Below are 107,179 nucleotides of genomic sequence, written 5' to 3' on the forward strand. Positions count from 1 at the left end.
TCTTTTGGGGGTTTTGTCTGTCTAAGATGTTCAATGTCAGTTTTGTTCAATGCAAGTAAAAAGGATTTCAAAGCTCACTACCAGATTCCAGAAATGGTAAAGCATAATGTGGTCAGAGCATGTCAGCAACAACATGATGTAAAGTGGAGTATGGGGAATCACCGGAAGTTTCATCAGTGGAATGATTGGAAAATGTCGTGGGAAATGTAAAAGTTCAGAAAGGGGGTCAGAGGCGTGAAACAACAGTATGGGTACAGAACATTCTGTTTGTCAAAAGCAGAGTTTGAAAGTCAGTCGGAAAGTCAAGCAATTCAGGGTCAGTTCGAGGAAGCCGGTCAAAACAGAGCAATGCAGCGGGAGTATTTTTAGCAAGAATGTCATCAAATAACCACCATTTTAAACTAACAAATTTTTTTTTGATTAAAACAGGGGTAGGAAAAGTCAATTGTTTTGGGGAAATTCTCCATGAGGGAAAAAACAAGCAGTAATCAGGTTTGACTACAAAGTATGGTATGATTAAAATACAAGAATATTCAGGAGTATCATAGGGGAATGAAAGTTGGTTCCAAAGTTTGCATGTGTAGGATAAAAACTCAAGTAGGAGTGGTCAGGACCTCCCTAGACAATAGGATATAGTTTCAAATCCTTATAGATGACATGATGTAGTGAGAGTAATACTTTAGAAGATATAACTTAGGTTCGTAATTGTTAGAAGTTGTCAGGACCTCCCTGGATAATAGGATTTAGCTTTCAAATTCTTAATAATAGTTGGTACATGATTCAATAACACTCACCCGTGTGCCCGACAATTTTCTTTGTTTTTGTATGTTTTATGTTCTGTTGTGTATTTTATGTTATTTTTAGTATGAGTCCATTGATAGTACTAACTTATCTTCTCTTGATGATTTCTTGAGCCGAGAGACTCCTAGAAACAGCCTCTCTGCCCCCTCCCCCCCGGGTAGGGGTAAGGTCTGCGTACATATTACCCTCCCCAGACCCCACTTGTGGGATTATACTGGGTTGTTGTTGTTGTTGTTGTGTTGTTGTTGTATGTTTTGTTGAAGTCAGGAGCCCGCCTGGATAGCATGAGAATACATTTCAAGTTTGAAGTCAGGAGCCCCCCTGGATAGCATGTGAATACATTTAAGCGCAGAAGTCAGGAGCCCGCCTAGAAAATAAGGGACTACAATTTAAGCTTCAGCTATCAAATTCTTTGTTTTGTCTATTTTTGAAGTCATGAGCCCGCCTGGATAGCAAGGGAATACATTTCAAGTTTGAAGTCATGAGCTCGCCTGGATAGCATGGGAATACATTTAAGCGCAGAAGTCAGGAGCCCGCCTGGAGAACAAGGGAGTACAATTTAAGCTTCAGCTTTCAAATTCTTTGTTTTGTCTATTTTTGAAGTCAGGAGCCCGCCTGGATAGCATGAGAATACATTTAAAAGCAGAAGTCAGGAGCCCGCCTGGAGAACAAGGGAGTACAATTTAAGCTTCAGCTTTCAAATTCTTTGTTTTGTCTATTTTTGAAGTCAGGAGCCCGCCTGGAGAGCATGGGAATACATTCAAGTTGGAAGTCAGGAGCCCGCCTGGATAGCATGAGAATACATTTAAGCGCAGAAGTTAGGAGCCCGCCTGGAGAACAAGGGAGTACAATTTAAGCTTCAGCTTTCAAATTCTTTGTTTTGTCTATTTTTGAGGTCAGGAACCCACCTGGAGACCATAGGAATACATTCAAGTTTGAAGTCAGGAGCCCGCCTGGATAGCATGGGAATACATTTAAGCGCAGAAGTCAGGAGCCCGCTTGGAGAACAAAGGAGTACAATTTAAGCTTCAGCTTTCAAGTTCTTTGTTTTGTCTATTTTTAAGGTCAGGAGCCCGCCTGGAGAGCATGGGAATACCTTCAAGTTTTGAAGTCAGGACCCCGCCTGGAGAGCATGGGAATACATTCAAGTTTTGAAGTCAGGAGCCCGTCTCGAGAGCATGGGAATACCTTCAAGTTGGGAAGTAAGGAACTCACCTGGAAAACAAAGGTATTACATTTCAAGTTTTAGTTTAAATTCTCATTAATATCCTGTAACATGTACCTAGTTCCCAAACTGGGGCAGAAAGTTTTCTTTGTTGTGTCTATTTTGTGAAGTCAGGAGCCCGCCTGGAGAACAGAAGGAAAATAATTCAAGTTTTGAAGTCGGGAGCCCGCCCGTATAGCAGAGGAATACATTCAAGTTCAACAGTTTGAAGAGAAGGGGTAACATCTCAGTTTACAATTCGGAGTGGCAACAATGGATTTCACCAGGAGAACACAAGACAACAAGGCAACAAGAAAACACAAGACAACAAGGCGACATGAAGTACAAGAGCAAGTTTGAAGAATTTAGATAGGACTTTTGTAATTCGTAGTCATAGCTTAGTTTAGTTTCTTTTTATTTTGATATGGTGTAATAAGGGAGGTCAGCAAGCAGTAGTAGCAGCAATCGCCGTGAAATCACATCTCCTGGTAGTCCCAACTACCAGACACTCCCGAACTACACTGACCTGATTCCTTTTTAGCCAAGGATATGTAGGCAACCTCTGAAGCAGGGTGCGGTCAGCTCTTTCAAAAATGCTTCACACGAAATATTCGAACGGGCAAAAATCGCTCATTTCCGCTCACTTATCTTTGCACGAAAATTCTTTGTATTTCCGCGCAAAGAGGGGCAGCTGTGAGCACGTGATTTTTTCCCTAAGCAAATTATTACCAGACATTCAAACAAAATAATTTCTTTATTATTTTACAATTTTTGTGAATTTTTGTGTTATTTTCTGATAATTGTTGCATTTTATCTGTGCATTTTAGTTCATATAAAAAATACAAAAAATACATTTGGCATTTGTTTGAGATTTAACATTTTAGGATTAAGTAGTAGTTTAAATTGCTTTAAAATAAAGAAAATAATAAAAATAACCCACTTTTGCATTTTTAATTGTTAATTGTTGAGTTTGTCGCAAAATAAATTTTAAACAATTTTAGGAATTAATTAGCTTAATTTTTAAAATATATTAGGGCTTTGTTTTAATTTTTACATTTTTATAAAATCAGAAAAATATAAATGAAAACAATGAAAAATAAAAGAAGAAAATTAGAAAAGAAAAAGAAAAAGAAGATAAAAAGGAAAACTATTAAAAAGAGGGATTCCCTGATAATAGACCCGGATTTGGGCCATTTGTTTTGATTAATTTGGCCCAATCACACCCGAAATGACCCAGGCCCATACCCCTGTCCCACCCGATCCAACCCACACTCTCCAAAACGACATCGTTCGTCGTTAGTCAATCTCAGCCGTCTAGGTTAGGGGATCCAACGGCCAGGAATCAATCTCCCTCACTATATAACTATCCGAAGGTCCCCCCTACCCCGTCCACTCGTCTCCCTCACACCCCACCTTCCCCCAAGAACCCTAGTAGCCGCCCCCAAATTCCGCCGCCGGCACTGGCGGCGCCGGCTCTTTTCTGGCCCAAATTGACACCCTGAAATCCCCTCTTCTCCCTCATCTCAAATCCACAATTCCTTTCCTTCAAAACTCGTCCAAATGTCTCGAATATTGGATCGAAATTTTTCCGGCCATGACTCAAAGTAGCCCAAATCGTACCAAATTTACACCATAAGATCGCATCCGTGTCCTCTATCGAATCCCCAAGGCCCTGACCCTCGAATGTGGACGGAACCGTTCAATTATTAATTTTAAAACTTTCCGGCCAAAACCCTAAATGATCCAATCCTTACCAAATTAGTACCATAGGGTCCCTGTGCTTCCCTCATGAGGAATTCAGTGTCAAAAGACTTCAAATATCACCGGAGATGGCCGGAGTTGAACTTTCAGTTAGCCTGATTTTTTATGAAATCGTGTCAATATTAGTGAGTTTTCTTTTCTTGGTGTATTCCTTTTCTTTTGCTGTTATTTTTCTTAATTGTTAATTTCCAGTTCAATGTGTGTCTTAATTGTTGTTAATTCTCTTCTAATTCTGATTCTTAATTGTTTATTTGTCTAAATTTTAGTTAGTTTGCTTTTAATTTCAGATTGGTTATTAGTCGTCTTTCTCTTTGACTTTCACTTTTAGTTTTTGTTTTTATTTAATTGATTAAATCGGTGTTAGTTAGTTTAGTTAGTGTGTTGTCAATAACTCTTTGATTCATTATGTGGTTTCAGTTCATTATAAGGTTCATCATAATTAGTTAGTGTTTGAGGGTAGTTAGTTTGTTTTGATTAACACTTCTTTGGTAACTATTAGTAGACCCTATTAATCTAGGTTAGTAATTTTTCAGAAATAAAGGGGTAACTCCGGGGTAGTTTAGAACATGGGAGAGGAAACTAGAACTCACTAGGATATTCTAGAAGGGGTTTAAATTGAAAAATCAGAAAATAGATAGTATAACTTGAGTAACAAGTTAAAAACTTGAGGACTGAACTGAAAATAACACAGGAACTAGAGTGCAAATATAGAATCTGAAGGCTGCCTCATGTTGCCTATAAAATGGCATTGGCATGCCTTGAATAAAAAAGTTTTGGCAGCCATAAAATTCCCCCAAAACACTTTTCAAGCCTGCAGACCTAAGAATTCAAATTTCAGCTCAAAACTACTTTTAGATCTTAGTTTTCCTTAAAAGAAAAATCAAAAACAATTGAAACATTCAAAAATCAAAAAAAATCAATGGAATCCTTTTCAAATTCCTATTCAAATGTCTTCATTTCTATTCTAAATTCGAGTTTTTAAAAGCCTCTGGAGTGCTCTGTTGCCTTGATTCGAGTGATTTTGGGCATAACTGAACTGGTTTGGGTTGAGTCATTGTCTGTTGAAGTATTTTGGGTTCATCTTCGAGTTTATTTGGGTGATTTCGAGTTGTAGTTGGTTGGCTGAGTCTATTTTGGGCTATTTGGTTGACTGTTAGCTTCAGAAGTTGTGTTGGGAGTAGTTTTGAGTCTCTTTGGGTTTCTGCAAGTGAATTTGGTCTACTATCGGTGCTGTTTCTTCTCTGAAAATTATTCTGGGCTGTACATTCTGTTTTCTGAGCTGTTTTCGATCGTCAATTCGCTGTTGCTGTGATTTGTGGTTGACACTGTATTTGCTGTAGCTGACCTCTTCTTCTATTTTCTCTCGACTTCCAGGTACTTTTCCAGGTTCATTTGATGTTGAAGGACTGAATCTATGTGTATTGGTCAATTGAGGAAATGAAATCTAGATCGTGTTAACTTGATGTCAATTTGTTCTATGTCGTGTTAATTTGAATTTTAGTTGCCTAGTAGTAGTAGTAAGGAATTGGATGATTGGAAACATTTGTATAACTTGTGATAATTGGACTGTAATAAAACTGTTTGTGTTAGATATTAGCATGCTAGTTTATTAGTATATGAATGGATATATATAGGCCTGTTAGGACTTCTTGGTCGAACAATCAGAATACGATTTAGTTTAAGAAATTTTGTTCAGTTTTGAATTCTGAAGCAATAAACATGTCTCGCCCTTAAAATAATATTGTTGTTGGCCTATATGCATTGTTAAATGATTCAAAACACTTAGAATGGTCTTTGGATCGAGTACCGGCATGCCATTATGTTTCTGGGCTTATCATGGCCTCAAATTAGTTGGTTCCTTTATTTTAAAATGGAGCCCAGGCCGTTTTAATTTCCTTACCAAATTGTCTGCCTTTTTTTGTATTTCTGGGCTCGATGAGTCAAATTGAATTAGGAAGTTTTGGACTCTTCACATATTAACTAAGTAGGAATTTTCTTCATTAGAGACAAATAAAAGGTAGAAAATTATAGTTGCTTTTAGGTGGGCCTTTTAAATAACAAATGAGATGAGCCTCGCCGAACAAAAATACATAAATTGCGGGGCCCTCAATAAATGGGTGTGTTAAAATACTTAGACTTCGGGATGGGCTGTTTAGCGAATTTCACGGCCCTCCCCAAAGATAATAACGTGTTAGCCACTTTAGGCACGATTTTAATAAAATTACATTCCTAAATTCGGGTGTGCATTTCATGTGACCCAAATCAAATCCCAAAACGTTGAATAAAGTGTGTTCAGGATTGCGGATGCATTTCATGTGATGCGATCCGAAGGCATGCTTTAAACGACGTTCATCTTTCTTTAAAAAATATTAAATAAAAGCGGTTTAAAAGTAAAAATCAGCACATAGATTCATCAGGAATAGAATCGGATAATAAGCTAAACACGATAGTTGAGCGACCGTGCTAGAACCACGGAACCTGGGAATGCCTAACACTTTCTCCCGGGTTAATAGAATTCCTTATTCGGATTTCTGGTTCGTGGACTGTTAATAGAGTAATACTTTCCTCGGTTCGGGATTCAACCAGTGACTTGGGACACCATTAATCTCCCAAGTGGCGACTCTGAATATTAATAATAAATCCTGTTCCGATTGTCCTTTAAGTGGAAAAACTCCTTTACGCCCTTGCGGGTGTAGTGAAAAAGGAGGTGTGACACCTGTCATATCAGAATGCAGCCATGCAAAATGATCAATGTTAGATTTTAAAAAATTATTATTTTTAACATGAGTTCGGGACTCAACCCCGTTCCTAAGTGGAATTTTCTTTCCAAGAACTCTTCGAGCAAGACCACTTGTTCGATCTCTTCTAGAATTGATTTGGTCGCATCCGTATCCCTCGGTACCTGAAAAGACCTCGGTACCTAATCTAATTTTAGTGACTCCTCATCTTCAATAGATGTGAAAGAAGGCATCAGTTCCTTAATTGCTATTTGCTCGTTTCCTTGTCTACTGGTAACGATTACTGCGTTCGTCTCCCTTGCAGCCGGTTGATGTCCTCTGATTTGTTTGATCCCTTTTGGTGTTGAAAATTTTAACAGTTGGTGGTATGCTAAAGGTACAACCTTCATTTCATGTATCCATGGACTTCTAAGGATTACATTATAGCCCATTTCGCCAGCTACCATTTTGAACAGGGTGGTCTTTGTTACTTCTTCGGCATGTGTGGGCAGCAAAATATTTCCTCGAGTTGTCACACTAGTTAAGTTGAACCCGGCCAAAAACTTTGTTGCCGGAACTATATTTTCGGTCAGCTTTGTTTGCTCCAAAAACTCTCAATTGTATGATGTTGGATGAACTTCTTGGATCAACTAACATAAGTTTAATTTTAAAATCTAAAACATTAAGAGAAACTAGCAAAGCATCATTGTGCGACAGAAGAAGTCCATCAACATCTTCTTCTGTGAAAGTGATGTTATCTTCTGAGACCTCGGACCCTCTTACGCCGAAAATGTCACCCCATTTACTTCTTCTTCATCGAAGATCATGTTTGTCGTCATACAAAGTGAACCTGTAACCGATTTTGATTGTTTTGCAACATCCCGATTTCTCCCATAGTTTTTCTTGGCACGGTCACTCAATAACTCTCTGAGATGACCATTATTCAACAACGTTGCTACCTTTTCATGAAGATGTCGACAGTCCCCAGTCCTATGACCGTGATTTATATGGAATTCACACTATAGATTAGGATCCTTTCGGCTAGGATCCGATCGAACTGGTTCTAGGAACCTAGCTTCTTTAATATTTCTCATAGCCGACACTAATTCTACCAAGATGATATTAAAATTGTAGTCAGATAATCTGAGATATGTTGCTCGAGACCCCGACGTCTCTTTCTCCTATAACGATCTGCTATTTCAACCATGATCCGCACTTCTATCAGAAGTGAACCTATCTGATGACTGAAAACCTTTACTTCCACGCCTATCGACCTTCTCGTAAGGTTGAACACAACTTCTAAAGGACCTTCGATCTGCATCAAAAGCATTTTTGAACTTATCTTGATTCTGATCATGATTATGTCCTTTAAAAGACACCGAAGAACCCAATTGATCATCTTCTATTCCGATTCTTTGACTCGTAGCGATTGTGAACATCTGCCATGTGGTTGCCTGAAATTCTAGCAAGCTTTCCTTCAATTTCATTGTGAGTTCGAGTCTCCCCAAGAGCAAGGTGGGAAGTTCTTAGAGGGAAGGATGTCGGGGGTCTATTTGGAAACAACCTCTCTACCCCAAGGTAGAGGTAAGGTCTCCATACACACTATCCTCCCTAAACCCCACTAAGTGGGATTATACTGAGTTGTTGTTGTTGTTATTGTTGTTGTTTCCTTCAATTTTCGAGAAACATCGAAACTCAATGAATTGAGACCTTTTGTAAATGCCTCCGCTGCCCACTCATCAGGTACCACTAGTAATACAACAACAACAACCCAGTGAAATCCCACTAGTGGGGTTTGGGGAGGGTAGTGTGTACGCAGACCTTACCCCTACCCCGAAGGTACCACTGGTAATAACATTCTTTATTTCTGAAACTGGATCACTAACTCTCGCAACAGTTCGGATTCTCCTAGGGATATTCTGAATATATTTGCCTTCCTTGTTTGGACATTTCTTACTCCAGCATGAGCTTTGATAAAGAATCTGCAGGCATTTCAAAAGAATCAATGGATTGCTCAGGTAAGAGAGAATACCAAGTTAAGGCACCCTTTGTCAGGGTTTCACCTAACTTCTTCAACAAAACAGATTCAATTTCGTGATGGTCGAAGTCATTTCCCTTTATTGCCGTAGTGTAGGTCGTAATGTGTTCCCATGGATCCGAAGTCCTATCTTATTTTGGTATATCTGACATCTTAAACCTCTTTAGGATCAACTCCTGAGTTGCACTTGGTTTAAACGACAACTATGTATACTTCTTGGAATCCGGTCCCTTTAACACTGGCGGTGCTCCCGGGATCTGATCCATCTGAGCATGAAACTTTTTTAGTATTTTGGTCCATTCGTTCATTCATTTCCTTCATGAATATTATGAGCTCTATTTTGAAAGGGTTATTTGAGTTATTATCCCCAAATCCACTACCGGTACCTCCTACCTCGTTGAAACCAAGCTCCTCCCTTGGAGCGTCGTTATTGACTCTTTGAACATCTTGATTTGCGCGGGAGGAATCAGAGCTTTTTCATTAGCATCATTAGAAGCACCTGATAACGCATGCTTCAACTCTGTTATCGCCTAATCTTGTCTTGAGAGGTGATCCATAATCGCTCTTTGTTGTTCTCTCGAGATTTTGACCGTTTCAACAACGTGTTCATCATCCGCATCATCAGGAGTTGGACTCCTCATATGTCGAAGATTCTGACCTTTGCGAACTATTATGACCCCCCACCTCCCAGCACTGATTCGCCTCAGGCTGTAAGTGATATCGTGATACGGTAAGTGATAATACAAGATATTTAATTGTTTATTTTAACTTTTATGAGAATTAATCACTTTCATTTATGGATCTTTTCATTTAATCTTAACTTAAAAGTATGATAAATAAATATATTTTTCATATTTTATTACTACCTTTTTTTTTTTTTGTAGTAGGAAAGAGGCTCAACTTTATTGCCAAAGCCATGACTTCTAGATCTTTCGCGTGTCAATTTACGCCAGCACTTGCGTGGCAAGAGAACACCCACCGCTCACGCTAAAATCGATCCCACATAAATTTCTAACTTGTATCGCCCCTTGTTAACGAAATTGGCCTTCTGTTTGCGATCAAATATTCCCGTAAATCACCGATCAAAAGGTAAGAATTTTTCTTAATTTCTCTACTTAAATTTGCAGCTTATGAATTAAAATGATTTTTAGGAACAAGTCTGCTTTATATTTGGGAATTTTTGAGGTTTATTCCGATTCATTCCGCATTTTTTGGATGCAAAGTACTTAACTATCCGATCATTTTCTGGTATATAACTTCAGCTTTGTTGAGTTTTGAGAGTATAATTGGCCTAAGGCAGATAAAGGAGGATGGAATTATAAAAATATTTAAATAATGATAAATCATTTGTATCTATTGAAAATAAAGTGAAGTGGAATGGATACATGTGATTCATATAGTTGACCCAATAGTAGTCCCTCTGTTTCAATTTGTTTGAACCTTTTTGGAGTATGATTTTCAAATGGACTAATTTGAATTCGGACATAGATTCTTTTAAGTTTCTAAAATTTACATATTTAGAAACTATATAGAAAGTAAAGTCATAGTAGTTAACAATTCAAAATATTTAACAACTATTTGGAAAACATATGGTGAAAGAAAATCTTGTTTGACTCCCCAAATAGTAATAGGTTCATTCTTTTTGAAAACGGGGAAAGTACTAGTTTGAGATTGAGTTGTAGTTGATTTGATGATTATTGATAATTGGGATATTGTTATCCAATAGCTGCGCTAGTGGGAGGTAGCAGGTACCCAGTGAGATAGTGGAGGTGCCTGCAAGCTGGTCCGGACACAACCATCATAAAATAATAATTGGGATATTGTTACTTTTTAGGTATCTTGTCAATTCAACTTTTAATATTTTAGTTTAAAGAGGGAAACTATAGAGCTATCAGTTATTCCTGGTATAGAGATAACTAATTCAGTCTTTAGGGTGGTTGGTAATTGGATTGACAACGGAATAGTACCGGATTGAGGTCTGAAAGAGATAGCTAGTTTAACAAGATAGAAAATTTGGTTTTGAGCATTACACATTTATTAAGGAAGGGATAAACTGACTTCTCCATAGCGTTAGTTTACATGAATGACGTATTCATGAAATCGACCAATCAACTATGTTTCAACCCCAAACTAATCGGATTTGGCTATATAAATTTGCTGTATCATTATGCTCTCTTTGGGATTCATTATATTCCAGTACTTAATAGTTGTCTCTAGGCGAATTAGGGGTTCTCTAATTAATGGGGGCTTATTTAAAAATCACATTATCACTACACTATTAGTACAAATATCTTAAATCTGGAGATTGGAGAAATATGTGTTGAAATTTCAACATGATCACATGGCGTATTGTTAAGTGCAAAAGGATGAGGAGGAGGTTGGGATTGATTGCAACACAACGGTAATTGTAAGACTAGAGCAGGCTTAAACAGTCCAAGAGTTGTGAACAAAAATCCAAGAATTAACTCATTCCAGATGGCTACATTCTCTTCTTTTTCAGTCTAAGGTTGGGGCATGAAAAATATTGTGACTAGATCATCATCTCTGACACTAGGAGTTGTGAAAAAAAAATCCAAGAATTAACTCATTCCAGATGGCTACATTCTCTTCTTTTTCAGTCTAAGGTTGGGGCATGAAAAATATTGTGACTAGATCATCATCTCTGACAATAGTGTGACTGGATCATCATCTCTGACAATAGCGTGACTGGATCATCATCTCTGACAAAGTTGCATATTTTAAGGTATTCAAACCAGCTACTGTGAATACTGAAGGCATCATAGAAACATGTGCTGAATATCACTTCTTCTACTGGAATTGCTGAAATGTAGGCGTGGAGTTGAGGTTGAGTACAACAACGACAACTACGCCTCAGTCCCAAACAAGTTGGAGTTGGCTGTAGGAGCATATTGATTTCTACCTAAAAATTTAGGAGTTATGTTGCTTTTTTTAACCCCCGTTGCTCATTTCATTTTTAAAACAATGAATAAAGCGTTACCACAATAGAGTAGAAACCTCTGTCCAACTCCAGCTCTCCCCAAATTTTACTTTCTTAATTGTTAAAATTTTCTATTAAAGGTTGATGATTAGAAAATTGTTGAAATCTGTGGATGCACGATGCAGTTGTACCCAAATTTCTAGTGATCTTGGAAACAAAAAGATTTTAAGCATTTCAGTTGTTGATGTGATCCTAGGGTGCGTAAAACTATAAGGAAAACAGGAGAAAAAAAATCCAAATATTGTAAAAAGGGCTCACTTTGTGCACAAAGTACTGTACAGAGCCTTCCCCTTTCATACATTAATGGGAAAAAGGTGTTCCAGAGACCAGTTTTCATTAACTTTTTGAGTATATACTTTAATGGATTGTAACCATAGTAAAATTATGGGTCCAATGAAGAATTGTGATATTCTTTGTTTTGAAACCTACTAGATATTCCATTGGTTCTTGATTTTGCCACATAAAGTGGAACGATATCTATACCACAATAAAACTAGTTGGGGATCAACTTAGATTAAGAGTAAGTAGCATGCTTTTTCTCTCAAATGTTGGACTTGTGGAGCTTTTCTGCGACTGATTATCTGCTCATTCCATAGAGGTGGAACTTAATTCAACTTGAATTCGATATGAGAAGATTGTTCCACTTGTTCGTATCGAAAGGGATGCTCCTGTTTCCATTGAGTGGTCGACTTTCAGCTTTTTCGAACTGAAAAATTCAGAAGCTGATTTGAGCTAACGTTCGACATGGTACTTTGATTCTGGTGTCCCAAAGCATTATTAGCAGAGTTTACTAGAAATGCATTTGGTTGTTGACTTACCTTCAGTCCTCCGGATTATCCTTAGCGGCCTAAACTGTAACTTCCATGCCATAAAAGATGCAGCCTCTAGCTTCGATAGATAGGATTCAAAATACTGTTTGTGCCAGAAGGCTCAGAATGCAATTATACTAGAAAATATTTTAAAAGAGGAACAAATTGGTTGATACTTGTGGTTCTCCTATTTAAGACTAGCTAAAGTTTGTGTTTTTGATGACGGCTTACTTGTATGCTCTTATTAGATAAAGAAACCCATGCAGCAGCAGGAGACATGTCACTTGTCTGTTTTATGGAGAGGGAAGAAGTTTAGTCTGGAGATGGATCCAACTGCTACTTTCAAATCATTGGGGGATGAATTGCTGAATCTCACCAATGTCAGAGATGATACATTGCGGCTAATTGTGCCTACTAATAAAAGTTCAAGGCTTTTGTATCCTTTCTCTGAAGAGCACTCCTGTCTAAAATTGGAAGCAGTGTCCATCCTCAAGGTGTTTTTTTTAGTTTCTGCTCTTTTTTGTGAATGTATTATACTAAATAGCTGTTAAACTGGCTGTCTACTTGAAGACTGGATAGAGCTTTTGGGTTTTTGTATGCTTGGGCACTTAATTTTGACAGATGTGTTTGTCCTCTTATTTTATATGCTATTGCTGATTATTCTGCTAAACATCTCAATTTGACACTTTATTTTTTGAGAGTTAGCTTGATGAATATAGGAAATCATGTAGCATTTTCCACTCTTGGAAGTAGGCTTTTCCTACAAAATCTGACTTGAAGGAGTTGTAGCCGTAAGTTTTTTTTTCCCAAGGCACATCGCAAAAAAATACGTTTCCGCAGATTTGACGGTTTGACCGTACTTCTATTCTGAAATGAATTCTTCTTCTATTTACTTCTTTGTTAAACCTAAACTTTTAATGGCTAAATAAAATTGATGAAATTGATTCCTGTATGGTCAGTGTCTCCTTGTTTAATATAAATCTGTCTGAAAAAAATGGACTGCGTTATACAGCGGAGGGATGATTCTACATATTGTCTACATGGTTTCTTCTCTATTCCTCATTTATGTGTCCGTATGAGTCGTGTATAGTTCTTTATGAAATATGACAAAAATTAAGGCATGGTTCTGAGTTTCGAATTCTTTTAAAAAGGTTATGTATGTGTCATGAACCCTCTTTATTTCAAACATCAATTCTATTGAAAATTTTATCATTATGTAGAATCTTGTACAACTGTCTGCCACGTGAACTTTTTCCTGAATATTATGTCATATTTATGGCTTTGTCTGTTACATTAAACGTATAGAAAGAAAAATGTATACCATAGTTCTTGTGCTTGTGGAAGAGTTGGCAATTCTTAAAGACATAATCACCTTCTGGGGTGAATATTTTTTTATTTTAACCTTTTCACATAGTGTATTATTAGGTATTTCTGCATTTCCAAACATTGAAAAGCCTAAGTAACTTGACATACTCTTTAAGCCGAACCTTCCAGACTATTTTTTGGGCTTAAATGACTAATTCCTATGGTTTTTTATTTCAGGGGAAGTCTATTCGGATGTTGGGAGTGCCCAAAGATGAAGTAGATGACATTTTACAGAGTGCAAAGACAGACCTCAGGATTGTGGGTTTTGATGAAGAGGAAAAGAGATTGAGGCAAAGAATCTCAAATGGGCTTCAAAGTTCACTAAAACTTCCACAAGGGCCTTATGTCTTTTGTGATTTTCGGACACTTCACCTTCCAGGTGTAGAGGTATAGCTAGCTCTAAAATGTAACCATTATCTTTCCCTATAGTTGAAACTGAAAAATGCAGTCTGACCAACAACAACCCAGTGGGATCCCACAAGTGGGGTTTGGGGAGGGTAATGTGTACGCAGACCTTACCCTTATCCTGGAGGGCAGAAAGGCTGTTTTCAAAGACCCTCGGCTCGAGAGGAAGAATAGGAACAAGTAAATAACAACAAGAAGGCCAGGAAAATGATATCAACAATGTAAGGACCGGAGAAAAAATAAATGGAAGAAAGCAGTAGCCATAGCAATAGCAAAAGTAATAGCCACAAGCAGTAACACGACAGGGTACTAGAAAACCGAAGCGAAAGATAGTACTAAAACAACCCTAATACTGGCATTCTAAGAATCGAAGACAATGAGTCAAATAACGTTTCTAACTATCTGGATTTTGAGCGAAAAAATACTGACATATAAAGACAACATTGCTCTCACACTTGGTTTTCTGCTGTTAGAAATTTTGTATCAGAATGGATATTGACTTTTCATTCAGCATTATATCACTTTGAAAAACAGGTTGAGTAAAATATTTACAGGAAAAAACCTATGAAGCTTTATGTTCATATATGGGGAGAACAAGGATAGTTGTGTGGAGAGGCTTGACTTATCTGCTTTTGAATGTTTGGCGGTATTTCATATGCTGCGATTATTCATTAGTTGTCTGTAACCAATTTGGTATCCATCTAGCAGACCACCTTGTGTTTCAGGAAGTTAGTTGCTACTCTTTTTACTTCTTTTGCAGTGCTGAGGCCACAGAAGTCTGTTCCGTTTACTCGTGCTTTTACTTGTGTTCTTCCTTATTTTTTTACTGGTGTTCTTTCTTATTTTGTTTACTTATGCTTTTACTGGTGTTCTTCCTTATTGCATCTACTTGTGCTTTTACTGGTGTTCTTCCTTATTTTTGTTTTATTTTTGTGCCCTTCTCGTTTTGGGGATTATCCTTCTTTTTTCTTTTCCTCTTGGATAAGTAGTTGGGCATCATCTTTTTATTTGAGTTTCATGGATTATATGAAGGATTTCTTTCTCACACAGTCCATTTTTCTCCCCGAACCGAGACAAATCTATTACTTTTGCCAGGGTTATTGTGATGTGATTAGTGTAACGGGTGGGTGGCCAATGGGGAAGGGAACGTGTAGGTTTCTCCCGAAATTTGTTGAGGCAAGATTCAGCATGTAATTGGAGTTTGGGGTTTCGTAACCTGATACTTAATGCAAAAGATGTATGGGTCCGGTTGGATAGAGAGTAGAGGGTTTAGTAATGATATTACTTGTTACTCTCTGTGTAAAATCGGTGTGACAATGAGTAGATTTATTGCACTCCAATTTTTCAGTTTGCTTCAGATAAAGAGGATTGAGAGATTGAGTCATTATCTTGATATTTGTAGTTTTCCATTGTAATATGAAGTCTAAGATTGGTTGTTTTAGGATAAATATGTGCTGTAAACCAAGATTTGTTTTCTATTATTCAAAGAGAGATTTTTTAATTGATTATTTAATTGTTTGGCTCATTAGTTTTTGTTAACACCTATCCCTTTGAACAATGATGTGTTAATAGATTAGCTGTGAGTTACTGCAATATCTATTTTTTTCCCTTCACTTTAATTGCATTTCGAGATGTGCTGATCATGCTGGCAAGAAATACAGCTTCTTAATACTGTATTTGGTGATTCTGTAAATCTGAAGTGAACAATTCCATGCTTTTGTATGTCTTGGCTGTTATTGTCCTCTTGAGGATATGCAGGTGTATTTTGCCTTTAGAGAAATGTTGGTATTACTTTTGTTTTATTATCTTGTTTTTATTCAAAACAAAAAGTAGTTATCGAGAGATTGTATTGTTTGACAGTGGAATCACAATGTTGCCACTTGTTTATGAAATTTTTGAAATTTAATCTCCTTTTTGGGGGCAACTCCGCACATGTGACCAAGCATAGCCGGTAATGGAGAAGAATTGCAATAGGTTGATTTCCAGTGTACAAATAGTCTAACTATGATGAATCCTATGAATGGACACGTATGATTCATAGAGTCTACTTTTACAAGTAGGTTTATTTGACAACCAATTGATGTAGTCTTCACTTGGCTGCAGTTGAATCCTCCTGCTTCAAAAGCTTTAAAACTAATGCACAAGCTTGCTGCTGATCTAGGAATAGTTGCAATCATGAATAAGGTAAGTCCAGAAAGATAATCATATCTCAGCTTAATAATTACGTATGAATTACTTTGTTGGTATGTGCTATCAGTTGTGGTAAACTATCGTTCATTGGGCTTCTTAAAGCATCGCTGGCGTGTGGGTATCATGACAGAAATGGCGCCAGAAGGCTATGTTGGTGTTAGTCCTAAATGCATTCTTGGTTTCAATAAGGTGAGCAACCCCTACCCTAGTTCCTTTCTCCCCTAAAGAAGTAGATACAGAACAGGATAACATACATAATAACGCACCCATGACTTTCATGGTTCATCATCTAGTTCTTTAATTATTGCCCCATTAGTTTTTGATTTTCTAAGATGATGTTTTCTCTTCCATTTAAAAAAATCTTGATAATTTCTGTCAAAAATCATATTCAGAATCATGGAGAGGAGATATCACTACGTCTTCGTACAGATGACCTCAAGGGTTTCAGGAAGTACGATAGCATCAAGAAGACTCTCTTGCATGAACTTGTGGGTGATCCTCTCTCAACCTTTATTTTCCAATTAAAACATATTTGAAAGGCTAAGTTAGTCTATGTTTTAATGATGAGTGATTCTTCTGTGTTCCTAACTTATATTTTTCCATTTTCAGGCACACATGGTACACTCTGAACATGATGCTAACTTCTATGCTTTGGATAAGCAGGTAAAATGATAATACTCCCAGTTTTTCATTCTTTGCTTCCTCAGTGGCAAGGAGTTCAATAAATATTTAGGCAAAAAACTGGGACGGTCTGTTTTTAGCCCCTAAACTAGATTTGTTCTGCTTGTCTCTGCAATATTCTTGTTAAATGTGCACTAGATTTAAGATTAGATCTTTGTGGCAGCTCAATGAAGAAGCTGCTAAGTTGGATTGGACCAAGTCAAGAGGCCATACATTGAGTGGTGGCAGTTTGCAACACTATGAAGAAGACGAGGACAGTGATAATCACACGGGTTTATCACATAAGCTTGGAGGACAAAGTTCAATTTTCAATGCTCGAGCATCTTCAGTGGCTGCTGCCTACAGCCGTTTAGCACAGGCATCCACCAACCACTCAGAAGCAACTGATATGGATCAGGAATCTAATTCTGGCAATTCACTTGATATTCGTCCGCAATCCAATCATACGGATGCTCTAGTGGAAAAGCAACTAAATGATCCAAAAGTAGAGACTTTGGGGAAATGCAATGGTGTATCTAGTGCTAATGTCTCATCTGATGGTCAAAGAAAATCTGAACCTGATCCTGATGATTATGAGGCTGGCTCTCCCATGAAACATGAGCCTAGTACAGAACTCGATTCTGATGATCATAAAATGAGAAACCTTCCGCCCCTTTTGGAAGCTAAATTACGTGAAGAACCTGACCCGGATGATTGCTCTTCAGAAAAACACAATGCAGGAAGTCCCATTTCTTTGGAACCTGATCCTGATGAACACGCTATGGGCATTGAAAAGAAAGTAATGTCTGGTCAAAATAGCCATGTTTCAGTGGGGTACCATGTAAATGAGGAAGAGAGTGGATCTTTTCCACACACCAATCGAGATGATTTTCCTGAACAAATCAAGCTGGTAGAGCCATATATTAATGATAAGGATATAATGTCGGATGGAATTTCAAGTACATTGATCGATGAGCCTGATCCAGATGACCAGGAATTACAGAGGATACAAGACCCTGTAGCGATTGTTTGCAGTCGATTGCAGAAAGCAATAGGGGTACTGAGATCTCAAGCCGATCCCCTGGAGGCCTCTAGAGTAGTGCAAACTATAGTAAAAATTATAAGGTACATTGATATTCAATTTCCATTTTTTTTAATCGTTCATGAAGTTTGGATTGAAGTTGGCGATACAATTGTTTGTAGGAATGTAATTGAACACCCAGATGAAGTGAAATTCAGAAAGCTGCGGAAGGTCTGTGATTTGATGTAGTGGTCTTAGCTGATTTACCTTTATGTGGATTTAATCTTAATTTGTTCATCACAATTGATTGCAGGCCAATTCTCTTATTCAGAGGGATGTGGTGAGTTATCCAGGTACATGATTTTCCAGATCTATTGCAATTTATTTATCTTTCTGCAAAATTCCCTCTCCAACAGTTCTCTTTCTCCATTCCTGTACTTCCTTGTTGCCTTCAGAGAGCATTCAGCAATGCTTCCTAATCCAATATTGTTAATTTTCTCTTTATCTGAGATTCCCTTGGTCCACTTTCCCTGAATCTACACACGTGAACTCCATATTAATAAAGCTTTTACTCTTTATCAGGTAACGACTTCCGGCTGTAAATCACACTTTATGAAACACTGGGATCTTTCAATTTGCAAATTTTTTTTTGAATTGGTAACTGTTGTATATATTATAAAAATCAGTACACTGTTGTATATTATCGATGTGCTACCAATTTTGCAAGACAATTTACCACTCTGTTAATTCGTGAAGCATGAATTTTCACTCGAGCCCTAATTTTATATTTAAGGGTGTGAATTGCAATTTTCGTTCCATGAGCTTAACATTTTGGTAAAAGATCAGTGGTGGTAAGGTTCAAATTGATGTACAAGCTAGTTTAATTGACCAAGGCTGAGGTCTGGTATCAAATTGATATTCTATTTAGGTGAATTTGTTGCTTTATGGTACTTGTTATGATAGATGGTATTTGCGGAGATTCAAAACATATTTGGTGACCCCATGAATATGCAACATAAATGAATTGTATCGACGTCATTATCCCCACATCGTTTATCTTTTTGTGAAATTACTCGTACACGACATAGTTGTATGCTTCTTGATCATTGGTGTTTCTTTTCCTTCTCTTCGCAGCTTCGTGTATCTTTTTGCTTGCAGACCATCCTTAGCTGTAAATACTAATTTTGCTTTGCGCTCTGTGGTTGCAGCTGCTATGGACATCCTGTCTGTGATTGGATTCAGTGAGGACGCTGTTATCGATAACACTGGTAGAATGGAAACTTATTTGGTCCTCAAAAGGAATGATCCAGGATTATTGTGGCTTGCCAAGTCTTCCCTTGAAACCTCCATTGCCTAGTGAACTTGTACAACAACAACAACACAGTATAATCCCACTTAGTGGGGTCTGGGGAGACTGTTTCCAAATAGATCCCCGGCATCTTTCCCTCCAAGAACTTCCCACCTTGCTCTTGGGGAGACTCGAACTCACAACCTCTCGGTTGGAAGTGGGGGTTGCTTGCCATCAGAGCAACCCCTAGTGAACTTGTACCTTATGTAAAATGATGCATTTGTATGTGAGAAAGCTGAAAAAGGACGAACACATTCTTATGGTGTGTAGCATTTGGGCATTTGTTCTATGCTGTATATTATATTCTGATATTTTCTGTTTTCTTGTATATACATCCTTATAGGAGGTTCAAGCAATTGTATTTGATGAAATAATAAAGATAACATGACGTCATTTGTACTACAAGTTGAGTTGGTTCTCTTATTAGCTTGTTTAATGCGGTTATTACAATAACATAATGTTATTACTCTCATAGGATTCACTTAGTAGATTTTAACTAATTTGGGATTGAAATTCAGAGGCGGATCCATAATTTAAAGTATATGGGTTCCTGTCGTAATCTCAAATTAATATACAATAATAATTGGGTTTACAGTTAGATATTTATAAATATTTAGTAGATTTTTTAACTGGTTCACGGGAACCTAGTAACTGCACTCTAGATCCGCCATTGGTTGCACATGCTTGTATGTATTATGTTCAAAGGCGAAATCTGGGATAAAATTTTATGTGTTCAACATTTAAGATTTTTAGCATTGAACTCATTATATTTTTAATTACGGGTTCGTATCTAGAGTATTTATTGCAATTTTAGCGGATCTTTACCAGACGGATTCAAGATTTTAAGTTTATGGGTTGCTACATCAATGTCAAGTTAATATACAATAATAACCGGACCAACATATAGGATTCCGAGCTAAATATTTTTCACATTTAAGGAATTTTTAGTAAAAAAAGTTATTGGGTTCACGTGAACCCGTAACCTTTGCACTAGATCCGCCTATGGATTGAATAATATTATTATCTGAGGAGGTAAATTACAAAGTAGTTGCGAAAACGTAGCGGATTCTAGCAAGGTGTTATGTGACATTAGGGAGAAATTCAAAAATAGCCAAATTTATAAGTGGTAGTTTAAAAAGTAATCGAAATTTAGCCACTTTTCATGTAAAGATAAATCTGAATGAAAACACTGTTTAAAATCCGAAAAAATATTCCAGCATAATATACTGGAGTTCCAGTATAATATACCGGTCCAGCAATATATATGGAGATTGGAGCACCGGTGCTCCAATCTCTAGTATATTATACTAGAGCCAACAAAGTATAACGATCCAGCGTAATATGCTGGAAGTTCATATACAGGTGCACCGAACTCCAGTATATTATGCTGGACTGGTCTCTGTTGCAGCAAAATAGTGGTTATTTTTTAATGACTTGGCAAACGCTGGCTATTTTTGAATGATCAGTCCAAAAACTGGCTAGCTCGTGCTATTTTAACGTGACATTAGTACAAGAAATTGATATAAAATTTCCTTTTGGAATGGCGCAATACATATCTGCATAATATATGTTCAAATCTTTAGAAATACTCTAAAGTAGCTGTAATTATTTCTTCCATTCGAAGATGTCAGAAAAGAACTCAAGTACGCAAAAGCGCTACAATATCAACAGAATGAAAAAAATTTACATTTACAGTCTAAAATGCCAAGTTATTTATTGATAAGAATTAAAAGAAATTCAACTTTTCCCTTGTATCACTTCAGGAAAATTCTCACCTTTTAGGACGGTAAAAATTCATCCATATCGAATTAATAATTATGGTGAGAATGTAGATTAACTAATTAAGATTTATTGATAATTATGTTTGTGAAGATATATATTATGTATTTATTGGATTGATATAAACACTCCGTGCGTGTAAGATTTTACTGAGGCGACACCATCCATTGATAAGCCTATGACTGTAACCTGTGTGGTCATCAACGTACAATTTTTTGCAATGTACCAGATGTCATTTGTCAAGTAGTAAAGTAAATACTATTAAACACACTTTCAATCGTAAAACAACATTAGGAGATGTCTTTAACCACTTATTTTATTAGGAATCTAATTAGAATTAAGTGAAAATAATCAATATATCAGACCCCGAATTTCTCTATCTTTTTTTTCTTCCCTTTACGTCGTCCAAATAGACAGAATGACAAGCATCATTACAATCCAAAAAATTTAATTGGTTATTTATTTAAAAAATTTGTATCTATGTTTCACGTCGAAAAAAGAAAGAAAAAGGAACAACTGAATCAATTAATGACCAGCAACAAAGATCTCTGGTCCAAACTCTTCATTCTCATAGAAATTTCTGTTGAGTGAATCAATCCCAGCATCATCATCTTCATGATTTACTTCTCCTGCATCTTTTGTCCCTGACACCACTTTTGGTGTTGGATTTTGGCTTGTTACTGCATTGTTTTTTTGGTCCTGGCCATTAACAAGAAGAGAACAAACCAAGATTGTTAGGACAGAAAATGCAAGAATTTTTCTGTCCATATTTGTCAAACTTTATATTATTTGGAGTTTGGAGTTTCTATCTTTGTTTTGTTGGTAGTTAATAAAGTTGGAAGATGTTGGAATTTAAAGGGAAAGTTATAACTGTTTTGAGGAAATTAAGGAATGGCATTTGCAACCATGGAAATGAGCCTTTTTTTAGAGTATTTATATCAATGCACAACAGAAATTTTCAAAGGTTTCAAATTGCCGCTAGTTCCCCTTGTGGCTTAAACAAACATATATTAACTTGATCTCTTGTAATAGTGTGGCAAAATGGTAAAAAAAATCTTTCATCCTCGTTATAGAGATGTCAAATGAGCGGGTTGGGCTGATTTTGGACGGATCAAAATGGGCTGAGCCAATAAATGAACGGGTCATCAAGTGTCAAATGGGGGGGGGGTTAGACTGATTTTGGATGGGTCAAAATGGAATGAGTCAATAAATGGTTGGACCCCAAAAATAGACTGATTTTGGACGGGTTGAGCTAAAATTTGGGTCATAGCCCAACCCGTCCAACTCTTACCAAACTTTAATTAATGTGTATTATTTTCTTATGAATTATTTAATTATATAAGACTTTTTAAATTTTGTGGTCATATATAACATATTACACAAAAAAATTATTTTAAAGATATTTAACAAAGTTACCCATGGATCAATTTGGGCTAAAAAATAGCCCAACTTTAGACGGATTGAAATGAGTTGGGTTAAGATGGGTTGAGTTCAATAAATGGGTGGGTCATACAGGTCAAATGGGTTTAAGCTCAAATTGTCACTTACACAAATAGCCGGTCATATTCATTGTATACTTTTTCTAGTCATATACATAAATTATACATTGATTATACATAATTATACACATATAATACATAATTATGCATATATTATACCTCCACCTAGGTGTGAAAAACGGGCAGGTCGGATATGGGACGGGTCGAAATGGGTAATGAAAAAATGGACAAATTATTCGATCCGACACATATTTAATACAGATAAAAACAGGTTAACCGGCGGATAATATGGGTAACCATATTATCCATGGCTTCATCAATATGATCACTTTAGGGAAAATTCCTAGTCTCCCAAACTTGGGGAACCCCCAATTTGAAGTTTTACAAATGTAAAAGTCAAACTCATTAGTTATCCATTGGTTATCCGTTTCTTAAATGGATAATATGATTCTTATCCATATTTGACCCGTTTTAGAAAAGTTCATTATCCAACTCATTTTTTAGTGGATAATATGGGTGGTTAACTGTTTTCTTTTAACCATTTTGCCATCACTATCTGCCCCGGCTATTTTTTATTTAAGTGATCGGATGGGCTGTTTTTTTTTTTGGTAATTTAAAATTTTATTACCTGGGAAAATGAATACAATTACAGAACAAAAACCCATCTCTACCTTACAGTTGGACATACAGCCCCAAATATAAGCACTACATCAGCTAAGCAGTATCAACATAGCAATCTAAGGATAAAAATTTAAGGACTTTAACTTTCCCTCTAAACTAGTTCTCATACTACCCCGATAATGAATGTCTTGGATTATCAGTCTAACCAAATCCTCAGCTCTCCTTTTTTGCTTTCGAAAGATCCTCCAGTTCCTCTCTTGCCATATGTAATACACAGTGCCTGCAAGCATCAATCTATATAGGGCTGTCGATGTTCTTCTTCCTATTGCAAACTTAATGGCCCAGCTTATTTCTTCATTCCATTTCCTGGCAGCTCGTCCTACTCCAGCCCATTTTAGTAACCTTTCCCATATTGTTGCTAAAAACTTGCATTTAAAAAACAAATGCTCATGATCCTCATCATTTTCCTCGCACAAGACACATTCTGCACTTGTTATGCTCCCCCATCTCATAAGCTTGTCTTTTGTGTATAATCTGCTTTGTATGGCTATATAAACAATGAATAGCCATTTGGGACAGCTATCATTGTTACATAGCACTCTTCTTCATGGGACCTTTGTGAACTCACCCCTTAGCTTATTATAGACATCTCGAATGGAGTAATTATTCCCATTCATCACCTCTGCCACATTGATATTAGCTTCTGTCAAGTATTTCCCAGCTCCTAGAATCTTTTGAGTCAGCCATGCTGCTTGTTTAGCTTTAACAATCTATACTATATCTTGCTTTATGTAGTACGTGTGCATCCATTGAATCCACAATCGATCCTTCTTTTTGCATAAGTTCCAAAGGTGCTTCAGAATTGCTGCTTTGTTCCAAATGATTATATCTGTTATGTTCAGTCCTCCTGCAGTCTTTGGCCAGCATAACTGTTTCCAAGCAACCAAAGCCTTCTTGCTCCCATCTGTCTCCCCTGTCCACAGAAATCTTTTGCATATACTTTCAATCTTTATCAGGATCTTTTTTGGCAAAGGAAAGATCTGTGACCAGAAAGATTGAATAGCTATCATCACACTCTTTATCAATTGCAAACGACCTGCATATGACAAGAACCTTGCTGTCCAATGTTGCACTTTTGCTAGTATTTTATCTAGGAGTGGTTGACATTGATTTACTGATAATCTTTTAACACTTAATGGCATACCAAGATATCGAAAAGGCAGGTATCCCATGAAGAAACCCAAGCTGCTCAGAATCTGCTGTTAAACTTGTATTGGTACTCCACCAAAGTATATAGAGCTCTTTCCTTGGTTGGCAATCAACCCTGATGAGGCAGAAAATTGCTGGAAGCAGTCATATAGCATCTGTGTAGATATAAGATCACCTCTGCAGAAAAGTAGAAGATCATCAGCAAAGCTTAGCTGAACTAGCTCCTTGGATGGAAATTGAAATCTGGTTTGTGTTTTCAAAGTCTTCATCAGTCTTATCAAGTATTCCATGGCTAAAACAAAAAGGTAGGGTGATAAAGGTCTCCTTGTCTCACCCCACGCTTGGCATCAAAGGGAGCTGTTGGTTTACCATTGATCATAATTGAATAGGAAACAGTGGACACACAAGTCATTATCCACTTCAGGAATTGACTAGGTATGTTCGTTGCTGTAAGCACTTGCTCTAGAAATACCCACTCCAAAGAGTCATATGCCTTCTGCATATCTATCTTGACCATACATCTTGGGGAGACTCCTTTCCAGCAATATCCTTTTACAAGCTCATGTCCTAGCAGAATATTGTCATTCAATAATCTTCCTGGTACAAAGCCTGCTTGACTCTTATCAACCAAAAAGTCCATCACAGTTTGCAGTCTACTAGTGAGCATTTTTGAGACGATCTTGTAAAGAATAGTACAGCACGATAGGTCTATATTGCTTGATTGACTCTGGATTCTTCACCTTCGGAATAAGAGTAACTGAAGTGCTATTTATTGGTTTATACATTATATTTTCTTTGAAGAAGTTAAGAACTGCTGTTGTGACATCCTGCCTAATTATATGCCATGATTTCTTGAAAAAACAAGCATTAAAACCATCACCCCCTGGAGCTTTTGAATCATCAATCCCCTGTAAAGCTTTGAATACATCCTCATTTGTGAACTGAGCTATTAAGCCCAATTGTTGTTTCCTTGATAGTGTAGGACCTTGCTTCATTACATTAGGATCAATTGCAGGTAGACTGTTTGCTGACTTACCTAGTAAGTTCTTATAGAAACCAATAACTTCCTGCTCAATTACACTATCAGTTGTTATTAGATTTCCACCCTCATCTTTAATCATCTTGATTTGATTCTGTGATGTTCTCCCCTTCATACTTGCAAAGAAGAAAGTTGTGTTAGAATCCCCTAGCTTCAGCCATTGTATCCTTGACTTTTGTTTGTAAATACCTTCCTCTATCATACACCATTTTTCAAGATCTTTTCTAGCCTTCTTTTCTGCTTCAAACATGTCACTAGTTGATGTAGTATGCCTCATTTGTGCTTGAATATCTGCCAGTTCCTGTCTCATCTGTTGGACCTTTCTAGTTGTCCCAGCATACTCTTTCCCATTCAAAGTTTTAAGAGCAGTTTTCACCTTCTTTAGATTCTGCCATATGCCTTCCATTTTGTTACCCCTATATCTCCATCCTTCCTGTACAATTTTGCCAAATTCTTCATGATTAGCCAAACAGTTGTAGAATTTGAAAGGTCTTTTCCTATTATCCACTATTTGTTCCATCTCAATGCATAAAGGAGAATGGTCTGAGAATTGAGGATCCATTACTTGTGCTTGCATTGGAGGCATTCCTGCCATCCATTGAGCATTTACAATCACTCTATCTATCCTGCTATAAACATGACTCCATCTCAATTAGTACCCTAGCATAGGATATTCTAGCTGTACTGGATGTACATTCATCAGCATATATCGGGCATCCTAATGCACTGGCAATTCTACTTAGCGTGAACTTACCCCAGCAATTTAGAGGTAAATTTGGAAAACTCACCCATAGTGGAATATTTTTCAACACCCCATTATAAAAGTTGAAATCAGCAGTCCACGAGCCTTGCCCACCGCTGCTGCTGCTAGCTCCTACAAATTCAGCCAGTTGCATCTTCGTCGCATTTCCGAGCGGCGCAATTTAGCATGCACGCTTAAACTACGCCTTTTTCTTTGATATTTTAGTGTTTTTAATGATTGGATGGGGTGTTATTTGGGTTAATTCTGTTCAGGCCTTAAAAATAAAATTGTCTTCGGCAGGAAGCTCTGAAACCTTCCATAGTTTGAATTTGAATTAAGCGGAGCAATAAATTCCAAACACCATGCTTGAAACTACACGCTTGAAGCAAGAATAAGAACTTCTCTTATACTAGATTAGAGTCATACGTCGAAGTTAATATCATGTACCAACAAAATGAAATACGCCTTGTTGTGATTCTCGGATCAATATGAAGATTATTTGGGAGGAAAAACAACTCTATTTCACAAGAATAGAATTATAGAGAATTTACACCAAGAATTTCTCTCTACAAAAAACCTCACCAAACTCTCTTTTTGTTCTCACAATCTCTTCCTGGATTGTATTTCAATCTCTCTGGATTGATGTTTTTGTGTAAAACATAAGGCTCTATTTATAGCCTTAAAGAAGGTGGTTGGTGGTTGAATTCTTCATTCAACAATGGAGGCTTCAACAATGGTGGCTTCTAGAATGGGTTGGTGGCTTCAACAATGGTGGGCTTCTAGAATTGGTAGGTTGGCAGCAGCTGAACTTATCAATTCTCCCCCTTCAGCTGCATTCCAACGCAGCTACTATTTGAAAGTTATTCCAACTATGTCTCTGCACAGCTCTAACTTTTCTTGAGTGACCACCTTTGTTAACATGTCTGCTGGATTCTCCTTCGTATGGATCTTCACTAGTTTCAACAGTTGTTGATTCATCACCTCGCGTATCCAGTGATAGCGAATGTCGATGTGCTTTGTCCGAGAATGATACATTGAGTTTTTGCTTAAATCAATTGCACTTTGACTATCACAATGTATCTTATACTCTGTTTGATTTATCCCTAGTTCTTGGAGAAACCGCTTTAGCCACAACATTTCTTTTCCAGCTTCCGCTACAGCAATATACTCTGCTTCAGTTGTGGATAGTGCAACACACTTCTGCAATCTTGACTGCCATGACACAGCTCCCCCTGCAAAAGTATAAACATATCCTGAGGTTGATTTTCTTCCATCAGGATCTCCGGCCATATCTGAATCTGTATAGCCTTCCAAGACTGGATCAGCTCCCCAAAGCACAGACTTGATTTTGAAGTACCTTTAAGATACCTGAAAATCCATTTAACTGCCTCCCAATGTTTCTTTCCAGGGTTAGAAAGAAAACGACTTACCACACCTACCACATGTGCGATATCTGGCCTCGTGCAAACCATGGCATACATCAGGCTTCCAACTGCTGAAGAATATGGAATTGTAGACATCTCCTCAATCTCTTTCTTGGATGAGGGGCACAAACTCTTGCTCAACTTGAAGTGATTTGCCAAAGGGACACCTACCGGTTTGGCATTACTCATATTGAACCGTTTGATCACCCGTTCAATGTAATTTTCTTGAGATAGCCATAACTTCTTGTTTCTCCTATCTCGAGTTATCTGCAATCCCAAAATATGTTGAGCTGGACCTAAGTCTTTCATTTCAAAGGACTTAGAGAGTTCTTTCTTCAACTGTCTAATTTTTGTTGCATCTTGTCCGACGATCAACATGTCGTCTACATAAAGTAGAAGTACAACAAAATTGCCATCCGAAAATCTCTGAATGTAAACACACTGATCTGCAGCAGTCCTTTTATATCCTTGACTTACCATAAATGAGTCAAACCTTTTGTACCACTGCCTCGGTGCTTGCTTTAGGCCATATAAACTTTTCGTAAGCTTATAGACGAGGTTTTCTTTTCCTGAAACCTCAAAACCTTCCGGCTGCTCCATATAGATTTCTTCATTTAGATCACCATGAAGAAATGCTGTCTTGACATCCATTTGTTCAAGCTCCAAATTCAAACTGGCTACCAATCCAAGGATGATGCGGATTGAAGTCAATTTTACAACTGGTGAAAATATTTCATCAAAGTCAATTCCCTTTTTCTGTAGGAATCCTTTGACTACTAACCGGGCTTTGTGCTTCACCACCTTTCCGCTGCCATCTTTCTTCAGCTTGAATACCCATTTACTCTTCAGTACATTCTTTCCTTGTGGAAGTTTCACAATCTCATAAGTGTTGTTTTTCTGTAAAGAGTTCATCTCTTCGGTCATTGCTTGCAGCCATTTTTCTTTATCCGTATGAGATATAGCTTCATGGAAACTCTCTGGTTCTCCATCTTCAGAAAGTAGAATATACTCGGTTTCTGGGTATCGAGTTGATGGAATCTGACCTCGTTCAGATCGACGAGGTTGTTGATTATTAGCTTCAAGATGTGTACCATCATCGTTCCCCTGTGATGGTTCTGTAGTTTCCTGAGGGGTTTGTGCCTCCCCCTGCCAAACATCCTCCTGTTCTGCTTCTGGTACTGCTTCATGCTCCCCCATGCTATTTGTGTCAAACTGCAATGGTAGTGGATCTGGACCAACTTTTTGGGCACTGGAACCTCTTTCATAAGACATTGTGGGCTTTTCAATGTCTTCAATTATCTGGTTTTCGTGGAATACAACATCCCTACTTCTGATCACCGTCTTCTGTATTGGATCCCATAATCTATACCCAAATTCTTCATCTCCATAGCCTATGAAGATACATGGTATAGTTCTACCATCAAGCTTCTTCCTGAGCTCCTTGGATACATGTGCATGTGCTAAACAACCGAATACCCTTAAGTGAGAATATGAGGGATTCTTACCCGACCATATTTTCTCTGGAACCTCAAAATTCAACGGGGCTGATGGTGACCGGTTGATTAGGTAGCAAGCGGCGCGAACAGCTTCTCCCCAGAATGGCTTAGGCAGCTTTGCCATACTGATCATACTTCTGACTCTTTCCATAATTGTCCGGTTCATTCTCTCGGCTACTCCATTGTGTTGTGGGGTGCGTGGGACCGTCTTTTCATGTCGAATCCCTTGTCTCTTGCAATAGGAATCGAACTCCTTGGAAGTATACTCGCCTCCATTATCTGAGCGAAGGCATTTTAATTTCTTTCCCGTTTCACGCTCTACCATGGCATGAAATATCTTGAAATAATCAAAAGCCTGGTCCTTTGTCTTTAAGAAGTACACCCACACCTTTCGAGAAGCATCATCAATGAAAGTCAGAAAATACCTATTGCCGCCAAGTGACTTCTCCTCCATGGGACCACAAATATCAGAGTGTACCAGACTGAGTAACTCTGATTTTCTGGTTGAAGAAAATGTAAAAGAGACTCTATGTTGCTTTCCGAATAAGCAATGATTACAAGGGTCTAAAGCAGCATTCTTGTCCATTCTGATAAGCTGCTTTTTCGTTAGAATTGATATCCCTTTTCACTCATGTGACCGAGTCTCTGGTGCCACAGGTTTTGAGACGCCTCTTTTTCCATAACATTGAGGCTGTCTGAACATACCTTCACATGAGTTTTATATAAGTTGCCACAAATATGTCCTCGAGCGAGAATCATAACCCCTTTCAGCAATTTCCATGTGCCTTTTCCGAAATAACTTTCATAGCCCTGTTTGTCAAGAGCTATACCTGATATTAGGTTTAGACGAAGTTCTGGCACATGACGGACATCCTTCAATATCATTGTACTCCCGATATTTGTTTGTATTTTGATATCACCAATTCCAACTATCTCACAGGAAGAAGTGTTCCCCATCTTCACTACTCCAAAGTCTCCTGCTTTGTATGTTGTGAAGAAATCTTTTCGGGATGTGGCATGGTATGATGCTGCAGTATCTACCACCCATTCGTTTTCTTCTTGACTTGAGACGTGAAGGCATGCCTCTTCTTGGATGGAACAAATGGCTACCTCTCCGTGGGTAGTGACTAATGCATCTCCATCCTTTTGCTTCAACTGCTCCTTCTCCTTATGCAATTTTCTGCAGTTCTTCTTTAAATGGCCCTTTATTCCACAGTGGTAGCACGCATATGATGACTTCCTACCATCCGTGGATTTTCCCCTACTCTTGCTTCTGCCTCTCCTCTTATCTTGACTTCTTTCTTGTTGTCTCCCTCTTTCTGTAATAAGGGCATGCGACTCACCATGATCGATGTCCTTTCTTCTGGCTTCTTCATTAAATAAGGCATCTTTAACCATAGACATGGTCAGATTTCCACTAGGAGCTGAATTACTGAGAGAGACTACCAGCGTCTCCCAACTATCAGGAAGAGAACTAAGAAGTAGTAGGGCTTGCATCTCATCCCCGAGCGGCATGTCAACAGACGATAATTGATTTATCAAGCTCTGAAACTCACTGGTATGCTCGGCAACTGAAGTTCCGTGCTTTAACTTCAAATTTACCAAACGCCTCATCAACAAGGCTTTGTTCCTAGCGGTCTTGGCTTGATACATCCCTTCTAACTTCACCCAGAGGGCATACGCATCTGTCTCTTGTGCAACATGATGAAAAACGCTATCGTCAATCCATTGTCGAATTTGACCGATAGTTTTTCTGTTTAATTTCTTCCACTCTGCTTCTTTGGTGGAATCGGGGTTCCTACCCTTTGCTTCTATGGGATCAAACAAATCTTTACAACTGAGGAGATCTTCCATCCGAGGTCTCCACAATGTGTAATTTGTGGCAGTAAGCTTTATCATAGCTTCAGATGATGATGACTCTTCCATTATGTCTTTAAAATGGCTTGGTCAAAATTTTGGAGCAGAATCTCACCAAACGGAACTCACCAACACGTCCGGAATGGTGAAAAATGGTAGGATTGACTCTTCTTGGGTCAAAATAGGGCCTCCAGAAAATTTTCAAAATTTACACCAAACTTTTGGGGTTAAATCGAAAATATACTGAACTTGTGGGGCAGATTTATAATTTTAGTAACTTCAGGGGTTATTTCATAAATTTTTAAAATTTTTATGATGACTGGATGCTGACGTGACGCTGACTGGATGCTGACGTGGCGATGACTGGATGATGACGTGGCGCTGACTAGATGCTGGCGTGGTGCTGACTGGATGATGATGTGGCGTTGACTGGACGATGATGTGGCACTGACTGGATGATGATGTGGCGCTTACTGTGCAATTACTATTCATCATCTTCTTCCTTGGGCAGACGAAAAAAATTGCCATAACTTCTTCGTTTTAGCTTTGTTTGGCCTCCGGAAAATTGCGTTGAATTCGTATCGACGCAAGGAATCTAATGAAATGATCAAAACACACCGAAGATCACGTTTTCGAAAAAACGTAAATCCGGGTTGAAATTTTCAGTGTTCCGATATTTCTCGATGAACACAGAATCGAAGGCTCTGATACCACTTGTTGTGATTCTCGGATCAATATGAAGATTATTTGGGAGGAAAAACAACTCTATTTCACAAGAATAGAATTATAGAGAATTTACACCAAGAATTTCTCTCTACAAAAACCTCACCAAACTCTCTTTTTGTTCTCACAATCTCTTCCTGGATTGTATTTCAATCTCTCTGGATTGATGTTTTTGTGTAAAACATAAGGCTCTATTTATAGCCTTAAAGAAGGTGGTTGGTGGTTGAATTCTTCATTCAACAATGGAGGCTTCAACAATGGTGGCTTCTAGAATGGGTTGGTGGCTTCAACAATGGTGGGCTTCTAGAATTGGTGGTTGGCAGCAGCTGAACTTATCAATACGCTCTTTGTTCGTGTATGAACACTATTACTATTACTATTTCCATTTTAATGTGTTGACATCATTTTATACTTGACAACTCTTTAATTTTAAACTCTATCTTATTTGTTATGACATACATTTACAGTTATAGAAATGGCACTGCACGTTTAAAATGGATATTTTCAATAATGTCGCAAAAAAATTTCTTTCTTTTTTAAATTTTAGAGAAAATACAAGTGCAACAATACCCACTTTTAAGCCCTCTATTTAAAATATATCCATAATTTATAATGTATTTAAAGATTAGTCAATTCACTCAAACTTGAGGATTAAGTATCCTGAATTTGAAATTTCGGGACTTAGTGTCCTGAAGTTTGAGCGATATTGGCTAATCTTTAAATACATTGTAAACTGTGAATATAGTTTCCACCATAAAGTGACAGTGGGTGTAACGTTTTCTCTAAATTTTTTGTCTATTAGTTGAGAAATTATTATATTAACAACAAAACTTGTACTAGCCACCTTTAGTTTCTAGACAAGTACTATAATTTTACCCGATTCAAGGACAGTTTCATCCAAAATAGTCACTGAACGGTCAACGCCCACCTCGCAAATGAAACTTTGATTGAAGGATCTACTCTGTCTTCTTCCTTATTCTTGTTCTTCGCCCCACAGCCGCCACTACTATCAGGTCTCCACTTTCCCAATAATCAATTTTATAGTTTTCTAATAATGTTGCTGTATTTAATTTTTGTAACTTTTTAGACGATTTTTGACATTATAAGTTGTATTAGTATGTTAATTATCTTTTTATTCAAGGTTATAAACTCATGTTTAAGATGATATGAAGTAACTTGGTCTCTTAGAATTCATATAGTCCACCTCAACTCATAGCTAGAGTGTGACGTATGTTGAATAGATCAGCCATGGCAGAAGAGGAGAGAAAGTCGGTGGAGAAGAAGAAGCTCCATTTTCTGTGTACTAGAAAAATATCAAAATCTGAATCTAGGAAATCTACTATAACCACCTCCCTATTTATATCAACTAATTAACTAACTAACTATATCAACTAATCACACCTAATTAAAATGTATTAAGTTAACTACTGGACCACACATCCATTCTTTCTACACTCCTCCTCAAGCTGAAGGATGAAAACAGGCTTTTTATTCCCAGCTTGCATACTAAGTAATCATGTTGTGGACTGCATAGACTCTTGGTGAAGAGGTCTGCCAGTTGTTCTCTTGTACCAATATGCTGAGTCTTGATCATTCCCTCTTGAATTTTTTCTCTTACAAAGTGGCAGTTGATGTCTATGTATTTGGTTCTTTCATGAAATATAGGATGAGCTGCGATTTGAATTGCAGCTTTATTGTCACAGTAAAGTTGAACTGGAAGTTCAACTGCTGTTCCCACCTCCTCAAACAGCCCAACTAACCATTTTATCTCTACAACAATAGTGGCCATGCTTCTGAACTCTGCCCTAGCTGAGCTTCTTGAAACTATTCCTTGCTTCTTTGATTTCCAGGAAATCAAAGCATCACCAAACTTCACAGCATAACCTGTGACTGACTTTCTTGTTTCCACACATGCACCCCAGTCTGAGTCACAAAGGGCAACCAACTTTAATATACCTGATCACTCTCATAGTAGCATCTAAACGTGATTGCTTAGGAGCATGCATGAATTGACTTAGAACCTGTATTACAAAGGCTATGTCAGGTCTAGTCATAGTCAACTACAGCAACCTTCCCACTATTCTTTGATAACCACTTCTGTCTTCAAGTAGTCTGTCATCAGACAAGCTCTCTTTGTTGAACACCTTATCAAATTCTATAGTGGTAAGTTTGTGATTGAATTCTAGTGGAGTGAGTACTGGTTTTCCTCCTGATAGGCCAGTCTCAGATAACAACTCAAGGGCATACTTCCTTTGGCACATATGAATGCCTTTCTCTGATCTTGAAGACTCTATGCCAAGGAATAAGTCTTTCATCTTAAACCTACTCTGCAGTAGGGGTGGGTATCGGTCTGTTCGGTTCGGTTGTGAATGTTATCGGTTCGTCATATCGTTTATCGGTTTATAAATATGCTAAACCGATAACCGAACCGATAAGATATCGGTTATCGGTTATCGGTTATCGGGTATCGGTTAGTCAGTTATCGAACCTTACTGGTTCGGTTATCGGTTTACTCGATAAAAATAAAAAATATCCAAAATTTTCATATTTTTTAATAGAAATCGTGATCACACTGTTAAGAAAAAGGAATTCAATTTTTGCTCTTAAAAAAAGAGGGATTAAATTTCATTTTTAGAAAAGAAAACTTTCTTTACATTTGAAAATCTCAATGAATGATCTCAATTTTCAAAGTTATAAGTTAGTAAGAGTAAGGAATAAGACATTTAACAATCTATCTTACTAACTAGTATCTCACTGCGGGCGGGCATAATTCACAGAAAAATAATAAAATCCTAATATTGTAAATACTAAGGAATGAGTGCAACAAAAGACGACAACAACAACAACAACAACCCAGTAAAATCCCACTACTGGGGTCTGGGAGGGTAGTGTGTACGCAGACCTTACTCTTACCCCGAAGGAGTAGAGAGACTGTTTCCGAAAGACCCTCGGCTCAAGAAAACAAAAAGACAAAAGAAACAAATAAAAAAACTAAAAATTTGAACAATTAATTCTTTAAAGTTTAAAACTACAACAACAACCCAGTGTAATCCCACAAGTGGGGTCTGGGGAGGGTAATATGTACGCAGACCTTACCTCTACCCCGAGGGGGCAGAAAGGCTGTTTCCAGGAGACCCTCGGCTCAAAGAGGCAACAAGAGACACTATCGATTAGTTTTAAAGTTTAAAACTAAAAATCTTAAATGAAGAATTAAGATGAGAAATTCAGAAAAGTTTAAAACTTACTCTATGGATAAATGTCACGTCCTTAGTCTTAAACTAAGTGCATGTGCGGCACTTGGCAACTCGCTCACGATCTTGCATAACTTGCTCACGTTCTTGCTATGCCAAGTCAGCCCTACTACACTCATGATCGCTAAGAAATGTTAGAACACATCAGAATTGCCAAAGGAAGCTTTTGTATTAGAGAGAACTTGATTGTTTTGCTTGATTGATGAATTACAAATGAATGCCCCCTATTTATACTAATCACCTAGGGGCTAGTATGTAAATAATAATTGTTCTACAAGTCCTTCCATATTTACAACTAAGTCTCTTCTCTAGAATATTCTACAAATGCATAAATATCTAGAACTTTTCTAAGGAAATTCTCCATAGTTCTAGAATATTCCACCAAGATCTTTTCCCTAACTTATGTAGCCCTTCCATATGGAAAAAATATATGCCAAGTGGCACCTACGTGGCATGATGATATGGCGGGTCATGACATAAAGGTCTGAAGATGAAGAGTAATTGCTGGGAGAATTGAGAGAATGAAGCCATAAGGTGGCTTTATATACTTAGTAGGTAAAATTATAATTTTGTTAAAGCTTATTGGGCTATCGGTTAAGCCATTAATAAATTGGGCAAACCGAGACCCGAACCGATAACTCAATAGTCAAATAACATTAAACCGTTATCGAACTATTTACCCAATAACACGATATCGATAACCCAATAGCATTTTATCGGTTCGGGCTATCAGCTATACCCGATATATGCCCATCCCTACTCTGCAGATCCTTTCTATCCTTCTCAATCAGGTTTAGATTATTTTCAATAACTAACAAATCATCTACATAGACAAGCACAATCACCAAATCTGCTCCCTTCCTGTGTTTGAACAAAGAATAGTCATAGTGTGATTGTACATATCCTAGATCTGTCAAAGTTTCTGTCAGTTTTAAGTTCCATTGTTTAGGGGCTTGTTTAAGTCCATAGAAAGATTTATTCAACGTGCACACCTTCTGACACTCCCCCTGGCTTGAAAAGCCATCAGGAATGTTCATATAAATTTCTTCATGTAGATCACCCTCATCCTGAAGAAATACATTATGAACATCCATTTGGAAAACAAACCAGTGTGAAGCAGCAACAAGAGCTACTACAGACCTCACTGTGACCATCTTAGCTACAGGTGAGAAGGTTTCAGTATAACCCAAACCTTCTTGCTGACTGTAGCCTTTGGCTACACGCCTTGCTTTATATCTTTCCACCTCTCCTGTGGATTTATATTTGACCTTAAACACCCATTTGCATCCTATAGGAACCTTGTCTGGAGGAAGGTCTACAATTGTCCAAGTATTATTGCTCTCAAGAGCTGAAATCTCAGACTTCATAGCAGCCACCCATACTGGATTGGTACCGGCTTCTACATAGGTCCTGGGTTCTACAATTGCTGAATAAGCAGCTAATGAAGACCTGTAGGCTGGAGTAAGGTGATCATACACCACATAGTTGGATAGTGGATATAGACAAGAAGATTTCTGTTGGACAACATAGTCTCCCATCCAGACATGTGGTCTAGATTCCCTTGAAGATCTTCTGAGTTGTACTGGCTGTGGAGAAGGATCTCTGATAATAGGAGATAGGGAAGGCTGTGAGGTGTTAGTGTCAGGAGTTGCGTTGGAAGGTGAATGTAATAGTGCAAATACAACAGGTGGATCAGGTTCAACCAGTTGCAGTACTGGGAACATAGGAGAAGGACCAATGCTCATATTCTTGAATAGGAAAATGTCTTCTTGAAAGACAGTGTCTCTGCTTACAAAGAACTCCTTGGAGGTTAGATCATAGAGATAATAACCCTTCTAAGTAGTTGAATATCCAAGATGAACAGCTGGGATTGCTCTTGGACTAAACTTGTCACCTTTCTTTACAGTAGTAGCATAGCTAAGACTACCAAACACCCTGAGATGTTGTAGTGAGGGAACTCTGTGAAACAACTTCTAGAAAGGTGACTGAGCTTCCAACAACACAGTGGGCAGTCTATTGAGTAATTATACAGCTATGGACACACATTCTCCCCAAAATCTCAAAGGCACAAATGCCTGAAACCTTAATGCTCTTGCCATGTCTAGAATATATCTGTATCTCCTTTCTACAATACCATTTTGTCGTGGTGTATACACACGAGCTTTGATGTACAATACCATACTCCTTTAGTAAATTGTTCACCTAATCATTGAAGAATTCTGAACCATTATATGTTCTAAGACATTTTACACCACAAGCAAATTGAGTTTTGACATATATTAGGAAGTTCCTTAACACCACAATAGAATCTGCTTTAGTAGGCATTAGGAAGATCCATGTATATCTAGAGAAATCATCTACTAGAGTCAAAAAATATCTTTTACCATCATGAGTGGGAACTCTATAAGGACCCCATACATCAGCATGCACAAGGTCAAAATGATTAACAGAACAAGTAGTGCTTACAAGAAAGAGCAGTCTTGCTTGTTTAGCAATAGGACATACAAAGCATATGTGATTCTTCAGCTGAGAGTTACAAAAGCCTTCGATGTTTTTCAACCTCTTAAGGGAGCATGCCCTGGTCTTCTTTGCCAAAGAGATATATCATCAGTCTTAGTCTTATTCTTGGAACTATTTCACTGTCACTAGTTGAACTGGAAATGGTATTTACAGATGAATGATTGGTCGCATTCCTGTTGTCAAAGACCAGCTGTGGACTTGGGTTACCTCTGTCCTCAGAATGTAAAGGCCATCCTCTTCTCTACCAATCCCTATCACCTTCCCACTTGAGAGTTCCTGAAATAAACAGAAATCAGGAAAGAATGCTGCACAACACTGTAACTCCTTGGTGATCTTTGATACTGATAATAGGTTGTATTTGAATTCAGGTATATATAGTAGTTCTCCAATTGTTTTGTCCCGAAATATATGAGACTCTCATGTCTTAGTGATAGTAACTTGTTCCCCAGTAGGTAAATGGACCTTATTCTTACCCATTTGTGGCAGTTCTTTGAATTTGTGAAGCAAACTTAGCTTGTGTACCATATGGTTTGTTGCCCTGTGTCTACTATCCAGTTATGATCAACTAGATTAGACATTAGAGCAGTAGGAATACCTGCTGTTCCTATCTGAGCTGCATTAGCCATAGGCTTTCCTTCTTTCCCTTTGTTCAACATTTGCAGAATTTGATTGTATTGTTCTGAAGTGAAGAACTGAGCTGGAGCTGGTGGTGTAGAGATAGATGCTGCTTGCTGAGATGAGCCTTGAGCTTCAGACACCTGATTTCCTGCACTACACACATTGTTAGCATAAGTATTAGGTGTCCCTCCCTTCTTTCTGTATTTGAAGTCAGCTGGATATCCATGCAACTTGTAGCAGCTGTCCCTTGTGTGACCTTTGAGCTTGCAGTAGTCACACTGAAGTGCAGGCCTTCTACAGTTGTAATTGTTTCTAGTTTTGTAACTAGTGTTACCACCACCAGTGTTGTTACGATTGTTATTTCCTCTGCTGCTTAATAGAGCAGTAGCATCATTGCCATCAATACCAACACTAGTATTGATCCCACAGTTGCCATTCTTCCTTTGACTTTCTACATTCACTATCATAGCATATGTCTGGTTTATATTTGGTAATGGCCTTGTCATAAGAATTTGATCATTTGCATTCTCATAAGAATCATTAAGACCAGTTAAAAACTTATATAGCTTTTGCAACTGATAATGCTCAGCATGTTTAACAGACTCTGGGCATCCACATGAAGGAGGAGGAGTAAGTGTCTCATACTTATCCCATAGTTCCCTAAGTTTCGAGAAATACGCAGAGTGCAGCAATTTCTTTGTGCAAATAACAAGCTCTGGAGGCATTTACTTTATCAAACCTCTCTTTGAGGTCTTCCCACACTTTATGTGCATCAGAAGCATAAATCATAGTACTAATAAGACTTTGAGACAATGTGTTCATTATCCAATCCAAGACAATGGCATTACATCTGTCCCAGAGTTCATGCAGACTAGGATCATACATTTCTTTTCTACATGTTCCTAAAACAAAGCCTAGTTTGTTTTTACCATGCAAAATAATCTTCATCGACCGACTCCAAATCGAATAATTTTCAGAACCTTGAAGTTGAACTGAGATGAGAACAGAACCTTGTGTATCTGAAGGATGGATATACAAAGGATGATTGTGATGTACCCGCTCTGGATGTTGAACGTTCAACATTGGAGTTTCCGTCGGAACCTGAGGAGCTGAGGAAGTAGAGATTACGTCGTCATTAACCATTGTAATCGATATCGATTGAGTCGCACCACACTAACTGAGCCGATTAGTCACAGCTCACAAAATTGCACCAGAAATTGACGCCGTCGAACAAGCCCTAATTGCAGGGAGTTTGCTAGAAGTGGCAAGGAAACAGAGTAAAAGGTAACAATCAACAATTGAGATGATCTTAGTGAGATTCCTCTTCCGATGATGTTGAGCTAATTGATCTCGCCTGCTAGCTCTGATACTATGTTGAATAGATCAGCCATGGCAGAAGAGGAGAGAAAGTCTGTGGAGAAGAAGAAGCTCCATTTTCTGTGTCCTAGAAAAATATCAAAAACTGAATCTAGGAAATCTACTGTACACGTATAACCACCTCCCTATTTATATCAACTAATTAACTAACTAACTATATCAACTAATCACACCTAATTACAATGTATTAAGTTAACTACTGGACCCCACATCCATTCTTTCTACAACGTACCAGTAGCTTTTCTATAACAGCATCCCTATATAACAACCATTCACTATAAAAGACAAGTTTTTCTCGGAACCGATTTTTATATTATGTTATAATATATAATAGCACTTCACTATAGCAGCCAAAAAATATCGGAACAAACGAGGCTGTTATAGAGATGTTTGATTGTATTAGGTTTATGTATAAATATTTAATTGCGAACCAGTAACTAAGACATGTTTAGGTTATTTGGCAAATTTAAAACTCATAAACTTCAAATCTTGGCTCCGTCTCTTCTGAGATCTAATTGTTTTTGTAAAGCAGTGGTAGACTGATAGTTTGTTTAATGTAATTTTCAGAGGACGAAGAAATGGCTTATGCTGCTCTGACTTCTGCTGTATGCTCACTCGAGCTGTTCCTGCAATGCAATCATCCATTACTGAATAATCTTCAGAGGAAAGAACAAATCTTATCACTATGCAAAAGAATTTTATCTTTTCAAGAGTTCTTGGTGGATTATGAAAAGCTAATGCATAAGCATGTAGGGCTAAAATTATTGGAAGGAAAGATCAAAGAGAAAACATATCAAGTTGAAGATATTGTTGACTCAAAGTTGAGAAAATATTTTTTGGCCAAAAATGCAAAGGACCGAAAAAAGGCCTACTCAGTTCTATGTAGGAGGTTGCAGGTAGCAATTGAAGAAATGGAATTGATCAAAAAAGAAGCAAGGACAATTAAGGGTGACAAGATTAGGACTTGGAATTTTCATACACGAGCTTCACCGCCGGCTAGGAGGGATGTATCAACTAGTAGTCCAAATTTGCAACAACAAACACCGGTTGGTTTCCAGGACGACTTGGAGAAAATAATTGATAGGCTCAGAGGTGATTCTTCTGAACTAGATATTATCACTATAGTTGGGATGGCTGGTATTGGTAAAACAACTCTTGCGAAAAGAGCATATAATCATCCTTCTGTTGTTTACCGGTTTGATGTTCGTGCTTGGACCACTATTTCTCAAGAGTATAGAGAAAGGGACACATTACTTGACCTCTTTTATTCAGTTGTTCCTCCAGCCAATGGATCCAATCAAGAGAGCGACAAAGAAGCTGCTGATCAACTGTATGGTAGGCTAATGACTCAACCTTCAAAAGAAACGTACGAAGGTAGAAACCAAGAAATGGCTGACCGATTGCACAAAAGTTTAAAGGGTAAGAGATTTCTCATTGTTGTCGATGACATGTGGAGCACTGATGCCTGGGACAATGTGAGCATGTTGCTTCCTGATGATAACAATAAAAGTCGTGTCATACTAACAAGTAGGCTCATTGATGTCGCAACTTATGCTAATGCTAATCCAGATAGGCAACCTCACCGACTGAGTTTTCTAAACAAAGATGAAGGTTGGGAGCTACTCCGTGAGAAACTTTTCGGGAAAAGAGGATGCCCTTTTGAGTTGGAAGTGATTGGGAAAAGTATTGCAGAAAAATGCCAAGGACTACCTCTAGCAATTGTTGTGGTTGCAGGGCATCTCTCCAAAATGAGCAAGACTCCGGATAGCTGGAACACTGTTGCTGAAAGTGTGGGCTCCGTTGTAAATCGTGAGCCAGGGCAGTGTTTAGACATACTTGCTCTAAGTTACAACTACTTGCCTCAACATTTAAAAGCCTGCTTCTTGTACATGGGAGCATTTCCTGAAGATTTTGAGATTCCCGTGTGGAAGCTAATTAGGTTGTGGGTTGCTGAGGGCTTCCTTAATGCAACAGGACATACGACCGTGGAAGATATAGCAGAGGAGTGTTTGGAGGATCTTATTGATAGAAGTTTAGTTTTAGCTGGAAAGCGGTCTAATGGAAAACTCAAAACATGTAAAGTCCATGATATCATGCGAGATTTTTGCTTAGAAGAAGCTAAAAGACAAAACTTTCTACATGTCTTGAAGCATTCCCTTGATGTTCTATCAGAAAGCATAACAGCTCTACGTCGGTTTAGTATCAATTGTAGCACCATCTTCTCAAGTTACTCTATTCAACCAACGGATTCTACCGCTTCTGTTTCTCGTTCCATCTTGGGATTCAATATTTCGGAAAGTTCAATTTTTTCATACATAGACTTCAAATTGCTCAGGGTTCTAGATATCACTTTCCAACATTTCCCTCAGTTTCCCAGTGAGATATTGCAACTTGTTAATTTGCGTTACCTTGCAGTTGCCACTGGTAGCGAATTCCCTCCACTAGTATCACAGTTTTGGAGTTTGCAGACTTTAATCCTTCATCTGTATTCTAGAAGCTCAACTTTGCCTTGGGAGATTTGGACGATGCCAAACCTCAGACATCTCCATGTTAAACCAAGCATCTGTTTGCCGAGCCCAACCAAAGTAGAATGTAATAGATACAGTTCCTTGGTTCTAAATAACCTACAAACACTTGTCAATATTACCCTTGCAGATTGTACAAAGGATGTCTTCTCAAGCACTCCTAAATTGAAGAAACTGGGAATATGTGAATCGATCGAGTATACCTACCCAGTCCAAATTCCCTGGAGTGATTTTCTTTACACATCTGAAAAACTGTGGCCTTATGGTAGCGAGACAATTTCAGACTTGTGGTCGGATTGCTTTAGAAATCTTGCTCTCCTGCCTCAACTCGAGGCATTAAAGATTTTTGGGTTGAAACCACCTGTACAAGAACTAAAATTAGCTCGTCATCTTGATGCACTTCCAGAGAATCTTAAGAAATTGACTTTGAGCTTCACGTACTTGCCGTGGGAGAGTATGACCTCTCTTTGTAGATTGCCAAATCTTGAGGTACTCAAACTAAAAAATTATGCCTTCACAGGACCAAAGTGGGAACAAGTTGAAGAGGGGTTCTGTTCTTTAAAACTGTTGTTGATCGAGATGTCTGATTTAGAGCATTGGAGCGCCTCAAATGATCATTTTCCGTGCCTGGAACATCTTGTTCTAAAGGGTTGCCTTCACTTGGACAGCATCCCACACGAGTTGGGGGATATTCCTACTTTGCAGATAATCGAGCTAGAAAATTCAAGCCAATCCGCTTTGCTTTCAGCTAAAGAGATTCAAGAGGAGCAGCAGAGTTATGGTAATGATGCTCTAGAAGTGCGAATAGAGAGAAATTTCGGGAGAATAGTTGTCTCAACTCCTTAGTCCACCAGGCAAGTAGAGAAATGAACTTACTACACAAGTTTTGATTGTTGATTTTAGTAACAGCTTGAATATGTAATGATTCTCAAGAAGTCCCTTTGATATTGACAAGTTGAACGTTGGAAGTAACACAATTAGTACCTATTACTAGCTATTTCCATTTGTAATTGTTTTCCTTAGCCAAAGGCAGGATGAATAAACCAAGTCGACATGCAATTCTTGTCAAAAGTAGACGGTTTCTCAGTGTAGAAGTCGGAGTAGTACCATTCCTGAAATCTAGTCTTTGCAGATTGTTTATTCTTTGTGTCAGTCTAAGTTACCAGAAATGTATTAGAAGTTTCATTGCAACACCTATCGGATGAAGAAGTTCTATTGTGGCTTAGAGCGTGTTTGGATTGGCTTTTAAGCTCTTTTTAGCTTCTTTTTTTTTAGCATTTGACAACTTAGAGCCCGTTTGGCTTAGCTGATTTAGAATAGCTGATAAGTATTAGGTGCTGAAAAACACTTTTAAGTGCTGAAGCCGATTTAAAAAATAAGCAGTTATGTATTTGGATAAAAGTACTGAAATTAATAATAAGTCGTTGAAGAACTGGGTATACAAAGAGTTTTGTTTTAAAAAGAAGTATTTTAGGGATAGAATAGTAAATATTTTGGTCGAACTTAAAGTGTTTATAAGCTGAAATTTGATTAGTTGGGGGAGACCAACTTATGGCTTTTGGCTTATTTTTGGCTTATAAGCACTTAACTTATAAGCATTTTTAATTTTACCAAACGCATAAATAAGTCAAAAAGTACTTATAAGCTTAGTCAAACACCTTCTTAAAAGTGCTTAAAACAAGTAAAAAAGTGCTTAATACAAGTCTAAAGCCATAAGCTGGGCAACCCCAAGCTGTTTGAAGGATCCTGTAACTCTTATGTCTAGGCAAGTTACATCATAAAACATGCTAATAACTTCAAGAAATAGGTTTCATTTCATGATTTGGAATTCCCTTAGAGATTGTTCTATGAAGGAAGTACTGTGAAAATGATTTGTACACTTTGTAGGCATTTGATATAGTAGAAATTAGGATAAATGAACAACTTCGCATCTATTTCCTATTGTAATGACAAAGGTTTTTCTACTGATCCAGTGTCAGATAATTGGGAATTCGCTTTCAGCTCTTAATCTTCTTCAGGAGACATGCAAAAAGGCAAGGCTCGAGAGACCTAGCGCTAAAGCAATTGTAGCGGCCCTTGCTCTATCTGCTTCTTTCTCTTCCCAGGAATGAACAATTAGATAAAAAAAATAATCTTCATTTGGTATAGTAGAAATTAAAATTGAAGAAGGGTTTGTGGAAGTTGAATTGCATTTGAACATTAATTTCATTTAGAAAAGAAGTTTATAAAATTTGAAAATTTGCAAGTAGAAATCAATAGAATATACCTTTATATTATTGTTTTAATATTTAGCTTGATATTCAAATACCGAGCTTCAATATTTACAAATCACCACAAAAAATTTATTACGTCAACCCCAACTTGCTGGAGACTAAGGCATAGTAGTTGTTGTTGTACCACAAGTATATATACAAATATAGAAATTCAGTATTTGTGTTATGAACAATAAAAGAAGAAGAAGAGTATTGTAGAGAAAAGTAGGGAGAGAGGATTCTTATTGATTTTTGGGATAATTTACAATGGAATAGAACCCCTCTATTTATAGGGAGAAAGCGACTTAGCCATCAAGTAACAAACCCTAGAATCTCTCTAGAATATAGACATTCACCTTAAATAGAATTCTATTTATAACACTCCCCCTTGAATGTCTATTCAACAGATAATGTGCCTCGTTAAAAACTTAACTAAAATAAAACCCAGTGAGAAAAAAAATCTAGAGAAGGAAAAAGAGTACACATATCTAACAATACGTCTTTTGGTTGCCTCATTAAAAACCTTGCAAGGAAAAACTCATTGGGACAAAACCTTGTAAGGGAAAAAGAGTACAACGCGCACTAACTCCCCCTGATGAGAACATCAATTCACATTCTTAAGCCATCACATTCTAATCTTGTGCACCATCTTCAAGAGATCGTTGATAGAGATTTGATAAATAAACCAGCCATATTAACTTGAATGAATATTTTACACCTTGAAATCATCATTCGTGATAGATATATAATGTCTTCATAAATATCGTGGAATGACTCTTCAATATCTCCATAGATGTATTCTCTCTATCACATTATCATGCTTATAGTTATATGAAAATACATTTGTGCATAAATTGCATTGAGGATGTGGTACTTCAAGATCAAGAATTGTATATGCTTTAAGCAATTTAAATCCTTCAGGGATTATCATATAAGTATAGTCAAATAAGCCATATAAATAGACTTTAGATACATATCAAGTTTTTATGTCATGCATAGACATATAAGATAGATAAAGGTGATTGCACACACCATTGACTTTATACTTTCAAGTTTTTGAACTACATGTCCAAAACTACATGTATTTCATATGAAACCAATTCTATTCGAATTGTTTCTTCAGACTTAAGATCCCCATATATATTTAGTGCTATCATAGAAGTCGTCGACAAACATTTTATATTGGTTCTAACCTCCTTATTTTCATATAGACATAACATAGAGATTTCTCCATTCATATATTCATGTACCTGAACCTCTCATGAGATTTTATGAAGTGTTATGTTATATGATCTTCTAGATCACTTGCCTCCTTAATTATGATCATTTGCTCATCTTCTTTATCAAGAAGTTATTTGAAATCGATCTGTCTAAACGCTTTAAGCGTACCATAGACTTTGTCCTTCTAGAACTTAATAGGAGCATTTGTAGTGAGAATATAATTACTTTCTTTGGGTCAGCAAATGCGTCTGGCATGCTTTGCAATAAATTGCAAACGAATTATCTTTTTATGAACTTCAAGTTCATATTATCGTATTCGAGGATCTAGATGTACAGATGATAATTCATTCCACGTAACTTTTTCTCAACTGTTTATCTTATCTCCCACTCATGTTAGAAAAACTAACTTGTTTCCTCAACTTTGAGAACCCATCTTTGTGCATTATGGTGTTAATCAAAATATACACCGCACATCAATAATAATAAGATGAAATTATTTGGTTCCCGACCCTAAACCACTTGTGAGGAGAGAATGTAATGTACTTTCATATATAACCTATATCAAACTGATTCTCATAAGCAATAGTTTAGCTATTAAGTGGATGCACTCAATAAATTATTTTGCTAAACTAACTTATCAAGATGAACTTCTTGAATAGAAAATCTGGAAATTATGCTCGAAATTAAATTACTGAGCAAGTTACCTCACAAACACCGGCCGAGTTGCAGGTTAATAATAATCGCACATGTAACCATATCATAGATGCATCTTATGTGGTATACATGACAGGTGAATGAGCCCATATTCACCTTTGATATTTTCAACATTCATGGGATTCAATCCCAATTTTAGTTGGTCTATTAATTAATAAGAACAAGCAACATAAGAGAATTCGTAAAGAACTTTCTAGTTCTTTATATTTACCAATGTGAATTCTCTTTTATTTTTGCATATCATACTTAATTGATATGGCTAAATCAATTATGCCAACTAGATAAATTATCAATATTGATAAACTCCAGGTTTACACATGACATGTGCAATTATCAATAACCTCCAAGTTTATTATGATATGAGTTTTTATATCAACAAACTTCTACTTTATTGTGGCATTCTTTTATTTATGTAGTACAAATTGGAGAATAAAGCGGGTAGCTTTTCACATACATATTACCCCGCTACAAGTTGTAGTAATAGAAGATATTAAATCTTTCCTTCATTTATAATCTCAATATAATCAACCATTTTCGTGTATACTTTGGAAACTGAATAAGTTTCTTTGAGACTTACTACAATACAATACCTTATTGGTAATCAATTGCGTTTCTCCAAAATAGTATAATTGGCTCTTGCAGAGTTCTCAATTAATTTTATAGTACCACATATTCATCAACATCCATATGGTGAATATCTCTTTTAAAGAGAAAGTTATACCATCATGGTTATGGTCAAAATTATATGCAATCTATTTCTTGCATTATCATTGTCTTTTTATAATCACAATGCCAAAATATTTTGGCGTACAATAAGTACGTGACCAATGACCATTTATGCCATAATAATGACATTATTTTCGTATTTCCTCTCAAACCTCCTTCTTGAGGTGAGTGTGGTATATACCACTAGCACACTCATATTCTACCAAAAATGAATATGTATTCATAAATCACATGTTGTCACATTCACGTTATGAATGGACCATAATCATTGATATGTTCTTTACAAAATCTCATGTCAAATCGATGACAAACATTACTTTCACATAGTGAAGGATTATTTTGAGAATCCTTATTATTCTCATTACCATAATGATGATAATTATAATTTCGTCTATTCACGTCCACATCCATTGATACCTTCACAGTAATAATTTTGTCTTCTTTTAGACTTATTACATATTGCTACCACATTTCTTAAGAGAATGAAAATGAAGCAAATTCAATGAGACGGGTTTCCACTTCTTGTGCTCACAGTCATACATGACTTTGATCATGGCAAGACATAGAATTTTTACCACTTAGTGGTTATAATTTCTTACTAACTCCATTAGAGTTATAATCAAAATTTGTTGTCTTTGCTTGTATTTAAAATCAGATTATAAAATAAAAGAGAAAAATACGGTAAAATACATACCTTAAATCCAGCATTTAATCATGAAGGAAGTTAAGGGAACAATTGACAATTATTATGCTCAATCCCAAAGCTTCCACTCAATTGGTTAGAGTCTCGTGCTGATAAGTGTTATGAACAATAAAAGAAGAAGAAGAGTATTGCAGAAAAAAGTAGGGAGAGAGAATTCTTATTGATTTTGGGATAATTTACAATGGAATAGAACCCTCTATTTATAGGGGGAAAGTGACTTAGCCACCAAGTAACAAACCCTAGAATCTCTCTAGAATATAGACATTCACCTTAAATAAAATTTTATTTATAACAATTTGAAAGTACTCAAAGTATATTATTACAAAATGAATTTTTAGTTTAAGAGTATGACTTCATTCTTTGGAAAACTTGAACTCATGGATTTATTTTGAAATTTTAATTTAATCACCTAAATAAAGTTTAGATTTAAAAAGATAAAATACCTACATCACGATATTTATTTTAGAAAAGGCGTTGATTGTTCTGGTCATGTCTCTTGTCTGGATTAATTTCTCACTCATGAAGATGTTTTTTGTTGCAATTTGCATCAATCTCAACTGAATAAAGAGATAGTAATATATGAATTAATAATGTAAGATATTATATGAAAAGGTTATATTTATCATTATTTATCTTACCTTTTTAACGCATGAGTTTTATGAGAGTATTAATAGTCGTTTGGATATAGATTTGGTTGAAATTTAAAAAATAAAATTTTTGAAGTTGGGTTGGAAATAATTTTTGGAAGTTGAAGTTGTATTTGGATGTACATTTTACTTAAAAAAAAGTTAAAATTTTGTGAGTGGAAGAAATTTTTTAACCCTTGGAACTTGATTTTTTTTCTTCCAAAAATTGATCAAATTTTTATGAACAAATAATATTTTTGTTTTTATTTTTGAAATAAGCAACCAAAAAAAAAAAACTATTGGCATCATCCTTCATAATTCTGTATCCACCAAATAAAGCATTTTCAGAAAAACAAAATAAAAACCAAAAAGAAGTCACAATGCGCAATTTCGCTTCTCATCTTCTTCTCCCCCACCCACCCTACCATGCCCCGTCGGAAAAATTCTGAGACAAATAGATCAACATCCGTAGCTTTTCGACACCCTAAAACCGACCCGAATCGTTATCGGGGAGTCCGTAAACGCCCGTTGGGCCGGTTCGCAGCCGAGATACGAGACCCGATTAAAAAAGCTCGGGTCTGGCTTGGCACCTTTGACACGGCGGAGGATGCTGCACGCGCTTACGATGATGCCGCACGCGCCTTCCATGGACCCAAAGCGAAAACCAATTTTTCAGTTTTGCCTCCGTATGGGCAGAACCAATTTGAAAATTTTAGCCGGCCGGCTTCCAGTAGCCTGAGCAGTACGGTGGAGTCATCCAACGGGGTGCGTGATTTGCACTCGCGGGTTGAAATTACTCGCCGGATTACTCCGCCGGCGGTGGAGTGTTACAGTGGTTGCGATTCGTCATCGACTGTGGTGGATGATAATATTGACGGCGATTCGTCGTCATTTTGTAAACAGCCTCTACCGTTTGATTTGAACTTGCTCCCTCCGTCTGATGACGTTGATGATGTCCATGTTACCCCTTGTATTTTTAGTTATGTTAACTAAGTTGATTCTGATGAAAAAAAAAGAACTCTTTTTTCTATGTTACTTGGGGAAAATGTATCAATGTGTGGTGGATGTTGAGAAATTAATAACCAAATGGGTTTTAAAATTATGCATAGATTAATTTACTGAGTCATGATGTTATCTAAATCAGAAAAGAATGTATCTTTACTATAGAACGTTGGATCTGATGCTGAGTTTTTTTTTTTTTAATAATAATTATTACTATTGTTTTAATTTATAAAATTTACCTTTCTTTTGTATTATGAAACTGAATTGGTAAAATGTTCTTCCCTATGATACTGAAACATTTTTTTCCCTCTGTGCGTTTTCTTCTGATAAAATGGGTCTGAATACAGCATATTGGACAAGATGATTAATATGAACTAACTTGGATGGAGGCTAAGTTGATTGATTGATTGCTTCTGTTTTTTGAGAAATATTCTTGTAGTATTATGACTTGGTGCAGGATTATCGGATGAGCACGAGTTTGCAGCAATGGTGATAAACGAGGAGGATACATGCTGCCGGGAAAGAAGATCGAAGGAGTGGAGGCATCTCAAAGATTTAGCAGCCAAGTGAGTAGCTGCATTTGACTTTATAACTTGTTTCTTGCGTTTTACTATTATGAGTAGACGGACTGGTCCGTTATACTTATAAGTTATACACCTTTCCTTAGAAACTTGGAATTTAGAGAGGCAACACATATTGTTGCCAAGAAATAAATTATTGTGAGTTGAAGTTGAGAAATTACAAGGTGAAGAACCAATAGAGTGAAGGAAACATAAAGAAGTCATCACCAAGGAGTGTGATGGGTTGTATGCCCTCGTATTTGAGCCGGGAATAGAGAAACACCTGGCAGGGAGAGTGCTTCCACCTTTAGTGGGGCCTATGCAGCAGAAAATCTGGATTAGTCGGACCAGTTGGTTTCAGATACCAGATGGTTAAACTGAAAAAATAAAAAGATACCTAAAGAAGTCTAGGGGAATGACAATTGTTCTAGCTCTACGATTTTGCTGTTTAAGACTTAGTATGTTGTGGTTTGTACTTTGTACCGAATTTTATCCATCGGTGGCGAACAGCTGGCTTGTGATAGAGTGACTTGGCTCTAGCTGAATGAATGTAATGGCTGGCTCCTCTGCATTTGTTGCCCTGACTGATTATTAGTAATAGTGGAATGTGGTAAACCATCCCCATCATTTGCAAGATGGAATGCCCCATTTTGAAATTCACACCGAGTACGGAGGAGGTTTAAAAAGCCAAATTTTTTATTCTGAAATTTGAATTTATTTTTCAAGCATGTCTTTTATCATGTTAGCTTTAGACAATCTTCCAACATATTCTCTTGTATTCTACTTCCATCATACGGCTTTTTCTTTTCCGTATACGTTGAACTGATTTTTTCGACTCTGTTACCAATTACATCTTTTTCTGTTACTCCAGGAATTTTGTGCTTATTCAACTATGACTTTCTGAAGTTTAAAGAGAAAAATCATGCATGATGAAACCTTATCCCACTGTTGAAAAACTTGCAATTCCCGTTCTGTATAGCGAGGTAGCTTGTTAGCTTCCTGTTGGGATATGTTTCAGATATGATCCCTTTCTCTAGTTTGGCTCTCAAGCAGATGCGGTTGTGCTTTGTAATCGTCCAGCCAACGCCATGGCTGCTCTGACAACATCTTTCTTAGATAAATACAATTGTGATTTTACACATCATGTGTTCATTTAGTTGCAAGCAGAAGCAATATGTAGTGATGTGTAATTCTAAGCATGTTTACTTGTTCATTTCAAGGCAACCTATGGTTGATTTTTATCTTTCACGCTGATCTTGCACAGGTCACCATGCAGTAGCGGATTTAGACGTTGTGGGTATCAAGTACATCTAATTCAACCTATACTTGTTATTTGCACATATATTGGGTGAGAGCTGTGACCCAAATTTTTTAATACTACTGAACCCCGCAACATTTGAATCTGTCACTATACTGAGACTCACTTGTAATGAAGGTTGTTCTTGATGCAGCAATGGTTGCTGCATAAAAGTTGAAATATACATTCTTCTTTGAGGAGTATGTGCTTGTTTACTGAGATTCTTGCCATGACCTTGCTATTCATCAATTCTTATCGAGAAGGTTCTAAAGTCATGATGCTGTAACGAGAGGTGAAATATTATTGCTTCATAAACTGTATTTGGCAAGTCCAGAAAACAAAAACGATGCTCTCATGGAAAAACAGCACTGCATCAGAATATGGATCTCAACAATGTTACCCAGTATATTCCTATAAAGCTGTTGGTTGGTCCATGTCTGATAAAAATTCATGAACAACTATGCCTCAATCCTAATTACTGTGGTATCGATAAAAGTTTGCGTTAAGGGGCAATGTGATCTGAGATTTTCTAGTTTTACTGCGATTTTGGTTTCCACTTCTCATTGCAACAATAACAACTATCCGCAATCTCAAGAAAGTTGAGGTTGATTATATAAATTATGGACATTATCGCGCCATTTAAGTAACAACCCTGTATTGTTACGTCAAGGTCTCTTAGCTCATTCCAACAAAAGTCATACTATAACAAAAAATAAAAAAATAAAAAAAAATTCAGTATATTCTCACAAGTGGAGTCTAAAGAGGGTAGTGTGTAGCAGATGTTATCCCTATCCCGAGCAGATAGAGAGACTGTTTTCGATAGATCCTTGGCTCAAGGAAAGGAGAGATGTTATCCCTATCCCGAGCAGATAGAGAGACTGTTTTCGATAGATCCTTGGCTCAAGGAAAGGAGAAAAAAGCAGTAGCAATCGATAATAATAACATCAAGATGGCACAACAGGTAATAACATAAATCTAAAAATAAGAAAGTACAAGACCAATACTAATCCTACTTGTATATAAACTGAAAATTCACGGCTTCCCGCTAATCTTCTATCCTAATTTTCGACCTCTACACCCTCCTGTTAAGGGTCATATTCCTGATAAGCTAAAGCAGTACCATGTCTTGCCTAATTATCACTCCCCAATACTTCTTCGGCTTATCTCTACCTATTCTCAGACCCACTAAGGCCAATATCTCACATCTCCTTATTGGGGAATCAGTGTCTCTCCTATTCACATGTCCGGACCATTCGCATCTTGTCATCCATCGAGGCCACACCTATCTTGTCCCGAATATCTTCATTTCTAATCTTATTCTGGTATGCCCGCATATCCATCTCAACATCCTTAGTTTTGCCACCTTCATTTTTTATACATGAGAATTCTTGACTGGCCAACATTAAGCCCCACACAACGTAGTTGGTCTGATCACCGTTCTATAGAACTTACCCTTAAATTTCGGTGGCACATTCTTATCACATAGAACATCATATGCAAACCTCTATTTCATCCACCCGCTCCAATACTATAAATTATTCCTATATTGCTAGAACTAGTAGTCTAATATAGTACTCCTTAAGTTCCTTTTGTTACCATAACAGTTTTTAGTGTAGTACTTTTTATAATTTTTTTAACTCTAAATTTCTTATTACTCTTAATAAAATACTTTTATAACCATAGAAATAATATCCAAATTTTAAGAATATTTTGGGCATATGCTAAGAGTTTATCTTTTTTCTTTTTAAATTTTATGTGCAGTCAAACAACAACAATAACATGACCTCATCAATCCAAATAACTAAAATGAATTCATGATCATGTCACTTAAATTAAACTCATTTCAAGATTCGTCTGCATCGAACACGGCCAAAAGTTAAACGGAATGAGCACACTGCTTCTAATATTTTTGTTTATTTTTGCAAAATACAATGAACAAATGTTTACTCAAAACGGATGGAGTGAGTACATTTTGTTTATTTTTGCAAAATACATACAATGAATTAAACGTTCACTCAAAACGGTTAAAAACACAAGAAAAAAAGAAGAAGATAGGACAAAACGTTGGCAACTTACGTTCCACAAACTCCCCAAATACTTTTCTCTGTGGGCCTGCTCCCCCTCCCACCACAAAATCCTCCCAAAAAAAATACAAATCTTTCTACTTGAAAAATCCGAATTTGTTTGAGATCGAGGTGTAGTTAATTGACTTTAGAATATCCAATTTACTATGGTGGAAAGTTCGATTGGGGGAGTGGTACCAGCAGTGAAGGGGTCAGTGAGGGTGGGGGTTAAAGAGGAGGGGGGTGGTAGTGTAAGGGATGAAGGTGAAACAGAATGGGAATTGGATAGGGAATTATTATGCCCAATTTGTATGCAGATTATAAAGGATGCATTTTTAACTTCCTGTGGCCATAGTTTTTGCTATATGTGTATAATCACTCACCTTCACAATAAGAGTGATTGTCCCTGTTGTTCTCATTATCTTACCACTAGTCAACTCTACCCTAATTTCCTCCTAGACAAGGTTTGTTTTAATTTAATGTCAATGTCAATTTTTTCCCTAGCAATTGTATTTATTGAGCTTTTGTTGTAAATTTTGCGTTATGTTGGTTGGAAATGTGCCCAATAAAGTGGAATGGATGTCAATTACTTCCCCCCCCCCCCTCCCGTTTTATGTGATGTTGTTTGGCTGATCACGGAGTTTAGGAAAGAAAGATAGTCTTCGAAACTTGCGGTCTAAAACAAGCCTTACACATTTCTGCAGCTATAAATTATCTCATTAAGGGTGAATTGGAAGTTTAAAGTTAAAATTGTTTTTTAAATATAGAAATATATCATTCTTTTTGGAACATAATGAAAAGGCAAAGATATCATATAAAATGGGACGAAGGGATTATCATTTTGCCAACATGAGAGTAGTAGTAGTAGTTGTTGTTGTTTAGTATAGTGTTGGTATTTATTATTGGAAACTGGAATCTAAATAGCTGAGCTGATGAAGTATATAGTGTTGAAGTGCATAGTAAAGTTAGATCAGTACGGATATAAACAGCTTCGGCATCCTGGTTTTCTTGGGTTTTTGTTATAATTATCTTAACCCTGTTGTTATGTGAAAGAAATACAAAGAAAAGATAAAGTACATGCCCATGAAAGTTGAGGGATTGCCCCAGTTGTTTAAAGAAAAGATAAATTACAGTTTTTTTATGTGACAGAAATACAAATAATTTTCGTTTCTAGTTGTTCGATATTTGTGCTGCAGTGTCATGTAGTGTTGAATATTGAATTCTGCCATGAAAATTGAGTATTTTACTATTTAAGCTTCATTTTACCCAGTCCAATATCTTTAAAAGAGACTAATAACAGAAAAAATGAGTAAATGCATTCACTGTGCTCTAGAATGCAAAACCCACTGATGTCTTCTGTGCTAAGAATCTGGTCGTGCACTGATATTTTGTAAACATATTCAAGTACAAAGGTAATTATCTAGCATAAAAGCAAGGAAAAAGAGAACTCAGTCTGTAGCAACTGTAGTTATTGGCTATAAGCCTGAAACTAGGTATGGTCTAGTTTGATGCTCTGCCTTCTTAGACAACGCTTAGTACAAGTAAGAGGTGTTAAGATGCGCTTCTCAGTGCCCATGGTTGTTAACTTGAAGAGGGTGGCATTAAAAAATAAATGTAGTTTTAAAGAGATATATTAATTGGTAAGGAAATGTTATGGATGAACATATTTGTGATTAGGTATAAAAATAAAAACTTAGACGTAAAAACTAGTTAGTAAGTCTATATTAGACTTGCTTGGGCAACCTCACCCTTTACGTGACTAGGGGTGAACCACAGGTATGAATCAAATAAAAAAAGTGAATCCACATCCTTTGCCACTTTCTCTCCTCTGCCTCGAGATAAGGATTTTTAACCTCTTCCTCTTCAAATTAAATCGGCATACTGAAATCGATCTGATCACGTATCCGGGAGATGTCCAGAAATGAGCGTGACAGGAAGTTCCACTTAGTTAGCTGGGAGAATGTTACTTCTCCAAAGAAATGAGGGGATCTTGGGGTGAAAGTCTCCGAGTTTTCAACAAGACATTATTAGGGAAATAGTTATGGAGATTCGGAATTGAGAAGCACGCACTATAGAGGGAGGTGATAGCAGAAATGTATGGAATTGTAGAAGGTGGATGGAGGACTAGAAATATCGCATGTTCATTTAGGTACACACTTTGGAGGAATATTATTAAAGAATGGGAAGACTTTATTGGCAACATAAATAACTTTCAGGGTAGGGGATTTTGTGCAGAATCAACTTTTGGAGTCACATGCACTGGGGGAAAGAGACATTGAGATTCACATTCCCGAACATTTACAGTATCTTGATCCAGATGGAGATGATAGTCAGATCCGGAGGCTACAAGAGATGGGAGTTCATTGGGATATAACAGCATGGAGGAACCTTCAGGATTAGGAAGTAGCTGAATTCCAAGGCTTGATTGAATTGCTTTACGAGCAAAGTACATCAAACACTAGTTAGGACCCATGGAGATAATAGGTGGGAAGAGATAGATTGTTCTCAATAAGGTCATTTTATCATAAGCTCTTAGTGAAGGAGGAATAGGCATCAAGAAAGGTAAGCTTTTTAACTGGGCTGCCGGAAGAGGAACAATCCTAACAGTTAAGAATTTGGGAGAAAGAAGGATTACTTATGTCAGCTGGTGCTTTATGTGCAAATGTTCAAGTGAAGATGTGGACCACCTCCTGCTGCATTGTCAGGTGGCAACTTGCTTATAGTGTGAGCTTTTGAGATTGTTCGGGCTACAATTGGCGATGTCGGGCACAATGAAGCAGACATTCTCTAGTTTGATATTTAGAAGAAGGAAGAGAAGCCGAAGAGTGTGGGTTTGCACCATTAGCACTCATCTAGGTACCAAGAAGGAGAAATAGACGAGCTTTTGAAGAGACAGAGGACAACATTTGAAGAATATCCTCTCATTCCTAGTTTCATTCTGGTGCATCCATGAAATTCCACTATATATACAAGATTGTGTGTCGTTTGTAGGGAATCATATCATGGTGTAGATTCTTTACTTTTTGGTACACTACTTGTTTACAGGAAATTCTCCATTATTAATAAAATTATTTACCTTATATAAAAAAAAAGGTTAGAAGGGTTTCTAGCAGAGACACCATTCTAGTAGCTCTTGTTTTATATTACATATGAATGATCTTGCCTTCTCATCATACAACGCGCTTTCTCTAATAGCTAGACGAGATTTTACGGAAAAATCTTTTGATTTCTTTATAGGAGAGGAGAAATCTCATTTTTTCAATGCGAGGTCGATGATTTAGAATTTATTTCAAATTAAGGGTTTGTTCGTTCTATATTTGAGGTCAATTTAAAAATTGTTCGAAGTGTATGATCATCAATTAGCCGTTCCAAATTCTTTGTGTTTTTCATTCACTCTATTCTTTTAGGAATGGTTTCGAGCGTCTAGGACCTCTTTTAAAGTACTAATTAATATTTACTTTGAACTTATGAGAAGGAGGTTTCACCCATCTCGCAAGCTTACGTCTAGGGTAGTCCTTGCAATTATATCTAGTAAATTAACTTAACATCAGAAATTTAGCAAGGACGTCTTCCGCTTTTCTGTTGTCACTTTAATTTAGTAAAGATACATTTTTTTTGTGAAAGAATTGTCACTTTCAAGAAAGAAAAAATAAAGGAAAAAACATCGTAAGCAAGTAAGCAGTTAAATCATAAATGTGTTGTTATCTCCCTTGGAACTGACTCAACAAAACTCGGCCTTCAGAGATGGTTTGCTCAAATCTCAAAGATAAAAATTAGGACGATACGTCTGTCAGGATGTTGAACTCATATTAGAGTCCAAATTATTTTTGTCCCTTCTTTGTTGATCTTTTCGTCATCTAAATCTATCTGATAATCTTATGATGCATCCTCTTTTTTCATTCGAGCTTCTTTTCCCTATTGACAGGTAAGGTTTAAGTTTTATTTACTCTCAACTATCTGTATCTCTTTACAATCTAATAAACTGTTTTTGTGTGATATTAATGTAGCATAACTATGAGATGGTTACATCTTGAAATGATTTACTTCACCATGCAGCTTATTGTTAAAGGTTTCTCTGTACCACATTTGTAGCTACTGAAGAAGACATCTGCTCGTCAGATTTCAAAAACTGCATCTCCTGTTGAACAATTTCGTCTTTCATTGGAACAGGTGAGTCTGTTTTCTCAATCTCCAGGTGAAGTCACTATGGAGTTTGTCGCTGAAGTTTGCTTCTCGACACTACTAAATTTAATATTTTTTTTTATGAAGGACCTCCTTTTCAAGTTTGCTCTTTAACTTATGATCGAAGTTTGGGTGATCTGATTTATATGTTTGTTGAGTTATTGTCTATTATGGTCTTGAAATTGTGAATTTAAATTTCATATGGTAATTTAGACATATAAAATAGTTGCTTGTGTTATAGGTACATTTGTGGTTCTGATTCTTCTCCATGGGTCAAAGGTGGGTTGTTTGAGAGATGCTTCCTGTTCAATTCTGGAGGAGTTAAAAACCCAATATGGAGGCATTCCTTACCCCTCCAGTTTTACTTCCTAACCATATAACCAAGTGTCCCTTTTCTCTTTATTATTATATTTTTGCCCTCAATTTAACTATGAAATTGATTGATGCAACTGCTTGAAAGATCACTTATTGTGGAGCTCTGCATTGATGTCACTGCATTTGGAATCAAACATAACATTTTTATTTGCTATTTTGCCTTGTTCTTTTTATTGGTCAGTGTGGAACAAATCATGCACCCCATAAGTTTTTAACTTTCAGTATCAGTTTTGTAAGGAATCTTGAGATGTGACACTTGTTATGCTTAGACAGGGTTGTGATGTATCAGTTAAGGAGCTGGATGCTCTATTGTCGATGTTGTCAGAGAGAAAGAGGAAATTGGAGCAGGAAGAAGCAGAGCGAAATATGCAAATTCTGCTAGACTTCTTACAAATGTTAAGGAAGCAAAAAGTTGATGAACTCAATGAGGTTTGTGATTGTTTTAATACCACCTAGAGAAAAAAGTCAAGAAGGAAAAAGCAGATATTTGAAGTTGAGAAGAAAAAAACATATCGTGGTAGAATAGGGTATGGCAGTATGCTAGATTTTGGCTTTGCATTCTTATGTTAGTTGAGGCTTGAGTCCCTTTTGCTGAATTCCCCTATTCTATTTGGTTATCCATATTAACACTGCTTCTTCTCCCTAAATCAATTCGAGATATTTTATACACAAGTGGTTCTTCACTTGGGTCATTGCGCCTAAGTTGTCCTTTTAAAGTCTTGGATAGCTGCAGTTCACTTTCTCCAAATAACACACTAATAGCCAATTTACTGATTTGTGCATTTCATTAGGTGCAACATGATCTGCAATACATCAAAGAGGACATAAGTGCAGTGGAGAGACATAGAATAGACCTATACCGGGCTAGGGACCGGTACTCAATGAAGCTTCGAATGCTAGCAGATGATCCAATTGGGAAAAAACCTTGGTCTTCATCCACTGATAGGAACTTTGGTGGTCTTTTCTCCACTTCACGGAATGCACCTGGAGGATTACCTACTGGAAACTTGACATACAAAAGGGTGGAAGGCAAAGCTCAAATAAGCTCTCCTGGACCACATAGAAAAGATACTTCTACCAGTGAATTGAATTCACAACATATGAGTCAATCAGGTCTGGCTGTGGTGAGGAAGAAGCGTGTAAATGCACAGGTTTTGTGGTTGCGACCTCATCTCACTTGCAAGTTTCTTAATTTATTTATCTTTTTGCTGTATTTTCTTTGGTATAAAATTGAATACAACAACAAACCCAGTGTAATCCCACGAGTAGGGTCTGGGGAGGGTAGCGTGTACGCATACCTTACCCCTACCTTAAGAAGGTAGAGAGGCTGTTTCCGATAGACTCTCGGCTCAAGAAAAGATACAAAAAGAATCAGTAGCAACAAACAGGAACATCAGCAAGATTACAAGAAAATCGAAGCGAAAGAAACATGCAGCAATAGAAAATCTCGAATAAGCTCTCCTGGACCACATAGAAAAGATACTTCTATCAGTGAAATGAATTCACAACATATGAGTCAATCAGGTCTGGCTGTGGTGAGGAAGAAGCGTGTAAATGCACATGTTTTGTGGTTGCAACCTCATCTCACTTACAAGTTTCTTAATTTATTTATCTTTTTGTTGTATTTTCTTTGGTATGAAATTAAATACAACAACAAACCCAGTGTAATCCCACGAGTAGGGTCTGGGGTACCCCTACCTTGATAAGGTAGAGACGCTGTTTCCGATAGACCCTCGGCTCAAGGAAAGATGCAAAAAGAATCCGTAGCAACAAACAGTAGCATCAACAAGATTACAAGAAAATCAAAGTGAAAGAAACATGCAGTAATAGAAAATCTCGAAAGATAAAAGTACAAGACTAATCTTAATATTACTGGTATGAACAAGGAAAACACACGATTACCTGTTAACTTTTTACCTTTATTCTCGACCTCCACACCTTACTATCGAGGGTCATGTCCTCGATAAGCTCAAGCAGCGCCATGTCCTGCCTAATCACCTCTTCCCAATGCTTCTTTGGCCTACCTCTACCTCTCCTCAAACCCACCAAGGTAAACCTCTCACACCTTCTCACTGGGGCATTAGTGCCTCTCATCACTTCCCGCATCTTGTCCTCCCTAGGGTTCACGTCCACCTTGTCCCGAATAATTTCATTCCTAATCTTTTCTAACTTGGTATGTTCACATCCATCTTAGTGTCTCATTTCTGCTACCTTCATTTTCTGGACATGAGAGTTCTTGACTGGCTAACACTTAGCCTTATAAAACATAGTCGGTCTCACCACCGCTTTGTAAAACTTACTTTAAGTTATTGTGGAACATTCTTATCGCACAAAATACCGAATGTGAACCTCCACTTCATTCACCCCGCTCCAATACAATGAGTAACATCCTTGTCAATCTCTCCATTATTTTTGGATTACTGACCCAAGGTACTTGAAGATTGAAACTTCCTCTCTTGGGATGATTTGTGTATCAAGTCTTGCGTCCACGTTAGGTTCATGAGTCACATAACTGAACTTGCACTCCAAGTATTCAGTCTTGCTCCTGCTCAACTTGAAACTTTTTGACTCCAATGTCTGTCACCAAACCTCCAATGTCGCATTCACCCCAACTCGAGTCTCGTTAATCAATACAATGTCATCTGCAAACAAAATACACCATGACACCTCTCCTTGAATGTGACGTGTCAATACGTCCGCCAAGGCAAATAAAAATGGGCTAAGGGCTAATCCTTGGTGTAACCCCATCACAACATGATAGTGTTCCGGGTCTCCTCCCACTGTCCTCACTCGGGTTTTAGCTCCATCATACGTGTCCTTTATCACCTTAGTATAAGTCACTGGAATACCTCTAGCCTCTAAACATCTCCATAGGACCTCCCTTGAGACTTTATTGTATACTTTTTCTAGGTCAATGAATACCATATACAAGTCCCTCTTCCTCTCCCTATACTCCTAATAAGGTGAATGGCTTCCATAGTTGAACGCCCCGACATGAATCTCGGAAATAAGACAGTCCTGCTCAGCTTCACTTTCGCCACCCTCTCCCAAACTTTCATAGTATGGCTTAGTAGGTTGATACCCCTGTAATTACTGCTGGTATGAAATAAAATGATATCTGTAATTGATCCAGTAGTGGGATTCACTACTGGACCCATGACATACCGGGAAAGTTGATGAGAAAAAGGACTATTCTATGACTACCTTTTGTCACGCATTTCTTGTATGAAAGCTTCCAGTGTGATGATCAAATTATGATGATGTAATCACATCCGAGGTTCTCGTTAACTATTTTTCAGCTACCCGACTTATTCCCGTAATATTGCAACAACAACAACAACAACAACAATCCAGTATAATCCCACTTAGTGGGGTCTGGGGAGGGTAGTGTGTACGCAGACCTTACCCCTACCCTAGGGTAGAGAGACTGTTTCCAAATAGACCCCCGGCATCCTTCCCTCCAAGAACATCCCACCTTGCTCTTGGGGAGACTCGAACTCACAACCTCTCGGTTGGAAGTGGGGGTTGCTTACCATCAGAGCAACCCCTCTTGTCTATTTCAGAGCAACATAGACAATATTCCCGTAATATTGGTGATCTCATATTTGCTGATTTTGAAGAAATCTATCATGCACAATTCTTCTTGTAAGCTATTTTCCATCAATTTTCAAGCTTTCTCGCAGAGAGATGTAAGCAGTACATATTCCTCCGTCAAATATCTGAACTGCTTAATGTCTATGTTGGTTATGGGTTATCTTTCTAGCCTACCTTTATACTCTTTGATATTATTAGTGAATGGTTTTCATATTTGACTACAGTTCAATGATCTCCAAGAATGTTACTTGCAAAAGAGACGTCTATTGGCGAACAAATCGCATGTTAAGGAGGAAAAGGACATAGATGACGTAAAAAGAGAAGGTTACAGTGCAGGGCTAGAAGATTTCCAGTCTGTACTTAGCACTTTCACTCGTTATAGGTATAATTTATGGTCTGTTATTCGCTGAACATGCTTGACTTTAATTTCTTGCACCTTTTTTTATTTCTTTTGTGATAATTTTTAGTTTTAATCTTTAACAGTCGGTTAAGAGTCATTGCTGAGCTTCGGCATGGGGATCTTTTTCACTCAGCCAATATCGTGTCAAGGCAAGTTTGGTTTTGTGTATAATTGAAGGCTTAAAGTTCTCCTTTTACTGGTTTCCACGCTGTCAGATTTATATGGATATTAGATATTAAAGAGGAGAACCAGGGTTGTGGTTGTGGCAGATAGATTTTATCCAGAATGGGAAAATGGCTTCGCTGGAGGACCGATTTTGCTTTGTGTCATGAATGTTGTATTTTCAGTAAATTTCAGACTTGAAATTACAATCAGAGACACACAACAAAAGAAAAAAGAATCAGGAAATTGTCTTATTAGCCATCCCATTTATTTGGTTCTCTTATCAGTTCGGCTCTGGTATGCAAATCTTATTCCAAATACTAAACTTGAAGATGTTTTTGTTGCAGCATCGAATTTGATCGTGATGATGAGTTGTTTGCTACTGCTGGAGTTTCACGGCGCATAAAAGTTTTTGACTTCTCTTCGGTGAGTTTTTAACTTTTTAGCTGGTTTTATCTCTTGATTCCATTGGGTGCAATGACATTACTGAATGACATATCATGGGTCAACTTCTATTGTTTATTGTGCAAATGAGGAAGTGCAAAAGCTATTTTATTCTGAAATTATTTTTCACCTTATGATTATTCATAAAAAAAATAGCCCGAGCCGACCTGCATTTTGGTTGTTCAAACTCAACTTCAGTATTAATGAGTGCTTCGGTTCAAATTCCAAATGAGCTTGAAAGCAAGCTCCCGCACAACAACTGTGCCTCAATCCCAAACAAGTTGGTGAAAGCAAGCTCAAGCACGACTCACATAAATTTAGTGAAACTTGAACTTGGCTCAACTTGTGTGACAAACTAAACAAGATGATACATCGAGTTTGAACTCGAACCTCAATTCAAGCTCAAATTATGTTTATATTAATAACACTTTATAAAAGTAATAATATAATATGTGCAGATTTAGAATTAAATCGGGTGATAATGTCTTTTCGCACTAATATAGATATATTTAAGTAAATAATTATTTAAAGTAAATCGTCCATGAATATAAAAGAGCAGACCTCAAGTTTGTAGGAGCTCAGCTCCTTAACGTTTAGCTCAAAGTTTAAAGAAGCTCAGAGACTAAGAGTTGAGCTTTGTTCACAAATAGTATTGGTTCATTTACAACTCGAACATTCAATACCTTGCTGGCATACATAATGCTTAATGGTATGGGGATGTGTGTCAATACGGAACCTTCCACAGGGAATGAAATGTTTTTCTCTGTGAAGTTCACCTTCTTTCTGGAATATTGTTTTCCTTGTTTGTTGCTGCAAATTTGGATGGCAACAAGTTCCTGGTTGCAGACAGCACATCGCCTGGTTTGTGCATAGTGGATCTATTAAATTTCTTATATGTTCTTAAAACACACTGGAGTGGTGCTTAGATAGGAGAACAACACCTGACTGTTGCAGCTAATTTTGTTTCCATTAATATTTACGTAAATGACCATGAGTACTATTTAGCTTCTTCTTATAACGCAACCTACATATTGGCCATTTAAGGATATAGTTAACCTTTTCCTTTCCATGATAGTATTTTTATTTGTGTTTTTTTTTTGGTGGACATATTATGGCAGAGCTCTCCTTTTGCGTATTTCTCTCAACTTACTTCTCCTAGTTAGTAGTTACTGATCTAGCCTGTTATGCTTCTGCTTTTCAGGTTGTAAATGAACCTGCAGATGTGCATTGCCCTGTTGTCGAAATGTCAACTCGTTCTAAGCTGAGCTGCTTGAGCTGGAATAAGTATACCAAGAACCACATAGCAAGTAGCGATTATGATGGAATAGTAACTGTATGGGATGTGACCACTAGACAGGTGAATCAGCACTTCTGATAATCAGTATTAACTGTTGACTTTTTCATCTTCCTATGACTGATACTGATCCCTTTCTGGTGTTCAGAGTGTGATGGAATATGAAGAGCATGAGAAACGGGCATGGAGTGTTGATTTTTCACGCACAGACCCCTCGATGCTTGTATCTGGCAGTGATGATTGTAAGGTAGTAAAGGATTACTTCTCACTTGTCAAACACAAGTCTTAACCTTTTTAGGTTGGTAATACTCAGGCCTATATGATGTGACAAATCAATAGAAATTAATGACACCACTGAAGCAAAAGAGAATGCATGACTCATTTACTAAGTAAATATAAGTCTTGGAATCATCCTTTAATAATGTTTGATAAACCATTCCTACGTTGTCTTCTGATCCATTTCTGTGCTATGTTCAATAACATACGAGCTTGCTTCTGGTTAGAGAAATGCTGATGTAAATGCTACCAACGGTGTCTTATATTCCATCAGTCGATCTTAATAGAGGCCCAAGTATCATCCGCGTAGGAGAAGGACCTTATACTGCCTACCTGACCTAAATTTTCTCTTTTCATAGTTTACTACTGTATCCTTCTCCAGTTATCGTTCCAACAGTACTGCTCCTATTTTCAATGGCCGTCTCAGTGGCATACTCCCTAGACCATCTCAGTAACACTTCTATCCGTGATTCTACTTTCCATTATTACAGTCACTTTCCAAGCAATACTATTCCGGTGAGAAGCTGTTGTTCAAATTGACATCGTGAGACCAGGGCAATGTGGAGAAGCTGGTAAATGCTATCAACATTGATGATACAATTTTGGGTGATTTTGACAGTTCACTACTCCAGAGGCACTGCTGAGGCAGCCTTGTTACTACCTCTGCGACCATTCACTAGTTTGTTGTTTTTTCAAATAAGCAAATTCAAGTTGGTTTTCCCATGTCCAGTGTGAGGGAGCGTGATGAAATGAGAAATAGAATGTCACTTTATTCAGTTATATTACTTCACGGTGAACAAATATAACATATGTATTGTATCCTATGTTGCTTGGATTCTTCGAAAATGTGGCAGGATACGTGTTGGATCCTCCAATAGTAGTTCATTTTTGAAGGATCCGACACGGGTGCGGCTACATTTCGGAGAGTCCGCGCAACATAGATTGTATCTTAGTATGTCCTACATTGGTTGAAGAAATGGACTGTAGTCTTTTATATAGTTTTGGACAACCCTTACCATATGAGTTAGCTGTTGAGGTTGAGTTGGGCCCAAGGTACTTTCTTAAAATCATATCAAAGCTAGACCTGGACCTGTTGTTCTGTTACCTAATGTTGGGCCATGTTAAATCCACGTGCCCAGATGTCTAGTTGTGGGTGGGCAGAGGGTGTTAGAATTGCCACATTGGTTGAGGGAGTGGACTGTATTCTCTTTATATGGTCTTTGACAATCCTCACTTCATGAGTTAATTTTTGAGGTTGAATTAGGCGCAGGGTCCACTTTCTTAACATACCTCACACCTTTAATTAGTTATGTCATATAAGCCACTTCTCTTCTCTTATTGCTCGCAGTAGTAACATTGTTTATCTTGTAAATAGTTAAGTGACCTAAGTATTTTATATAGATAACCCAGCAAAGAAAAATGTTATATAGATAATTAATCAGGTCTTCGCAATTGTTAGAAATGCCTAAGCAATGAAAGCGTTGATCTAGAGACCGAAAATCACAAAGAGTCGATCGTTTTACATCTTCTGATTGTTTCCTGGCATCAAGTCAGAACCTTGTCGAGAAGTCTATGGTGCCGGCTGCCAGTGGGCATAGTTCGCAAGTTAAATACCTTCTCTCAGTCCCCAAGATTCTAGTAGGTAAGTTAGCTTGGTGTGTTAGCTATTTGCTCCTCTACAAAATATTAGTACTTCAACTTTAAGAAGATTATGGACGAATGTCTTGAGAATTCTCTGTGATTGTTTCCCTTCTTTTGAATCACATTGTTCCCGTAGGCGACTAGTCACTATACTAGTAAAACGATGTAAGCAAAATTCTTGGTTCATATCAATGAGTTTCTCTTGTTAAGTCTCTGCTAGTGAAATCTCAGCTACAGCAGAAGTCTGCTTCCTAAGCCCCAATCTTTGTTTTCTCCTTTCTCTTCTCTTCTTTTTTCTTCTTCCCTAACTTTGTAATGAAGTCAGGTACCACAGATATTTGCGAGCGTCATATACAACTTCTAAAAGGCACTGAAATCTTACTAATATTTACCAGCAAATCTTTTCCTTGCTAGCTAAACTAAAGGATCTTGAGCATCTTTCTCCTTTACTACAGTAATATAAAATGTATGCTTATCGTTGGAAAAGATATTGTTTAGGTGCTCAGGGTTCTTACTGCTGGTCTTCTAATTGGAGGCCACAAAGCGTGAAATATCCTACTATTAAATGTGGCACATTTGTCTCATCTAAACACCTTAGACTTAAAATTGAACTTTCAGTTTTTCATCACGTGTCTAAGTTTTGGTCCATTAGTTCATATGGAAGAAAGTCCCTGGGCATATTAACCCTTTATAGTATTTTTTGATGTTTTGGCACAAATTATCCTTATTGCTTTCTGATAGTTTATTATACAGTCATGTTTTTCACTTTCCGAGCCAATAACAATAATGCTTCTATTTCCCTAACTTAGGTTTGCATCATCATTCTATGCTGCTGCAGGTCAAAGTTTGGTGCACTAAGCAGGAAGCAAGTGTTCTTAATATTGACATGAAGGCGAATATATGCTGTGTAAAATATAATCCTGGATCTGGTGTGCATATAGCGGTAAATTCCTTATTTTATATAGAGGTCTCTTCTATTCCTTATATCTCCAGTTCTCCACTGCTGGTGAATTCCTTTTTATGATGTGGTACCTCCGCTGTTAGGGAGGTGGGTTCACATTGAAGAAGTATCTTGAAAAGTTTTTGTTGCTGGCGATATGCCTGACTTTGTGAAAGAGCTGCGGAGTATTCAGTACTAGGATCCTTGCCAAGCCAGTTCACTTACTTACTGATTCTTTTTTATAAAAGTTTTGCTTCATCTGAGAAGAGATGCTAGCTGGTCTATTGGATCTAGTGGAACAAAAATACAAAAAGCACCTTGAACTATCTTCATTGTGAATGAGCTCTGTGTTACATAATGGAACCATTTTCAAATTATTTTTCACGTGCTTTTGGCTTGGAACTCTAATTGCTTTCATTCATTTGAAAGACCGTGACTGATGTTATGGCTAAAATGCAATTAATGAAGTATCTTGATTAAAAAAATTAATGCAATAACTGAACAATCAACTGCTCATACATGCATGTGTTTACTCTCCTGGCTCTGTTGGGTTGATCTCCATGATGTGTTTTTGCCGTAATCATGCCATTGTCAAATTTGTTTTGCAGTTAGACATGGATAATATTCCATATGTTCCTTTAGCTATGCAGACTCCATGTTTCATTATGATAGATAACTTCGTTTGTGTGCGAACATTCTAGATTCTTCATTATATGTTCCTTAAAAATTTCTGGATTTGGAGCATCAATTTCTCATATAGTTCAGTCCGTGTTTCAACTCCCCCTCCCCCCCCCCCCAAAAAAAAAAAAAAAAAAAAGAAGAAAGAATTAATCCTCATGGTGTATATCTTGTGGTATTTTGTAGGTTGGCTCTGCGGATCATCATATCCATTATTATGACTTAAGGAACACCAGCCAGCCGGTTCACATTTTTAGTGGCCATAGAAAAGCTGTTTCATACGTAAAATTTTTGTCCAACAATGAGCTTGCTTCAGCATCAACAGATAGTACACTACGGTTGTGGGATGTAAAAGAAAATCTGCCTGTAAGATATTTTTTAAATTTTACTATCCCTCATTGAAGAAATTTTCCTGCCACCAACCATTTGCTATGGTTGGTGAGATGCTTTTTTGGTCTTTCAATTCTCTTTGTTCTTTGACCGAAGGCAAAAGTTATTCACGGCTATTAACACTGCTTGAGTGATTTCCAGATTCGCACACTTAGAGGACATACAAACGAGAAAAACTTTGTTGGTCTCACAGTAAACAATGAATTCCTCGCTTGTGGCAGTGAAACAAATGAAGTATTTGTGTACCATAAGGTCAGTGAAAATTTGTAATCTTTGCTGAAGTGCTCACAGTATTTGATTTAACTAATGTGTTGGAATTTATAGGCGATCTCCAAACCTGTTACTTGGCATAGATTTGGTTCCCCAGATGTGGATGATGCCGATGAAGACGCAGGATCTTATTTCATTAGCGCGGTATGTTGGAAGAGTGATAGCCCTACGATGTTAGCCGCTAACAGCCAGGGAACTATAAAAGTGCTAGTCCTTGCAGCCTGAATTATAAAGCTGCTAGTTAAGAATGCTTGATTGAACTGCAGTTGAAATCTATTTAGTAGAAATGGATTTCACATTCAATTTTTTCTGTAGATATCTATTCAACAACCATCAGATGGCATGGTTCCCCATATTTGTCTATGTATTCACATTAAAACATGTAAAAAGTTGTGGGGTTTGGTAATTAGGAGGATGTACTGCTCTTAAATGGCAGAGGCAGAGTTATACATCAATGACTTTTGTCATTGAAATCATAATTCATATCTTTAATTCCTTGACAAATGATCATTCGGGGTGATTTACATTTGGAGCACTTTCAGGTGAGCTACTTCAGACAAGCAAATGTACACTCTTTTATTTCACAGTTGGATCTTTGTATAGCTAATGGACACATGCCAAAAAGACAACAAAGATTGGCATTTTCATTCAGTATGCTGTTTTACAAAGACTACACACACAGAGAAACAAACATAGAGAGAATTTGTTTTACAATATAAAAATAGAAATGATACACCACAACCTTTAGAGAAGGGTTAATGCGGAAAATAGAAAGAAGCTCAGGAGGGATAGAAAAGAAACAAGGACTCTAAGTAACCTTGCAAGCTTTAGGGGTATATAGCAGGTCTCGGACTTGCAAGGTCAAGAAAACTCGAGCCATTTCTCCAGTTTTCTAAGAGACGAGAAACAAATGTAAGAAGAATAAGCTCAGGAAGGATAACACCGCTGCATGGATTAAGATGATAATTGATGCATCGTTTCATCGCTTTCACATGGTTGAACCATGACTCCGAGCACCATTTCTTCTTGGTCCAGTACAGCCATGGGTGTGAGCGGATAACCAAAAAATGCAGAAAAGTTGAGGAACATCATGTTCCTCTTTCAGTTTACCTTACTTGGAAGATGGTATCATAAGAAATGTGAAAGTGGAGTCGGTATTTATAGACAGAATGAATCTTTGGTTTTGATAAGAAGAAAGTATAATTGGGCGTTCAAATAAATTGAGTGGTTGATGTGTCATATTCTGTATAAGAAGAGACAAAATGTTCTACCAAAAGAACATACCTATTGTATTATGCTCTTTCTTCAAGTTATGACAAAATGGACAGTAATGCCAAGACTATAATTAATGCGTTTAGAAGCATTAGTGGGTTTGAAATTTATAGATTCTTCAAGTTAATATAAAATAATAATTGAACTTACAATTAAATATTTATAGATATTTAACGAATTTTCTTAAAATATTTACGAAATTTAGGGAAAAACTATTAAGTTCGAACTTATATGTTGGATGGTAGATTCACACTCCATAGTTTAAGAAAAATTTATCATCCGAAAAGAGGAAAAACGGAGTCGTTGTCAAAAGTACCTCTATGTAGAAGTTTCAAATATGTGTTTGACTCATATAGTGCAAAAATTATCCCTCAAATTGTATAAGATAGGAGTATCATTTATTATTATGTTTATAACTTAATTTTTTTTCTGATCGTTCTACTTTGTCGATTGATGGAAAGATTAAAAATAGAGTTTAAATTAAGTGTCCATTATTAAATCTGGGAGTTTTTACTTTAAATTCTTTTCCACTACATAAAATGCAAAGACATAAGATGACAACTTGACTAAAAAACATACTGTATATCTTTTCAAGGTATAAGTGAAGTGAAACTTTTTAATGTAATTCGGAAGGTTCAAAGAATGGAGTTGACTAAGAAAGTTGTTTCTTCCAAATTAGTGAATGCTAATAATAATTGGGTCAACAATCACTTTAAGAAGCTAAACAAACATTGTACCTCCTTTCACCTTTCTTTCTATTTTTTCACCACTACTCTTCAAGCTTAGCTCTAGCCTTTTTTATCTTTTTCTTTTTCACTTTAAGGCATATAATATATTATTACATTCATCTTAGCCTTTGCCACAATTATTAAGCATTAGTTTACACAATAAATTTGACTGTGCACAGCCAAAGACTACGAGGAAGTTCTTCCACTAATACAAGTTCGGAGAAGGGCCGCACCCAAGGGGTGTAATGCAGATAGGTTACCCTAATATAAGTATTAGTGGTTGCTTTAACAGATCGAACTCATAACCTATAGGTCACAGAGATAACTTTACCGCTGCTCTAAGATTCACCTTCAAACAGTAAAAACAACAATAAATGAATAGCTATATATATATTTGCTTCATATAAATTGGGATTGACTATATGAATCTTTACTGATAGTTTCTTCATTTAAATTAATCTAAGAATGATGAAACCAGCACCACGTGAAACAATTCACTAATTAAGTTCCATTTTTTAAATTTATTTTCTAAAATTCAGAATGGGTTCGTGAAGAGTGGAGAAATGAAAGATTGAATTCTGTATGAACTAGAGTACCTAAGAGCATCTCCAACGCTATGCAGTCAGTTTTGCCAAATTGCGACTCCAATGCTCCCCATTTTTGGCTGCAAAATGGGGGATGAATAGTGTTACTCTAAATTTGGAGTGAAACTATTCATCCTTACTTTATTATTATTATTTTTATTATTTAACTCTTTATATATACCTAATTATGTTTATGTAATATCTTTATAATATTAATTTTACATCTTAACTTTGGCATATAATTTTGATAAATTAATTTTTGTGCATTTATTATTTTTATGTAAAATTGTAAGTTAATTATCTTGTATCTCAATGATTTCACTTTTATTTGAATTATCCATTAATATATATAATCTATAATTTTCTTACAAATTATATGTGATGAATACATAAAAAAGAAAAAAAAGATAGAATTTCTTTAATAGAAATAAGAAAATACAATTTAAATAAAAGATAATAATATAATATTAAAGAGAGAAAAATATAAAATGGAATATGTTTTTTTTGGATTAAAAACTGAAGTAATGATTGATGTAATTCTAGAAAATGGAGGCGAATGGCCTGAGTGACACAAAATAATTATTGCAACCACTTGACTAAGACAAATTTTGATTTTTGAATGCACTTTTCTCAAAAAGATTTCACTTTTCATTTTAAAATTAAAGTACGTAGTTTGAGTGCTAATTGTGGCAGAAACTAGGATAATATGAACATAACTACCAATTTTAAATATTATTTGTACAGACAAAAAGAATAAATGTGGAGTGAAACAGGGTCTTTTTATTATAGAAATCAAACAGTACTCCAAAATCCAAAAAATGGCAAAAAGTTAGAAGTAAAGAAGAAGGAGAAGGTGCGCATTAAATTCATATTTTGTCGAGATTTTGACCATTAAATAAAGAGGACAGAAGAATGAAAGTGACATAACATAAACAATACCCCAAAAGAAAAAGAAAATCACCAAAATAGTGATTCAGTTCAATGTTTGACCATTCTTTACTTCATTTCCAAAAAAATCATTTAGTATTTCTGATTTCCTCAGAAGATTCAATAGTATCTGTGCCCTCTCCTAATTCCTATGTTTTAATTGCAACAGTTTTTGCAAAACTGTCCATTTTGCAGTCTATCATTATAATGGGAAATTTTGCATTGTTATGTCATTCTCATATGGTCCTTATATTTAATGCCTTTCTGGACTATGCTACCCTATACGAATTCACCTTAATCTTCTCTATCTTCACTCTGTTAAATAATAATTGATGCACACCATTTATAACAGAATAATACAAATGCTTCCGAAGAAATGATAGTAACTTCATTAAAAATATGAAATTTTATTTCCTATAATAAACTATTACACTCTATTTATTATAAATCAAAATATTATTGCTTATATCTACCTTTTCTATTCTATAGCAACATAGATATTTATTTTATACAGTACCGTTGAGACATGAAATACAACAATTATGTTCTTTCTCTCTCTACCAGCAAGATTCTCGATCCTTTCTCTTCTCCCTCAAACATAATATGGCCTTTTTGACATCTCGGAATCGGTTTGTTGTTAAACTTACCCAACTTCTAGACTAGAAGAAAAAGTAATATTAGCGCTGCTACTTTTGCGCTACGTTCTCATATCAACATTCTCCATCAACTCGCATCCAGGCGGCTCGCTGACTGCTGGCGAACAGATCTAGCCATGGCTATACCGGAGAGGATTTCAGAGCCGGGTTTTTGTTCATCTCTATTTTTAGTTTTAATACAATGTATACAGTTGTTTGCTTGGCCGGAAAACGCCATCTTCTACGAACTTTCTTCTCTTCTTTGCTATTTAGTCACATACAATGATACAAATACATTGTATTATGTACAAATACAGTCAAATACATTATATTTTTGTATAAATACATTGTTTTTTTCGTCTGTATATGTATTCCGAAGGTCTGTATTTTTTAATACAACCGAATATCACTGTGTTTTCTGATATTTTGTTGTTTGAATACAGTCGAATTGAATACGGTGAATTGAATACAATGTATAATAGTGAATAATGAATATCTTGATTACCTCTATTTCTTGATTACTTCACTGTATTTATAAATACAGTCGTGCGAATACATAAAATGTAACACAGTAGCAACGAAGTTTATGTATAATTGATTTTGTTGAGTTAAATTAGGAGTAATACACACTAATTGATCCTCTCCGTTATTAAACAGCTGTACTCCCTTATTTTTAGGCGATACAGTAGCGCGAATATAGCATACACAGTCGCACAATTGGACTCCCCTATTTTTAGGCGAATTTTGCTACTATATTCATGAATACAGTAGCGCGAATACAACGAATACAATCGCATAACAACTAAATAGTAGCTATAGAGAGTAATTTTGTATATGATAATTATCGGAAGTTAATATATAGCCACTTGATGTTCGGCGATAACTCCATATTTTTAGTGCATTACTTACCTTATATTTTGGTGCTTTAATGCTAAATTATACTATATTTGTGCTTAATTGAGTTTATTTTATGTGTAGGTACGTTGAAAACGAAATTGGGAACAAAGTAGAAATTTTATATGTATTTTATACACTACAAGAATGAATTTATGATTATTTAATTAGTGGGTATTTACTTACAAAGGAAGACAAAATAAATCACAAGAGGAAAAAAAAAGAACAATGGAAAAAGACAACAATTGAATTGAAAGGAATGGAGAGTTAGGCAAAGAAATATGCAAATCAGAATGAAGAATTGAAGCAGCACACAAATGTAAACGCAGCAGAAGCAAAAGCAGGCGACGCGACATTTGCATCCTCGCGTTTGAGCTTGCGAGGCGAGGTACTTAGCTCGCGACAGAGCTGGCGTCGCACAGTGTATAGCGAGGTGAAACTCGCGTTTTGCCTCGCGAGGGTGTTCCGGGTTTTAAAAGTCTATTTTGTCTCCTATTTGATTTTGGACTTGGATATTTTGTATGAGTCTTTTCCCTACACGTATAAATAGTCATTAAGCATCATTTTTAGAGGAGTTTTTGCGATCGGAGGTAAGAACATCACGTGGACAACTTTTAGAGGAGAAAATCAGAGTTCTTCATCCATTTATCTTTTCTTTGTAATTTGTTTATACAAAATACTTAAAAAATTGTTACTACGAACATGAGTGGCTAAGCACTCCACGTTCTAGGGTTGTGGTTGACATGATTATTAACGTTTATTAATTACATTTTCGTTAATTCGGATTATCATCTTGTGGTTGTTTCTTTAATTCTAGTTTTAATTTGTGAATTGTTGTAGCTACCAGTTCACCCTACTATCTATGTTATGCTTGGGAAAATCGTATTTAGATTAGAGTAGAATTAGAGAGAGCTTGTTTCTGAATCCGTGGCTCGGGGAAAGATTTCGCGGTTATGATAGGAATATACCTAACAGCCTTGCTTAATTAAATGTTGTATTATATTCGTTCATGATAGACTCTATACTATAGGAATATATGGTTGATACAGGTGAGTAGTATTGTGGGAACATGCTGTTTATATAAACGATCCAGTTAATGCAACCATAGATAATCTGGATTAACGAGTGTGATTATTGAACTTAATAGGATTGATAAACCAACCACAACCCTGAAATTTTCATCTCCTCTGAAGTAAAATCTCGTCATACACCTTTGCATTCTTGATCATTTAGTTGTTACTTGTTTAATTTCCGCAATAGTAGATTAATAGAAAAATATCACTCTTAAATATCTTGAGCAATTAATTGATTTTAGTTTGCTTAGTTAACGATCAATCTAAGTCTTTGTGGGTTCGACATCCGACTTTCGAGTCACTTTATTACTTGACGACCACGTATATTTGCGTGTACTTGGGGAACCAACACCACTAAACAATAATGATTTCTGAAAATTAGTACTGCCATCTAATCACAAACATTATACTTGTTAAATGCGAAGTTTGGATCAAATATGACTATAGACTAAATTCGAGCCATAGTGTCTTTAAATCTTAGATGTGTACTAGCCAGGGATGCCTAGTTAGATCTTCCCGATTCTCCTGTAAATTATGTGTGAAGAAAATGCAAAATTTCTAAAGCATACCAGAAAAGTAGCAAATATTCAGTCTGATAACCTGATATTGCTTAAACAGAAACTAATAAAAAAAAAAATACAAAAATTAGGTTACCATTAAACATTTGACTGAAAAATCTATCTGCTTATAACCTTCCAGGACAAGCTAAACGGCCAGGAACGGAAAAAGAAAAGAAAACAGCCGAAGCTAATTAAAAATCACACAAAAATAACACACATCCAAAACAAGTCACAACTATTATCGACCAATCATTTGCGACATAATCATGCTAAATTCATCTCTAAAATACGGAAAGAATACCGGTAGTCACTAGTCACAACTCACAAGTCTACAACAACAGCATATCCAGTATAATCCCACATAGTGGGGTTTGGGAGATTGTAGCTAGTTGGAAGTGAACCAATAACCTTTCAAAATTTGAACTCTCTCGGCCACTAAGCTATTCTTTACTAGCCACAAGTCTATAGTAACTAAAATATTCATAAAACTAACTAATTATTGACCGGCAGAGTGAAAAGGTGTAAAGGAAATACGAAGATAAATAAGACTTTTTGCCTACGCGAACCAATCTGTAGCTCATCAGAATTGTTAACTCGTACACACTAGCACAGGGGTGGATGCACATGGGTGGAAGAAGTATTATCTGACACCGGTTCGCTGGAGAAAATATTAAATATTTATACTAATATACAATAAAAATGAAGCAATATATAATTATGACACCGCTTCTTGGCAAATAGTACTTCTTGGTCCATTGGTCAAGCTCATATTTTGGCTTGTTAAAAGTCATAGGTTCGAGGTTGAACCTAGATAATCATTTTTTGAACATCTTTGAATGAGTGTTTTGTTAAAAATTTGAGGCTAGGGAGAAGTAAACATACACCTCTCTTTGCAATGATATTCAACTAAATCATTGGGCCAAGACTTTCAACTTGCGGGAAAATGATATTAGATAATACTTATTTATTTATTATTATTTATGTAAATACGATATTGCCTACAAAAAATTTCGCGTACACCCCTGCTTTAGTTAGCAAAATTATCGTATGCACAAATTGTTCGGATGGGTTTTTAAGCTGGTCAAACCAGCTTTTAAACACTTTTTAGTTGTTTTTAGTGTTAAGGTAAAATAAAAAAGTGCTTAAAACAAGTCAAAAACTATAAGCTAGGAAATCCCAACTTATTGTTTTTTTTAGCTTTAAAGCTATTTAGGTTTGACCAACTAATTTACCACATTGTCCTTCATACTTTTTGTAATCTCTAAAGAAACCTTTTCTCAAACCTTTTCAAAATTTTCAATTTTCACTTGAAGATGAATTTTGAAATTTTTCAAAAATTTGAAAAACTCCAAAAAATTATTTTTTTAAATTTTCACTTAAATCAGTCACAAAGCTTTAAAAACAACCCAAATTATTTTCATGTCCAAACACAACTCTAATATTCAAATACCATTTTCACTTGAAAAATTTTCACTTTTTTTTTTTTGGAATTTTACAATTCTTACGTCCAAATACCCACTAAGTATGTGTTTTTTTTTACTTCCAAACTCCTGTCAAATTATTTATTATTGTATGTTATTATAAATAATCTATCTTTAATAAAAATAATTTTATCCAATCAATAACTTAAAGTGAATTGAGGCATAAATTAATCTATATCTGACTTAATTTAATATTAAAAATGTTCCATATATAAGTTCATTTTTAGTTTTAACACTTTAAAGATATTTAATTCATTTTATTAGAAAAAGTGCTGATCGATACTTTTTTACCAAACACATCAACTGTTTTTTTTAGTTTCAGTACTTCTATCCAAACGCGTAACTACTTCTATTTAAATTCAAAGCTCAAGTGTTTAAAAGCTACTTTTATTCAGCTAATCCAAACATACACTATAACTCGGTGAGTAATAACTTTAAGAAGTAAAAATTGCACGGGGCGCTCTATTTGATCGCTCCCATTTAATATATACCCAATTTTTAAAAAAGATTTAACTTGTATCCACTGTTTAAACAACTTCAGGCCTATTTCTCCTCCTTCTCTTCCTTCGTTTTCTGAATACTGAAGATTGAGATATTGTTATGCTTTCTTTCCACGACCCGAATTTTTCACCGTCGAGACCGTGATAGCGCCAAACTTTGCACTCGCTAGGCAAGCCAACGTTAGAGTTCTATTCACCTTTTTCCTTTACATTTTATAATTAAAATTTAACAAAACTAAATCAACGGAAATAAAAGCAGAAGTACATAATAAACCGATGATCTATATACTATTAAGATACAGAAACTGATGTCACAACCCACGAATACTCTATGAATATCTAAGAAAAGTACATCTGTCTCGAAAGAAAATAAAACAGAACTGTAGAACATAGGAGGGGACGCCAGGGCCTGCAGATGTCAGCAGGACTACCTTGGGTCTCCTAAATGAATGCCTGCAACCGACCTCTCGATCAGCCACAACCAACTCCAAAATCTACACAAAAAAGTGCAGAGTGCAGTATCAGTACAACCGACCCCATGTACTGGTAAGTGCCGAGCCTAACCTCGACGAGGTAGTGACGAGGCTACGGCAGGACGTTTATAATATAACCTGCGTACAGTTTATAATAAAGCAAAAAGGAAGTACAGAACGAAATGGAACAGTAACTTGCAGTAAATAAATACGGAACCCAGTTATTCTGCTAGTACTCAGCTATAACCAATCCTTAAGAGAGTTATAATGATACAAAATAAAATCACAGCAGAAGAAGAATACATAACAGCAAAGTGATGTGGCGCGCATTCCGATCCCACCATAAAATCTGTAATAATATGAACATTCGCCCTTATTACTCCTGTTGCAGCGTGCAACCCAATCCCACCAGTCCACCCTTATTGCTCCTCAATATATCACCCTTATTCCTCCTGTTGCGGCATGCAACCTGATCCCACCTGTCCACCCATATTACTCCAGTTGCGGCGCGCAATCCGAATCCGATCCCACCAGACAATCACATTTCACCCTTATTCATCCTCAATGTACCACCCTTATTCCTCCTGTTGCGGCGTGCAATGTGATCCCACCATATCAGTACCAATCACACAATAAGAACAAGTATTTGACAATTTGGCTCAAAACCCTCCACAACATTTATGCCTCAAACCCAAAACAAACGGAAAACTATACAATTATGAAACTTCATCAATTAATACTACACACCGAGACCAACCAACATGTACCATGAAACACCGATAAACCAACTTAAACCAATAATGTGACACAATGAACTACAGAATAATTAATAACTTCAATAAAGAAAACAACATCTAATAAGAAGCAATTAAACATGGAAGCACCAATAAGCATGTAGCAGTTAAGACATGAAACAATATATTAGGAACGGGGAAGGGAACATGCTAAACTGATAATTTGGCGGCGCATAGTTACTCGTCACCACACCTATACGCCACGCACATGAAATTTCACATAGCAAGCAAGTCGAGGATCCCTAATCCCTTGAGTCAAAGTTAGACCAAATACTAACCTAAATCCAACAGCTAATTCAAAGCTCAATTACCGCTTTACCTCTCGAGGCCACCTCCAATCCACTCGTATCTAGTCATAATTAACTTAATAACATCAACTATCGCTAAAGAAATCAATTCCAATGCATAATTATAGGTTTCCTAACATTTTTCCCAAAAAGTCAAAAATCGACCTCGGACCCGCTTGGTCAAAACCCAAAATTCGGATCAAAATCTGATTCCCCATTCACCTTCGAGCCCGGATATACAATTGCTTTGGGAATCCGACTTCAAATTGAGGTCTAAATCCCCAAATTTTGAAATTTCTAAGTTCTACCCAAAAATCCCCAATTCCACCATGAAAACTCTAGAAGGATGAAATCTGGTGAAAAGAAGTAAAAGATTGAAAGAAATGAGTTAGGAATCATTTAGCTTTGATTTGGGAATAACTAGCCCTTGGAAAATCGCCTCTTGAAGTTTAGGTTTTGAAAAATGGGAGAATGAATGAAAAATCCCGTCTAAGTTCAACATATCAGTTGCAGATGTCGCATTTGCGACCTGAGCTTAGCAATTACGAAGCTCGCAAATGCAAAGGTCCCATCGCAAATGCGAGAACCCTTACACCTATGCTGCCTTCGCAATTGCGAAGGAATATTCGCAATTGCGAACATGAACCTCCGCAAATGCGACATAATGATTGCATTTGCGATCACTGCCCCTTCCCACCTTCCTTCGCAAATGCGAGAACTTCTAGCCCAGCCTTCCTTCGCAAATGCGGAACCTGTGGTGCTCGCAATTGCGATGCCTGACCTCGCAAATGCGAGATTAGAGGCCTGCAACAGGTTCAGCTATACCAGCAAAATTTTGTAAGTTCCAAAACACCCCGTAGCCTATTCAAAACTCACACGAGCCCTCTGGGCTCCAAACTAAACATGCACACAAGTCTTAAAATATCATACGAACTTGCTCGCGCGATCAAATCGCCAAAATAACACCTAGAACTATGAATTTAGCACCAAATTGCATGAAATTTTTAAGATAGTTTCAAAACTTCTATTTTCTCAACCCAAGGTTCGAACACGTCAAATAAACACCATTTTCACCAAATTTCATAGACAACTTAAATATTATATTAAACTTGTACCGGGCTCCGGAACCAAAATACGGGCCTGAGACTAACGAGATCAAACATTAATTAATTTTTTTAATTCCTTAGATTTTCAGTCTTACAATTTTCATCAAAAATTTATTTCTCGGGCTTGGGACCTTGGAATTCGATTCCGGGCATAAGCCCAGGTCCCATATCTTACTACGTACCTACTGGGACCGTCAAAACACGGGTCCGAATCCATTTATCTAAAACGTTGACCGAAGTCAACAAAAATCAACTTTTTAGGCCAAAAATCATTATTTCATCAATTGTTCATATAAAGGATTTTCAGAAATACGCTCAGATTGCGCACACAAATCGAGGAGAGATAAAATGAGGTTTTAAGGCCTCGGAACACGGAATCAGGTTCTAAAACAGAAGATGACCTTTTGGGTCATCACATTCTCCACTTTTAAAATAACTGTTCGTCCTCGAACGGACATAGAAAAGTACCTAAGCTAGTGAAAAGATGGGGATATCTGCTCCGCATATCAGACTCGGAATCCCAGGTAGCTGCCTCAACAAGCTGACCTCTCTACTGCATACGAATCGAAGAATAACTTTTTGATCTCAACTGACGAACCTGCCGGTCTTGAATAACTACCGGCTCTTCCTCGTAGGTCAAATCATTTTCTAACTAGACAATGTTGAAGTCTAACACGCGGGATGGATCACCATGATACTTCCGAACCATGGACACATGAAACACTGGATGCACTACTAATAAACCTGGTGGCAACACAAGTCTGTAGGCCACCTCTCCCACTCGATCAAGGATCTCAAAAGACCCGATGAACCTAGGGCTTAACTTGCCCTTCTTCCCAAACCGCATCACACCCTTCATGGGTGACACCCGAAGCAACACTCTCTCTCCGACCATGAATACCATATCATGAACTTTACGGTCGGCATAACTCTTTTACTTGGACTGAGCTGTACGAAGTCTCTTTTGAATGATCTTAACCTTATCCAAGGCATCCTGCACTAAATCTGTACCCAACAACCGAGCCTCTCCCGGCTCAAACCATCCGACCGGCGATCAACACTGTTACCATACAATGCCTCATAGGGAGCCAGCTGGATGCTTAATTGATAACTGTTGTTGTAGGAAAACTCCCATAACGACAAAAATTGATCCCAAGAACCTCCAAAGTCAATAATGCAGGCGCGGGGCATATCCTCCAAGAACTGAATAGTACACTCGAACTATCCATCCGTCTAAGGATGAAATGTTGTGCTCAACTCGAACCGCATACCCAACTTACACTGTACTGCCCTCCAAAACTGCGAGGTAAACTCCATACCTCGATCCGAAATTATAGACACGGGCACACCATGAAGACGAACGATCTCACAGATGTAAATTTCTGTTAACCGCTCAAAAGATTAGGAAACTACCACAGGAATAAAATGTGTTGACTTCGTCAATCTATCCACAATAACCCAAACTGCATCGAACTTCCTCTGAGTCCGTGGGAGTCCAACAACGAAGTCCATAGTGATACGCTCCCACTTCCACTCAGGAATCTCAATCTTTTGAAGCAAGCCACCAGGTCTCTGATGCTCGTACTTTATTTGCTGACAATTCAAACACCGAGCTACATATGCAACAATATCCTTCTTCATACTCCTCCACTAATAATGTTGCCGCAAGCCCTGATACATCTTAGCGACACCCGGATGAATGGAATATCGGGAACTATGGGCCTCTTCTAGAATCGACTCATGAAGACCATCCACATTAGGCACACAAACACGACCCTGCATCCTCAAAACTCCATCATCTCCAACTGTAACCTGCTTGGCATCTCCGTATCGTACTGTGTCCCTAAGAAAAAGCAAATGAGGATCATTACATTGCCGCTCCCTGATACACTCAAACAAGGAAGACCGAACGATTGTGAAAGCTAAAACACGACTGGGCTCAGAAACATCCAACCTTACGAACTGATTGGCTAAAGCCTGAACATCTAATGAAAGCGGTCTATCACCGACTGGAATATATGCAAGGCTACCCATACTAGCTCACTTCCTACTCAAAGCATCAGTCACCATATTGGCCTTCCCAAGATGATACAAGATGGTGATATCATAATCTTTCAATAGCTCCAACCACCTTCTCTGCCTCAAATTGAGCTCCTTCTGCTTGAACAAATACTGCAAACACTTATGATCCGTGAACACCTCACACGACATACCATATAGATAGTGCCTCCAAATCTTCAACACGTGAACAATGGCTGCTATCTCCAAGTCATGAACTGGATAATTCTTCTCATGAATATTCAACTACCGTGAAGCATATACAATAACCTTGCCACCCTGCATCAATACCGCACCAAATCCAATACGAGATGCGTCACAATATATTGTATAGGGCCCTGAACCTGTGGGAAACACCAACACCGGCGTCATAGTCAAAGCTGTCTTGAGCTTCTGAAAGCTCACCTCACACTCGTCCGACCATCTGAACAGGGCACCCTTCTAGGTCAACCTGGTCATCGGGGTTGCTATAGATGAAAACCTCTCCACAAACCGACGGTAATAACCCGCCAAACCCAAGAAACTCCAGATCCACTTGAATACCCTCTACTGATACAACCTGACCCAAGAAAGCAACACCCAATTCATCAAATCCATAAATGCTGCTAGGGCATTTGTCAAGCCAAATGACATTACTAGAAACTAGCTTTCTTAGGGACATCGGATGCCCTAATCCTCAACTGATAGTAGCCAGACCTCAAATCAATCTTTGAAAACACCTTGGCACCCTCAAGCTATTCAAATAAGTCATTAATCCTCGGCAATAGATACTTGTTCTTGATGGTGACTTTATTCAACTGCCGATAGTCTATGCACATCCTCATCGACCCATCCTTCTTCTTTACAAATAACACTGACGCACCCCAGGGCGAGACACTAGGTCTAATAAAGCCCTTATCAAGCAAGTCTTGCAATTGCTCCTTCAATTCTTTCAACTTTGGTCGGGCCATACGGTACGACGGAATATAAATGGGCTGAGGGACCGGAGCCAAATTAATGCAAAAGTTGATATCCTTGTCGGGTGGCATCCCCGACATGTCTGCAGGAAAAACCTATGGGAACTCCCGAACAACTGGTACAGAATCCATAGAAGGAACCTTCACACTATAATCACGAACATAAGCTAAATAAGCCAAACACCCCTTCTCGACCATATGCCGAGCCTTTATATAAGAGATAACCCTGTTAGTAGACTGACTAGGAGTCCCTCTCTACTCCAATCGAGGCAACCCCAACAATTTTAAGATCACGGTCTTGGCGTAACAATCCAATATAACATGATAAGGTGACAACCAATCCATCCCAAAAATGATATCAAAATCAACCATATCGAGAAGTAGGAGATCTACGCTAGTCTCAAGACCCCCAATAATAACCACACTCGAGCGATAAACACGATCTATAATAATAGAATCCCCCATCGGTGTGGACACTGTAAGCACGTGATTTTTTCCCTATATGAGCATTACTCCCAAAAAATCAAAAATAAAACAATTTTCCTTTGTGTGCAATTTTAGAATTTTTGTGGCATTTTTGATAATTATTTGTATTTCTGTCTGTGCGTGTTTATTTGTTAAAACTAATAAAAATACAAAAAATATGTCACATTTGCATTTAGGATTTAATTCTACAATTGTTAGTAATTAAATTTGTTTTACAAAAAAATGAAAATCATAAAAATATGTATTTTTGTATTTTTAGCGTTTAACGTCCAAATTGTGTGATTCAATCGTTAATTGCTATTTAATTGTGTGTTAATTGTTATTGGGAGTTTAATTTGTTTTTATAAATTAAATTAGTTCTATATGATAATTTAGGGATTTTTAGAATTTAGTGTAAGAAAAATAAAAGAAGAAAAGAGGGCCAAAATAAAATGGAAGAAAATCGAAATTGGGCCTCCTCTTCAATTCTAAATTTAGGCACAAAACACCTCTACCCAACCCAAAACCTCACCGGGTCAACCCGACCCAGTCCATAACTCCAAAGACCCAACACCCCTACTTCCCTATCTTTCATTTCAAAACAAAAACCCTAAAACTAACTGTTGAAAACTACCCGCCCCCCTTCTTTTCTTCTTCTTCCTCGACTCACCCCAACAACCTCCGAACTCCCCTCCAATGGCTGCTGTCACACCTCCTTTTTGCGCGCCCTCCCCAACCCAAGTGCAGCCATCTCTCTCTTTATCTTAGCAACAGTCTTCTCATGGTCGCTTTCCAATTGAATCAGGTACCTGCGATGCTTATCTGCTCTTGTATCCCACTGTGTCCTGAGCTCTGCTATGATGTTTTCAGATTTCTCCAAACCATCTCGCCATTCCCTGATTTCACCTTTTAGCCATTTTATCAGCTGCTCGTCCGATCGACGCCTTGGTTGTCTATCTGCATCCAATCTTATTTGTTTGATCTGGGTTCTGAGCATTTCATTTTCTTGAATTAACCTGTTCCGCTCTCCCAGATCGGTAGCAATTTGCACGTTGTGCTCGTATTTCATGCCTTCTACTTGTTGTTTTAACCTGCTGATTTCGGCACAATAGCCTCTTTCCTTTGCTAACCAATCCCAATGCCTTTGCGATGACTCGGTGAAATTCCGGATGTGGGGTCTTTTAGCTGGCCTTTCATGCTCGAGTTCCCTCCTATACCATGCAAGGTAACCAGGCGCCGTTTCTCCTTTGGCTCGATCCCGCACGCAAGTATCTGATTTCAGATATTGGCCCTCATTCCAGATTTGGCGAATCTTTGCTTCTGGGAACTGTCCGTTAGGACTTATCTCAACTGCTTGAGTGCTAAAATCTTCCTCATGAGGTACTGTCTGGCATCTTCCGAACTGTCTCAAAACTCGGCCGGGTGCGTAAGGTTGAATGCTCTTAAGCCCCATCAGCAAGAAATGAGTTTTAGCCGCCGACATATATAAGATCTCATCAACAGGCAACCATCCCAACGTCCATTGTATTTGGCTGGCAGTAAGAGCTTGAAAGAACGAGGTCCATGCCAGGACTCCTTTGGGCAAAATGATCCCTTTGGTTCTCGTGTAAGATTCTTCTATGCGGGTCTTTTCCGGGGAACCATGGCTCAAAATCTCGGAATGATGGCAGAGGTGCTCGGTTATCCATAGCTGTAGGAGCAAGTTACAACCTTCGAAGAAATTTCCCCCGGCTTTACAAACTGTAAGAGCTCGAAAGATGTCAGATACCACCATCGGCGCGAGAGTACTGTCGCTTTGCGTGAGTAAAGTGCTGACGACCCCAGATATCTTCAAATCAATGTTTCCATCTTTCTTGGGAAATACCAGAAGGCCCAGGAACATCATCATGAATGCTACCCATCTGTGCTCGTCCCACTTCTGCCGAACTCCTTTGCTGCACAGTTTGTTGATTGGATTATTGAATCCCCCCTCGTGACCGTACCTATCATATATGAAGCATGGGGTACAGAATCCGGCTGCTAGATCCGGGTTGTGGACTGTTCTAGGTATTTTCAATGAATCCAGGAACCGATGTACCGTGACGACTCTCGGGGCGACCAAGTATTTTTCCCTCAAAGGAAGTTCAGTATTCCCGATGTATCCGGCCATTTCTTCCAAAGTTGGGGTGAGCTCAAAGTCAGAGAAATGGAAAACATTGTGCGCCGGGTCCCAATAGGTAACCAAAGCTCTTATGATATCTCCCCGAGGCTGGATTTCCAACAGACCCACAAGACCTTTCAGATATTTCTTAACCTCATTTTGCCCTTCAACACCTAGATCATTCCACCATAGCCGTAACTTGACAGGGATTTTGGTCATTATTGAAAAATGTTCATTTTGCATCGTGCTCATCCTGCACATTTATTAAGGTGATTTTAACAAAAATGACTGACTCAAAATATTTTACAGAGGGGACCAAGCTTTGAACACGGCCTTTAAGCACTTCGGGGACGAAGATTTTAAGGCTGTGTGGGTCTAAAAATGCTAAGCAAAACCCAAAAGTGGCTATTTATGCAAAGTCAGCCTTCCGGCGTCCCTTTCGGGAACATTCGGCTATTCATGTCAAAACAGCGTCACCCTTTTCATTTACGACTTTTTTTTTATCGTTTTTTTTAAATTAGGAAACTCAATATTGCTAACACGACCTTTCAACGCCTAGGAGACGAAGATTTTAAGGTTGTGTGGGCCAACTGGACTAAACCTTAAAAATGACCCAAAGGTGGCTGTTTATGCAAAGTTAGCCTTCCGGCGTCCCTTTCGGGAACATTCGGCTATTTATGACAAAACAGCATCACCTGACTTATTTATGACTCTTTAAAAATTTGAAACATATTTTTTTGATTTTGGCTATTTTAGCCAAATGGGGGTTGAACCCGACGAGGGTTGCCTACGTATCTCACATCCGGTGAGAATCAAACCGGCGTAGTTCGGGAATATCGTAAAAATAGGAAAAATCGAACAAACCTAGAAATCAGGAATACGTTTTTTTTATATTTATTTTTGTTTTTGAAAAGAGATAAAGATTAAAGGAACTATTTTTTTTTATATATTTTTTATTTTTTATTTTTTTTAGAAAAAATTTGGACTATTAGTCTGAATTCGTAAAAGGGGTACTACAAAAGAAACAACACATTTTTAAATTATGAATTTTCGATTTTTTTTTGTTTTTTTTTACTTTTAAAATAAATACCTTTTCTTTTTTTTTGATTTTTGAAAGTGATAAAAGAAATATTTTTTTGTATATATTTTTTTTTAACAACTCTCAATAAACAAAACAGTTTTTTTTTTAGAAAAATTCCGGCGAGGTTTTGACACTACTTGGACATTGGTTTTATTTTCCAAAAATAAGTAATTATCTCCCCTACGCTGCTATTTTCCCTTCTTTTTTTTAAGAACCGGTCGACATGCGGAACCGAAGCAAATAAATGCACAACACAGATAGGAATGCAGCATGATGGTCTTTTCCATTTCAGGTTGCCTGTCCTAGACGGACCCAACCCCTGTGTTGAGTCCCCTAAGTCAAATGCAATATGATGCAAATAAGCGTTCCTACTAGGGATCCGGCATGAAGTTTCGTTATACTAGGTTTAAACCTTGGTATTTGCTCTAGACTGTGTACCCGAGCGGACAACTCGAGTCGAGGAGGGGGCTACGTACCGGGGACCCGCGAGATCGTCCGGCTTTGTAACTTGTCCGACCTCTTTCTTATTTCAGGTATTGACACTAACAGAATAGGGAGTCTCGACCAGCGAGCTTCTCCCCGGAGGTAAGAAAAGAAGGGTTTCGGCACAGTTTATATACAGTTCAGATAATATCAAAAGCGGTAAAAGACAACATTTAGCACTTTTATGCAAAACATGTAATAAAGATCAGATAATAAGCCAGATATAACAATTATTCTAAGCTCGAATTCTTGGACCCTGAACCAGTGGTTCTGGGTCACAATCCCCAGCAGAGTCGCCAGAGCTGTCACACCTCCTTTTTGCGCGCCCTCCCCGAAGGGTTAAATGCGCGGGTGGAGTTTTTCCAATTTAAGTGACAATATTCGAAATGGGATTATTTATTTAATTCAGAGTCGCCACTTGGGAAAGGTTTGGCTTTTGGTGTCCCAAGTCACCGGTTTATCTTGAATCCCAAATCGAGGAAATTTTCGACTTTTCCAAATGAAGTCTGCGAACCAGAAATTCTAAGTAAGGAATTCTGTTGACCCGAGGGAAGGTGTTAGGCATCCTCGAATCCCGTGGTTCTAGCACGGTCGCTTAAATTGTTATAATGGTTAAATATCTGATTTAAATACATGTTGTGACCTATGTGCTTTTATTGAGTTTAAACCGCTTTTATTATTATCATTTATTTTATAGAATTGCAACGTCGTGAAAATGCATCTCGAACCACGTCACAATCAATGCACCCGTAGTTGTTAACACATTTTTGACTCCGTTGAGACTTGGATTTGGGTCACATCAATGTGCACCCGATTTTTAAGAATATAATTTACTTAAAAGTCGCGCCTAAAGAAATCTGAACGCATTATTGTCTTTGGGGAAGGCAGTGGAATTCACTAAACAGTCCGTCCCAAATTCTAAGTATTTACCATGATCAATTATTGAGGGCCCCGCAATTTGCATTTTTATTCGGCGAGGCTCGTCTCATTATTTTAGAAGGGCACCCTACAGTGGCTACATTTCTACTGCGTTTATCTTTAAAGAGAAAGGCGATGCCAAACTTTACTTGTTTGAACAAATACAGACTGAATCCTTATTATGTTTGCCGAACCTAAACTTGTTTGATTACCTGATTGATTGTTCATGAGGTGAGAGTTGCCTCATGCTTTGTCTTCATCGAGTGAATACGCTTATTAATTTGCTAAGTGAGATTGCAACAAACTAACAACATATATTGAGTTATGTTTAACGACCTCCAAGTTCCATTTTAGCACTCTAACCTATTTGAAATTGATAAACGAAATCGGCTGTTTATTAGGAAAATTACTACTAAATGAACTCGAAATGACTATTAGTTTCTCCCAACAATCATCACATTATTTCGAAACAAAGAATCTATACCGAAACCCGATATCGAACTTATATTGGAGCACATAATCTGACAGGAAAAGCTGGCCTTCATGGCCAACTCTTAATGTGACTGCATGAGGGTTTGTTTGGGATACATTTATCCCGGACTTAATACCATAGATTTGTCAATTCAGAGGTCTGTGTAAAATACATACAAGTGCTTACCATGGCTCTATGTTATACAGTCATAACTAAACCAAACAAGTGTTATACTGAACTGAATGTATACTAAATCAAACATGCTGTCTAAGTCATACTGTCATTACTGTTGAGCCATGCTATCTAACAGTTCACTTTGAACAGAATGTATGCTAGTTTATACAGAATATTTGCAGTTTGCAGTAAAAATACAGGCCCAACTAACATTCGAACTATCTTTTACACCAATGCTATAATATAAACTGATATTCATTTCTCTATTATCTGCTTCAACTTCAAACTTTCAACAATACATGGTTCAAAGGTTGTGTACCTGGGAATATTTGCAATTGAAGAAGAGGGCAATCAGTAGAGTACAATGATAACAGAATGCAGCAGCAATCACAGCACTATCAGTAGCAACAGGGCAGAATAGCAGCAGGCAAAGCAATACAGCAAGAAACAGGCTCGAGTGCAGAATTGCGACTATGGCCAATAGAAAGCAAAAGCCAAATAACAGCCACACCCAGTGGAGTAGAATCAGAACTCCAGACAGACCAAACTCAGTAGTAAACCAATGAAAAACACTCGATTAATAGACACAAACTGGACTTTCCAAGAATCAGAACTGATTTGAACAATTTGAACCACTGAAACCCAATAATAATAGGAGGAAAAAGTTTCTGATTGTTGGTTGTATACCTTCTATCTCTTCACCTCTCTCTATCTATGTTTTCCTAAAATCAGCCCTATCCTTTCTCTGTGTATATCTATTTGTATGTATTTCAGCTTTCAAGGTCCAGTGTCTGTATATCTTCCTTTCTCTTTCAAAGAATTCCTCACAGTCTCCTTCTTTTTTTCTTTTTCCTTCCGGGTTCAGTCCCTTCGGTATATCCCAGGTCCTCCTCTTTATAAGCCTAAACACTAACCCTTTTTAACAGCCTGTTTTAGAATATTACCATGCCCCTCCCATGTGCCTTCCATTTTCAGTCCCACTTTAGCTAATTAAGTATTAAACCCCATTCGCGTTCCCTGGCAGATTTAACTTTTCCATTTTATTAACTAAAACAAGTATGGGCAGTAGAATATATCTGACAGCATATGCTGTCAAACCATTTTAAAATTGAAAGCCCTTTTATGCAGGAAAAACAGGCTGTGCACAAGGCACATGAGGTGCACCAATGCACATGCTGTGCCAAGTGCACATGCCCTCCATTTCAGAACTTTAAACAAAACAATCCTTTTTACATTACTGATCAATTCAAACAAGCTATAAGTAAACAAAAACTGGTTCTTAATTGACTCAACACATGCTTAGCAGAAGTAAGTTGATTTGTTATTGTTCGGACAGTTGAAACTAATTGACGACACATGTCGACTCGACTATATTAGCATTAACACATACAATCGTAGCCAAAAATCAGACATTTAACAGTATCACATAAGGGGTTCATTTTGCAATGTCAAACAGAAAGGCCCTAAGAACTAAATGAATGACCAGTTACGGATTCAATTGAACATACATTTATACACACGCATTATGAAGAAAGAAACTGACTGAATACAGAGGTCCGGCCAAGGTGGACAATAGCAGTTCAAAAACACAAAACAAAAAGTTTGGCCATGCGGACAGGCCTTTAACAACACACAAACATACGAACTGAAATAAAGAAAAGAAAATTAACTCACCTTAAAGCTTTTTAAGGAACAAATCAGAAAAATCCACTGGTGTTTGAACGGACCTTCTTTAAGGTTGAATGGACTTTTAAACGAAGTGTTTCTCGGATGAGAAACACCTCGATTAAGGTCCATTAGACCTTAATCTCTTCAGTTTGAACAAAGCACGGAACATGCACAGGGAAAACTAGAGTTCAAAAACTTAGATCTGGGATTCGTGTTTCCCTGGTTAGATTCGGACCAAACCAAGTATGGTTTGGTCACGAGGAGGGTCTGGGGAGTGTCTGGTATGAAACTGGGGTTGGTTGGGTTAGATCGAGTTTCCGACTCGAATCTTCAAATGAAGATTCGAGAAGGTGGGGTAGGATTCGAAGTGTGTGGTTGGTAGATTTAGGTTCAGGATGGCATGGGGGTTCTATGGTGTTCAGGTGGAGGTCACCGGCGTTCAGGCCGCCGGGTTTCTGGTGAAGGTGTGCAGGGGCGGCTAGGGTTTGAAGGGGATGGGTTTGGTGAAGACGAAGGCGGGGGTGTTGGCTAGGGGGCAGGGTATGGTGAAGGGTTTATATAGTTAGTGGGTGGGTGAACCTCGACCGTTAGATCAATCTAGATCTACGGTCTGGATCTGAAGGCTTAAATGGGACGGTGTCGTTTTGAGGGTTGAGGGTTGGGGCCGGTCCGGGTGAGACGGGTCGGGTTTATTGGTGGGTTTTGGGGAATTGATCTTGGCCGTTGATCAATTTGAGATCAACGGCCCAGATCAACCTGTACCAAAACAACGTCGTTTGGATTCTCTGGGCATCAGGTGGTCTGGACCGGGCAGGCCTGGGTTTTGGGCTGTTCGTTTGGGCCAATTTTGTTAAAATTGGCCCAAGTCCGGAAGAATAAAGGGACCCTTTTCTTTTTCTTTTTTTTTATTTTTTTATTTCTTTTCCTTGTTTATTTAAAAACAAAACTAAACAAAAAAATCAAAAATTAAATACACACTCAATACAATTATTCGCACACACACTAAAATATTTCAAAACAAGTAAAATCAAACAAAACAAAATCACGGACAAAGGTGCCTGTTTATGCCTTTCTATTTAAACCATGTTACGGTTCAAATTATGCATGACACGTACACATTTTTCAATTTTTTTTTAATAAAGTAAATAAATAAAATGGGCCAAAGTCACAAATAAATCAACAAAGTGCCGCACAGAAATCCAAAAATTGTACAGCAGGGCCAATTATTATTTTTTATTTCTTTTTGGAGCGATTGTCGTGCGAAACAAAAATCACGTGCTCACAGCTGCCCCTCTTTGTTCGGAAACACGAAGGGTTTTCGTGCAAAGATAAAGTGAATAGGGACCATCGACGACCACCACGACTACCCCTTCACAACCCTCATCGACCAATATATTCCCAGCTGCCATGGCTGCCCCACCACCCATGCTGCGTCGTCTTCATTATACCACCGTCCGTCGAGCTCCATCCATCGACGACGAACAGCTCCGTCGACCACTCGAAGCAGCCTGTCAAACTCCATCCGCGAGGCAGCCACACCCAGCCACCATCGCCGCTGCTGCTTCGTCTAGTTTCTCTCGTCGTCTCCGAGCAGCCATAAACGAGCAAACAGTGACAACCCCAGCTCGAGCTCAATTCGTCAAGATCCAGCTCAACAATAACCACTGCGTCCACCATCGTTGCTGCTTCTTCCTCTCCAGTCGTAGCTTCATGCAGCTCACCATAGCTGCTGCTGCTTCGGTTAAAGTTTGGTGCAGCTTCATGCAGCTCACCATAGCTGTTGCTGCTTCGGTTAAAGTTTGGTGCAGCTTCAGTCGCAGCTATGTGCTGCTGCTGCTCACCATAGTTGCTGCTCACCATCGCACGCACACGGAGGAAAAGCAAGGCAGTCCGGTTAAAGTCCGGCGAAGTTCTGTCAAGGTTTCGATTGGTTTGTTTGAGTCCGTTGTTGTTCGTCGTTTGGTGAGGTCCAGTTGAAGTTCGTCAAGTCTAAAAGAGAAGGTGGGTTTTCTTTGAATTCGGGATCCGTTGGGAGGTTGGGAGTCTTGATTCGAGTTTTCCGTTTCCGTTCGAGTTCATCGTCGTTACGATCCGTTTAGTTGGTTTAAGTTTTGTTTCTGTCCGTAATTTGTTTGATATTTTTCGGATCTGAAATCATTAAATGTTTGATTCTTGTTCTTGATTTTTATTCAGTTGTTTTATTTTACTTGTTTATTTTTGTAAGAATTGTTAGTTTAATTGTTTAATATTGTCAGATTTAGTTTAAATCGCTTGAATCCGTTGTTTGTTGTTTAATATAGATTTAATTCGTGTTCATTTTGTTTGAAGTTCGTTTTTAATTCAGTGATTTAATGTGAAGTTATGTTTTGGTTTTTAATTTTTTTTTTAATTCAATGTATCTTTGTTATAATTTTGTTGGAATTAATTTTAAAAAATCAATTGATTATTTGAAGTTTAGTGATTTGAATATGTTTATTTGTTTTGTTTAAGCTTAATTCAAGTTTAATTCGAATTTGAATAAAACTTGCTTGTTATTGTTGTTGAATCTTTTCATTTATGTCCATACTTTGTTTGATTGTTCTTGAATCCGAAATTAGTATAAGTTTGATCTTCTTGTTTGTTGATTATCATTTTGATTATTTCTTCAGTTATTTCATGATCTTGTTTAGTTTTAATATAGAAATTGTTGGTTGTAATGTTATTAGATTTAATTTTAAGTTCAAATGATTACTGAATTTAGAAATCTGAATATACTTGTTTGTTGTTGTTGTTGTTGAATCTGAAAGTAGGTTTGTTTGTTGTTAAAAAAAAATATTGTTCAATCAAAATAATTTTAATTGTTCTTTGTTGTTCATCATTTAGTTTGAATTTGTTGTTGAAAATTATTTAGAAATTGGTCATATTTGCTGTATTTTGGTTGAAATTGATTAGGTGAATTGGTTATAGCCGATGGGGGTAGTTTGATAATTTGCAGTACGTTCAGGGGTAAATTGGTAATTTCAGTAAGGTCGGAGGAGTATTTTTGGAATTAAACATTTGAACAATTATTTAATATAATGGGGGACAAGACATAAATTAGTGGGGGAATAATGTAATTTTTTATGTTAAGCATGGGGGACAAGATGTAATGGGGTGGGGTTGATATATTTGTTTAAAGTAGTGGGGGACAAAACATTAGGTAGTGGGATTAAAAGGGGGATGAGTGGGAAGATAGTGGGTTTGGTAGGAGAAAGTGATGGTTTTATTAATTGATTAAATGGTTTGGGATGAGAAATAAATAAGAGATTTTGATCAGAGTTTTGAGAATAGAGAAGAGAGAGAGAGATAGAGAAAAAAGAGAGCAGTATATTAAAGAGAGAGAAAATTCCGAAAATACTAAGATTCAGAAAATAAAAAGAAAAACATTCTGGAAATTCAAAAGAAGAATAGTATACACCCGATATACAATTTAAGTATTCTGATATACGGATTCAGAAATTAAGGGTTGAACATTAATTAGTCCTTCAAATCTGAAAAAATTCCTTTGGCTTCTGTCCGTTGATTGTTGTCGGTGTTTTTTGGGATTTTCATCTTGATTTTAAAATCTGTCACTGGTTTCTCGTTGCTGGTTGTTACTGGTTGCTGGGGTTGCTGTTGTTGTATGCTACTGAATTTCTGCTGATCTCACTTTTCTTTTGCTTCCAATATCAGGTACACAACTGACACGTTGATTATTGTAAACTGAAACATGTAGCATGAATACGAAAATGAAGAGTTGAAGTTCCAGATTTATTTTAATTATATTCTAAATTTTATTTGTATATATAAATTGTTTAGCTTACTCTAATCAGAATCATGTAGCTGTTTAATATATATAGTGAAACATCGGATGATAGCTTAACGGACGAACTATCTATATATTGCCTAAAAATAAATAAATGGTGTAGTAACTTCGTCTAGTTAATTCGCTATTGTTGGATGATTACCATGTCTCAAAAAGCACGTTAGTTCATCAAGCGAATAGACCATTTTGGAACTTGGAGGAATGTTGTTTAGTTAAATATTATTGGTTAATTTCAGCATGTAAATAAATTAAGACATTTTTTTTTATTTTGTAGAGACAAATTTAATAGAGAAAAATGTAGGTATTTTAGGATTGTCTTTTAAAAATAAATGAGATGAGCCTCGCCCAATAAAACGCACTAATTGTGGGGCCCTCAATAAACGTTTAATTGAATATTTCGAATTCGGGATGGACTGTTTAGTGAATTTCACTGCCTTCCCCAAAGATAATAACGCGTTAGACTCTTTAGGCGCATTTTAATAATCTTACCTTCTTAAATTCGGGTGTGCATTTCATGCGACCCAAATCCAAATCCCAAAACATTGAATAAAAATGTGTTCTGGATTGCGGGTGCATTTCATGTGACGCAATCCAAAGACATGTTTTTAAACGATGTTCACATTCTTTTGAAATATAATAATAAAAGCGGTAAAGAGTTAAAACTTGCACATGAGCTCATAATTGTATAAAATCAGATAAATAAGCCGAATATGACAATTGAGCGACCGTGCTAGAACCACGGAACTCGGGAATGCCTAACACCTTCTCCCGGGTTAACAGAATTCCTTATCCGGATTTCTGGTTCGCGGACTGTAATACAGAGTCATTCTTTTCCTCGATTCGGGATTAAATTGGTGACTTGGGACACCCTAAATCTCCCAAGTGGCGACTCTGAAATAAATAAACAAATCCCATTTCGATTGTCCTTTAATTGGAAAAAACTCCTTGTACCCTCGCGGGGTCGGAAAAAGGAGGTGTGACAGCTCTGGTGACTCTGCTGGGGACTTGACCCAGAACCACTGGTTCAGGGTTAGAAATTTGAGCTTATATAAATTGTTATATTTGGTTTTATCTGATTTTGTCACATGTTTTGGCTCAATGTGCTAATTGGTTGCCTTTTACCGCTTTGATATTACGTGAACTGTATATAAACTGTGCCGAAACTCATCTTCTCTCTGAGTCTTCTGAATCATGAAGAAGGGTGTACTCCGTACGACTTCTTTTCTGTATAGTGTCAAATCCCAATTTAGAACGAGGTTCGGACAAGTTGCTAAGCCGGTGAAGCTTCTGTATTCCCGGTACGCTGCCTTCCCTCGGCTCGAGCTGTCCGCTCGGGTAAGCCAGGTCTAGAACAAACACCCAGGTTCTGAACCTAGTATAACAAAGCCACATGCCGGATCCCTAGTAGGAACGCTTATTTGCATCATGCGCATTTGACTTAGGGGACTCAACACAGGGGTTGGGTCCGTCTAGGACTAGCAACCTGAAGTGAAAAGACCATCCTGCTGCATACTGTGTGCTTTATGCATTTACTTGTTTCAGACTTGCATGCTGACCGGCTTCGAAAAATCGGGAATATTGGAAAATTGCGAAAAAGAGGGAAGTAACTGTGTAGAGAGTTAATTGCCTATTTTAGCAAAAAAAAAGAAAAAGAAAAAAAAACAATGCCCCAAATACTGGCGAAATTCTGTCGAAATTTTTGGAAAAAAGAAAAAAAAATATTGTTGTTTATATAGTTTGTTTCACTCAAAAAAAAAGCAAAAAAAAAAAAAAAGAGTCTCTTATTTTTAGGTTGAAGAATAGGTTGGTCATTTTGTTGAAACGAAAAGAAAAAAATCTTCACTTTGACTTGTTTTCAAAATAAAGAAAAAAGAAGAAAAAGAAAAAAAGTTTGTCTTGCCATGAAAAATGAAAATGAAAAAAGAGTCTTGTTTTTAAATTTTTTTTTTATTTATTCGTTTATGAAAATGCCAAAAATAAAAATAAAAAGAGTCATGCGCTGAACGTAGTTTTATTATTTGTTGCAAATATATATATATATATATATATATAGATAGATATATATATATATATATATATCTTTATTTATTGCAAAAAGTATTTGTCTTGCCAAAAAGTCTAGAAAAGTTTTTTAGACCCCCAATTTTCAAAAGAAAAAAAATCCAAAAATATTTTCCATTTTTGATTTCTTTAGAAAGACTTTTTAATTGTTTTTTTTAAAAAAAAAAATATAAATAAAAAAATTCCGAAAATATTTTCATTTTTCTTTCAAAATTGAAAAGAAAATTCAAAATTCAAAAATATTTTTTTTAGCATTTCTTTCATTGAAAGTAAAATTCCAAAAATATTTTCTTTCTTCTTTAAAAGTTTTTCTTTCAAAATTCAAAAAAAAAAAATTAAATCTTTTTCTTTAGAAATCCTTATTTGCAAAAATGCTCTTTTCTTCTTTATAAGTCTTTCCTTCAAAAATAAGTATATAAAAAAAAAAAGTTCGTTTATCCATCCCGAACTACGCGGGTTTGATTGTCACCGGATGTGAGATACGTAGGCAACCCTCATCGGGTCCAACCTCCCCTTTTGCTAAAATAACCAAAAATAAACAAACAAAAAAAAACATGTCAAGATTTTTAATTTTGTCATAAATAAGTCAGGTGATGTCCAACCTCCCCCTTTGCTAAAATAGCCAAAAACAAATAAATAAAAAAAATATGTCAAAATTTTAATTTTGTCATAAAGAAGTCGGGTGACGCTGTTTTGTCAAAAACTAGCCGAATGTTCCCGAAAGGGACGCCGGAAGGCTGACTTTGCATAAACAGCCACCTTTTGGGTCATGTTTAATATTAGGTCTAGTTGACCCACACAACCTTAAAAATCTTCGTCCCCGAGGCGTTAAAAGGCCGTGTTTGCAATATCGAGTTTTCCATTTTAAAAAACGATAAAAAGAGTCATAAATAAGCCGGGATTATGCCCACGGTCAGAGCAAAAGCATATTAAAAATGGTTACTTGCCTAAGAACATTACATTCCCCGAGGTGCAATTGCAATATCTGTTAAGACTCTAACACTGACAAGTTTGTTGTTTTTCCAATCCAATATTAGTTAGTTTGTTAAAGCGTACTGGCACCGTACCATTATCAAACAAGATCAAAAGGGCCCATACCAGAAAGCATGACTGGTTCAGACAACAGTGTTGAGTCGGAAAAGACGGCAAATCAGATGCTGAAGGAAGCCATGGGAAAAATGGAAAAGATGAGGCTGGAAATGAATGAAATGTAGATAGCCTTAGCTAGAGCCCAAAAGGGGCAGGAACTACCTATTACTCCTACTCTCCAATCAGGACACACGTCAGAATACCCCTCTCCTAGTCCTTCAACGAGTTTCCCAAGCCATCACTACTATCAGGGAAGAGAGGCTTATGATCCCCAAGCTCCACCACCCAGTCAAAACCCTCCTCCACCAAATGTTCCCATCTTTGTGGCACCTCCCCCAGCCCCATTGCACAGATCATCCAGTGAGCCGCAGTTTCAGGCTCACGACACACAATATTACCCCCTGAACTCACATTCAAAGCACCCGAGCCACATACCTATAATCCCCACTTTGAGGTCCCGACGGAGATTGAAAAGCCGGCTAAGAGCCTAGAGCAGGACGAGGTGATGCGGAAATTTAAAAGCCTGGAGCAGTCCTTCAGGAACATGCACGGTTTAGGCAACCAAGTCAGCGTGGCTTACAAGGATCTATGCCCTTTCCGTGACGTTCAATTACCAGCAGGGTTCAAGATGCCAAAATTCGATTTATACGAAGGGCACAACGATCCTATGGCACATCTACGGGGCTTTTGTAGCAAAATGAGGGGAGCGGGGGGCAAAGATGAGCTACTGATAGCTTACTTTGGCCAGAGTTTGAGCGGGTCGGCATTAGAGTGGTATACAAGACAAGATCCGAGCAGGTGGTACACCTGGGATGATCTGGCACAGGCTTTCGCAGGACACTTCCAATATAACCTCGAGATAGTCCCAGACCGTCTCACATTGCTAAAGCTTAAGAAGAAACCCGGGGAAAGCTTCCGGGAATTTGGGTTCCGGTGGAGAGAACAGGCAGCCAGAGTTGATCCTCCGATGAGGAAAGGGGAAATGGTAGACTACTTTCTGCAAACTCTAGAGCCAACTTACTTTGGTCACTTGGTGACGTCAGTTGGCAAATCCTTCAACGAGGTGGTGAAAATGGGCGGTATGATCGAAGAGGGACTTAAGTCCAACAAAATCCTGAGCTATTAGGCAATTAAGGCAACAACTCAGGCCATTCAGAGCGGCACGGGAGGTGTGCTTGGGAAGAAGAAGGGGGAAGAAGTCGCAACAGTCAAAGCGGGTACTTGGTCCAGATCTACAGGTCCTTCACCCTACTACCAATCCAGACCCCCACAACCTTACTACCCACCAGGGCCAAAATTTTCTGTCCATCATGCCCAAACATATCCCCGAGCTCCACATAATCCACCTCAGTATTATCCTCCGAACAATGTCCGGTCACATGTCCAACCATCAGGTCACCCCCTATGGCGAGCGCCAACACCACATAATGCATTCTTGCCTTCACAACGTTTTCGAGCACCCAATGACCCTAGAAAACAGGGGCAGGGAGGGGTACAAAGGCAAAGAAATAATTTCACGCCGATTGGGGAGTCCTACACAAGTTTGTTTAAAAAGTTAAAGATTTCTGGCCTGATTGAGCCACTCCTTGGCTATACTCCAGATCCATATGCAAAAGGATTTGATCCTGCTATACGGTGCATGTACCACTCTAATGTCCAAGGACATAGCATTGAAGACTGTCGTTCTTTGAAAAAGGAAATAGAAAGAATGATTCAGGAAGGGGCAATTGTGATCAATGACAGTAACAGGGAGCACGCGAATCCTCTTGAGAACGGGCAATTGTGATCAATGACAGTGACAAGGAGCACGCGAATCCTCTTGAGAACTTGTTGACTGATGTTGATGATGCTGAAGTTGGTGATGGTCTTGGCAATATAGAGCTCAATGGCTAAAATGCTATGCTTGGTAGTTGGAAAGACACTTCATTTTTGGGTCAGCTGGAGAGGATCTTTGATGGCTTATTTTGTTGTCATTTCTGTTGTGTGGATTATTCTTAGGGTTGTAATCCGAATATTGTCTTGTGTCAAACCCTCTTATCCTTCCATTTTGCCACATTGGTTTGTTTAAGTTTTGTCCAGGTTATTTTAGGATTTTATTCTGGTTTGTTTTTGTTTGTTTTGTTATTCAAACCATTTCACCGGTAGTCTAATGCAAAATCCGGTCTTTCATTATTTCCAGTCATCTTTTTGTTTAGCCCTTTTATCATTTTTGTTCAGCGCCAATTCTTGTGACATGACATGTGCACACAGTTTGGGCCTAATCTTAAAAGTTAATCATAAAACCCCGGAAAGGTGATCAGAACGTTTAAAGGAAATAAGAACGGTTTGAAATTATTCGGAGCTCGAGTCATATGGAACTAGGGCAAGTAAAACATAAAGAAAACCGTTAAAAGCAAGATTCGCCAAATTGACATAAGGGTCTTCATGATAATGAGAAGTGAGAGTGTCGCCCAATGATGCTTTAGAAATGACAAATGAAAAAGCAAATGTGTGAATATAATTGTCAAGTCCAGCACCATCAGAAGAGGCTACAAATCTTCGTTTAATTGTGTTGTTTGCACTTGGCATGTTTTGAAGACTGGAATGACGAAGGCATTTTGTTCTGCTACCTAAACACTTTATCCTTCGTTACCCCTTTTGAGCCTTATTTATTTTCTTTCATACCCCTCGTTCGGAATCAGTAGCGACGACTAGAAAACGCAAGCATGGCAGGTAAACAAAAGAAAAAAAAAAGAAAGAAAAGAAAACAACAAAACGAAAAAAAAGAGAAAAGAAGAAAAGAGAAAAGAAAAGAAAAATGATAACAAAAAAAAAGTCAGAAGAAAACAGAGGAGTTGGGAACTACGTTCGACCTGATTCCTCAAAGAGGATACGTAGGCGCCTCACGGCTCGGTCATGGTGTTAAAAAATTAAAAAAAAAAAATAATCCCCAAGCAAGAAATTGGGGCAAGGGTTGCGCTTATTGTAAACAAATACGGTTCCGAAGGTTGTAATTTTGAACCTCAAATTGATTTGTTTTTGAGCCTTTAAATACCCTTTTCTTTCTAGCCTATCCAAAAACCCACATTACGGTCCAAAGAAAGACCTTCTGATCAGTCTTCAAAGGATGCCAAGTCAGACAAATGAGAGTCTTACCGGTGAACATAACACTCTGTTCCACAGCAGAAAGGACTCTAATCCCCAGCAGAGAGAATCATACCGGCAACACTCCAAATCCCCAGCTGGAAAGTGATACAAATGAGAGAGTCTTATGGGTGAAAATCTTTACGGACACCATAAGGCAATGAAAGCTGAGAGAAAAACCAAAATGAGAGAGGCTTGATAGTGAAAACCCTTCGGGCACTACAAGTCGAATAAGATTGGGAATCAGATGGGGAATCGTCAAGGGAAGATCTTGAAAGACGATTGACGGCGGAAGATAGCCCACATATGCATGTCATGACCATTAGAGTCGGTACCTGCGTTTGATAGGTTTTTAATTATAGTTTCTTTTGTTAAAGAGTCATCTTTTTCCTTTGTCTTTTATTCTGTTCCCTTTTATCTCTTCCTTTCATAGAAAAATTCCCCAGTAGAGTCTGTTTGGTCAGAACAAGTGAGAATTGACTTCAAAATATGCCATCAGCTTTACAATTATGCAAGATGAGATCTGGCTAGTACATCCAAGTGGTGTAGTCAGCAAGGAACAAGCGCGAGGCCAGTGTCAAGAAAGATATCCCTAGCAAAAGGGAATTGACAAAAGGATTGACGAGTGTCAAGAGGGATATCCCAGCCAAAATCAAAGGTTATTAAAACCTCAAGGCCGAGGCCCGTGGACAAAGCAAGGAAGGTAGTGAGCATGATTTGGAAAATTCACACTAGACTAAAAGGTCGGGGAAATGCCAGTTTCCGAGCTATGCCACAAAAGAAGAGGGATATCCCCAGCAGAAAGGGATTATCCCCAGCAAATAATATCACCCCCAACAAGTTTTTGGAACGCAGAGCAAGGAAGGAGAAAGGGAAAACCATCTCAGTAGGAGGATCACAACCAACCACCGCGTTTTAAACTAACAAATTTTGTTTAATTTGAAACAGGTAAAAGAAATAGCATTGATGACGGGAATGCATGCCACAAGGGAGATTATCAAACTGGGGCAGAAAAGTTTCCTTTCATTTAGAAAATTTTCTGAAAGTCAAATACCCATATGGGGAAGAATAAAGATAGCACCAGTCTCAAGGGAAGTGGTCTTTGAATCGGTGTTACCCCCAGCATAATAAGTTTTAATGAAGGAAGTTGTTCCCCAGCGGACAGAACAAAAGGATGAAACTTGTGCTCGGAAAAAGCAAAAGGCCAATGTCATTCCCAGCAGCCTTCCGAAGAGCGAAGCACTAATTTTGAAGGAATCAAAATCCCCGGCAGTGTTATCCTCGACAGCATTATCCCCAGCTGATAACATTTTATCCCCCAACAGGTAAGTAAATAATTCCCCAGCAGTGTTGTCCCCAGCAGTTTCGAGGGAAGACAACACAGGTAAGTAAATAATTCAGGAAGAAGGAAATGGTTCACGCATAGGAGACGCACTTCCTAGTTTAAAATCATTAAAATTTTACCCATAGGACACGCACTTCCTAAGTTTAGTTACCCATAGGAGACGCACTTCCTAGTTTAAAATCATTAAAGTTTTACCCATAGGACACGCACTTCCTAAGTTTAGTTACCCATAGGAGACACAAATCCTAGTTTAAAATCATTAAAGTTTTACCCATAGGAGACGCACTTCCTAAGTTTAGTTACCCATAGGAGACACACTTCCTAGTTTAAAATCATTAAAGTTTTACCCATAGGAGACGCACTTCCTAAGTTTAGTTACCCATAGGAGACGCACTTCCTAGTTTAAAATCATTAAAGTTTTACCCCTAGGAGGCGCACTTCCTAAGTTTATTTTACCCATAGGAGACGTGCTTCCTAAGTTTATTTTACCCATAGAAGACACACTTCCTAAGTCTGTTTTACCTCTAGGAGACGCACTTCCTAAGTTTAGTTTTACCCCTAGGAGACGCACTTCCTAAGTTTAGTTTTACCAATAGGAGACGCACTTCTTAAGTTTAACCAATAGGAGACGCACTTCCTAAGTTTAGTTTAACCAATAGGAGACGCACTTCCTAAGTTTAGTTTTGCCAATAGGAGACGCACTTCCTAAGTTTACTCTTACCCCATAGGAGATGCACTTCCTAAGTTTATTTTTACCCCATAGGAGACGCACTTCCTAAGTTTATTTTTACCCCAAGGAGACGCACTTCCTAAGTTTAATTTCATGCTAGGAGACGCACTTCCTAAGTGTATTTCATGCATAGGAGATGCACTTCCTAAGTTATTTTCATTCATAGGAGACGCACTTCCTAGTTCAAAATCATCAAAGTTTCACCCATAGGAGACGCACTTCCTAAGTTTATTTTACCCCCAGGAGACGCACTTCCTAAATTATTTTTATTCATAGGAGACGCACTTCTTAGTTCAAAATCATTAAAGTTTCACCCATAGGAGACGCACTTCCTAAGTTTAATTTTTCCCCTAGGAGACGCACTTCCTAAGTTTAATTTTTCCCATAGGAGACGCACTTCCTAAATTAAGTTTCACCCCTAGGAGACACACTTCCTAGTCTGGTTCATTTAAGTTTATTTATAGGAGACGCACTTCCTAGTCTGGTTCATTTAAGTTCATTTTTAGGAGACGCACTTCCTAGTTTGAATCATTGAAGTTTCACCCCTAGAAAATGCATTTCGTAGTCTGGGTCGTTCAGGTTATATTTTGCTTTAGGAGACGCACTTCCTAAAAATGAGAGTTTACCACTAGAAGACACACTTCCTGATTTTGGTTCACACAAGTTTTACTCGTAGAAGACGCACTTCCTAGTTGGGTTCATCCGCCCTCAAATAGGATATGTTAGGTTCATCCGCCTTCAAATAGGATATGTTCGGTTCATCCGCCCTCAAAATAGGATATTTTAGGTTCATCCACCCTCAAATAGGATTTTATTTTCAAAGTTGTTGAAGTCAGGTGCCCGCCTGAAGAAAAGAAATGTGTTTTATTTTTAAAAGTTGTTGAAATCACGCCAGCCTAAAGAAAGGAATGGCATTTTATTTTCAAAGTTGTTGTTGAAATCACGCCAGCCTAAAGAAAGGAATGGCATTTAATTTTCAAAGTTGTTGTTGAAGTCAGGAGCCCGCCTGAAGAAAGGAAAGGCGCTTTATTTTTTCAAAGTTGTTGATGAAGTCAGGAGCTCGCCTGAAGAGAGGAATGACGAATTTATTTTCAAAGTTGTTGGTTGAGGTTGGGAGCCCACCCATATAATAGAGGAATACATTGCAAGTCAGTAAAGCAGAAGAATCCAACAGGAATCCCCAGCGGGAAACAATTAAAATCCCCAGCACCGGAAAGCGGAATGTTGCAACAAGAGATCCCAGTGCAAAATCAAGCGCATGAGTCAAAAGAGAGAAAAGACGCATCTTGAAAGAAGCGGCCTGTGAATATTGAATTATGCCCAGCATAACAAAGCTTAAGGAAGAAAGCCATATCCCCAGCGGACCGAATCAGACAGTGAGAATTGGTATTTAGAGTAGCAAAAGGTCGGTGTCACCCCCGTCAGTTCTCGGAAGACAGAAGCACCGGAATCGACGCGAGCCGACAAGAAAGCAAGGCATCAAGAACAAATGGAAGATAGATGGGATCTTGTAATCCGTAGTCTAGCCTAACTTCTTGATTTTTCTTTTAAGCATGGTGTAATAAGGAGGTCAGCAAACAAGTAAAAGTAGCATGCAACAGCAGTAACATTGCAGTACCATGGTAGTCCCAGCTACCAAAACTTCCCGAACTACATTGACCTGATTCCTGTTTAGCCCAGGATATGTAGGAAACCTCTGAAGCAAAGGTTCGGTCAAATATTTTTCAAAAAATGCTTCACACGTAGTACTCGGATGGGCAAAAATCGCTCACTTTATCTTTGCACGAAAACCCTTCGTGTCTTCGGGCAAAGAGGGGCAGCTGTAAGCACGTGATTTTTGCCCTATATGAGCATTACTCCCAAAAAATCTAAAATAAAACAATATTCCTTTGTGTGCAATTTTAGAATTTTTGTGGCATTTTTGATAATTATTTGTATTTCTGTCTGTGCGTGTTTATTTCTTAAAACTAATAAAAATACAAAAAATATGTCACATTTGCATTTAGGATTTAATTCTACAATTGTTAGTAATTAAGTTTGTTTTACAAAAAAATGAAAATCATAAAAATATGTATTTTTGCATTTTTAGCGTTTAACGTCCAAATTGTGTGATTCAATCGTTTATTGCTATTTAATTGTGTGTTAATTGTTATTGAGAGTTTAATTTATTTTTATAAATTAAATTAGTTCTATATGATAATTTAGGGATTTTTAGAATTTAGTGTAAGAAAAATAAAAGAAGAAAAGAGGGCAAAAAAAAATGGAAGAAAATCGGAATTGGGCTTCCTCTTCAATTCTAAATTTAGGCTCAAAACACCTCTACCCAACCCAAAACCTCACCGGGTCAACCCGACCCAGTCCATAACTCCAAAGACCCAATACCCCTACTTCCCTATCTTTCATTTCAAAACAAAAACCCTAAAACTAACTGTTGAAAACTACCCGCCCCCCTTCTTTTCTTCTTCTTCCTCGACTCACCCCAACAACCTCCGAACTCCCCTCCAATGGATGACCTCCCATGTCTGCCCGCCACCCACCTCCTCATCTCCCCCAATAACGACGTGAACAGGGACCATCGACGACCACCACGACTACCCCTTCACAACCCTCATCGACCAATATATTCCCAGCTGCCATGGCTGCCCAACCACCCATGCTGTGTCGTCTTCATTATACCACCGTCCGTCGAGCTCCATCCATCGACGACGAACAGCTCCGTCGACCACTCGAAGCAGCCTGTCAAACTCCATCCGCGAGGCAGCCACACCCAGCCACCATCGCCGCTGCTACTTCGTCTAGTTTCTCTCGTCGTCTCCGAGCAGCCATAAACGAGCAAGCAGTGACAACCTCAGCTCGAGCTCAATTCGTCAAGATCCAGCTCAACAATAACCACTGCGTCCACCATCGTTGTTGCTTCTTCCTCTCCAGTCGTAGCTTCATGCAGCTCACCATAGCTGCTGCTGCTTCGGTTAAAGTTTGGTGCAGCTTCATGCAGCTCACCATAGTTGTTGCTGCTTCGGTTAAAGTTTGGTGCAGCTTCAGTCGCAGCTATGTGCTGCTGCTTCTCACCATAGCTGTTGCTCACCATCGCACGCACACGGAGGAAAAGCAAGGCAGTCCGGTTAAAGTCCGGCGAAGTTCTGTCAAGGTTTCGATTGGTTTGTTTGAGTCCGTTGTTGTTCGTCGTTTGGTGAGGTCCAGTTGAAGTTCGTCAAGTCTAAAAGAGAAGGTGGGTTTTCTTTGAATTCGGGATCCGTTGGGAGGTTGGGAGTCTTGATTCGAGTTTTCCGTTTCCGTTCGAGTTCATCGTCGTTACGATCCGGTTAGTTGGTTTAAGTTTTGTTTCTGTCCGTAATTTGTTTGATATTTTTCGGATCTGAAATCATTAAATGTTTGATTCTTGTTCTTGATTTTTATTCAGTTGTTTTATTTTTCTTGTTTATTTTTGTAAGAATTGTTAGTTTAATTGTTTAATATTGTCAGATTTAGTTTAAATCGCTTGAATCCGTTGTTTGTTGTTTAATATAGATTTAATTCGTGTTCATTTTGTTTAAAGTTCGTTTTTAATTCAGTGATTTAATGTGAAGTTTATTGTTTTGGTTTTTAATTTTTTTTAATTCAATGTATCTTTGTTATAATTTTGTTGGAATTAATTTTAAAAAATCAATTGATTATTTGAAGTTTAGTGATTTGAATATGTTTGTTTGTTTTGTTTAAGCTTAATTCAAGTTTAATTTGAATTTGAATAAAACTTGCTTGTTATTGTTGTTGAATTTTTTCATTTATGTCCATACTTTGTTTGATTGTTCTTGAATCCGAAATTAGTATAAGTTTGATCTTCTTGTTTGTTGATTATCATTTTTGATTATTTCTTCAGTTATTTCATGATCTTGTTTAGTTTTAATATAGAAATTGTTGGTTGTAATGTTGTTAGATTTAATTTTAAGTTCAAATGATTACTGAATTTAGAAATCTGAATATACTTGTTTGTTGTTGTTGTTATTGAATCTGAAAGTAGGTTTGTTTGTTGTTAAAAAAAAATATTGTTCAATCAAAATAATTTTAGTTGTTCTTTGTTGTTCATCATTTAGTTTGAATTTGTTGTTGAAAATTGTTTAGAAATTGGTCATATTTGCTGTATTTTGGTTGAAATTGATTAGGTGAATTGGTTATAGCTGATGGGGGTAGTTTGGTAATTTGCAGTACGTTCAGGGGTAAATTGGTAATTTCAGTAAGGTCGGAGGGGTATTTTTGGGGGTCGGAGGGGTATTTTTGGAATTAAACATTTGAACAATTGTTTAATATAATGGGGGACAAGACATAAATTAGTGGGGGAATAATGTAATTTTTTATGTTAAGCATGGGGGACAAGATGTAATGGGGTGGGGTTGATATATTTGTTTAAAGTAGTGGGGGACAATATATTAGGTAGTGGGATTAAAAGGGGGATGAGTGAGAAGATAGTGGGTTTGGTAGGAGAAAGTGATGGTTTTATTAATTGATTAAAGGGTTTGGGATGAGAAATAAATAAGAGATTTTGATCAGATTTTTGAGAATAGAGAAGAGAGAGAGAGAGAGAGAGAGAGAGAGAGAGAGAGAGAGAGAGAGAGAGAGAGAAAAGAGAGCTGTATATTAAAGAGAGAGAAAATTCCAAAAATACTAAGATTCAGAAAATAAAAAGAAAAACATTCTGGAAATTCAAAAGAAGAATAGTATACACCCGATATACAATTTAAGTATTCTGATATACGGATTCAGAAATTAAGGGTTGAACATTAATTAGTCCTTCAAATCTGAAAAAACTCCTTTGGCTTCTGTCCGTTGATTGTTGTCGGTGGTTTTTGGGATTTTCATCTTGATTTTAAAATCTGTCACTGGTTTCTCGTTGCTGGTTGTTACTGGTTGCTGGGGTTGTTGTTGTTGTATGCTACTGAATTTCTGCTGTTCTCACTTTTCTTTTGCTTCCAATATCAGGTACACAACTGACACGTTGATTATTGTAAACTGAAACATGTAGCATGAATACGAAAATAAAGAGTTGAAGTTCCAGATTTATTTTAATTATATTCTAAATTTTATTTGTATATATAAATTATTTAGCTTACTCTAATCAGAATCATGTAGCTGTTTAATATATATAGTGAAACATCGGACGATAGCTTAACGGACGAACTATCTATATATTGCCTAAAAATAAATAAATGGTGTAGTAACTTCGTCTAGTTAATTCGCTATTGTTGGATGATTACCATGTCTCAAAAAGCACGTTAGTTCATCAAGCGAATAGACCATTTTGGAACTTGGAGGAATGTTGTTTAGTTAAATATTATTGGTTAATTTCAGCATGTAAATAAGTTAAGACATTTTTTTTATTTTGTAGAGGCAAATTTAATAGAGAAAAATGTAGGCATTTTAGGATTGTCTTTTAAAAATAAATGAGATGAGCCTCGCCAATAAAACGCACTAATTGTG

The 107,179-nt window shown here is 37.4% G+C and overlaps 5 protein-coding genes and 1 long non-coding RNA gene across 8 annotated transcripts; 5 read left to right on the plus strand and 1 right to left on the minus strand.

Annotated features, from left to right (window-relative positions):
* The first annotated feature begins 3,392 nt into the window (after positions 1-3,392).
* Positions 3,393-5,362, plus strand: LOC104218601 (uncharacterized). Its single transcript, XR_709031.2, has 2 exons — positions 3,393-3,891; positions 5,141-5,362. It is a non-coding gene; the product is annotated as an uncharacterized lncRNA (long non-coding RNA).
* A 4,080-nt stretch (positions 5,363-9,442) lies between these two features.
* Positions 9,443-19,722, plus strand: LOC104218600 (uncharacterized). Of its 2 annotated transcripts, XM_009769133.2 has the most exons (12): positions 9,452-9,610; positions 11,140-11,264; positions 12,577-12,822; positions 13,871-14,080; positions 16,202-16,282; positions 16,391-16,477; positions 16,681-16,776; positions 16,898-16,951; positions 17,133-18,073; positions 18,152-18,200; positions 18,283-18,322; positions 19,178-19,722. In XM_009769133.2, the coding sequence occupies exons 3-12, from the start codon at positions 12,589-12,591 to the stop codon at positions 19,324-19,326; spliced, it is 1,941 nt and encodes a 646-aa protein (XP_009767435.1). In that variant the 5' UTR covers positions 9,452-9,610; positions 11,140-11,264; positions 12,577-12,588; the 3' UTR covers positions 19,327-19,722. The 2 variants fall into 2 exon arrangements, with proteins under 2 accessions (XP_009767434.1, XP_009767435.1); XM_009769132.2 differs by lacking the exon at positions 11,140-11,264 and having other exon boundaries at positions 9,443-9,610.
* Positions 19,723-21,621: 1,899 nt separating this feature from the next.
* Positions 21,622-25,065, minus strand: LOC104218606 (uncharacterized). Its single transcript, XM_070148125.1, has 6 exons — positions 24,725-25,065; positions 24,485-24,602; positions 23,993-24,256; positions 23,845-23,947; positions 23,423-23,763; positions 21,622-21,795 (listed from the first exon to the last, which is right to left on the minus strand). The coding sequence occupies exons 1-6, from the start codon at positions 25,063-25,065 to the stop codon at positions 21,622-21,624; spliced, it is 1,341 nt and encodes a 446-aa protein (XP_070004226.1).
* A 7,516-nt stretch (positions 25,066-32,581) lies between these two features.
* Positions 32,582-43,197, plus strand: LOC104218603 (putative late blight resistance protein homolog R1A-3). Its single transcript, XM_009769134.2, has 2 exons — positions 32,582-32,719; positions 40,040-43,197. The coding sequence occupies exon 2, from the start codon at positions 40,051-40,053 to the stop codon at positions 42,841-42,843; it is 2,793 nt and encodes a 930-aa protein (XP_009767436.1). The 5' UTR covers positions 32,582-32,719; positions 40,040-40,050; the 3' UTR covers positions 42,844-43,197.
* A 5,380-nt stretch (positions 43,198-48,577) lies between these two features.
* Positions 48,578-51,049, plus strand: LOC104218604 (ethylene-responsive transcription factor 3-like). The gene is made up of 2 exons (XM_009769137.2): positions 48,578-49,807; positions 50,673-51,049. The coding sequence occupies exon 1, from the start codon at positions 48,666-48,668 to the stop codon at positions 49,230-49,232; it is 567 nt and encodes a 188-aa protein (XP_009767439.1). The 5' UTR covers positions 48,578-48,665; the 3' UTR covers positions 49,233-49,807; positions 50,673-51,049.
* Positions 51,050-53,150: 2,101 nt separating this feature from the next.
* Positions 53,151-68,311, plus strand: LOC104218605 (E3 ubiquitin-protein ligase COP1-like). 2 transcript variants are annotated; one of them, XM_009769140.2, is made up of 14 exons: positions 53,538-53,625; positions 57,218-57,331; positions 57,585-57,622; positions 57,988-58,147; positions 58,510-58,869; positions 61,537-61,694; positions 61,796-61,861; positions 62,222-62,300; positions 63,520-63,675; positions 63,761-63,859; positions 66,368-66,472; positions 67,334-67,513; positions 67,679-67,789; positions 67,862-68,311. In XM_009769140.2, exons 3-14 carry the CDS (start codon positions 57,612-57,614, stop codon positions 68,030-68,032), a joined length of 1,656 nt encoding a protein of 551 aa, XP_009767442.1. In that variant the 5' UTR covers positions 53,538-53,625; positions 57,218-57,331; positions 57,585-57,611; the 3' UTR covers positions 68,033-68,311. The 2 variants fall into 2 exon arrangements, with proteins under 2 accessions (XP_009767441.1, XP_009767442.1); XM_009769139.2 differs by lacking the exon at positions 57,585-57,622 and having other exon boundaries at positions 53,151-53,625; positions 57,254-57,331; positions 57,992-58,147.
* The last annotated feature ends 38,868 nt before the right edge of the window (positions 68,312-107,179 follow it).

The sequence above is a fragment of the Nicotiana sylvestris genome, chromosome 6 (assembly GCF_000393655.2).
Source record: "Nicotiana sylvestris chromosome 6, ASM39365v2, whole genome shotgun sequence".
In the NCBI taxonomy this organism is placed as follows: domain Eukaryota; kingdom Viridiplantae; phylum Streptophyta; class Magnoliopsida; order Solanales; family Solanaceae; genus Nicotiana; species Nicotiana sylvestris.

Bases quoted from the DNA above. Each gene is read 5' to 3' on its own strand.
- LOC104218600 (XM_009769132.2), top strand. From the start codon at position 12,589: ATGCAGCAGCAGGAGACATGTCACTTGTCTGTTTTATGGAGAGGGAAG. The intron at 14,081-16,201 runs GTATAGCTAGCT...ACTTGGCTGCAG, and splicing joins TTCACCTTCCAGGTGTAGAG to TTGAATCCTCCTGCTTCAAA. The intron at 18,201-18,282 runs GTCTGTGATTTG...AATTGATTGCAG, and splicing joins AATTCAGAAAGCTGCGGAAG to GCCAATTCTCTTATTCAGAG.
- LOC104218606 (XM_070148125.1), bottom strand. From the start codon at position 25,065: ATGGACTTTTTGGTTGATAAGAGTCAAGCAGGCTTTGTACCAGGAAGA. The intron at 24,603-24,724 runs GTTTTAGCCATG...ACTTTTCTGCAG, and splicing joins CTTTATCACCCTACCTTTTT to AGGTGATCTTATATCTACAC. The intron at 21,796-23,422 runs GTTAGACTGATA...GTTAATGGCCAG, and splicing joins AAAGGAGAGCTGAGGATTTG to GACCAAAAAAACAATGCAGT.
- LOC104218603 (XM_009769134.2), top strand. From the start codon at position 40,051: ATGGCTTATGCTGCTCTGACTTCTGCTGTATGCTCACTCGAGCTGTTC.
- LOC104218604 (XM_009769137.2), top strand. From the start codon at position 48,666: ATGCCCCGTCGGAAAAATTCTGAGACAAATAGATCAACATCCGTAGCT.
- LOC104218605 (XM_009769139.2), top strand. From the start codon at position 53,329: ATGGTGGAAAGTTCGATTGGGGGAGTGGTACCAGCAGTGAAGGGGTCA. The intron at 62,301-63,519 runs GTGAGTTTTTAA...TCTGCTTTTCAG, and splicing joins AAGTTTTTGACTTCTCTTCG to GTTGTAAATGAACCTGCAGA. The intron at 67,514-67,678 runs GTAAGATATTTT...AGTGATTTCCAG, and splicing joins ATGTAAAAGAAAATCTGCCT to ATTCGCACACTTAGAGGACA.